The sequence below is a fragment of the Mus musculus genome, chromosome 2 (assembly GCF_000001635.26).
Source record: "Mus musculus strain C57BL/6J chromosome 2, GRCm38.p6 C57BL/6J".
Classification (NCBI taxonomy): Eukaryota; Metazoa; Chordata; class Mammalia; order Rodentia; family Muridae; genus Mus; species Mus musculus.
In genome coordinates this window covers 122,528,324-122,672,502 of record NC_000068.7, presented here as the reverse complement: position 1 = coordinate 122,672,502, position 144,179 = coordinate 122,528,324, and the positions used below count along the sequence as shown (strand labels likewise).

The following is a 144,179-nucleotide window of genomic DNA, read 5'->3' as shown; positions in this document are numbered from 1 at the left end:
AGAAAAGAGACACAGTGCATGAATATCAGAGGGAAGGAGCCTGGGGAGGTGGCTCCGCGGATAAAGGCATAAAGCAGATAAAGGCCACCAAACCTGAGCACCTCCATTCACTCCCAAAACCTACCTGGTGGAAGGAGACACAGACTCTTCTAAGATGTTCTCTGATACCCATCCACCCTCCACAAGTACACCGCAGCATGTGCATGGGTGCCCCGACCCAGAAATAAATACATAAATGTAAAAAAAAGAAAAAAGAAAGAAAGAAAGAGAGAGGGGGGGAGGGAGGGAGGAAGGGAGGGGGGAAGGAGGGAGGGAGGGAGAGAGACAGAGAGAAAGAGAGAGAGAGAGAGAGAGAGAGAGAGAGAGAGAGAGAGAGAGAGAGAGAGAGAGAGAGAGAGAGAAAGAAAAAAGGAAGGGTCGAGCAAGAGAGCAAGAGCAGCAGCTATGGCTGCCTAGACCTTGGATCAGGCTCTGTGGTAACTTGGGCTACCTCAGTTTCCAGCATTTGCACAGCAGCTGCTGAACACTACCCAAGGGAATATGTAGTGTGGCCGGCACCAACCACATGGTTAATAACCGCTAGTATCCATCCCTTCTATTACTCACACTCGCAGCCCACAGCTGCTCCATTAGCTGTGCAAAGACTGTGGATCTGTGGAGGTTCTGTGTTTCCCTGGCTAGGCACCATCTACTCTTGTAACTGTGCCCCGGGAAACAGGCCCCCTGGTACCAATCCATCTTGGCATCAATTAATGCTAGGGAAAGCAAGAGGATCTTAATGCTTTTAACAGAGCAAAGTAAAGTGACTTTCTGATAAAGACATAGTACAGGATATAAGCCAGTAAAACAAAATGACTACATCAGAAATCCCCATGGAGAAGGTTCTGTTCAATAAACAGAACACAGTAAAATGACACCAAGATGTCTCACTTAATGAATTCTGCTAAGGAATGTCAATGAATCCCTGATAAATGATAAACATTGATTTATAGCAGATTCTGTAGTGGGACATGTTTTGGCAGAATGGGAGATTAAATAGTTGGATGTAGTAGCACTTACCTTTCACCTCAGCACTGAGGTCAGGGGCTCTTCAGAGGCAGGCTGATCACTGTGAGTTCCATATCAGCCTGATCTATACAGCAAGTCCCAGGCCACCTAGGACTATATAATCTGTCTCAAAAATCAAGCAGACAGGTGGTGGTGATGGTGCAGGCATTTAATTCTAGCACTCAGGGGGCAGAGGCTGGTGGGTCCCTTAGTTCAAGGCCAGCCTGGTCTACAGAGTGAGTTCCAGAACAGCTAGGAATACCCAGAGAAACCCTGTCTCGAAAAACCAAACAAACAAGATTAGCTAGACGATGCATGAAAACTTTTGCTGAGACACACTGAAGAAAACCTATATATCATGTCAGGCCTCTGGAAATACATGTATTAAATATTAACATAAAGCTGGCTTCCATATAAATGCTGATCCATAATGAAAACAGTAAATAAGCAAAGGCTATACATTGAGAAGGCAGTATGTGTGAAGGGAAGTCACCATCAGGCATTTCAGAGGAAAACACTCAAGTTTCTGTAATGATTAAAGAAGCATATACTAGCCCGCTCAGGCATTGCTCTGAGACAGTAGGGAGATTACGAACTGTGATGGTTTGTATATCCTTGGACCAGGGAATGACACCATCTGGAGGTGTAGCCTTGTTGGAATAGGTGTGACCTGGTTGGAATGGGTGTGTTACTGTGGGTGTGGGTATAAGATCCTCACCCTATTTGCTTGGAAGTCAGTCTTCCACTAGCAGCCTTTGGATGAAGACATAGAACTCTCAGCTCCTCCTGTGCCATGCCTGCCTGGATACTGCCATGCTCTCACCTTGATGATAATGGACTGAACCTGTAAGCCAGCCCCAATTAAATGTTGCTTTTTATAAGACTTGCCTTGGTCATGGTGTGTGTTCACAGCAGTAAAACCCTAACTAAGACACGAACCTTCCCGAGCATCTAAGATCACTTTTATCCTCACATCTGCAAAGTGTTTGACCCAGTTCTGACCTTTCTAGGTTAATACAGTCTGCATTGTTTTACATTTGACTGCTTTTTTCATTTATTTATTTTTTATTAGGTATTTTATTTATATACATTTCAAATGCTATCCCGAAAGTTCCCTATACCCTCCCTCTGCCCTGCTCCCCTACCCACCCACTCCCGCTTCTTAGCCCTGGTATTGGGGCATATAAAGTTTGCAATACCAAAGGGCCTCTCTTCCCAGTGATGGCTGAGTAGGCCATCTTCTGCTACATATGCGGCTAGAGATACGAGCTCTGGGGGTACTGGTTAGTTCATATTGTTGTTCCACCTATAGGGTTGCAGACCCCTTCAGCTCCTTGGGTACTTTCTCTAGCTTCTCCATTGGGGGCCCTGTGTTCCATCTTATAGATGGCTATGAGCATCCACTTCTGTATTTGCCAGGCATTGGCATAGCCTCATATGAGACAGCTATACCAGGGTCCCTTCAGCAAAATCTTGCTGGCATATGCAATAGTGTCTGGGTTTGGTGCCTGATTATGGGATGGATTCCCGGGTGGGGTAGTCTCTGGATGGTCCATCCTTTCGCATTTGACTGCTTTTGATTATCTTAAGCTTGGAGAGTGTACTCACATTTGTGCTGCATATAGGGCATTTTTGGTTTGGTTGTTCTGTTGTTAGCTGTTTTGTTTTTATCAGCACTATAATCTGTCTATAATACCTACTCTTCCTGGACATGTCAGAGGTCTCCATTATTGGCCAGTGCCAGTAGTACAGTTGGAATTAATCTATAGTTCTTGGTTTACAGCTGTGGATATTTTTTTTCTTTTTAAATCTTTAGTTAAGATTTATTTTATTTTTAGAATTATTTACTTATTTTAGGTATATGAGTACACTGCAGCTGTCTTCTGACACACCAGAAGAGGGCATCAAATCCTGTTACAGATGGTTGTGAGCCACCATGTGGTTGCTGGAAATTGAACTCAGGACCTCTGGAAGAACAATCAGTGTTCTTAACTACTGAGCCATTTCTCCAGCCCAAGATTTATTTTATTTATGAGTACACTGTAGCTGTCTTCAGACACACCAGAAGAGGTTATCCCCTTACAGATGGTTGTGAGCCAAAATGTGGTTGCTGGGAATTGAACTCAGGACCTCTGGAAGAGCAGAGGGTTCTCTGAACCACTGAGCCATCTCTCCAGTCGGACATTTCTATTGAATATATACCAAGGAATCCAGTTGCTGTGCTGTAAGGCGTGTCTATATATAACTTTCAAAATATAAAATACAGAATAAGAGGTGGACAAGGGGTGGGGCTGGGGCCCCTACCTGGAAGGCACAGACTTCCTTCCTCACACCACATTCTGTATTTTGTGGAATAGGAATGTGGTGGAGCTCAGGGTTCAAACCCCTGCCTTACAAGTGTGAGTCACTGGATTCCAAGTCCCACTTTCCATATGGAGGAGATTACATGGGACAGTTATCCAAATGCTCCCATCACCAGTGGATGGAAGCACCCCACGCCCCAATTTTGTCTTACTTGTCATTATTGCTCTTAATCTTACCCATTCTGTGTGTGTGTGTGTGTGTGTGTGTGTGTTGGAATCTCACTTTGAATTGAATTTACATTTTCCTGGGGCAGATTTTAAAAACATATATTATGGTAAAAGGAAATCCTCTAGCATATAAAGTCTTATCTGAGAGATTCGTTTTGTTTTGTTTTGTATATCTTTTCTTTTTTCTTTTTTTTTTCTTTTGGTGGTGGTCATGGGGTGAGGGTGGGGTGGGGGGTTGAGATAAGATCTCTCTATGTAGCCCTGGTGGTCTGAGAGCGTACTACGTAGACCAGGTTGGCCTCGAACTCGGGGAGATCCTCCTGTCCTGCCTCTGTGCTAGGATCAAAGGTGTGGGTCACCATGCCCTGCCTGGGTTTTTTCTCCACAGGGTACAGCTCATAGGGCTTATAGTCTCCTGGACTTCCTCCATCTCTTCCCCTCAAAAACCTCTAAAGAGGAAAGAGTTGACTGCTCTCAAAGACTCGTTTTCATCTGGATATCATTTTTGTTTTCCTTTTAAGTCCCTTGATGTGTTTGTTCCATTTTTATATGACCTGGGAAAATCCAGGCACAAGCCCTTGCTGGTAATATATGCTGATGATGCGCAGACCTTTCCTCTTTAACTTTGTTTTATTCTTAGTTATGATTATTGTGTGTGCCTAGGATGGGATGGGGCTTGTCTACAGCGTGAAGGTCAGAAGACAACTTGGTGGGGTTGGTGGATGCCGGGCTTGGGTAGCATGTGATTTTTATCTGCTGAGCCACCTCACTGCCCACTTTAACTTTTAAAAGGAATGATTATATCACTTGTATAAACAAAAAGCTCTGTTCAAGTTCAGTCTGATCATACTCACGGTCAGCCAGTAGATGGTGCCCTGGGCTTACGTCTGAGCCTTTTACCCAAATACTTTTTGACTGGCTAGTCTTCCAAAATCCTTTGCAAGGAAGCAGAGCAAAAGAGATTATCTTTTCAATCAAGAGGACAGAACAAGCTGATGACCTTTAATTCATCAAGCTGAGACCTTTGGGGAGACAACAAGGACGACACAATTCTATTGACCCAACAGTGATGATGTTATATTTATTGACTATATTACATGTTAATTCTCAAAAAAAAATTTCAACCATGATAAATAGAGTGCAAATGGCTCCAACTAAAGCTTCAGATGAGAGGAGAAGAATTCTCTTTGGAAGAAGAATTGCCCCCTTCAATACAGGTATAGAGAAGTCTTCACCAAAAGGCGAGGTGCTCAGATGAGGATGTCCTAAAGAGGCATCCAGAGAAACAGCCTCTGAGGTGTCACCCAGGGAGCCCGTTTCACTGTTTACAAAAGGCTGGTGCTCAATATGAGAAGAGAGTAGTGCCAGGGCTTGGCACCAAGGCTATGTGCTGTTTTCTACCTCCTCCCCATCCGGTCCCATCCCATATTCCTCGGTTCAGTTTTTAGTCGCTCTGTTTTCTTGCTGACAACCGACTTGATGGGCCTTGGAAACCTAGCAAAAAGCAGGGTATTGCAGAGAGAGTTTGCCTTCTTCGGTACAATGACTCTCTCTGCCCAGCACTCAGCTTGGAGGCTCTTGGCTTCAGCTGCCCACACTCAGGCGTGGACAAGCCCTTCATCCTTTCCTCTCGGGCACTGTCACAAGCTACCCAAGTCAATGACCAAATCACAATGTCCTAGACTTCTTAAGCATGGGAACATAACACTTTGTACTCAAAGGAGACCCCAGAGAAAGCCTTGCCAGACCAGAAGGCTCTTCCGAGAAGGAACATGGAGAGAGCTGTGCTTGAGAAGGAAGAGAGGCATCTGCAGTTGTGGACCTAGAGAATGTGTGGAGCCTGAACCCTTTCTCCAGGCTTCCCAAGCCCTGGACAGGACCCTCACCTTTGGAAGTGAATACATGTTTCATGAGTAGACACATGGGAACATGAAGCCATGGATTCAAGTCATTGTCTGGGTCTTTTCTCTGTTTGAGTCACCACCTCCGTAGTCTTAGAACTTGGTGACTGAGTTCTACTCTGCCTTTCCCCCTCCACAATTAGAAATGGCTCCAGACAGAGCCACACTCATGCAGACCAAGCCTGGCACCCTTGCAGCCACGGAGAAGCAGATGCAGAGGGAAGACACCAGAGAAATGTGGCCCGCCCTCCCTTACTTCATGGGGATCGTTTAAGCAAGCATAGATCTTAGAGATGTGGTAATTCTAGCCCTCAGAGTTTCACACCTCCTAGGGGAAGGATTTTGTGTCATGAGGACTTCCTGGCTCTGGGCCACCAGGGTAGACATCCAGGAGGCTGGGCCAGGACCCACAGGCACAAGCCAGGAAATGGCATATCTGCTGGGGCTAGGGAGCCAGGGACAAGCTCGTTCCTTGTGCCTGGCACTATGAGGAATCTTAGGTCTGTTGACAATCACCTGCAGCCTCAGCTGAGGCTGTCCACCGGCTGAAAGAAGAGACAAAGCCGTGAAGGTGGCGCCCTCTAGAGTTTGGGACTTGCAGTCTCTCACTGCTCAGCTCAGGTAGAGCTGGCGGCTAGCTAGCTAAAGAAGTTTTTACAGCTCACAAAGGCTAATGGCTAATTTGCAGTGTTGCAGAACAGCTGTTAAACCATGATGGATCCACATCATAGGTTATAAAAGTGTATAAGAAGATCAGTTATATTTCGAAAAAAGAAATACTTAAAATCCTCACTTCTCGGTGATTGCATCATTCTGTCAGTGCCAGACGCCCCCGGGGGATTTACACAGGGGGTTCACACCCAGTGTGAAATGATGTAACCTGAGCATCTCTTCCCAATTCTGCCTTCTATGACATCATGGTGGTTTCTCTCATTGTGCCCCAGGCAGAGGGTATATGCTCTGCAGGGATCAGCAAACCCTTTAGAGAAAGCATGACTTTCTGCCCCAGTGCCTTTCTTTCACATTTTCCAGAAGGCCACTGCACCTAGCCAGTGGCTTCCAGAACCCATGATACTGGGAGGCCAGTGTCCCTGGGTCATCCAACCACTGCTGCCACCATCCCTGGACCTTCAGCAGTCAGAGGAAAGCAGGGAGTAAGTGGAGGGGAGGGGCATGTCCAGGATCATACCCACCCCTACCCGGGGCACAGCCAGAAAGAGCTTACTCACTACTTGTTGGAAACGAAAGGAAAGAAATCCAGAGGCAATAGGATGAAAGGAGGTCAACTTCAAGAAATGAAACTAGCCTGTGGGCAGCTAGCCTTATGAACACTGAGGAGAGGCAGTCACAGACCTTTGCATTCTTGTGACACAAATGAGCCAGACCTGAGTAATCACAAGGCGAGAATACCCGTGGCCCCTGCTGCTGCCACCCTAATTCCTGTTAATAGGGTTAGTTGGGTAACAGTGAAGGGTGTTAGGGACAGTGGCAGGATGCTCTGGGTGCTCTGGGCAGCACAGGAAGCCCTCCCGGGGCCACTCCCTTCTTGGTCCCTCCTTAAGTTTCTCTGAGTAACCTTCACTGTGAGGCTTCTTTTCTTCCAAGTCACACACTAGGCTGATTGCCCCTGGCACTCACTCCTGCCCCTCCTCCCTCCAGAAGGCGCCCAGGCCTCTAAACACTACTACCAAATAGTCTTGAGAGGTACCCATGACACTGCATTTACTAGATGCTGAAAGACCTCCCACTCTTTTGAAAATAAATTTCTATTTTCAACTTTCAGTCAGGACTTCACCAACTGAACACTTACTAAACAGTTGACAGGTCCCCACCCTGAGCTAGGTGTGACGAATGTATGGGTGCCCAGGGCTTGGCTCTGGCACTCTAGGAATCAAGGTGACATAGAGAATCAATAAATTGTGGCAGTGTTTCAAGGTCAGGACAGTGGCGGGAATGTGAACACAGTCCTACAGACCATGCTGGAAAGCCAACTTGGAAAATAATAATCCTCACATAACTTTCTTTCTTTCTTTCTTTCTTTCTTTCTTTCTTTCTTTCTTTCTTTCTTTCTTTCTTTCTTTTTCTTTTTCTTTTTCTTTCTTTTTTTTTTTTTTTGAGACAGGGTTTCTCTGTGTAGCCTTGGCTGTCCTGAAACTCACTCTGTAGACCAGGCTGGCCTTGAACTCAGAAATCTGCCTGCCTCTGCCTCCCAAGTGCTGGGATTAAAGGTGTGCGTCACCATGCCCGGCTAACTTTCTTATTTTTATTTTTTATTTTCGAAGTTGTAATTTAGTTACATTTCAGCTTCCAAACCCTCCCATATACCACTTCTGACTATCTTCAAACTCATGGCCTCTCTTTTCATTTTTACTGCATGCATATATGCATTTGTGTGTGTATACACACACACATGTATATATATATATACACACACACACACATGTATATATATATATATATATATATATATGTATACGCACACATATATATGTATACACACACACATATATCCTGTTGTTGAATCTATATAATTCTAATCGTATGTATGCTTTCAGGGCTGACTGACTGGCTGGACAACCAGCTGGTGTACCCTTCTCCAGGAGGACCACCTCTCCTGCTCTCTGCTTTCCTCAGTTATCAGTAGGATTGAGGCCTCGTAGGCTTTCCCCCATTCAGTTGCCCTGTCCCTTGTGTTGGTATCTGTCTGGACTCCACTCCCACAGTTACCTGGTAATAGCCAGGCATGCTTCTCCCCACAGTTACCTGACAATGGCCAGGTAGACCTGGCACTATAAAGGGGGCTACTTGCCCCCTCCTCTCTCTCTTACTCCTGCTTCTCTCCCTCGCCTCTTCCCCTTTGCTCCCTCTCTCTCCATTCTCTTACCCCCTCTCTCCATGTGGTCATGGCCGGTCTCTACTTCTCTCCTCTCTCCTCTCTGCCTTTCCCTGCCTCTGCTACCCTCTTAACTCCCCTCCCCATCCCCTGAATAAACTCTATTCTATACGCTACTGGTGTGTCTGGTCCCTCGGGGGGAGGGCAACCCCTTCCCTCACACCCCACCAGAACATATTCTTATAGCTCTTTCTCTGTTTATGATTACAACACCTTCGTGTTGTCCTTGTTCAGCTCACATGTGGGCACTCTTGTTGGTGATATTTTACAGGCAGAGCTTCTGCTGTTCTTAGGAGACACAGTCTCAGAGCAAACTCCCTGATCCTCCGACTCCTACAATCTTTCTGCCCCTCTTCCGCAACGTTCCCTGAAACACAAATTTCTTTTAATTTACTGAAGAAAAATCAACAGTCAAATCTACCCCTATCTTTGTCCTGAAGCTGCATCAGTCACAGTGTGGGCACACTGTAGGATGCACATGACCTGTGAACCGAGTGGAGACTGTAAAGACCAAAATAGACACTATCTAGCTTTTGCAGAAAATGCTTGCTGGCCCCTAAGCTAAGGAACTGTGAGCCAATGTGTTTTAAGAATGAGGAGAAGGGCCCATCAAGAAGTTCGGTCTGGGGTTGGAGAGATGGCTCAGCAGTTAGGAGCACTGACTGTTCTTCCAGAGAACCTAAGTTCGATTCTCAACACAGACGTGGTGGTTCACAACTGCCTGTAACTCCAATCCAGCAGATCTGACACCCTCTTCTGACTTCTGCAGCCGCCAGGTGTGCACGTACTCCACATGGAAACAAAACACTCATACTTGTAAAATAAACAAATAAAAAAAGGAAGGAAGAAAAGTCTAAGCCACATGGTGACACAAACTCCTCCTCCCATTCCTCAAGAGGTAAGGATTAGACACATCCAGAGTTTAAAGGCCACCATGGTTATGGTGGAAGCCAGCTAGGACCTTGTCTTATGGGACATAAAACCTTGTCTCAAACAGTGATGAGAGATACTGAAAGATTGAGTATCCAATTAGGAGAGAGTAAGGAAGTTTGACATGATTTCCTTGGTAAACCTATTGATGTAAATATAACTGTAGAATATATAAATTATAGCTAGTAAGTTATCAGTGTTCTAGTAAGGGATTGTCTCCATGGCCCTCATGGCTTAGATCCAGTCACCCCCAAGCTCTGGATCAGAACCATGGAACCTCTCCCTGGTGCTGGCTGGACTATGGCCCCAGCCTTCCAGACTGAACCCTATGAAGATCTCCCTGGCTAAGACCTTTAGCCACTCCTATTAGAGTGATGTCTGTCTTAATCAGGGCTCCTGTGGCTGTGATAAAACACCATGACCAAAACTAACTCGAAGAAGAAAAAGTTTATTTCTATTTCAGTTTATGAGTCTATCACTGAGGGAAGCCAAGTCAAAAAGTGGGAGGCAGAGCAATGAGCAGAGGCTATGAAGGGGTGCTGCTCACTGGCTTGTTTCCCTTGCCTTGCTCAGCCTACTTTCTTATAGAACCCAGCACCACTACCCTGGGGCTGCCACTGACCACTACCCACAATGATCCAGGCCCTTCTGCATCAAGCTCTAATTAAGAAAATGCCTTATGTGATACATTTACACAATGGAGTACTACTCAGCTATTAAAAACTATGACTTGATGAAATTCTTAGGCAAATGGGTGGAACTAGAAAATATCCTAAGTGAGGTAACCCAATCACAAAAGAACACACATGATAAGTGGATGTTAGCCAGAAGGTCCAAAAACCCAAGATACAATTCACAGACCACAGGAAGCTCAAGAAGAAGGAAGACCAAAGTATGGGTGCTTTGATCCTTCTTAGAAAGTGGAACAAAATACTCACGAGAGCAAATATGGAGACAAAGTGTAGAGCAGAGACTGAAGGAAAGGCCATCCAGAGACTGTCCCACCTGGGGATTCATCCCAGATACAGTCACCAAAACCTGACACTATTGTGGATGCCAAGAAATGCTTGCTGAAAGGAGCCTGATATAGCTGCCTCCTAGGAGAGCTCTGCCAGAGCCTGGCAAATACAAAGGTGGATGCTCATAGCCATCCATTGGACTGAGCAAGGGGTCCCCAATGGAGGAGTTAGAGAAAGGACTGAAGGAGCTAAAGGGATTTGAAATCCCATAGGAAAAACAACAATATCACCCAACCATACCTCCCATAGCTCCCAGGGCCTGAGCCACCAACCAAGGAATATGCATGGCTCCAGCTGCATATGTAGCAGAGGACAGCCTTGTCAGGCATCAATGAGAGAAGTCCTTGGTACTGTGAAGGCTCGATAGATGCCCCAGTGTAGGGGAATAGAGGGCAGGGAGGTGGGAGTGGGTAGGTGGGTGGAGGAACACCCTCATAGAAGCAGGGGGAGGGGGAATAGGATAGGGGTTTCCAGGAGGGGGAAAACTGAGAAAGGGGATAACATTTGAAATGTAAATAAAGAAAATATCCAATTTAAAAAGAAAGAAAAATGCCTCACAGACTTGCCTACAGGCCAATCTTAAAGAAACTTTTTGTTTGTTTAGCTTTGTTTGCTTTTTGTTTTTGTTTTTTTTCAAGGCAGGATTTCTTTGCGTAACATACAGCCTTGGCTGTCCTAGAACTCATTTGTAGACCAGGCTGGCTTCAAATTCACAGAGATCTGCCTGCCTCTACAGTGCTGGCTTCTACAAGTTCTAGGAGTAAGGGCGTGCACCATTACTGCCTGGTGAGAAACATTTCCTTAATTTAGAGTCCCTCTTCCCAAATGACCCTAGCTTGTATCAAGTTAACATAAACTTAGCCAGAACAGAGATCAATTCTAGCTTAGCATGGAGCTTCTAATCTAACCCACTTTGATGTATAAATTGTTTTCCATTCATGTCTTCTGATTCTATTGAATACTTACCATGTGCTGGGTATTGTCCTGGGTCTAGGATGCTGCAGTGAGCTTTCTGCTTCGCATCATGGAGCAAGGGACACAAACATTAGACAGATTTTCATGCTGTGATATGTGCTAATAAAGAAGTACTTCCTTGCCTCAGACCCTCTGGGCCCCTTTGTCTGCGTGGAACGGGTCTCTCGTCTTGGGTGGGCAAAGCATCAGATGAGTGACAAACAGACGCACACAGGAGAGGTCGTGTGGAATCTGAATGAAATTTTTCAAATCAAGCATCAGACTTTTTATGCAGAAGACAATAAGGAAGTTGGGTGACATATTCGTAAGGTACAATTGAGGTAACAGGACTCTTACATAAAACAGAGGAATGCAAACACAAAAGGTCTAACGGGAACCACCTGGTATAGAATTCATTGTTAACAACTGGGATCAAAAAGGGCTCCACCTAAAGCCAGGCGTGGTGGCGCACGCCTTTGATCCCAGCACTCCGGAGGCAGAGGCAGGCAGATTTCTGAATTCGAGGCCAGCCTGGTCTACAAAGTTAGTGCCAGGACAGCCAGGGCTACACAGAGAAACCCTGTCTCGAAAAACCAAAAAAAAAAAAAAAAAAAAAAAAAAAGGGCTCCACTTAAGATTCGCTTAATCTTAGAAGCCAGGGTCAAGGGCTTCGCGCCCTTGCCATAGTTCCTATTTTAGTCTATTGTATAGTCCACCTTCCCCTTAGGCCATTGTAAATACGCGTGTATGGGTGTAACTTCGCTATAGTTCTAAGTATCTATTCTGGTTTCTCCTTTGGTCTGAAACTTCCTTATTCCTTAGTGATGATAGATTCCTGTGAAGGGCAGTGACCTAACTTTTACTCAAAGTGATAATATAATACCAGGGGCAGTACTGAATTCCAAGCCCAAGGTCTTGCTCAAGGACGTTCTAGGACTGTTGGAACACTGGCTTTAGCTAAGTCAGAATTCAATCTTAAAAGGCACTTATAATAGGAAAATATTGAAAGAGAGCACGTGGATCCATACACTAGACTAACTCGGGAATGGAGAATTAAGAGAACGCCAGACTCCAGGAGGAGAGCTCCCTTGAAACTCTTTTTGCCTCATGAGCAGCTTTTAGGCATCCCTGCCTGACAGGCTGACTACCGGAGTACCGTGGCACTTCCTGTCAACTCTTAAGCAGCCACAGCAAGCTGCTTCTCACTCCAGGGTAGGCTCTTCATCTTGCTGAGATAATACAGACCCATGGGGTTGCCAGCTCTCTCTTCTGCAGACTCTTCTACATGGTTCCGTGACATCGGTCCCCACCCTGAGCCCTGCATCTCCTGAGTCTAACACAGACCTTGACCCAATAGACACTTAGACTTAGTTCTAGTGAAATGTCTCCCTAATCCATGACTGGGTCATGCGTGTTTTGTTTTTTTTTTTAATTAGTTACAAAACTCTTTACTTTAAATCACATATTCACAAAAGGTTGGTTCTGGGTTCCCATAGAGACATAGATAAATACTTCTTAAAGAAAGAATGTTAGTGAACCCAAGAACTCTTAAGTGACTGACTAAGCTGGTCGAGGACGGATCTCCAGGGTGGCCTGGGCCAGCACTGATGGTCGTAGTGTGACAGTTGAAGAGCTGTATCAGTTTAAGCATATGAGAGAAGTCAGTTTGCCAAGAGAGACTAGAATTTCCTCCTCACTAGGAACACATCTTAGAACACAACACATACAAAACACTCTTGATGTACAAAAAATATGGGAGCGGCAGATGCCACAGAAAGGCCCACAAAGGGGTGCATGACAGGTGGCCCACTACTGCAGAGCACACTCTTTGCCCTCAGCTTCCTAGCATAGTCCCATTATCAGAACTGATTAAGCCGTCTCAATAATCAACCTCTAATTTTTTTTCTGATCAAGTGTTTCTGGTTGGATCCTCTGTCCCACGACACAGGAGTTTGGAGTCAGGTGCCCTCTGTACTCAGACCAAAGTCTGTGGATGTAGCTACTGAGGAAGGGCAAACCAGCTGCTCAGACTTGTCTCTGGGCTCCAGGCCCAGAATTCCCTGCCCACCTCCCATTGCCACCACCTACCACCCTTCTCGCAGACCTACTTTGTCTTCAGGTTGATCCTGAGGAGTCCCATTTCATACAGAGTCCTTCCCCCCATCTTCTTCAAGACGCCATGCTTCATAAAGAGGCCAAGAAGAGACTGGACGGGCCTTTCTGTGCTCCTCACCTCCAGCCCATCAGGAGACCAGATCCCTTCTGTTCCATCACATTTCCATACAACCACAATCTTCAGTTAAACCCATGCAATGAACTCTCTATAAAACCCCACAGCTTGAAAGCCCGGTTCCCAACAGAGACCAGTGTCCAGAAGGCTAGATGCAGGCAAGCAGACTTGCAGGAAGGTATGGATGGAGGAGCTATGCACAGGCCAGAAAGATAATGAACCCCAAGTCTAGGGGAATGAAGCTTCTGTGACCCAGACACTTCCAGGCCTCTCCAGGTTTCTGTCCATCTGGCTGCATATGTGTGTCCTTTCATAGACTCTTGATGATAGGCAGAGGAAGTATGGTCCTGAATTTCTCTCTGCTGAGATTAATCAAGTGCAAAAGGTACTTGAGGTGGGAACCTTAGCAGCAGCTAGTCACAGAAGTATGAGAGGCGACTTGGGCCTGGTCTGAAATGGGGTCTGTTAGGAGTTGGGCGTTCAAACTATAGCCTGGGGAACCTACTGCTGCATCCAGGAACCAAGACGACAGTATCCGTGCTGGGTGGAATTTGATGTTGGAGGGTTGCAGGAGTGACCATGTGCACGTATCAAGTATTTGTTTTGCTCTATGTTCTCAGGCCTACACACTCTGGGAAGGTCTGTGGAAGAGACTTTGTCCTGGCTGGGAGTCCCCACCCTTGGCTTATCTAAGAATCCCACAGACTTTTTGAACTTCCTTCTTCCTTGGAATTAAGAGCTAAATCACCTGGCCCACACCCTATGGTATACAGGTGACTCTGTAAGACCTGGAGCAGCTGAAATGCCACAGCACTAAAGGACAAAGAGAAAAAAAAAACACATCTACCCCTCAGGCGGTGTTGGCTGCTTCTCACAGGCCACTCCTCCCTTACCTCCCCTCCAGCTGATTGGAGCCCCAAGGTCAAACTCCCAATGAAAGAAACTGACAAGGACTACAGAAGTGTTCCTCTTCAGCTTTCTGGCCAGAGGTGGGCACAGGCTCCACTCCCCCACGCTGGCCTCTCCCAGGCAGTGTAGCAGACTTTCCCGGCCTCTCAGTCTCAGCCCACCTCACTAAGGAGTGTCACAGAGAGGAAAGAAGGAAACTGCTGGCTGTGGGTGTAGGCTGTTTACCTTCCCAGCTTGCTGGGTGAAGTCCCTTAGCCCTCACGCCTTCCCCATTCCAACCGCCATCTTCCTGTCCAGCCCCAGTGCCTCTGCTCTGGGCCCTCTGCTCTCTCCCAACAATCCACACGGTCCCACAGGTCCCCGGGCCAATGGTTCCCTTAGCTTCCAATGCCCTTCCCTGCAGCTCCATTGATTACACCCCTTCTACCAATGTCCTTCCTCCCCCTCTTCCTCCTCTTCCCCCTCTTCCCCCTCCTCTCCTTCACTCCTCACGACAGTTACAGCTCAATAAAGGAACACAGCTATGAACCCACATCTTCACTAACTCTTCAATGAGAGCAATGCTTCTTCAATCTCACAGTTTGTAGAGTCCACAGCTCACTGAAGCTGAGTCAGTAGAAGGGGAGACATTGCCAAACAAATCAGTGCATGGAACTGATTTCTTCCAGAGCTAGGTCGGGGGCAAAGCTCCATTTGAACAGGGCCCCCCCTTCTGGTTCATTTTTCATCAGATGTTTATCGAGCGGTGATGTCTGTAAAACAATGTATGGACACAAGAGGATATGCCTCTGTCCTCGGGGAGTCCATGTTTTCAGTTTAGATGTGACAGCAAAGAACAGGAGTTAAAGGGAAAAGGCTAGTGCTTCTTGCCACCCTCTTCTAGCTGGGTTGGTACACTTAGCTATAGAATAACTGTGTTCTGTGAGCACTTTTCACAGATGAGGAAAATGTGGCTCTCAGACTTTGTAAAGTTACTAGTGAATCACACACAATTGTTGAAATCAGGAAGTCTCCAGACCGCTCCTGCCCAAGCACAATGCCTCTGAGAACCAACGAAGGGTACACAGCTTCAGATGTCGCCCTGGGAAACGGGGCATCAAGGAAGGCTTAACTGAAGAGGCAGCATCTGGGGTGTGCCATGAAGGACAAGTGCGATTTCCACACACAAAGAGGCACACGGAGAGGTCCATCAGAGGCCTTTAGTCTCCTTTGTTGTGAAGGTCCCAGTGCCCAAAAGATCCCAAGCCAAAGGTTCTAACGCAGCGTTTCTCAACCTCTGCGTCTTGACCCCTTTGGAGATCAGATGACCCTTTCACAGGGGTCAAGCATCAGATAATCCTGCGCATCAAATATTTACATTACAATTCATAACAGTAGCAGAGCTGCCCTGCCTGCTCCAGGGAGGACCTAACACCAGGGGCAGAGCTTCCCCGTGTTCTTTCTGTGTCTCAGCAGCTGTGACTGTCCTGTGGGCCACACTTGCTAAAGATGTGCCTTTGGGAGGAAACTCCCTGTGTGAGTCCCTCAGAGCACCACCCAGCTTCACGTCAGCAGGAGCAGGGGCCAAGGATGCCAGCCATGGTGACAGCAGGACCAGAGTAGGCACTTTGGGGGCTGCAGACTACACACTACAGTAGATCCCAGTGGGCAGGTGCCATGGGCTAGGTGGCAGAGCTAGGAGGGTTCCTGCCTTCACCCTCAGAAAGCTGCTGCCAGCAGCCTCTAGAGCCTAGGGAGCTAAGCCAGCTGCAGCTGACCTGAGCTTCACCTTCCCACCCAGGCAGTGACTCAGGGGCAAGTATTGAAAGCAGACAATGATCTCAGCTTCCTCCCCCACAGGACAGTGTGACCATAGCCCAACGTCCTCTGAAGAGTCTAGGGCACTGTGGGACTGGGGCTGGCAGTGCAGGGCCCTTGGGTGCAGGGAAAGACTTTTACCAGCATCTGCATGCCCTGATCTTCCTGTTCCTCACGGAAGGATACTGAGTGTCCAGTAGATGATGCATGTGAGCACTGAGGTGACATTAAAACCATGACTATCATCTATTATTGTGACAGACCTCAGCTCATACCTACACCTAGGGCTCTAGAGAGGTCCTGCCACTGGGAATGGTGGCAGGGGTCCACCACTGGGATGGGAGGCTTGCTACCAGACAAGTGCTGTTGAGGACAAGAAAGGTGCTGTTCCAGAGACAGCCAGCCTCCCCACTGCCTAAGCTGTTCCAAAACTGTCCTTTTCCTTGGAAATTCTTTCTGAAGGATCTGAGTCCCTCCCTCCTACACCTCCTCAGTCCTCACGTCTACTGCTGATGGTGACTAAGGGGAAGGTCAGTCTCTTCGGCAGCTGGTTTTCCAAGGTCTTTGGTGGGAAATTACATTATTTCACCCTCAAGTCTTGTCTTAGTTTGGATTTTACTGCTGTGAACAGACACCGTGACCAAGGCATCTTTTAGAAGAGACAACATTTAATTGGGGTTAGCTTCCAGGTTCAGAGGTTCAGTTCATTATCATCATGACAGGAAGCATGGCAGTGTCCAGGCAGGCATGGTGCTAGAGAAGGACCTGAGAGTTCTATGTCTTCATCCAATGGAAGCCAGGAGTGAACAGTCCTTGGGCAGTTAGGAGGAGGGTCTCAAAGCCCACCCCCACAGTGACACACTTCCTCCAACAAGGCCACACCTACTCCAACGAGGCTACACCTCCTAGTAGTGCCATTCCCTGGGCCAAGCAAATTCAAACAAATTCAAGCAAATCCAGTGATGCTGGCCTCTTCTTAATTATCACTAATTTCTTAGCTCCAGCTAACTGGCATTAATTGTCCCAGTAATCTCTTCTATTCTTGACTCTAAAGCCAGAGCCACATGGCTGAAGCTGCCGAGTTGTGCTGCTTGCTGGGGCTGGAACATGGCCCTTGTTCTATTGTATCATCACCAGCTTTCTGTTTTCTAACTCCTTCGCTGCCTAAACTTGGCTGTCCAGGAATTTGCTCTGTATCTGTAGATTGACCTTGAACTCCGAGATCTTCATGCTCAGTCTCCTGAGTTCTATGATTAAAAAGTGTGAACAACCACACCTTTACTTGGAACTTGCTCTGTCCCAAACTGGCCTTGAACTCTTTCTCTCCCGAGATTAAAGGTCTGTGCCACTGTGCCTGGGCCTAAGCTGGTCATGGCCACTCTTCCTCAAGATTTAGAACTGCAAAAGCATAAGTGTAGCTGGGTGGAATCTTGCCCCAAGGTCACCGCTCCCTTAATTCCTTTTAACATCCATGAACACAGGACTAAGCTTCTTCCCACTTCCTGGTGCCCCTTTGTGATTACTTGAACCATACATTTTGTATTTTTTTTTTTCTTTTTAAGCTTACTATCTTAATCAGAATACTCTTCATGAGATTAAACTGGAGAACAGTGTTCAGTTGAGCTTTTTTGAGACTTCCTTTGTCAATGCAATTAATATAAATCTCCTAACCATAACCTCAGGTAGACTCTTTAGACAAGGCAAAAAGCAGTCACATTCTTCACCAAAATACCACAAAAATAGTCTCTGGGCCACATGCTGAAATTCTTTCCCACTAAAACCTCTTGGGCCAGGTCTACACACCCTGAGCACCAATGTCTTCCATGTTCCTACTAGGATGGCCCATTAAGCCCCATTTAAAACATTAAGTCCCATTTAAAACATTCCACTGCTTTCCAAATCTCAAAATCCACATTCTTCCAAACTAGCATGGTCAGGCCTATCACAGCAATATCCCAACCCTGGTACCAACTTCTGTCTTAATTTGTGTTTTACTGCTGTGAACCATGACTGAAGCTACTCTTAGAAGAGACATTTAATTGGGGCTGGCTTACAGGTTCAGAGGTTCAGTTCATTATCATCATAGCAGGAAACATGGCAGCATCCAGGCAGGCTCACAGACAGACCCAGTCTCAAAAATGAAGTGGAGAGCAATTGATGAAGACACCCAATACTGATCTCTGAACTCCACCTGTACTCACATATATGCATGCTCCCTTAGTAATACACTCATATGTGCATGAATATATATACATATGCTACACTTACACATAGGTAGACAGGAAGATAGGTAGGCAGGTAGACAGGAAGATAGATAGATAGATAGATAGATAGATAGATAGATAGATAGATAGAGATAGATGATGATAGATAGATATAGATAGATAGATATGATAGGTAGATAGATGATGATAGATATGATAGGTAGATAGATAGATAGATGATGATAGATAGATATGATAGGTAGATAGATAGATAGATGATGATAGATATGATAGGTAGATAGATAGATAGATAATGACAGAAAATTATAAGAAAAATGGTGTAAAACATTTATGGTGGAAATCTAGTGGGGAGTGTGAAAGTTCTTTTTATAACTTTTACACACTTGGAATTACTCCAAAAATTAGTTGTGAGCATAAAAGTATATTTACACATTACAGTCTCTACCCTATACAGCTCTAAACTTGCAGTTTTCCATATGTTAGTGAACATAAGCTATGCCCTAGCATTTCCTGGCCTGGCCTCTGCTATCTGGTTACCCCTCACCTGCAGGATGCCACACATCCTTGCCATTTTTAATGGGTACACTTCACACAGCCGTAGATTCTTCGTTCATATTTTAATATCAGGTGGTTTTCCTTCATGTTCTTCTCCTTAAAAGCACATTGCTCCCAACACCACTGTGTCTTTGTTGGGAATATTTCCCACAGTGGGCCATCAGGGTACCGTGGCCCTGTACACAGGCTGCCAGACTGCACTCAGCAAAGCTGAACAGATATACTTCTGTTTCCCTATGACTCTATAGTGGCTTCGTACTCTGACTTGTTTTTGAGAACTGGGTTGCGTATAATATGATCTCAAGCTAGTTTATCTTGATGTTCACGTCGTTCTCAACACTGAGTTGTCTGCTGAGAGAGGAGCCCCCTCCGAACCACTGTTCAGACCGGCTGTGGTGGGGGTGGGGGATGGGGTGAGGGTGGGGTGAAGGGGTAGGGGGTGGACGCCTGCTTTGGGCCCAGTGGCACCTGCTGTCTGTGTGTTTGGTCCTGTCTCTTTCCTCCCATAGCCTTATAACTAACTTTCTGTGTGCTATTGGGAAAGTATTTCTTCCACTCTGAGGCCAAAGCTCTGTGAAGACCTAGTCTGTGCTGTCAATTGATCACTTACACGTGGCCTGTGTCTGTTGTTTAAATATCCACTGAGTCCGAAGCTATCTGAAGATCTTGTGATTACAGATGGCAGAGGTTGGCTGCAGTATGAAAACTTCACAAGTGTTCACCATTAATCACATTCCGTGTTCTGGGTCCTCTGTAATAAAGAGGAGGTGTGTAGGAAAGGAAAGAAAATGAGGATCTTAGAAGTGAACGTTGAGGACAGCTGTGAACTGTGACCCTTGCCTCTGCTTCGGTGCACTCACCTTTCCTTCCTGTGACCGAGACTTGCGGCAGGGACAGCTGTTTCCTCCTATCATGGGGTTGAAGCTGTAGAGAACATCCTGCCCTCAAGACCAGAACAAGCCTGCGGTGAGCTCCGAGGCAGGCGGTGACTCAAATCCAGAGAAGCAGGAAGTTTGGTGTGAGGGGAGAACTCAGAGCTGGCTACACTGAACTTCCCAATCCCAGCCCAGCGCTGAGGGTCACAGGTCTCAGTGAGAAGGGCAGAGCACCCACTTCTCAGTAGAGGAAGAGTGGGCAAGAGCTCTCTGCCGAGGGCTGCCTGCCTTAGGTCTGGCAGAAAGGAAGAAAGGGTGACGTGCTGTTTAAAGTATGCTCCGGAAGGTGCCTGGGGCTTAGTCAGTGCTGAACTCAGGCTTAGCCAAGTGATTCTCAGAAGTCTCTCAATGAGAGGAAACACATCTCCCAAGTGCTAGCCCTGGTACCATCCTCAAAGGGAATTTAGGAATAGGAGAGGTATCTTTGTTATGCAAAGCATCATCTACCGAAACTTACCACCATGGGCGTCTGAATTTTCCAACTCCCCTCTGGCTATGGAGGACACACCCAGTGTGCCCAATGTGTAAGGGCAATAGAGCAGGTCCTGCCCAGGCCTTTCTTGGGGCTGGGACCCTGAGAGGATATCCTTCCCCACTACCAGTTCCTCCACTGCCTGAGGTCTCCCAGGACCAGTACAGGGTGAGGTTCCAGGCTGGTGTGAAAGACCTTAGGGCCAGCCAGGCAAGGCCTGTAGGTCTTCACCAGTAAGGGCAAGGTGATGTTCCCTCTAAGGCTCAGCCTCCAAAGCTGCCCTAGGCACTTTTTAGGACTCATAGCTGATGATATTAATCCTGCCAGCCACAGAGATAGAGGGTCTCTCCTTGATCTCTTCCTGGTTTGCTCAGTTCCCCTTTCTCCTGATCACCTTAGTTTCTATCACTGTAGCCTCAACATATTGGAGTGCTAAGAGACCAATGACAGCCTAGAAGCCTTCTTTTCTCAGGTGCACACCTTTGCTGTGGTGTTGGGAAGTGTCCCTCGGTGGCTGTATGTCCCTTGGTCCCTGCATGGTGCTGGGGAGTCTTTAGAGGTGGGGTCTAGTTCTGATTTTTCCTTGGCCATTCCAATGCATTCTCTCTCTCTCTCTCTCTCTCTCTCTCTCTCTCTCTCTCTCTCTCTCTCTCTCTCTCTCTCTCACACACACACACACACACACACACACACACCCATTTCCTCTGCCATTGCTTTGGCTGATCATGGCTCTCCTGTGGACTGCTGGCATTGATCTTTGGTCTTCAAAGTCTCTATCAATGCATACCTGCCACCTCTGCTTGTGACAGCCATGTCTCTACTGAAGTATCATCTCCGTCTTTAGCTTAAGTTCCTTGTCTGCTTCCTTTGTGGCTTATGATAATAATCTGCGTTTTCAGTCTCTCCCACTTCATTCCTGATGTGAAAAATCCCATGCAGTAAACTCCTTCAGTTTCCCAGCAGCTATCAGCTGTTTTATGCCCTCTGCCCTGAGAAGACACTCTAAAGAAGTGTCTTGTCACGTAAGGGCTCCTCCCCTTGGTAATTAGGCTATTGAAATAATAGAGCCCTTGCTATTGGAATTTCCCCAGAAATCTCAAGGTGAAAAGAAAAAGGATGAAGCTCTGGATCCTGGTGCCAGTTGGAGGAGAAGTTTGTCCCCCTGAAAGAGACCTCACAGGGTTCTCACTTGTCACAGCATCTTGCAAGGGAGGCTGGAGCCAGGACAATGACAGCCAGTGATGAGAACTGCATCTTACCCAACTGCTCGGTGATGTTTTGATCATCCTTTCTCTAGCCTGAATCTCATTTCAGGGCACTGGGAATGGATTTGAGGGGGACAGGGTCACTGGGCCTCCTCCCAACGTAGCCATATTGAACACATCTTTCTCTGCTTTTTATTAATGCTTGTCTCTTTTACTGGCTGGGGATGAGTAGCTGAGCCTAGCTTGTTAGGGACTGTCAGAATACGGGTTATGATCCTAACAGTTTTGGTAACATAACTTCTTTTCAAAGAGTTCATTTTGACAGATATGACAGACATGAACAGAAATATGTCAAAATAGCTGGAAAGTACGTGTGTTTCTAGTTCTAGGCTGCTCACTTCTCTGCATACTTGAAATTAAAGCAATATTTGCAAATAGGTCAAAAGCACTTTGAGCTTGTCTATTTGTCATTTTTATTTATTTATTTATTTACTTTAGGCCTTTGGCTTTTTTGTCTTATTTTGTTTTGTTTTTACTTTATTTTAGATAGATAAAAAGTTGTCATGTGGCCTACACTGGCTTTAGAATTCACTATTCAGCCCAGACTAGCCTTGAACTTGCAATTCTCCTGTCTCGGATTCCTGAAATTGCTGGAGTGTTGAACCATCATTCTTTTTTTTTTTTTTTTTTTTTTTTTTTTTTTTTTTTTCCTTTCCATTTTTTATTAGGTATTTAGCTCATTTACATTTCCAATGCTATACCAAAAGTCCCCCATACCCACCCACCCCCACTCCCCTACCCGCCCACTCCCCCTTTTTGGCCCTGGCGTTCCCCTGTTCTGGGGCATATAAAGTTTGTGTGTCCAATGGGCCTCTCTTTCCAGTGATGGCCGACTAGGCCATCTTTTGATACATATGCAGCTAGAGTCAAGAGCTCCGGGGTACTGGTTAGTTCATAATGTTGATCCACCTATAGGGTTGCAGATCCCTTTAGCTCCTTGGCTACTTTCTCTAGCTCCTCCATTGGGAGCCCTGTGATCCATCCATTAGCTGACTGTGGGCATCCACTTCTGTGTTTGCTAGGCCCCGGCATAGTCTCGCAAGAGACAGCTACATCTGGGTCCTTTCGATAAAATCTTGCTAGTGTATGCAATGGTGTCAGCGTTTGGATGCTGATTATGGGGTGGATCCCTGGATAAGGCAGTCTCTACATGGTCCACCCTTTAATCTCAGCTCCAAACTTTGTCTCTGTAACTCCTTCCAAGGGTGTTTTGTTCCCACTTCTAAGGAGGGGCATAGTGTCCACACTTCAGTCTTCATTTTTCTTGAGTTTCATGTGTTTAGGAAATTGTATCTTATATCTTGGGTATCCTAGGTTTTGGGCTAATATCCACTTATCAGTGAGTACATATTGTGTGAATTCCTTTGTGAATGTGTTACCTCACTCAGGATGATGCCCTCCAGGTCCATCCATTTGGCTAGGAATTTCATAAATTCATTCTTTTTAATAGCTGAGTAGTACTCCATTGTGTAGATGTACCACATTTTCTGTATCCATTCCTCTGTTGAGGGGCATCTGGGTTCTTTCCAGCTTCTGGCTATTATAAATAATGCTGCTATGAACATAGTGGAGCATGTGTCCTTCTTACCAGTTGGGGCATCTTCTGGATATATGCCCAGGAGAGGTATTGCTGGATCCTCCGGTAGTACTATGTCCAATTTTCTGAGGAACCGCCAGACGGATTTCCAGAGTGGTTGTACAAGCCTGCAATCCCACCAACAATGGAGGAGTGTTCCTCTTTCTCCACATCCTCGCCAGCATCTGCTGTCACCTGAATTTTTGATCTTAGACATTCTGACTGGTGTGAGGTGGAATCTTAGGGTTGTTTTGATTTGCATTTCCCTGATGATTAAGGATGTTGAACATTTTTTCAGGTGCTTCTCTGCCATTCGGTATTCCTCAGGTGAGAATTCTTTGTTCAGTTCTGAGCCCCATTTTTTAATGGGGTTGTTTGATTTTCTGAAGTCCACCTTCTTGAGTTCTTTATATATGTTGGATATTAGTCCCCTATCTGATTTAGGATAGGTAAAGATCCTTTCCCAATCTGTTGGTGGTCTCTTTGTCTTATTGACGGTGTCTTTTGCCTTGCAGAAACTTTGGAGTTTCATTAGGTCCCATTTGTCAATTCTCGATCTTACAGCACAAGCCATTGCTGTTCTGTTCAGGAATTTTTCCCCTGTGCCCATATCTTCAAGGCTTTTCCCCACTTTCTCCTCTATAAGTTTCAGTGTCTCTGGTTTTATGTGAAGTTCTTTGATCCATTTAGATTTGACCTTAGTACAAGGAGATAAGTATGGATCGATTCGCATTCTTCTACATGATAACAACCAGTTGTGCCAGCACCATTTGTTGAAAATGCTGTCTTTCTTCCACTGGATGGTTTTAGCTCCCTTGTCGAAGATCAAGTGACCATAGGTGTGTGGGTTCATTTCTGGGTCTTCAATTCTATTCCATTGGTCTACTTGTCTGTCTCTATACCAGTACCATGCAGTTTTTACCACAATTGCTCTGTAGTAAAGCTTTAGGTCCGGCATGGTGATTCCACCAGAGGTTCTTTTATCCTTGAGAAGAGTTTTTGCTATCCTAGGTTTTTTGTTATTCCAGATGAATTTGCAAATTGCTCCTTCTAATTCATTGAAGAATTGAGTTGGAATTTTGATGGGGATTGCATTGAATCTGTAGATTGCTTTTGGCAAGATAGCCATTTTTACAATATTGATCCTGCCAATCCATGAGCATGGGAGATCTTTCCATCTTCTGAGATCTTCTTTAATTTCTTTCTTCAGAGACTTGAAGTTTTTATCATACAGATCTTTCACTTCCTTAGTTAGAGTCACGCCGAGATATTTTATATTATTTGTGACTATTGAGAAGGGTGTTGTTTCCCTAATTTCTTTCTCAGCCTGTTTATTCTTTGTGTAGAGAAAGGCCATTGACTTGTTTGAGTTAATTTTATATCCACCTACTTCACCGAAGCTGTTTATCAGGTTTAGGAGTTCTCTGGTGGAATTTTTAGGGTCACTTATATATACTATCATATCATCTGCAAAAAGTGATATTTTGACTTCCTCCTTTCCAATTTGTATCCCCTTGATCTCCTTTTGTTGTCGAATTGCTCTGGCTAATACTTCAAGTACTATGTTGAAAAGGTAGGGAGAAAGTGGGCAGCCTTGTCTAGTCCCTGATTTTAGTGGGATTGCTTCCAGCTTCTCTCCATTTACTTTGATGTTGGCTACTGGTTTGCTGTAGATTGCTTTTATCATGTTTAGGTATGGGCCTTGAATTCCTGATCTTTCCAGAACTTTTATCATGAATGGGTGTTGGATCTTGTCAAATGCTTTTTCTGCATCCAACGAGATGATCATGTGGTTTTTGTCTTTGAGTTTGTTTATATAGTGGATTACATTGATGGATTTTCGTATATTAAACCATCCCTGCATTCCTGGAATAAAACCTACTTGGTCAGGATGGATGATTGCTTTAATGTGATCTTGGATTCGGTTAGCGAGAATTTTATTGAGGATTTTTGCATCGATATTCATAAGAGAAATTGGTCTGAAGTTCTCTATCTTTGTTGGATCTTTCTGTGGTTTAGGTATCAGAGTAATAGTGGCTTCATAAAATGAGTTGGGTAGCGTACTTTCTACTTCTATCTTGTGAAAAAGTTTGTGCAGAACTGGAATTAGATCTTCTTTGAAGGTCTGATAGAACTCTGCACTAAACCCGTCTGGTCCTGGGCTTTTTTTGGCTGGGAGACTATTTATAACTGCTTCTATTTCTTTAGGGGATATGGGACTGTTTAGAAGGTCAACTTGATCCTGATTCAACTTTGGTACCTGGTATCTGTCCAGAAATTTGTCCATTTCGTCCAGGTTTTCCAGTTTTGTTGAGTATAGCCTTTTGTAGAAGGATCTGATGGTGTTTTGGATTTCTTCAGGATCTGTTGTTATGTCTCCCTTTTCAGTTCTGATTTTGTTAATTAGGATGCTGTCCCTGTGCCCTCTAGTGAGTCTAGCTAAGGGTTTATCTATCTTGTTGATTTTCTCAAAGAACCAACTCCTCGTTTGGTTAATTCTTTGAATAGTTCTTCTTGTTTCCACTTGGTTGATTTCACCCCTGAGTTTGATTATTTCCTGCCGTCTACTCCTCTTGGGTGAATTTGCTTCCTTTTTTTCTAGAGCTTTTAGATGTGTTGTCAAGCTGCTAGTATGTGCTCTCTCCCGTTTCTTCATGGAGGCACTCAGAGCTATGAGTTTCCCTCTTAGAAATGCTTTCATTGTGTCCCAAAGGTTTGGGTACGTTGTGGCTTCATTTTCATTAAACTCTAAAAAGTCTTTAATTTCTTTCTTTATTCCTTCCTTGACCAAGGTATCATTGAGAAGAGTGTTGTTCAGTTTCCACGTGAGTGTTGGCTTTCTGTTATTTTTTTTGTTATTGAAGATCAGCCTTAGTGCATGGTGATCTGATAGGATACATGGGACAATTTCAATATTTTTGAATCTGTTGAGGCCTGTTTTGTGACCTATTATGTGGTCAATTTTGGAGAAGGTACCATGAGGTGCTGAGAAGAAGGTATATCCTTTTGTTTTAGGATAAAATGTTCTGTAGATATCTGTCAGATCCATTTGTTTCATCACTTCTGTTAGTTTCAGTGTGTCCCTGTTTAGTTTCTGTTTCCATGATCTGTCCATTGGTGAAAGTGGTGTGTTGAAGTCTCCCACTATTATTGTGTGAGGTGCAATGTGTGCTTTGAGCTTTACTAAAGTTTCTTTAATGAATGTGGCTGCCCTTGTATTTGGCGCATAGATATTCAGAATTGAGAGTTCCTCTTGGAGGATTTTACCTTTGATGAGAACAAAGTGCCCCTCCTTGTCTTTTTTGATGACTTTGGGTTGGAAGTCAATCTTATCAGATATTAGGATGGCTACTCCAGCTTGTTTCTTCATACCATTTGCTTGGAAAATTGTTTTCCAGCCTTTTATTCTGAGGTAGTGTCTATCTTTTTCTCTGAGATGTGTCTCCTGTAAACAGCAAAATGTTGGGTCTTGTTTGTGTAGCCAGTTTGTTAGTCTATGTCTTTTTATTGGGGAGTTGAGACCATTGATGTTAAGAGATATTAAGGAAAAGTAATTGTTGCTTCCTGTTATTTTTGTTGTTAAAGTTGGCATTCTGTTCTTGTGGCTGTCTTCTTTTAGGTTTGTTGGGGGATTACCTTCTTGTTTTTTCTAGGGCATTGTTCCCGTTCTTGTATTGGTTTTTTTCTGTTATTACCCTTTGAAGGGCTGGATTGGTGGAGAGATAATGTGAGAATTTGGTTTTGTCGTGGAATACTTTGGTTTCTCCATCTATGGTAATTGAGAGTTTGGCTGGGTATAGTAGCCTGGGCTGGAATTTGTGTTCTTTTAGTGTCTGTATAACATCTGTCCAGGCTCTTCTGGCTTTCATAGTCTCTGGTGAAAAATCTGGTGTAATTCTGATAGGCTTGCCTTTGTATGTTACTTGACCTTTTTCCCTTACCGCTTTTAGTATTCTATCTTTATTTAGTGCATTTGTTGTTCTGATTATTATGTGTCGGGAGGAATTTCTTTTCTGGTCCAGTCTATTTGGAGTTCTGTAGGCTTCTTGTATGTTCATAGGTATCTCTTTCTTTATATTTGGGAAGTTTTCTTCAATAATTTTGTTGAAGATGTTTGCTGGTCCTTTGAGTTGAAAATCTTCATTCTCATCCACTCCTATTATCCGTAGGTTTGGTCTTCTCATTGTGTCCTGGATTTCCTGGATATTTTGAGTTAGGATCTTTTTGCATTTTCCATTTTCTTTGATTGTTGTGCCGATGTTCTCTATGGAATCTTCTGCACCTGAGATTCTCTCTTCCATCTCTTGTATTCTGTTGCTGATGCTCAAATCTATGGTTCCAGATTTCTTTCCTAGGGTTTCTATCTCCAGTGTTGCCTCACTTTGAGTTTTCTTTATTGTTTCTACTTCCCTTTTTAGGTCTAGTATGGTTTTGTTCATTTCCATCACCTGTTTGTATGTTTTTTCCTCTTTTTCTGTAAGGACTTCTACCTGTTTGATTGTGTTTTCCTGTTTTTCTTTAAGGACTTGTAACTCTTTAGCAGTGTTCTCCTGTATTTCTTTAAGTGATTTATTAAAGTCCTTCTTGATGTCCTCTACCATCATCATGAGATATGCTTTTAAATCTAGGTCTAGGTTTTCGGGTGTGTTGGGGTGCCCTGGACTGGGCGAAGTGGGAGTACTGGGTTCTGATGATGGTGAGTGGTCTTGGTTCCTGTTAGTAGGATTCCTACGTTTACCTTTCGCCATCTGGTAATCTCTGGAGTTAGTAGTTATAGTTGACTCTGTTTAGAGATTGTTCTTCTGGTGATTCTGTTACCGTCTCTCAGCAGAACTGGGAGACAGATTCTCTCCTCTGAGTTTCAGTGCTCAGAGCACTCTCTGCTGGCAAGCTCTCTTACAGGGAAGGTGCGCAGATATCTTGTTTTTGGACCTCCTCCTGGTCGAAGAAGAAGGCCCAAAACAGGGCCTCTCTCAGAAGCTGTGTTGCTTTGGCAGTTCCCAGAAGCTGTCAGCTTCTGTGGTGCAGACTCTCACCTGTGCAGACTAAAATCCTAAGTTCCAGGGAGTCCTGGAACCAAGATGGTGACCGCTGCTCCTGAGGCCGAGGCCGTCTCCCGAGCCAGGCGGACACCTGTCCTCTGGTCCGGATGGTGGCCGGTTATCTGCGGCCCGCCCAGGCTGCTGCCTCAGCGGCTCTGTGCTTCCGCCCGTCCCAGAAGCTGTCCGGTTCTCTGGCGCACCCTCTAACCTGTTCAGACTAATTTCCTAAATTCTGCTGAGTCCCGGAACCAAGATGGCGACCGCTGCTGCTGAGGCTGAGGTCGCTTCCCAAGCCAGGCGGACACCTGTCCTCTGGTCCGGATGGTGGCCGGTTATCTGCGGCCCGCCCAGGCTGCTGCCTCAGCGGCTCTGTGCTTCCGCCTGTCCCAGAAGCTGTCCGGTTCTCTGGTGCACCCTCTAACCTGTTCAGACTAATTTCCTAGGTCCCGCGGAATCCCGGAACCCAGATGGCGACCGCTGCTGCTGAGGCTGAGGTCACCTCCCAAGCCAGGCGGACACCTGTCCTCTGGTCCGGATGGTGGCCGGTTGTCTGCGGCCCGCCCAGGCTGCTGCCTCAGCGGCTCTGTGCTTCCGCCCGTCCCAGAAGCTGTCCGGTTCTCTGGTGCACCCTCTAACCTGTTCAGACTAATTTCCTAGGTCCCGCGGAGTCCCGGAACCCAGATGGCGACCGCTGCTGCTGATGCTGAGGTCGCCTCCCAAGCCAGGCGGACACCTGTCCTCTGGTCCGGATGGTGGCCGGTTGTCTGCAGCCCGCCCAGGCTGCTGCCTCAGCGGCTCTGTGCTTCCGCCCGTCCCAGAAGCTGTCTGGTTCTCTGGCGCACCCTCTAACCTGTTCAGACTAATTTCCTCCCATCATTCTTGAATAGCTCTAAGAATACAGATTTATTAACTATTTACTTTTTGTTTTTTGAGACAAGGTCTCACATAGCCCAGACTGGCGTTGAGTGCTTGAATCCCCCTGCTTAGACCTCTCTAGTGGAGGGATTTCAGGCAGATGTCACAATGCCCATCTTAACATCACAACTTTAGAAACAAAGTCTTTTTGAAACTAAAGTGTTGTAGGGGGTCCGGAAATGATACCCACAGTGAAGCCTTCTCAAGCAGTGTCTTTGGCCTTCTGCTTGCTCTCTTGTCCCCTGACCTTCATTGTGTCTCAGAGGCAAATTGTAGAAACCAAAATTCTAAATTTTCAATATGGGCCATAGGCACGACTACTGTCATTCTGCAAACCAGCTGTAGAACCTGAAGCCTTGCACAGATTTCCTCCCGCTTTTCTGTGTGAGAACTTGCCAGAACATACCTTGTATGTTCCAGAAAGCACTGGGCCCTATTCCCAAAAGGAAGGAGGGCAACACAGATAGTCTAGGAGAGTCTTCAAAGGCCTTGCTACCCCCTCCCTCTAGCCCCTCCCTCTAGCCCATGCCCCCAAGTCTAGCAGTAGCTGGAGGCCTTTCCTGGGGTCACATTTCTACCCAAACGACCACGCTTAGTGGAAATTAAGCATAGATGTAGACAGTTCACCTAGCTGGGTCTTTGGCCTTAGTAAGAAAACTGAGTTATGTCTTTTTCCACCTTTTGTCTCTAAGGTGTGGCTCTAAATGATGGTGGGAGACAAGAGCCCTTTCCTGCCCTCCCCACCAGCTGTCGCCATTATGCTTGCTCTCTCTCTCTCTCTGTCTCACAGACCTGCAGACTAGCACCTTCCAGTGCCATGTTCACGTTGCTTACGGTCAGTTTTGTGACTGGAAATCCAAGGGCCCAGCCACCTACCCAAGAGCACTTTACACTTTGCTCTGGGGATGGCTAACCATCATCAGGCTGTTCAGTTTTATTTCCCTAAGTGGGATCATATTCTACTTCCAAAACGTAAGCAAATAAAAATGTAACTCCCAACTGCTTTATGTAATCCCTAGGATCAACCATCAGAGATTTCCCTATGGGAAAATTTGAGGCAAAACAAAGGTTGGGAGAAGTAGCCTAACACAGATCCTTTCAGCACTCCCAAGGGTGAGTGGGTTTTATTGCTATGTAAGTGACAAGAATTTAGCCCTTTTCCTATACTTCCATTATATTTATATAAAAATTAAGGAAAGTATATTTACCATCATAATTTAATAGTGAAAGATCTTGAGTAAATAATCAAGAGAAGTGAGAATATGGCTCGAGAAAAGCTTAATCATGATGGTTCTTATTAGCCCTGCTCACCATGGCCCAAGATAGAAACACTGCAGATGTCCATCAATGCAAATGGGCAGTCCTTATATGGAATCTCAACGAAATAGAATTCCTCAGCAGAAGGGGTGGGGCTGATAGTGTGAGGCAAAACATAAAGGACTGAGAACCTCGAAGATAAAGTCAGAAACAAAAAACATGGTCCTGTGTATGTAAAATGTCCAGAGTTCCCCAAGCCCAGAAATAAAAGTTTATTAGTGTTTGCCTTGGGCTAGGAGCAGGTCAGGGACAACGATTGCTTATGGGTGCGGGGTTCCTTTGAGAATAATGCAAAGTTTCTAGAATTAAATGGAGATGATTACCCGACTTTGTAAACATAATAAAAACCCCATTGGGCTATGCAATTTAAGTGAGTGACTACTATGGTGTATGAACCTTAGCTATATTTATTTTACAATCAACGAAAAGCAACTTCCTACTTGATCCCGTTTTTTTAGGAGCCGTCAAGGAATGGGGCTGGGAGAACATTTTGGATACGATTAAACCGCCACTTGGTCTCTACTGGCCAGAGTTCCTCGGCCTCCTCTCTCCATCCTCCCAGGAGCAGCAGAGTTCCCACTCCAAGGGCTGGTCTCCACATGCCTGGATTCCTGGTCACGGGCCATGCTCCAGCAGCCCTCCCACCTGTCTCCACATCCCTTTCCTCCTGAACGGACCCTATCCACATCCCTGCAAATTTTGCACCCTTTCTTTGCTTTACTGCAAACAATGCTCAAGAAGTTTCTAGGGTGAGGGTGAATGAACTTGGAAGTAAAACTTAGAAATCTGCATTTGATATTCAAAAGATGAAGTTTTATACTTCAAAATGTGCTTGTTCCCATAAAAAGATGTCCCCCCCCACTTTTAAAGTAAGTAATTTTTGATATCTCTTGCACAAATCATGTTTTACAGATAGTCATCGAATTATTTTATTACAGGCAGTAATCTAATTTTTACATGTTTATACATTTCAAGGAAAATATCCAAGCATCACAAACATAAAATTTCAACTGTAAAATTGAAATTTACACCAATAAACACAGAAAACTATTTTAGACTATGTGCTACCTTCACTTGCTAATGCAGGATCCAAAGAATGCAGGCAAACCCTACAAATGTAGCAGAAGCATTTCCGCACACTGGCATCAACATCTAGTTTGTGCAGAAATGTTTCCACTAGATTCATAGAGTGTTCTTTGGAAGAGAGGAGTGGTGAGCAATCATCTGGTTGCCCTCCGGACTTTTTGCAGCTCCTCAACGGGCTTCCATTGCTGGTTGATGGTTATAAGCTTTGAAAACAGAAAGCAAGACATTGTGTTAACCATCTACTCTCCAGCCTCACACTTCCTTGGAGGAATCGTCTATACCCCTCTAAGGAAAAACTATAGCAATAATTAAAAAACAAAACACATACATACACACACACTCTTCTCCTCATCTCTGAAACAAGCACAGAATATCACACTGGGCCTGTTTCTACCAGTCTGTCCCCGAAAATCCCTTGGTCTCTAGGTGTCTCGGGACCAGGGAGAGCAGTCATACACCTGTCTTGCTTTCACTAGAAGTTTCAAGATTATTAATTTGCTAAGATAGCATTTAAATTCAAGAGGCACATTCGTTCCTTGTAAATGCATGTACAATGGTCAAAACACAGGGCAAGGCACACAATAGTCTCTTAAAACTTCCTCATTGCAATTGCTTCATGAAGGTATAAGCCGAAGTCAGTTCTCAGTCAGACATCCTGACATTTGCCCTCATCAGTGTTCTCTCATCCCAGACCCTGGGAGACAGACACAAAGTTACAAAGATCCTAAATGTTATCAGAGTTTTGCTTTTTGTAGTCTTTGCTAATGATCCCAATTAGTGTTCATTCTGACCCCGTGCTTCTAGCACTTCAGAATATTTAAGCTACAAAAACTAAAACCTAGGCCAGGGAGGTGGTGAGATGGCACAGTGGGTGAATGTGCCTGTCACCGAGGCTGACTATGTGACTTTGATGTCCAGGATTCACGTGGTGGGAGAAGAACTCCATACACAAGCCATGGTACAGGCATGACTCCCAGGCCCCAACAAATAATTAAAAATAAATGCTTAAAAATAAAACCTTTGGCCAGGCGTGGTGGCGCAAGCCTTTAATCCCAGCACTCAGGAGCAGGCGGATTTCTGAGTTCTAGGCCAGCCTGGTCTACAAAGTGAGTTCTAGAACAGCCAGGGCTATACAGAGAAACCCTGTCTCGAAAAACTAAAAAGAAAAAAAAATAATAAAAAATAAATAAAACCTTTGGAACAGTGTAGCTAATTCCACTGAGAATTAATCCACTCCCATTTTTAGGAACTCCTATTGTTCATCACATCTTATATTAATTTAGATAAGTAATAAGGAAACAACATAATACAATTTTAATAATATAAAGGTTTATATCTGGGTGCTTAATATAGGGGCTGGGCACTATGCTAACAGGCTCTGTATTTTAATGCTTTTAGCTCTAAGGGCAAGTTTTATTATCGTACACATTTCACAGGTTCAGAGAAGCCAAACTGTCCATAGTCGTCTGTGCCGAACAGAGCAAGGACTTGAACCAGGTCTCTAGACCACTGTTCAAAGGACTCTGAATGTCACTTTGTAAGTGCAAGGACTACATGCAGTCTGCTTTGCTCTTTAAAAAAAAATGGTTTGGGCTGGACACAATCATGTACTGTAGGTCAGCAATACCTTTTGGGGTTGAGTAGGATCCACCATTTCCCAAGGCTCTGGGTTTCTTTTCCGATCAATACTAAAAGAAAAAGAAGATTAATTAAATGATTAGGTAAATTTGTTTACACAAACCCGGAAGAGCTACTGGATCTATAAACTTTCTGGAGACAGACTCTGTCTTCACACCGAAACTACACTGCAGTCACCAGCTAAACTTCAGTGACAGCTGAAGTTAAATAAGCGGCCACTGAAAATTCAGGGTTTGTTTCAAGTGTTAAGGATCTCCTCCTCTGCAGGGCAGGGTAAGAGGTCTATTTGCTTTATTTGATAAGATTGGAAACTGCTCCCACAAACAGGCAGCGATAGATACATAAGGGGCAGGCTGAGGAGGAAGAGGCAGAGCCTCCTGGGGGTTCTAGGAGGGATGGGGCAGAGAGTAGGCTCGAACTGTGTAGGCATTGGCTCCAGGGACCACCCTCGACCTGCGTTAGAGTCACTGCCCTCTCTGACCCTGGACCAGCCATAGTCAGTTTCAGAGGTATCTTTTCCTGCATCCCAGGAGATAAGGCTTTTTACTGTCCTTTTTCCAAAGTTGACACTAGAGTTTGTTGCAGATAGCTGTATGTTTCAGTTCTACCACACCAGGGAAGAAAAGTTGAAATCTTGAAACTTAAATGATGTGTGATGGTATGTACCCCTAATTTTAAGTACTTCAATTTCAAAGCTTAAATTTAAAAAGAAATCAAATCTAATTCATTGCAGGGTCAGACAATAAGAAACAAATGTATCAGAATTGGTTACATTTCTTTCTGTTACCAGAACTGTTTTTCAGTCCATGTTTAGATGCTCTTATTTGTAGGAAAAAACCCAGACACTGACAGCGTGTTTCAGAATCTCCGGGTCAGAGAAAAGCTCCCCCAGACAGTCCTACCTAGAAAGCGTTAGTACTTACACCACGTCGGTTTTTTTCAACGCATACAAAGCGAAAGATGTGGCTCCGGTGGCGGCCACGCTTATAAAAAACGCCAAAGGAATGAGCTGAGAGAGAACAGGTGGGGGATAAACTCAGTAAGAAACTCCAAAAAACAACAAATTCAAAATCTTCATCTTTCCCCTCTTTTTAAAAAGGAAAACTCTCAGAAGTTAAGATTAGAAACTTACTTCCTTATTCTTCATCAATATCTGGAAAACGCCCATGATGACTTTAGTGTAGAATTCCAAATCTAGAAGAAGGAAAAATCCAACATACTGGTCAAAAACATCTTCCCCCGGACCCAGGCACCCAGCCGTCCAACAGTCGCAGAAAGCCGGGCGACCGCCCGCTCCACAGAACTTTTCAGAAAGGAGACGCACCTAGGGCGGCTGCGGCCAGGAGATGTTAACGCCCAGAAGCGAGCGGCCCTTATATGCAGCCAACCGCTCGGGGAGGGCCGCGCGTCCTGGTCACGCGGGGACCGATCCGACCGCGTCGCACTGAGTCAACTCACGTGCGCCCCCTGCAGGACGATAGTGCAGCACGGCCGCTGACCGCGGTCCTTACCTGCGGTCGACCATCGCTTTCTGTCCTGGTCCTGCACCTCCAAACGTCTGGGAGGTTCAGGTTCAGGTGTGATAGCAGCCAAGACCTGAGTGAAAGACACGCAACTCCTTTAAAAAGGAGGGGTGGAGAGAGGGCTAAGGGAGGGCAGAGGCTCCAGCGCTGGCTGCCACCTTCACCCCAGTACCAACAGAGACTGCCAGATGCAGAGTGGGGTAAATTTGAACAAAATCAACCACATAAAAGTTCCAAATCATGACACGCTGCATATATAGAGACTATTTAAAAGTAAATGGTAAAATTCAGATTAACTCCAACAGGGTCCGGATTGATTGATTGATTGATTTCTTCTCCTCCTCCTCCTCCTTCTTCTGGAAACAAACCAAAATTCAACTGCAGAAGATTCCAGGTGCCTATTTCTGCTGCATATTCCGAGTATTAGCATCAGCTTTGGGTCCCCCCTAACTCATCACTTTTGGCTCACAGTTTCTGGAAGTAATTCCACTAGGCCGGTGGCTGTATGCCAGACACTGAGATGGATTCCTTGAATGGGGGTGGGGGTGGGGGCGAGAATACCTTGCTAGATGCAGAAATGTTCAAGACATGCAGCTGGTGAGTGGTAGGGATGAAATCAGAACATAAGTCTGGCTCCTAACACTAGAATTCTCAGTGCACCCTTCTCTTTAAGTGAAAACAAGCCTGGGTTAAGTTATTTAAAAAGACATTGAAGGGCTGAAGTTATATCTTAGTGGGAAACCCCTAGCCTAGCATGTGCTAGAACGTTCAGCCTATGGCCCCTGGGCCTATGGGTCACAGGATGCATTTACAGATAATGATGTCACAATGCCAAAAGGTTGGATGATCCTGTGACCTGGGTTACATTTCCTGTACAAACCCCCCTCCGCAGTTAGAAAACGTTTCTGCTGGGGGAGGGGAGGGGGAGTCAGTGTTTTACTACAACACAGCCCAGGCTGGCTTCAAACTTAAGATCATCCTATTCTGCTGATCTGGTGTTGGGACCATAGATGTGTACAACCACACTGGGCAAAAAGAGAACAGCTCTTAAAAGATTATTTTATAATTCTGTAAGGATTTCATTCAAGGGTTTTGATCATACTCACCTCCACTCTTCCTGCAACTCCTCCCTGATCCACACCTACCACTCTACCCTCTCAACTAAATAGTTTTTAGTTCGCTTGTTTAAAATAACCCACTGAGGCCAGTTTGTGCTTTCCACATAATCTGGGGTGTGGGGTCTCACACTGGAGCATGGTCACCTGCTTAAAGAAAACTGATTCTCCCTCTGGAAAAGCCACCAACTGTCCATGGTGCCTCAGCTAAGGGTCAGGGTTTGTGAACTCCTTCCCCATGCTAAACTTGGATTAGTTTGCTCTTCCTCTGCTCCTGCTGCACCCACAAGTTCACGGGTACAGCCGTCCTGTCATGTCAGATGACGCTGTTTAGTTCTGGTCCCCCATCACCTCCTGTTCTTACAACTCCTCCCCATGATTACCTTTGAACTTGCAGGGTTGGTTATGGTATAGATGTCCCATCTGTGGATGAATCCTCAAATGACAATTTAGTCTCTGCATTTAGTCTCTGCATAACTAACCCGCTGTGGGTTTGCGTACTAACCATTATCCACTGCACCTCTGCTGAGGTGCTGCGGCCTGAGCGCTGCACTAGTTTGTAGATATATGGCGTTAAAGGGCAGTGATGTTATCTATTTTGCATAGCTATTGTAGTAGGCTCACCCCTGGGGCTGTGGACTTCCCAACTATAGGTGCTTGTCCAGGTTTACAGTATCAGGCATGGGTCTCCTTCTGTGGAGTCTCAAATCCAATCAGATTTTCTTAAATACAATCCATTTTTCTAATGGTTGGTTAACTCCATAGCATGCGTGCCATGATTGCACGTAAGGGGGTTGGGAAGCAGTGTCTTACTGCAACATAGCCAAGGCCAGCCTCACACATTGGTCACTATTGTTGTTCACAGCTTGGTAATGTTCACTGATAACTCCCCACCCCTCAGAAGCCTACATAGCACCATCCAGTACATGTCTAGGCACATATCAAAGGACTCTCTTTCCTACTGCAGAGACACGTGCTTATCAGTGTTCCTAACTGCTCTAGTCACAATAGCTAGCAAATTTACCCTAGTATTAATTATTCAGAATAGGTTCCAGATGGTGAAGTTGCTAGGTCATTCTATTCTTGTGTCTAAGCTTTCAGAATAAAACGCCAAAGGAATGGAAAATATATATCTATATATTGTGCATATATAATCTTTAAAATATGCCTCTTTCTACTTGTGGCGATTACAAGTAGATCTAGGAAGCCACCCTTTTGTCCTTTTGCATTAATGCCCAGGCGTGCTGAGTTCTGGAGGATGTAGGGGTAATGTTAGTTGTTTCCCCCTTGGATTAATAGAATTACAGCAGTTCAGGATGGTTTTTATTTAACAGCTAATCTTACTTATTAAGGCAACTGTATCAATTTAAATAGTAAATTACCTGCTCAATAAATATTGTTACAAAAATAGGTAAATGACTAAAGAACCATCATAGATTGTGCTCTTTTGTCTAAGGTTGCTGTGGGCAGAAGCATTCAGAATTCCCCATCATCCAGTTCGTCAGAATACACTTTCCCAAATGAAACAAAGCTCATAGCCTCACCACCACCACCACCACCACCACCACCACACACACACACACACACACACACACACACACACACACACACACACACACACCCCTTACTCAAGCACCAAGTGAGCTCTGGCATCCAGGACTGCTGCGGGGGAGACTAGGATGTGAAGCAGGTCTGGTAGGCCCCAGAGTTCCCACCAGGACACTGGCCAGTATCACTGTGATCTTGCCAGTTCTTCGAGGAAGCTTTGTCTCCCTGACCTCAAGTACTGGACTCTTTTAGAGCCTTCTGTCGCTACTGTGACTTGACTCATTAAGCCATGGTTGGTTGTCTCTTGCCCTCGGATCTAAACTTAAGCGGCCCTGTCAGGCTTGATGAGAAAAATGGAGAATCCTCCTTAATTGTTTGAAGTTCTTTCTGACAAGCCTGGACAGTGGGATGCACTAACTCCATCACCCCATCCTTCATTAGCTGTCTCACCAGGTTTGACACTGGGATTTCCAGGCATTCTTTATGCTAGGGTCAACTAAGGCTAGAGAGCAGTCTGGGAGCTCAGGGGAAACTACACACTGCCAACTTACTTATGTCTTCCCAGGCCAAGAACTTACTTTCCACAAAGATGGTTTTGGTGTAAAAGGGGAACAGGGAGTATTTGGGGTGAGAATCCAGTGAGAAAGAAGGCATGGGGGAGACATAAACAAAGCACGCCTGTCAGAATGTCATGAAAACCAGCTTAGGACACTATAATATGCTAACTAAAGCATGTTCTGCTACCTCAGGTGATTCCGTGTGAACCTTCTCCCCATTTTAACTGGTCAAATAAGGGCTAGAGCTTGTGATTGGGCAGTGTTAGGGAAAGGTGGGGAAGGGAAAGGTTTTAGAGTGGGGGTAGAGTAGAAGGGAGAGAGGAAGAGGATGGAAGGAGGAGGCAGAAGATGGAGCAGAACCACGTGGCCTGAAGAAGCCACAAGCAGCACAGCTGGGGAGTAGAGCAGTGCAGTGGTGGATCTGTCCAATCTGGAGGTGCAGCTTGTAAATCTTGTAACTGAGTTGTGTGGTTTTGCACAGGCTATGGGGGTTGGAGTTTTACTGCAACAGTGTACTACTGTTACTTTGGGGGTGAAAAGAGATCTCGAACTGGCAGGTTAAATACCAAAGGGTTTTTAATTTTTAGTTGCTTCTATAAAAATAAAAACACACAGAGAAATCTATGACCTCAAATTATGTATAATATAAAAGGGAGAAAGTTAAGTGTATAATAGAGAAAGTAACAATGCTGAGTGATTCAGACAAACATCACCAACACTGCGGAGAGCACGTCTCCATCCGTGATACTGAGAGCACATCTCCATCCATGATACTGAGAGCACGTCTCCATCCGTGATACTGAGAGTAAAGCCACCTGGGAGTTTTCCAACCTACAACCACCGACACCCTGACAAACCCAAGTCCAGGGCTGACTGTTCTACAGACAAACAAACAAACAACCCTGATTTAGATTTCTCAAAGGTGTCGAGGCCAAGAGAGACTGAGAACTGTTTCCAAGTTAAGACATGGAAGACTCCTGACAACTAAACTCAGTGTGTAATCTCAGACTAAATCACCTGACAGATCATCACACAGGGCAGCACTGGGGCAGAGAGAAACACACTGAATACATTAAAATACAGTTGTCGATGTTAAACTTTCCGGGGTTTGTGAGTTAATTGTAGCATAAGGCAATTTTGTGAGGCACACATGTTCTCAACACTAGCTGTAATGGAGCACTGTGCACCTACAGCCTGAGTGACAGGCATGTATGAGAGTGGCGTCACTATCTTGCTGGAATAGACACACAACTCCACGACACTCACAACAAAACTGCCCAATGTCATCTCAGTGTCATCCCCAAGACTAAGTGACTTAAGGCTCTAGTGTAGTCTCAAGCTGTTCAGAAAACGGTGTGCAGAGGAAGCAGCAAAGACAAACGTGACAGACGCTAGAGTGCAGAATCCAGGCTAGAACAGAAGACCTCTGCTCTGCTCCTGCAGCCTTTGGTAAGCATGATACAGTTCAAAGTCATAGACGGCCAAACAGAAATAACTCTCCTGACAAAATCACACACATGCTTTTTATTATGGTGTCTTAATCTCTTCTAGAAGTAAGATGGTCTTTATCAGGCAAGGTCTCAGTTTTTGTTTCTCTCTCTCTCTCTCTCTCTCTCTCTCTCTCTCTCTCTCTCTCTCTCTCTCTCTCACACACACACACACACACACACACACACGCCCGAAACAGCTGTGGAGCCTAGCAGCCATGCCAAGGAATGAATGTATGTAGCACCTATTCTAACCCCACATTGATCTGTCATATTAATCTGAAAGATTACCATTACATTCATCTGAAAGTGACAGGTGAACACTTCCTACCTTCTCATTCTTGAGAAGGGCACACATGGCAGCCTCCCTACAGAGTGCTGTCAGGTCAGCACCAACATAGCCAACCGTCATTTCTGCCAGGAGACCTAAATCAATATGACTGGAGATGGGCATCTTTGAAGTAATCACTTGCAGAATTGCTTCTCTTTGTTTAAGGGTGGGAGTTCCAATGACAACCTACAGGCAAAGCAAAAAATAGAGAAATTAGAAGTAGACAACTTAAAATCTTCCTTTAAAAGCACCCTCACCAGTATGTACAGTCATTCAGCAAACCCTTGTGGAACTTGTATCATGAACTTCTAAGCACACCTTGGATTATGAATACAAGAAAATGATAACTGTCCAGTGGAACAACAGTGGCTAGAATCTCCACAATGAAAACTCTGTATTTCACTGAAGAAGTCTTCGTTGTTTTTTAAGAACACACCAAGTTCTGACAATCTGGGATCAAATAGCAGACTAGATAATCTAGGTCCTTGTTCTTTGGAAGCAGGGCCCTTTAATAGATGGTTCAAGGAAGAAATCCATTCAGGTCCTCCAAAGTCTTAAGAGAATCCTACCACAAATTTTAATTATTATTTAATTACTAATAATTGCTTAGAAATTAAAAAAAAATCACTTGAGTACCAAAGACGCTAAAAAAGCCAGCCCTGACAACGTAGAACAGGAAGCTGGTATCCTGACATTTGAATACATTTAAGGGCTTATGCCTGTTTTTATTCACCTTCCCTGCCTTCTCTTACTGTGACTAAGTTCTCATTCCAAAGGCTATTTCAGTTTAATATGCATGCATCAGGATTAGTTACTTCAACAAAGCAAATGACCATCCTGCTTCCCAGAACGATTTGAACCCAGGTTCTAGCTTGCATGTGACAAGTGATCTACAACTCCTGCCTGACCCAACATTCCAAAAAGGCGAGCTTTCAGGAACTTTACCTCTCTGTCAAACCTGCCCGGCCTGCGAAGCGCTGGGTCTAACTCGTCTGGCCGGTTGGTGGCTCCCACAACCACAAACTCCCTGTCCCTGTGGATGCCGTCCAGCAGCGTCAACACCTGGGCCACCACTCGGCTCTCGGGAGCTCGGTGCGGGCCGCCTCTCCGGGGACACAGGGCATCCACTTCGTCCAGGAAGAGGAGGCTGGGTCCGCGGCTGGCCAGCTCCTGGGCTCGTTGGAAGATGCGCCGCACGTTCTCCTCGGTCTCCCCGGGCCGGGAGCCCTGCAACGCCGGGGCGCTCACCGCCAGCAGCTCGGCGCCAGTCTCGCGCGCCACGGCCCGCACTAACTGGGTCTTGCCCACTCCCGGGGGGCCCGCCAGGAGCACCCCGCGGGGCACAGCCAGCCCCAGCGCGGCTAGGGCGAGCGGGTAGCGCAGCGGCAGGCGGAGCAGCTCCCGTAGGGAGTCGGCGGTCTCCGACAGACCCCCAAGGGTCACCTCCCCGGGAGGCTCGACCTGTGGCGGAGGCTTGTCACTGAGCGTGATGCGGGTATGCGGTGTGACCCACCCGCCGGGCTCTGGGTCCGGTGTCCCGCCCATCACGTGCAGAGCTGCGACAGGGCCGGGGACACCCGGCGGGGTGGTCACCACGTGTCCCCGAGACACAGGCCGGTTGCGCAGCAGCTCGTGCACTACCTCCAGCACCGCGGCGGAACTCGGGGCTCCCGCCTGGGGCCGCAGCACCGGCCACACCTCTAGGCGCCGCAGGGGCGGACAGGGCACGGGTTGCAAGCAGTCCATACCTATCCTCCCCGTGGCCACCCGGGCCCCGGGGCTAGCGCACTGCGGGTCCAGCTGCACAAAGCCATCCACCCTGTCGCGCCGCGGCCAGGCCGTGCAGAGGCAGCAGCCGCCGGCGGGCAACGAGATCCTCAGCGGCGAGCCCAGGCGCGCACCCAAGCTGCGGAAGGCGGCCGGCCCCAGGCGGCAGCGCTGGGTGTCCCGGTCCCGGGGATCCACCGGCAGCAGCTTCAAAAGTTGTCCGTCGGGGAAGGGCCCCGAGTCCGGAGCCATGACTCGGGGAACCACGCCGGGGAAAGCCCGGCAGCAATCCACCCGGCTGCCGGATGCAGGCGGCGCGCATGCGCCAAGAAGGAACAAGCCTCTGATTGACGGTCGAAAGGACTTCTGGGAAAGTGAGAAAAGCCTGGCTCTCCATAAACATCAGACGCCCGGTAGTCGGTCCAAGAGCCTCAATGAAAAGGTCTCCGCTGGCATCTGACAGACATACGGCTGCTCCATTAGGCCATAAGAGTTTTCATTTTGTGAAGTAAAAAGATTTCTTAAGGAAAAAAAGAAAACCCAAACTGCTGACAAGGTGTAACGTGCTTACAGATATAAACAAGGTGTAAATAAAATACCCGCCAAATTAATCATGATACTCGCATCTTATGAAAGATCTTTTATCCTCGTTCCAAAGACTTGGAGCGTCTAGAAATGGGAAAGAAGACATTAATAATAAGACATAATAACCATCTTCAATATGTAAAGGGATGTGTGTGAAAGCTAGCGTGCGTGTGGATAGCTGTGGTAAAGAACTGACCAGGAAACGGAAGTTTAATAGGGTGATCTTAAGAGGTTTTTCTCTGCATATTTTGACCATGGTCGCATGAAAGGTACAGCTGAGAGTCATAACTGATGCCCACTGAGGCAATTAGAGTGAACTTAACCTTTCAGATTTCAGCACTGATTTAAAACAGGGGTAGAGGCTAAGTTAGTGGGGATATGGTGTGGAGGACAGTACATGTTTTTTCGTGTTGCATAAAGAGGCTGATCCCGTTCAGGGCCAAACTATAAAGTTCTCTGACCTTGGCCAAGAAATATACAGCATCCCCACTAAAACAGCCACTCCCCTCCTTGTGTCACAAATATCAGGAAGGGATTGTGTTTCTGGGCCCTCAACTCATTCACACATTCTCAGTAAAACTATAGATTATCTTTCCCAGGCAGCCTTAACCCATCCTGCTCCTCTGAGTCAGACCATTTTCATTGTATTGTTTCAGTCATCCATACATCTGAATTCATCATACTTACAATCTTGCAGGAAACCATTCTAAGCTTGCTGTGATGGTTCATACCTATATCACAACATTTGGGAGACTAAATAAGGATTAGAACAATTTATAGTTCTACCTGGGCTACTTAGTGAGGTCTAGGCAAGCCTAAACTACAGAATGGAGAAAGGTATCGAAAGAAAGAAAGAAAGAAAGAAAGAAAGAGAGAGAGAGAGAGAGAGAGAGAGAGAGAGAGAGAGAGAGAAAGAAAGAAAGAAAGAAAGAAAGAAAGAAAGAAAGAAAGAAAGAAAGAAAGAAAGAAAGAAAGAAAGAAAGAAAGAAAGAAAGAAAGAAAGAAAGAAAAAGAAAACCTTGAAAAGAAAAACATAATAACAGTTCTGTGGTCCTTTTGTTGGTTACAGGACTCCAAATTTGGCAATTTTATGAGCACTATTTAAAGCAACAAACGTGTGCACCACTAGAGGGAGTCCAGAACCAACAAATGAAGGCCGAGGGCCCTTGGCGGACCGGACATTTGCAACCGAAGCTTCCGCTAGATTTTCCTCAGGGTTCACACAGTATGTATTTTTTTTTTTTTTTTTTTTAGTATGTATTCTTATAATATTGTCAAGCTATTCTAACAAAGTACCACACGCTATTCAGGTTATAATAAGCAATAGCAAATTATATTTTTCCATTAAAAAATAGTGTGTATGATGAGAGAGAGAGATTATGTAGGTGCACATGAAGTCCAGAGGCATTGGATCCCGTGGAGCTACAGTTATAGATGTTTGTAAATCACTCCATGTGGGTGTTGGGAGCTAAACTCAGTTTCTCGGACTCTTAACTCTTAACTCTCCAGCCCCTTTACAGATTTTATTTATCTCATTTTATGTGTATGTGCTTTGCCTTCATGTACATAATTGCATGACTTGCATTCAGAGCTTTACTTCTTACAGTTTTGGAAGCTTAGAAAACGAAGATGTAGATGCTGGCTGACTCAGGACAAGTGAGGGCTACTTCCTACTTCATGTGCTTTTGCACTCTCTCCTTAGATAGTGGGAGGAAGCATCTAACTCTCACAGGTCACTTTATAATGACATTTTCATGGCTGTTCTTCATTGTCACTTCTGGGAAGAAGGAACTTTAACTGGGAAAAAGGAATCGCCTCAATCAGACTGGCCCATGGGCATCTCTGTGGGGCATTTTCTTGATTGCTAATTGATAGAGGAGGACCCATTCCACTATAGGCAGTGCTGTCCCTAGCAGGTGGGTTTGGACTCTATAAGAGAGGTAGTTAAGCAAGCCAGGAAGCAGCATTCCTCTGTGAGCTCTGCTTCGGGTTCTACCTCTAGGTTCCTGCCTTGAGTTCTTGTCCTGGCTTCCTGTCAGGAGCCATCAAGGAAAGGCTAAGTTTTCTGGAGATATACCACTTTGTATAGCTATGATGGGTAAGCTCTAAATTGCAAGGGCCTTCAGAGATATTTATCCCAGGATTGCTTCATGCTAGTGGTATGCCTTTTCTTGTCAATATTGCATAGCCTAATGATTCCTGGGCATCAGCCTACCCTATTGGGCAAAATTCCTTCAGATCAACATGAAGGTGAACTTTCATGAATTAATGCTGTTTAGATGGATTAATGAGGCTATAGAATTTCTGATTTGATTCAAATAATTTTAGGAAGAAAGTTTTAGGAGATGGTTCTAGTTGTTTTGCCAGAAAGATATAGTAAAGTTAGAATCAAGAATAGAATGTGCTCACTCCTCAGAGAATAGTAAGTAAAGGCTGCATGATAAAAAATACATTGCACTTCCACAATTACACTAAAAAGAGAAATGGGCTTGGGTCAGATTTATGACCAAGGAAAAGCATTCATTCTAGGTCAGGTCCAAGGATGAAGCCACAAGTCTGCACTATAATAGAGTGAGGCCATGGGAAACTGTGGTGTTGAAATAACGAGTTTATAGAATGAAGCACTGCTTTGAACTTAATATGGACATCCTTCTGTAACTCCTCTTTTGTGTAAACATTTTATCTATGAGGTAATTTTCTAAAGGACTTTTGTCTAAGAAGAGCTAAGAAGGCCAGAGAGAAGGAATAAAGTGTGACATCTGGGGCTCTGCCCCATCTACCATATGTATATATGTATGTGTCTGTTTGCATATATGTATATATGCATATATGTATGTGTGTGTGTGTGTGCCATTAGGTGCTCAGAGTTGAATGAGCTATTGTGGAAATTTGGAAGATAATGCTTAGAGAAACACAAAGGCCAGGCATGTGACATTTCACAAGAAAGACAAGAGTCTTCCTCCAAAAATCCAGAAACACACATGTGTGCCACCATGTATGATGTACGTAGTGCTGGGAACTAGAACCTAGATCTGCTCCATGTCGACTAGGCATGCGCTCTGCCAACTGAGCTGCATTTCTATCTCTGCTTTAAACTCTTCAAGGGTAGAAGATGGGGATTGTTCTTAAAAACCCCACTTTTAAATGAATGAATAAGTGAGTGAGCAGTGACTGGGCTGAACTGGAAACAGGGATTACACTGTGGAAAGAACTCAGTTCTGCTTCATTTGTCATTCTGTGCCAGGCAATGTGCTAGGAAGTGAGACAGGATGACATCGAAGGCATGTGAAAAGGCAGAGAATCGATACCCACACCACTAACAAACCTCTCAGTTCTGCCCATTCACTTAAAGACTGGTGACACACACCTAAGTTCTTTCAGAGAGATGGGAGAGCCCCTCCAGTCTTTACTCCAATGTTCTCTTGGCACAACATCCTGGGGTGCCAGCCACACATTTATACATTCTGTTTGCATCGTTGCCAGTTATGAAAGTGGGCTTCAATTGTCTTTCCGTAGTTTAGTCTCTCTGTTTAATAACTTGTAGTGCTCTGCTCCCTATTCCAACACTGAGTAAAATGCTAGGTGTTCAATAATTAGATCTCTTCAATTCCTAGTGGATTCAGTTAGACTTGTTTGAATTTAGGAGAATGAGTTTGATGATTTCCAGGAAATCTGGTTTGGGTATTCTACCTAGGTGAATTAGAGTTGAGAGCATCAGTCCTTCATTTTTTTGCATGTTTAACTTGCCTAGTGGTTGACAATATTATTTATGGTCTGATCCTATAGGCTGAACAGAAACAAAACCAGTTTAGAGCTAGGGAGGTGACTGTCTAAAAATGACTTTTTCATAGTGACTCTTAGATCTCTGTTTCATTAAAGGTTCCTCTGGTGATTTCCTACAATACATCCACATAGGAAATACAGTCTTTAGGTTCCACTTTTTAAGGTAATAGTACCAAGCAGAGAGGAGAGAAATGGTTCTTTGCTGAACTGTTAAGTTTTACTGACCAACTTCTCTGGATAGTGTACGCCTTGAGAGGGAAGAGAGCAAAAGCAGGCTCGGGACCATTTGGCCTTGAAGTGGGAGTGGTTCTTTGGGAAGTTGATGCGCTGGCTTCCAAAGTAACAAAACTGAGGCAGAGGGAGGAGGACCCAGGTTCTGACGCATCTGAAGCTGAGCAGATATGAGACTCTCTACAGCATAATCACAGTGTGCTTATTATCCTCACTGCTGAATGCCCCCGTTTGTCCATTGTAATGAAGGTCACAGTTTCCCTCCCACACCCAGAACTGTGCAGGAGTGGCCGGCCATGAATGCCTAGGCATTTTTTCAAGATTTTCTTGGCCCATTTCTTTCCATGCTGTTACTCCCAGATCTTCACATCTTTGGAATTCGAATAAACACAGTATATTTTAGAAACACGAAATAGTGCCTGACGGGTTTCAGAACAATTGGCTTGGAATCTTGTGGGAAAATGTGCTCTCTCGGGGGAGAAGTCACTCATCCCCCCACCCCACTTCTCCTCAGGGCTCAACCTGAACCACCGCTAGCACTTGATGCCATTCTTGAAGGAGTTGTTCCTAAGAATTCATTTAACCTCTCTAGGCAGAATTCTTATAATTTACAAATTTATTCGACCATTAAGTGATATACTATTGTTTATTCCCACCTTATAAGAACACTCTTTTGAAAAGACTGAACCCTTATTGGTATGTAATATGAAGCTCTGCTCAACAGAGACAACTACACACAGAGTTCAAAATACAGTGTATGTGTTATCCCGTTTAATCCCCTCAGTAAATTTGGCACGTTGAAAATACTGTTGCTATTTTATAGATGAGGGAACTGAGGCACAGAAAGGTTAAGTAGCTTTCCTAAAATTCACAGAGCAAGAATACCAAACCAAGTGGATTGGCTGGGCCCGAAGTTCTTTCTCTGACCCATCACACTGTACTGTTATGTGCTGCAGTCTAAGCTGGATGTGCAAACGAGGTCTTCCAATCAAAGCCTTAAAACTCTACACCTAACTTTAAGATAAAACTACCACCCATCTAGTGGGTTTATTTATTTAGCAAATGTTTCTTGACCTGTGTTTAACATGGGTTGGGACTATATTAGCATTATAATTAAATTTGCATAATATACTTCTGTTGGGTAACAGTTGCATCTACATTGAAACATTCCCTTCTGGAAGGGGAAAGGCACAATAAGTAAAATTTTTAAAAAGTAGAAGCCCTGAAAGAAGAATCACAGTCTCTTCCCCAAGGCTTTACAAGCAATAAATGATTACTGGGGTGAAAAAAACATGTGGCTGGTCAAGTTGTCTATAAGTCACGAAGGGAGCTCCAAGGATGCACTTTTAGGAGTTGCCACCCATGCTGAGATGGCCTTTTTTGTGAGGTGGGATCTTTGAATCATTCATTGTCCTATAAGTAACCCATTGCCCACGTTCTTGTAATCAAACAAACAAAACAACAACACCCCTCAGTAAACTTGATATTATACCAGACTCGGATGGAATCATCTCGTAGGCCTGCTTTAAGTGTCCAGCCTAGGGCAAATAGGCCTTTGTTCATTTCTCTTCAGGAAAATTCACCAACATGATTGGTGAACAAAGACTGACAGAATCAAAGTTGAGCTGGTATGGAACGGTTATGTGGCCCCTGTAGTTAGTGTTGCAGTGTGGAGCTGACACCGATCCATGTGAGGGCAAAATGCATGGGGCGGTCCTGATGTGCCTACAGGTCTGGGACAGCAAGTCTCTTTGGTGTGCTGGTGTTTGCATGCTCTCAGGAACAAGTGATAGGCCATTCAGATGACACCAAACCATTTGAGAGTACAGTGTCCTTACGGGAACTGATGGAAAGGCAAGGGTTCTGATCCAGAGTGTGTCACAACTAGAGAGTCAATTCCACAGCAGGACAGAGTAGAGCCACGTCCCCTGCTGGAGCCCGAGCCCAGGTAGGCAGTGCGAGGCTACCCCACTATGATATCCAGGAGTGGGGGAATGTGCAACAGCCCCAAAATAGCAGCACCCCAGGAAACAACTGGGACTTGCTTATAGTTGGCTAAATGGGGTAGTGTATTCCTTATGTGTTGCTCTACACAACATTGCTTTCTGACAAAACAATTGTTAGAAGTGTGAAGATATTTTTATTCTGAATTGTACCTTGTCCACATTTCATGTTAGCATCCCCTTAGAAGCTTGGGTATAACTGGCATGAACTTGGAATGGATGATGGAGGGCGTTAAGTCATCCTACCCAACCTTTCTAAGACAAGATTTCATGGAGACCCCACAAACCATCAAGACTTGTTGGTTGTAAGATAGAACTACATGGATACATGACTGCTGCTGAAGACACTATGTTCTATGTGGAAGACCAGTTCTGGCAGTGCGATCAGAGATCCGAGGAAGGGATATGGGGTTAGCGAGGATGTAAAGCAGGCACACATTCATACACACGTGGTGGATGAAGCAAGCTCAACAACTTTATTTTTCTCTTAGACTTTTCATGCTTGCTAAGACAGAGTTCTCTGTGTGAGAAAAAGATTACCTCATAGCCACAAGTTACATATTCTCCAAAAGCAATCACAAGAACGTATTCTCCAAAAACAGTAAAATCATTACACAAAAGGAAATTATAACAGGATTATTGATTATATATTCTTTTCTTGAAACTTATAGCTGACTAAAATTTCCCATCTTTTTTTTTTCATTGTAACCCTAAAATGGTAATTCTTTTGTCATTGATTTTAAAAGTTTAAGTAAGTCACATCTACAGTAGTAAGTTCTTCCCTGTGCTTAGTGGATGACAATTGGCATATATCAAGAAACAGCTCGTTTATTTTTGAGGTCTTGTTCAGTTAAACTGGCTAGTCATCTATTCTCTATTCTTATATCCATAACAGAATTATTTACTCTTTGTTTATAACCCTGTCTTTTCATGGTGCAACACTGAAACCTGTGGTCACATCCCTAGATCACAAGATCCAGGAACTCAAACCCAACCTAGAATGAAATGTTTTCTTCGATCATTAACTTGTCCCAAGCCCATTTTTCTCTTCCAAGTACAAGTATGTGCACGTAAGGCATGAGAGGTCACTGAACTCCCGTTTCTGACCTAGGCAGCCCTCACTACTCTAAAAGGGAGGGGCACACCCTTCTCTTAATTCTAACTTTATTATATCTTTATGGCAAAGCAACTTAAGCCTTCTCCTTAAACTTTCTATCAACTGCCTAACTTCCAAAACTATTTCAATCAAATCAGGAATTCTGTAACATCGTTAAATCACCTAAACAGCATTATCTCATAAAATTCATCTTCATATTGATCTTCAGGAAAACTGCCAAGTAGAGTGGACTGTCTCCCAGAACGCAGTCATATCAGGCTATAGGCAGAGATGGTCTCCCTATGCCCAATTACGCTGTGCCAGATATATGAGGACTACTGCAATGACAAACATGAGATGGCGCAGCACCAGCAAGAAGCAGTCCAGAGATGAAGTCCCTGGAGCTGTGCCTCTCCAGAGTACATCCATCATAGCTGTGCAAAGCAGTGAACCATCTCTAGGAAGCTCACCCATCCACTGCAGCCCTTCCTTTGTGGTGCCTGCCAGTTCTGACTACAGGACATGGACAACTCAGACTGCGACACAGCTGGAAGCTTCTTTCCTGCTTTATGATTTTCTTTCTTTTTTTTTTTTTTAAAGATTTATTTATTTACTATATGTAAGTACACTGTAGCTATCTTCAGACACTCCAGAAGAGGGCATCAGATCTCATTACGGATGGTTGTGAGCCACCATGTGGTTGCTGAGATTTGAACTCAGGACCTTTGGAAGAGCAGTCAGTGCTCTTAACCGCTGAGCCATCTCTCCAGCCCCCGCTTTATGATTTTCATAGCGTCAGAAGATTCGAGGGGAGAATTGTCACTGAAAGTTCTTTTCAGCTATGAATCCCACACGTTGTGGTACCAGCTTGCCCAAAAAGATGTGCCTGCTGATGCAGTATTGGCACAACTGTTTCAAGGGCTACTGACTGCTTTTGGTTTGGGTATAAAGCTAGCTCCAGAAGCAGGAAACCATACGTGGCACTTTAGCCAGAGCAAAAGCCATGGCTAAAGGTCTTAGTCCTCAAAGGAAAGCCAGTGCTGTTATTGTCTTGTTGAATGTTTGTGATGTTCCTGTTCAATTGCCTCCTAAACATTTGTTTTTATAGGCACACATTACACTACTGCTGTCGGATCGTTAGTAGTGGAGAGTGACTTCTTTTTGCAATGGGTTGTGAACCACAGAGACTGGTAATCAGTCTTGCTCTTGAGGACAATTGACTGATGCTATAGCAGTGGCCCACTGCTCAGCCATAGGTGGAGAAAAATAAGCAGCCATCTGTATCACTTCCTCCAAGGCTCAGTGAAAATTGTGGAGGAGTGGGTGGAAGGCATGGAATAGCTCGAGAGAGGGGCGATGTGTTGTGTGACTATTTCCTAGAAATGGAAACATTTCCTTCTAGAGGGAGGAGCAGGGCTCATATGTCTCTGGAAGTAAATAAAACATGCAGTCTTAGAAAAGAAATGAAAATTAGAAGACTCACACTTTTTTTTTTAAATTTTTTTTTTAAGATTTATTTATTTTTATTATATGTAAGTACATTGTAGCTGTCTTCAGACACTCCAGAAGAGGGAGTCAGATCTCGTTACGGATGGTTGTGAGCCACCATGTGGTTGCTGGGATTTGAACTCTGGACCTTCGGAAGAGCAGTCAGGTGCTCTAACCCACTGAGCCATCTCACCAGCCCCAAGACTCACACTTTTTAAGGGCATAAGACTCTTTTTTTTTTTTTTTTTTTGGTTTATTTAGAGGGCATAAGACTCTTAAAGCCCTTCACCAAGGTTATAAAAGCAGTAAACTGGGGTGAGGAGACTCCTCGTAGGCCCCCAAGAGTGCAGCTTTTATGAACTGTCATCCACACTGAGTGGGCTTTTGAGCATGCAGCGACCACTGAGTGATCCATGGTCCTATAAGAGCCATACTACTGAGAGGAACCGCACAAAGTAACCGCACAGCTGCCATACTAGTGTAAGTAACACAACAAACTCACCACTTCATTGTCCCAGACTCTGATGGACTCATTGGTCTGTCTAGCTACAGTGACTTAATATTTGTGCATTTCCTTAGGAAAAGTCACACAAGTCTCCATATAGCCAGACACTTTGTAAGTATCTAATGCTAATTAACTTAATTTAATAATAATGCTCTAGTTTCGTTTCTGTTTCTCTGATAAAATACCACCACAAAAAAAAATCAACTTGGGGGAGGAAAAGTATATTAAACTTATAATTCCAGCTTCCAGTCCATCATAGCAGAGCAGTCAAAGTGACAGGAACTTAACTGGTCACACTACACCCACAGTCAGATGCAGAGAGAAGTGAGTGCATGCATGCTTGATGCTCAGCAAACTCTCGCTATTCTTTGACAATCCATTTCCCAAACCATGGTACTGCCACTTTCAGAGTGGATCTCCTAACATCAATTGAGACAACCAAGACTACCACCCACAGACACACACAGGCCAACATGGTCTAGACAATCTCTAATGGAGACTTTCTTCCCCTGTGATTTTAATGTATGTAGTTGTAGCAAGTTAATAATGTATTTGATATGTATTTCCTAATGCCCAGCTAGAGATTATGTTCTATGTCCCCTAAGGGGAATTTATTGTTCCAGCTCACTGGGGTTGTCCTGCACCCGAAGGAGAGGCAGCAACCTCCCCAAGAGCACTTTAAATATTTCTGAGCTATAGAATACTGATTTGCTCTCTGAGGAGAAACAAACAAAACTCAACAACCAAGTGTCTCTTGGGACCAATCAGAGGAAATACATTGGTATTCATGTTAAAAAATAAAGCATTTGTTACACAATAAAGACCAGGTGAGATGTGCAAAATACGCCTGGCACTACCAAGGAGCAGGAAGTGCATTTGGTGAGTGTGTAGATGCATGTTAGACAACATCATGGCACCATGTTTCTTGTCTGATGACATGCAGAAGAGCCCAACAAGCACACAAGAGTCCTTAAGGCACACCAGGGAAGCAGGGTGTGCTGCACTCTTCTATGCTGGGTTTTGGCGCTCTCAGCCTCCGCCCTATGCCTGACATGCCCACATTCTAAGAGAGGTAGAAGTGTCTTGAGTTTTATACAAAATGTAACCTCTCTGGATTGCTGATATTAAAATGAGACGGTATATATGAAATTATTTTAAAATATTACACACTTTCATACACACACATACTTGAGAGGGAGGGATGGAGGGAGGAGAGAGATGAGAGAGGAGAGGGGAGGGGAGAGGGAGAGGGAGAGGGGGAAGGGGGAGGGAGAGGGAGAGGGAGAGGGAGAGAGAGAGAGAGAGAGAGAGAGAGAGAGAGAGAGAGAGAGAGAGAGAGAGAGAGAGAGAGTTTTATATGTTGTTCTGCAAGGGACAGTGGTATGTATCAATAATCTAAGCACTCAAGAGGCTGACATAGGAGAATTACGAGTTCAAAGCTAGCCTGGGCTACATGGGAAGTTTTGTCTTAAAAAGAAAACGGTGCCATAATGCAAAGGAAATGAAGTTTCAGTGTAGGGACCAGACAGGGAAAGTAGTCTTCTTCCCCATTTTCTGAACCTACGGTCAACACTGTTTTGTTTCCTAACATCCTGTGCCACTAGCTCCTCTTCTCCTCATTTCAAGTCGGGGGCACTGAGGGATTAAATGGTTTAGGCAAAATCATCCTGCTAGTAAATTGTTGAATTGGAGGATTTAGCTCCTGAGAGCACAGTCATTGCCACTGTCCTGGACGGTTTCGCTCTGCCACAGAGCCTACCATCGTACTAAGGTGAAAATGTTCAGGCAGCAGGCAGAGGTTTTCCTCTTTATTCTTTACAGCTCTATCCACAAACATAGAGTCCAAGTGAACTAAACTAACTCCAATGTGATCTTTGCTACTAATGATGACAAATACTGAATAGTAATAATTTAATTCATGCTATCAACTTTGTGGGTGTTCATGTGCGATCAATCATCTAAGGAAATGAAGAATTCAGCAACAGCTCTGCACAGCTTGCAATATAGCATATCTATTAAGAAAAGTGTTTGGTGTTCTTCTTGAGCTGGTCTCTGGTATAAGATAACACTCAAGTTCCCATTTGCTGCTAAAAAAAATCGGTTATGCACGAAATCAGCAAAATCAGTTTATGGCATTATAAAAAAAAGTTAACTACTTTTTGGAAAAACAAACACAATGCCTTTCAAAAGCATCACGATGGAATAGTGAAAAACTAGGACTCAAAAGATTCTGTGAGATTAACTGGTTTGTGCAGCTAGGCCTACAGAGGCTGTGTGTCTCACCCCAGGCTAAGTGCAGTCTCCTAGCAGCGGCTACAATCAGTTCTCTTGATTGGCATGCAGCCTGCTCTTCCTTTTCTCCAGAGCTCTCAGGCAGGCTGTCATGTACGCAGTGGTCACATACAGCCTTATAATGGCAGTGCCTGTCACTTGGCACTCAGATGCTTTATTTTATGATTTAAAGGGTAGATTCCATATCCTCGGTTAGCTTTACTTGGAAACAGCTTAGATCTTGAAGGTCAGAGAAAATAGAACAGAAGCAGTCTGATAAGATACGCACGGGTGCTCTCCTCACACCCTCAGCTACAGCTCAGCCTCCTGGAAGAGGACCTTCTATCCAACAACCTGATGAAAACCAAGTTATGATCAAAAGAGGATTGTTGAAGCTTCCAAGATCAAAGGAGAAAAGTGTAAAATTATAATTGATGTAATTATAATTGGTTGAGTTTTGTAAAATTAAATTAAATTTAAAAAGTTTTTGTAAAATTATAATTGATGTAATTATAATTGGTTGAGTTTTGGTTTACCATTTTAATATGTTTCCTCCTCCTCCTCTTCCTCCTCCTCACTATGGCCCCACCTCGCTCTGGCTCAAAGATTTATTCATTTATTATATGTAAGTACACTGTAGCTGTCTTCAGACACACCAGAAGAGGGCGTCAGATCTCATTACGGATGGCTGTAAGCCACCATGTGGTTGTTGAGATTTGAACTCAGGACCTTCAGAAGAGCAGTCAATGCCCTTAACCGCTGAGCCATCTCTGCAGCCCCTCATGTGCCACCTTAAGCAAGTCGTTGTCCAGCCACTGTTTCCATGATATGTTGCAGAGTGCTCTCAAAAGAGCTTTGCCTCCTTTCCAGGGAGAAGACTACAGTTTGCTGCCCAGCCCTCTGCATTCTGAAGCTCAGCTCCCTGAAGGACCAGCACTGTCCAGTGGTACCCAGTGGCCGAACGGCTGTTTGTAAATCCAAACCATGGTCCACCTGACTCTTATTTTCACAACCCCATATTAAGCATCCTACTCCCTCTATGAAGGATTCAAGCCGAGTGTGCACCAAGTTCTAAGGCCAGTTAGAAACCATGCTGATTCCCGCAGAGAAGATGAGGCAAGACTATAGGAGAAACGTGGGGTGGGAGAAGAGTGCTGGGTAGCCTTCAGACTGTGAACCAAATTATTGCCGAGAGGGCTGGGGAAGCAAATTTCCTTCTCCTTCCCCCTATCCCATAATAGAAGTAGCCCAAAGTAACACAGTGCTGGGAGTCATAGAGACCTAGGACCCTACATAGAGAAAGGAAGCATCATGTGATCCTGGCAGGCGAAGACCTGGGTTTGGAGCTCTCATGCTGAGTTTGAGGCCCTCCAGCCACTGACCTGCTCCTTGCCCTCCAGTCCTTTACGCCCCTAAGCTTTTTGATGTAGTGGATACCTCCTGTGACCATCAAAGAAGCCACAGAGTAAGGAATGTTCCAGGCAGTTCTGTTTAAAGATTTTGTTTTGTTTTTAAGGTTTAAACATCCTTTAAAAAAGAAAAAAAAGATTAAACAACCAGGCTAAAGTTGTAACCAGAAAGGAAGGGCAAAGAAAAACTCGTCTTGAGTATCTTTGAATAAAACAGGAGACTACAAGTTGGAGATTGTTTGGGTTTCCCTCTCCCACCACCCCCACAACTGAGGGGCTTCTCAGGTCCTGATATTTCCCTGCTATAGAGCTAAGCTAGTCCGAAGCTAACCCTATAACGTCACAGAAGCCTTTGCTAGGAAAATTGGCAGGCTTGAATCTGTCCACCAAGGAGAGTTCGTTGCTTTCCAGAATAGTCAGTTTGTAGGATGTCATAGTCAGTCTCTTGTAAAGTAGGTCTTCATAATAAAAAGTAAACTAAATAAAAACCTTGCCTTTCGGGCTGGTGAGATGGCTCAGCTGGTAAGAGCACTGACTGCTCTTCCAAAGGTCCTGAGTTCAAATTCCAGCAACCACATGGTGGCTCACAACCATCCGTAATGAGATCTGACGCCCTCTTCTGGTGTGTCTGAAGACAGCTACAGTGTACTTACATATTTAAAAAAAAAAATCTTGCCTTTCTCTTCCATCTCCAGCTTGCAACATTTCTGCCTCAGGCCTTGCAATACGTAGCCCTTGTATTTTGTTCTGCCCTGAAATTTTGGATAGTAGAAAAGCAGAAATTGAGGGTTCCTACGCAAAAGTTTAATCTTACGAATTCTGCACAACCAATCCTGCAGGCTTTTCTTAAAGTCCAGGTAAATGGCCATGATGGTATTTTGCCACTTTCCTCATAGGTGGAGAGAATGATAGGACAGCTTTCTTCTTCTATGACATTGCCCAAGATCGGGATGTTATAGGCTCCTAGAGAAAAGAAAACCTTATTTTGGGAAAGAATAATTCTGGAAACTTGCTCAGCAGTGCTATCAGAGAGACAAGAGCAAAGCAACTAGCCAGAGCTCAGAGCTCAGAGTGCTCAGCAAAGAGGGCAAAGGAGCCAGGCAGAAACGCTTTCCCACGCTAATCTCCCGTCCCCTCCAGAACAGCCTGTGGGCCAAGGGGAGGCAGGTGGCTGTGGGAGGCTTTCTCCCACAGCGATGCCTGCAGTTTTGTCCAAGCTGAGCTGCAAAGGAAAATATCACTGGCAACAAGGAAATGTCTGTGTCCAAAGAAAAGCAGCTTTTAGGGTTTTCTCTCTCCGATTATAAATGTAATAATGTCTCATGCACAAGATATTTTAAATCAGAGAACTACAGATTATTTATTACATTTCTATCCCAAGACAGTCACTAGCTTTTGATACTAAAGTTGTTCTATGTAATTAGGAATCTCTTTGTAAACCTCCTTCTTAAAGGGCGCATGTTCTGCCCCATAATGGCATTTGTTTATTCTAAATCTTAATTTTATTCATCCATTTAAGAAAATTCTAGGGGCCAGTGATGTTCCTCAGCAGATGTGTGCTGCCAAGCCTGATGACGTGAGTTCAAATCCCGGGACCTATGTGGTAGGTTGTTCTCTGAGTTCCATCCATTTGTATATCCATGGAATTGTGTACTCACTTACACACAATAAATAACAAATGTTTAAATATAAAAATGAAAAAGAAACACTCACTAAGGAAAAATGTATTTGTTCATTGGAGAGTCAAGAATTTTGCCCTAGGTCAAATGTGTTGTACCTCCCTGAACTATTCTCTGGACCATGATCATTCAAATCTGTTTCTTGCTTTAGAATATTTTCTTTTAAAGACCTAGACCAGAAACAAAAATGAAAATCAGCTCGAAGAAGATTGCTGAAACAGAGAGAGGAGTTGGGCTTCAAGGATGAAATGGGAGAGAAAATAGAGGTGCTTGTATGCTGTATGGATTTTATCAAATGAAACTGGCCTATGAAAAATGGCCAAGTGTCTGGCAGAGCGTGAGACTCAAGGGCAGCAATTTACTTGCCATACACTCTGATATCAAGATACTACCTCCATCTTTTAGTTTATATTTGACTTGTAAGAGGAGAAAGTGTTCAGTGTATTGTAATTCTAGAGGATTCCTGGAAACCAACATGAAAGATGTAAGAAAGTCCCTTGGAAAAGACTACTGTTTCTTCTTGCCTTCTTAGGGCTGCATCAGTTTGAAGGCTGGCTTAAGCTGAGATTAGTTTAAATGCTTAGAGACAGCTGCAGTTAACCTTCACGGATGCTTCTCTTTGCAGAGGTCTTCTGATGAAAGAATCCTCCTCATTAGGAGACGCTGAACAGTTAGAACACAGCCATGCAGCGATGGTACAAATCCTATGTGGATTTGCAAGGTTGTAGTGCAGAGGTTGCCCATATGAGCTTTTGAAGCTTGATTTGAAGTCAGAGACAGTAGGATATTAATGCCGGGCTTTCTGCATTGAATAATTGATTGAGGCTTGGCTGTGTCAGGCACTGTGCGCAGGGTATAGTGGAAGATAAAACAGACTCCCTGTCCTTGAGGAGCCTAGAGCCTAAAGAAAGAAAACTGGACTAGTCGTAGACTCCAGGGTACAATGTCATGAGTTAGAAGAACATTGGGTATCGGGTAAAGAGGCCAATCCTATAGCATCCTAGGTACAGAAAGGAGCCTTTTATTAGCTCCTCAAATTGATTAGGCAAGTAAGAAAGACAATATTGAGCAAAAACAGTGGCCTGGGATATATAGCTCAGAGGTCAAGTACTTGATTATCACATATGTAAGGCACTAAGTTTGATTCCTAGCATCCCAGAAGAAGACAATAACAATGACAAAGAAGAAAAGGGAAAGGGAGGAAAAGTGCGAAAAAGATGAAGAAAGGAAAGGAAGAAGAGGAGAAAGGAGGAGGAAGAAGGAGAGGAAGAGGAAGGGGAGGAGGAGGAGAGGAGGAAGAAGGGGAGGAGGAGGAAGGGGAGGAGGAAGAGGAGAGGAGGAGGAGAAGGGGAGGAGGAGGAGATGGTGGTGCTTACTGGAGAGGAAAGACTGAGTTACACAGGGCTCACTAGATTCTCACAGAGAAGCCCACACACTACTTGATACTTTACAAGGAGGGCCCTATCTTTCAGCCTCGAGATCTCTTAGTCTTGGCCTGTTTGGGTGACTCCCTTCTCCCCTGCTCCATCTGCGTAGAAGGAGAAGGTTGCTTTGTGAGTTCCAAAGTTGGAGGAATCATTCTTGTCAATAGGCTTCACTTCTTCAGGGATGTGAATATTCTGATTTCACCCTTAGCTGGTGCTAGATTAATAGACTGTGACAGCAGCCACTTGGCTTCCTTTTCTAACTCCGAGTTGGTGATCATGCTGCTGTTAAATACAACCTTTTTTGTATATTTTATTTACTGGGTAATTCCTTTAAATGTCAAAATTCAATGCTACAACCGAGTTTATGGTGAAAAATTCTCACTTTATCACCAAGCCAACTGGAGACAATGTAAGCTATTCACATTCTATGTATTCTTGCCAAGAAATATTTTTAAGGCATCATAAATAATACTTTTTAAAATTTGAAAACAGATTTCTTTCTGATTATGGTTTTGCTTACACCAGCGCCTCCCAGACCCACCCCAACTTCCCATCTACCCAAATCCACACCCTTTCTTTCTCTCTCTCATCAGAACACAAACATGCATCTAAAAAGTAATGCTGAAATAAGATAAAATAAAAACAAACTGGAATACGATGAAACAAACTACCAGGAGAAGAAAGTCACAATAAACACATGTGGATACTGAGATACACATGTTCCTACACACAGAAATCCTATAAAAATGCAACAGTGGGAACTGTAGTATGTATACATGCAAAAGAACTGTAAGAGATCAAAACAAAAATAATGGCCAGACAAAGCATTATGAGACAAGGAGCCTCCAACCTTAAATTTGTTTTGTGTTAGCCATCTGCTGATGGGACAAGGTCTGTCATTAAGGGGGCTTTGTATACCAAGTGCAACTTCACTGGAGGAAACTAATTTTGCAAGTGGTTATCAATTAGAGATCGCTTCTAGGTTAGTGATGGGTGCATGTATACACTTCCCCTCTCAGTGCTAGGACTCCATCTAGCTTAGACCTGTGTAGGCCCTGTGCATGCTGCCACAGCTTCTGTGAGTTCCGGTGTGTGTCAGTCCTGCTGTGTTCGAAAGGCATTGTTTTTGTGGTGTCCTCCAGTCCCTCTGGCTCTTATACTCTTTCCCCCTTGTCTTCTGCAGAGTTCCCCGAGCCCTGAAGACAGGGATTTGATGGATTTCTTATCCCATCTAGGGTCTCAGTTGTCCCTCCCCCATCCCCACAGTCCATCCCATCTAGGATGGAGTGTTCTGAGGTTTCTCATTTTCTGCTAAGCGGCTGGCTCTAGGTTTCTGTATTTGTTCCCGTCTACAACAGAAGAAGCTTCTCTGATGATGGTTGAGCAAATCACTCATCTGAGTCTAGCAGAATGCTACTAGGAGTCAAATACTAGTGTAGCTTTTCTCACTACATTCTAGCTGTGAAAATATACTTGAGTTACCTTATTTGAACTTGAGTGTTAAATTTTTCCCTGATTTTATTCTTTTCAATCCTCTAAATAGAAAAAAACAAAGTCTAGGGGGGGTGGTTTAATTTGCTTCGATAACAGTAGGGCTGGTGTGTGGGGCTTGCTCTCTCCTCTGCTCCTCTCCTGGATTACAAGAGATGAGGGTGTCAGTCTGGCTGTAAGCATTTCCCATTGTCTAAAGCTAAATTGCCCCCTAATTTTTGTCAGATACTTTTAGATCTTGCACTTTCAAAATAAAAATAATGTCTTCAATGAGGGTCATGAGGTGTTTATAGATCTCTGACAAAACTGGAAACCAAGCAAAGTGAAAGTCTTCTTATGTGTACTTACCAGCCATTGTTTGAAACAAAGTATCAGACAGACCAAGCCCTCCTGGAACTTACAAAGTTGACTGAACCACTATGCTGGCTCTTACAAGGTTTGTGGTGAGGTTTGTTTTGGCTGGTTTGGTTGGTTCGGTTGTTTGGCTGCTTTTAAATACAAGGTGAGTGAGAGCACTCTTCTACTAAGCTATATCCTGAACCTTAACCATCTTTTTAAATCCCTTCACTGAGAAGGGTACATCTCTGGTCACCCTAAGTACACCCAAAGACATAGTCCCCAGAGTTGATTGAGTTCATCTATTGGGTAAAAGTTTTAAGTTTTGAGAAATTCTTCAGATTCCCCGAAGCCCTCACTAGCAGAAGGAGCGAGCCTTTGATAGAAAGGTCCAGGGTTGTGCTTCCAAGCCACACAGCATTTTAAGAACAGAGCTAAGATAGGAACCTAGACTCACTGGCTCCCTTCACCATATCAGGACCTTGAGACCTCTTTGTTGAGTATTACCTCGTAATCATACGACTCTTAAGAGTTGCCTAGACTTTACCGGCACCGTTTATTTTGGTCTCTGGTTAGCTCGTGGACCAGGGACTATCAATGTCACCGTTCTCAGTTTCTAGAAAACACAACACAGAGAAGCCGGCAGGGGGGTGGGGGGTGCTCATCATACAAGCCTATAATCGCGGGATCCAGGAGAATGGAGGGCCGGAAGCCAGACTGGACGACACAGCCAGGCAAGAAGTACTCAAATCTGCCCCTTCTGCTAGGAAGTGATGTGTCTATTTGAGTTCTCTAGTTTTAGTTCTACAAATCCAGTTAAGGGAACTACTTTGTAATCAAGCACCCAAGTCATATTGAAAGAAACCTTTTAAGATGTGCCTCAGAAGCAGAAGCTAACTGTAGCTCCCCCACTCCTTATTACTTTTGACTTATTATTATCTGCCTGTTTTCATAACTGAGTTTCTCAAAGCAGGAGCACCTAGCCAAAGACCACCAGTGTTCTAAAGACCACCACCACATAGGCTCAGGTCGACAAACTTGGAAGCTAACTCGGGGCCGTTCCACTCAGTGGCCCATGGACTAAGACTGGCCTTGGGGTTTACACATTCAGGTTGAAAAATGGACTTCCAACAAGAGAGACTAAGGAACCATCATCCCTGCTAGGCATTGGGTAGCCTCTTCATGGGTCTTCGCCGCCGCTGACCTGAGCCAGTACGGGAGGCACGAGCTAAAAAAAAAAAAAAAAAAGGGCCAGCCCCGGGACGTGACCCACGGACGCCGAGGCCACCTGTTCCTGGCAGCCAATGGGCCAGGCCCTGGGCGCGGCTACAAAAGCAGCGCGCGCGGCCGCAGGCTGGGAGCTGGCGCGAGCTTGGCGACTAGGACCTTGTGCACGCGGAGCAGCAGAGACGGGGCGATGCTACGGGTGCGGTGTCTGCGCGGAGGCAGCCGAGGTGCCGAGGCGGTGCACTACATCGGCTCTCGGGTGAGTCCCTACGCTGCCTCGGGACCTCTGCGGGATGCAGGATGGGGACCCAGAGGGAGACTGGACACCCCGGTAACAGGGTGGCGTGGTCTGTGTTCCGTAGCCCGTGAGGGCGTTTTCTGGGAAGATGCATGTGAGGGCATGGACGGAGCCTACAGGCCGGCTCCAGCTGAAACTCTGGGATCCCTGGGCTTTACCGGGGAAGTTGGAATGAGTCCATCCTGTCCCCCACCTGCTGCTCTGCCAGGCCCTCTGCTTCCTTGGGATATCCGAGCCCATGCCTGCAGACCCTCCCTTGCTCCTTGACAGGAATAGCTCTGGCAGATGAGTTCTGCCAGCAGCTGGTTCTTGAACAGCTGTCATTTGCTCTCTTGCTTTGGGTCTCCACCCAAGAGTCCCTCTAGCTCCCTTCTTAGAGGACTTTTAACAGCCTGATAGAGTTTGGGGGCGGGATGAGGTTTGCCAGGGGGAGTGGGTAAGGGAATCTTCCTGCGCTAGGTTATACAGGCCTGTCTTAAAAAGAAGAAAGAAAGAAAGAGAGAAAGAAAGAAAGAAAGAAAGAAAGAAAGAAAGAAAGAAAGAAAGAAAGAAAGAAAGAAAGAAAGAAAGGAAGGAAGGAAGGAAGGAAGGAAGGAAGGAAGGAAGGAAGGAAGGAAGGAAGGAAGGAAGAAAGAAAGAAGGTTTTTAATATGCTTAGATCTCTTTTTAAGTTTACATTCTGTGCCTGCCTGGGTTAATCCTTATGGTACACATGACAGTCATCTCTGACTTGAAATGAAAAAAAAAAGTGATTAAAAAAAAGGTTGGGGTTGCTTATTCTGAAAGATAAGGTCTTTTCAGATCCCATGTTATTTACAGTAAAAAGAACTCCGTTTTGGTAACCTTCCAAACTGAAAAAGCAAGACTTCCTCCTTCAGTTGGACATTGCCGGTACTTACTGGGCACTTCCTTGAGGAAGAGGATGGCCTATCTTCTAAGAAAGTTTCTGAAAATTAGTTTGCAAAAACTTTGAGATAGATATGGGAAACATGTTGCTGGGAACCAGATCTTTCTGGGAGTTCTAAAAGATTACAGCATATGACAAAAACAAAATCAGTCTATCATCAACAAAAAGTTATGTGGGTTTTTTTTTTAATCACCCAAAACCCCTCTACTAGTCAACATCTTAGGGTCTCCTCAAGTACATATCTGTGTTATCCTGAGTCTCACACTTTAACCATACCTTGTTTGTGTGTGTGTGTGTGTTTGTTTGCTTTTAAGCTTGGAGGATCCTTAACAGGATGGGTGCAGCGAACTTTCCAGAGCACCCAGGCAGCTACAGCTTCCTCCCGAAATTCCTGTGCAGCTGAAGACAAGGCCACCCATCCTCTGCCCAAGGACTGCCCTGTCTCCTCTTACAACGAATGGGACCCTTTAGAGGAAGTGATAGTGGGCAGAGCTGAAAATGCCTGTGTGCCACCATTCACAGTGGAGGTGAAGGTAAGCCAGGGCTACCATGGGTCTGGGAGCCAGTCCTCAGCAGGTCCTCAGCGTCTGCAGCCTGCGTTCCACTGTACCTCTCCTCTGCAACTGCCTTCACTCCTCTGGGGCAGGGGAGTGATTTTTAAGGTATTTTGCTTGATAGCTCCAGTATTTGGTATTTACCTTTTTCTTCCCTCTGGAAACCTCCCTGGGAGTTTAGGAGAACTTTGGATAATCCTCCATATTGTCACTTTTTGCCCAGTATCCATAGCCATCTTCACAGCTTCTGGTCCCTCCTTCACTCAAGTCCAGACCACTTCCCTTCTTGCCATCCAATCTAGATCTACACTAGGAACTCCACAAGATATTGCCACAGGACCTCTCACTTGGCACAGCTAGAATTTCAGTTGCCAGACACCTCTAAGCCAAAGCCTTCTTTTCTTCCTTTTAATGTCTGTCATTCTTGTTTAATCAAACCAAAACACCGGAGATCTTTGATTTCTCCTCTGTCACATCCACATCCTCCACATCAAGCATCCAATCCCTCTTATTGAAAGGAAGCTTGCCCCATGCCTCAGCCTCTGCCCCAGGTCCGCCGGGCCGGAGCTCATCTCTTCCTGGACTATTGCGGTTTGCTCCCAACGGCCCCTCCCCATTCACTCCCCTCTCCAGACTGTATCCCAGGCGCCATTGGAGTGACTTGTTTCAAACTCAGATTCCATCCCGTGACTCATTGTGCTCTCACGGTTCCTCTGCTTTCCCAGCTTCCATTGCTGAAGATAAAGCCCTCAGGTTTCTTCACAAGCTGGCTCTTTGCACCTCCAAGACTCTCTTACTTATTGCCTCATCTTAGAGGTCTGTACTATAGCAGATATTCATTTCTATTTACGTTTCTTTTTTGTTTGTTTTTTTTGTTTGTTTTTGTTTTGTTTTGTTTTTTGTTTTTTTGTTTTCGTTTGGTTTGGTTTTGGTTTTTCGAGACAGGGTTTCTCTGTATAGCCCTGCTGGCTGTCCTGGAACTCACTTTGTAGACCAGGCTGGCCTCGAACTCAGAAATCCACCTGCCTCTGCCTCCCAAGTGCTGGGATTAAAGGCGTGTGCCACCACCGCCCGGCTCTATTTACGTTTCTTTCTCTTCCAGTATTCTAACTGAATTTTTAGCAAAGAAAGACCCATGCCTTTGCCATTTTCCTGCACTCCCTTCTGCAACTGCCTAGCTACAAAATGCCTTTCTCAATTCCTTCCAGAATTTCCTAGCTACAAGTAATATATTTCTCTTTAAAAATAAATTCCTAGTATTTATTTGCAGTATTCTTATGGCCAGGATCCTTATGGGCTAGTGTTCAGGTGATGTGTTATATAACAGTTCCTTCCATTATGTAGGCAGTTCCTAAGATCTTGTTCATTATGAGTTATAAGCACATCTTGAGTGTACTTGAGTTCTTCCAAAATACTTACATTTTCATTTGTAATAAAGAAATACATCTGTTACAGCTTCTCCATCACCAGAAGTCCACTGACATAAAGCTTCTTTTCTGTTTGGAGAGATACAATGTATATTGATGCAGAGTCTGAGTATCTTATGCCACCTGGCTGATGAGGCAGTCAAAGTGCTAGTTACAAGCATTCTGAAGGAAGACAGCCCTTAAGTGAGACCTGGCAAACGCAGCAAAAGTTACTTCCTAGTGTTCTAGGAGTACCTTTGGTTCTGATCATTGAATTTTGATGAACAGATTAATTTATATGCTATCCTTGTATTTTAAAATAAAATAAGGCATAGTGTTTCAAAGAATGTTCTTGAAAAGAAGTATCCCTGACCATTTTGATTGGGAAAATTCAAATTCAGGAAATAATTTATCATTTAACCAGTCTTTGAACTATTGACCACTATAGACTTGTGAGATCTGACCTTAACTGTTTTTTAGTTTATATGTGTATGCCTGTGAGTGTGGTTGTGCATGCCTGTGCAAATACTTGTGCAGCCAGAAGAGGGTATCAGATCCCCTGGAGTTAGAGTTACATGTGGTTTTAAGTTGCCAGACACCAGTGCTGGGAACTGAAGTCGGGTCATCTGGAGGAACATCGAGAGTTTTAACCTCTAACCCATCTTACCAGCCCCACTACCATTTGATCTTATGGAATCAGGCTTCTCAGGCGTCATTTGAAGTGTTTTGTCACTGGATTTATGACTTTAGACTTTGTAGCTTACAGTACTTGTGGAATGAATGCCATTAAAGTCAGGAGGCTTGCATTGAATTAGGTATTAATAAAAGTTGGAGGAGTCTTATCAGCTGCTTTCTTGACCTTCAGAATTCCTATTAAGTTTACAAACTATCTCTCAGACTTAACCTTGAAGGTATAAAGTTACATGTTGCAAAGCACAAAATATGGAATTTATAAGTCATAGTTTTATGAATCCAGTTTGCCAGGTACATCACAAAAATATGCTTGGAGTATAATAGCTGTAGATTAGCCATATTGATTTCATTTACCTTTCTGGCTACTTCATGTGACAGACTATGCTAGATATTGAGGGAGAAGAAAGTAAATAGGAGATATATACATCCTCTGGAAGTGAGACAGACAGACAGATGGATCTCATGAAGCTTAGGCTAGTCTTAAACTTGCTGTGCATACAAAGATGACCTTGACTTCCTAATTCCCCCTGACTCTACTTTCCAACTCTAGGGTGACAGACATATGCCACCAGGCCCAGGGACGCAGATAAGTTACTCTACTTGAGAACAATAAGAAATAAAATAATGGCTGGGCTTGGTGGCATACACCTCTAATGCCAGCAACTCATGGGATTCAGTCAGGAGGATCTTGAGTTCAAGAGCAGCCTAGCCTATGTGGCAAAACCTCATTTCAAAAGAAAAATAATGATAAAATAATGTTGTAGAGTTTCTCTAGGTGAATAGAGTTTAAACTATGTTACAAGACACATGTGTTGGGAATTTCTTTTTTCCCTTTTAGAAATACGAAACAGCTGTCAGAAAGCACGATTTCAAAACTATGACGGCCTTTCCTTTTTGTAAAACATACTAAATAGATGTTTTTGTCTTAAGAAAACAAAGCCGTTGATAAAGGACTTTAAAAAATACTATTAATTAAGGTTAATGTAAATGTAAGTTTATTGCCAGATTAACAACAAGTTTTTGTCTATTGGTATTTCTTAGCTCTCTAGAAGAGAGTGTTTGAAAATTAATGTGGCAGACAGACTCTGCACAGAGGGTTTTAGGATGTGGGGACCACAGTGTTTCCAGGACTGCAGCTCCATCTCTGCCACAGGTTATTAAAGATATCATGTGCTACAATAGAGTGTTCCTTACCTGGAAACGCTTGGTTAATGATCCCTAACTCATTTAAGCAAGGTTAAAAAGGAAGAGTAAACAATTTCTAACTCTTTCTTGGAAAATGTAATTTTCCCTGATCATTTGAACTTTGTCCAGCATTTACCAGACTATAAACTGCATAAACATCTGTTCAAATAACATTTTTCTCCCTGAATAGTTGACTTAGTGTTTCATATCAAGGCAAGGTTGTCTCTGAGACTCCTGCCGGATACTGTGGAGTGAGACCGGCAAGATGACATGATTGTGCCTGCTGCAGTTCAGTATTGAATTGTCAAAGGCTTCTTGTCCCTTAGTGGACTGTAGGGGATGTGCCTGGCATGAAAAGATGGGGCCGCTGAATGGACGGGTAGTAGTACCAGGATGTGTCAGGGACGGAAAGAAAGAGTCATTATTATCCCCTGCTTCTAGCTACTATTGAAGACATTCCAAAGGGTAGAAAACTACTTGTTGTGGTTGGGTATTTGGTTTGGTTTGGTTTGGTTAAGAGTGGATTATCCATAAAAGTATGCAAATGTTTAGTACTGATAACATTTTCCTCTGGGTGAAAAATTGACCCTCCTATTTGTTCATAGATCTTCAAAAGTCAAGTTAGTCAGAACAGGGACCAGCAAGCTTTTTTTCTGCAGAGGGTCAGACAGTAAATGATTCAGGCTTTGCAGAGAACATAAGTCTATTTGAAGCTTTTTGATTCTCCACTCTGCCATTATAACAGGAAAGCAGTCACAGGTACTGTGTAAGTCAAATAGCGTGGTATTTCCCCCTTAATTGTGTGTTTATAAAAATGAGAAGCCTAGCTAGATTTGGTCTGTGCACCTTAGTTTACCCACAGCCCGGCTGCAAAGTGAAGGAGCTGCTTCCCAGGTTGTTCTGTATCATCCAGCCTGGGTCCCAGCCTGACTAGAAACTAGATTACAGCCATATATTTTATACTATCAGACTAAGATAAATATGGAAGCAGAGACACATAGCCTAGAAAAAATGTCTTCGCCATTAAAGACCTAGACATTTAGTCCCATCCTGATGAACAAAACTATTAGAAGTACCAAATGTGGTGGTACACACCCTTACTCCCAACACTTGACAGAGGAAGGCAGGTATCTGTGTGATCTGGGCCAGCCTGGTCTACATAATGAATTCCAGGCAAGCCAGGGTTGCAAGATGAAACCCTGACTCAAAACAAACAAAACCCAAACTCTTTAAGAACAAGAACCGTAATAGATAATTGTAGTTTTAGAAGGTCTTACATGTCAAGTTGAAAATATTCAAGTTTATAGAACATAGTAGCCAAGCCCCTGACTCTATTTGGAATACTGTCCCATCCGAGGGCTGAAGTCCTTGCCCTGTTTATTCAGGTAGGAAGTGAGCAAATGACTTCTCAGAGCCTGGTCCTTAAGTGGGAAAGGACCATATGTTTGAGTGTCTGTCTCTTCGATAGGATTGTCAAGTGCACTTGAATCTTTAACCCTTTTGGCCCCTCTTTTAAATAAGATGCAGCAAACACATGCTCAGCATATTTCTTTAAACTTAGACACATGCAAAACAATCTTAATAGAAACTTTTTGATTTTTATATTTTGCTTATAACCTTTGGAAGGTGTTTTACATACTTAACGTCTAAAATACTGAAACTCTGTGAACTTGTGTATCAAATTACTTTCTTCCCAAAGGGCCTGAAGTGACCTGAGACTGGATTCAAGAGAATTGGGGGGTATGAAGTGTGAGACGCACTGACAGACAGGCCCCACAGCCTGGATACCATTTCTGCACAGTTTTGTAAAATGCAAATTCCGTCCAATGAGAAAGGAGCCATGCGTGATAAGACATGTAAAGCACACTTGAAAACATGTCCTAATCTTAACACAGTTAAAAGATCTTTTTGCCCCACAAAGATCTCTTGAAGTAAAATTTTTCTGAAAGAACTCAGGGCTGTGTGGATAGTTTAGGGTCTTGGCTCAGTGTAGGGTCTTTATTCTCTTATTTTTGCTTTATTTTCTCATTCCAACACTATAACAGGAGTATCTGCATCCTGTTTTGCCTGTGAGGCATGGCTTGGAAGATTCCAAGCCTGTACTAGGGACAGATAGCGGTTAGGGGTTGGGCATAAGATCTGAGGCAGAAGAATCAAAGGCCCCAAAGTATCAAGGTAATTCCAGGGCTAGAGAGAGATGCTCAGTAGTCAAGAGCACTTCCTGTTTCTCCCGAGGACCCTAGTTTAGTTCCCAGTTCCCATGTCTAGCACAGCTCAGAACTGCCTATAACTCCAGCTCCAGGAAGTCCAGCACCTTTTTTCTGGCTTCTTTTGGCCACATGTGCACACATGAAAATAAAATTAAATGTTTAAAAATATATGACAAGATGATTCAGAGATCTTCATTCAACAAATCCTGAGGGTCTATGCGAAGATGGGCTAGCTCAAGCAAGCCAAGGGATCAGCAAGATCTCTTTGTAGTCTGGGTCCCTCTCACGTATACAAGTAGTTGTTCACAGCCTGCGAACCTACCTTCCACTGCGTCATTCTCCTGTAATGCTTTTGTTTATGTTCTTCTGCTTCTAGGCCAATACATATGAAAAGTACTGGCCATTTTACCAAAAAAATGGAGGTCTTTATTTTCCCAAAGATCATCTGAAGAAGGCTGTTGCTGAGGTCGAAGAGATGTGCAATATTTTATCAATGGAAGGAGTGACCGTGAGGCGGCCTGACCCCATCGACTGGTCACTCAAGTATAAGACTCCTGATTTTGAGTCTACAGGTCAGTGCTGTCAAGAAAGTAATCTGACAGAGCCTTGATTTTCCATTTTCTTCTTGGATGTGTAAAGAGAAGGCGCTAAGGATTTCTTGAAGAGTCCTTTTACTTACGAATCCTTTGAGGCTTTAGAGATTATGAGGAAGAGTCTGGTTCATTTTGATGTGATGGAGGTACACACATTCTAAACCTCTAAGTGTGGTAGGCATTCTACGTAAGAACAGTGAACTGCCCTTGATCTTCCTTAACAACAGAAATGAAAAGGGAAATAGAGGGGCTAGAGCTATAGCTCAGCAGTTAAGAGCTATTTCTGCTCTTGCAGAGAACCTGAGGGTTCCGTGTTCACAGGGCCCACATCAGGGAGCTCATAATAGCTTGTAATTCCAGCTCCAGAGGATCTGACACCCCCTTCTGGCCTCCACAAGTGCACATACTCTCACACAGACACACAGACACGCGTGCACGCTTGTGTGTGTGTGTGTATATATATATGCTGCCATGCTGCCATTACATCACAACTGCTTTTGTGCTTGAGTTCTATAATTTATTTTTCAGAATAATGTTAGCCTAGTTTTTAATTGTGTGATACCGCCCACTAAAAATTTTGTTTCTGTATCTTAAAAGAAGGCAGGACCTACAGGTAGAGAAGGCTTGGTGGTTCAAAATTTCTCTCACTTCTTCCTTTCCATTTTTGCTTGACATTACCACCCAACAGGGGATTCTTGTCAACGATCCATTCTAGTGTGTATCATTACATTTGCCCTGTTTTATATGAATATATAAACATGCAAGGTTTTTAGTAAAATTTTTCTACAAAGACATGTTATACATGCTTTTAATGTCTTGGAAGTTTGAGTCACTGAGGTTGCCATGGGACTCTTTGGTCTGATAGGTTTGTACAGCGCAATGCCTCGAGACATCCTGATGGTTGTGGGAAACGAGATTATAGAAGCACCCATGGCATGGCGCTCACGCTTCTTTGAGTACCGAGCGTACAGGTCAATTATCAAAGACTACTTCCATCGTGGTGCCAAGTGGACAACAGCACCCAAGCCCACAATGGCTGACGAACTGTATGACCAGGTAGGTCCCCAGATACAGGCCAGCGTGTCAGTGACTGTCCCAACTTATCCGCAGAGGAGAAGAAGGACTTCTCTGATATTTTGCACATATCATGTGTTTTCAGTTTTAAGAACTGATTCTGTTTAGATGAAACTAACAGCAAATGTTAATGATCGTAGCAGCGGTAATAATAACTAGCATTTATTGCTTACTCTGAACCCAGTCCTGGGCTCAGGATATATCATCAATCGTATTTATTCAATAAGAATTCTAGAAGGGAGAGTTATGATTCCATCACAGGGAGAAGAACTTGTCCTAAGGCACACTGCTGTTCACTGCTCAAGCAACAAAAATCTTTAGGCTAAAGTCCCTCTTTTTCCAGCAAAATTATCTGGTGTCCGGGCCAGATAGGATCGCAGTGAGATGACAGACACAGCTAAGCTTTCATCTGCAGGCTCTGCACCTACAAATTCAACCAACTGTAATATAATAATGTTTTTGAAAATTATGCCTGTTCAACAATGGTATCGAGTAGGGTTTATTTACATAACGTTTGGGCTACACTGAGGATTAGAACTACTCTAGAGATGTTCTAAAGGATGTAGGAGGACAAGCATCGATCCTATAAATGCTATACACTTTTAAGCAATGGAATTGTTCATCCATAGATTTTAGTATCTATGGGGCACTAGAACTAATCCCCCCACAAATACAAGGGATCTATGTCCTTATTAAGCTATTACTCATAGAAAAGTTACTTATAGAAATAATTTCTTAAAAAATTATTCTAGGCATTTAAAGATAGAAATGAAAAGAATAAGTCAGGCAAATCCAAATGTGGCAGAGAGAGGCATGGCATCTCATTTTAGGGTAGGAATTGGGCTCAGGACCAAATTCCTTCTCTAAAGGAGTGGGGTGACTTCATCCCACTGGCTCTCAGCATTGTAGCTAGCTGCACACATGCGTGCATGTGTCGTGGGCTGTCTTCAGGGTCAGTCACTGCTCTGCACCATTTGTTTCTGAGCAGCAGGAAGTTACTCTAATGCCTGGTTTTACATTTTGTTGTGGTGATGGTTTTATTGTTTTGATTTGTTTATGTTACTTTTCTGTTTGCTGTGGCAAGGTATTTGAGAGAAAGAATCTAAGTGAGAAAGAACTTATTTTGGTTGGTGCCTTGGTAAATTTCATTGGCTGGCCCCACCCATGTGCTTTGGCAGAATAGCGTGTTGGCAGAAGCATCCAGGAGATGTTTGCCTTCTTGGTAGAAAGAAAAGAGACGGGGGAGACAGAAAGAGACTAGAACACAATAGATGTCCATCCCCAGGACACTCTCCCAGTAACCCACTTTCTCCCAACTAGGCCCCACCTCCTAACTTTCATCATCTCTCAATAATGTGATCTTATGACTCCATAAAGGAATTAATCCCTTATACTAGAGCTCTTTATAATTTCTGGAAATGCCAAGGGGTATGCTTCACTAATCCCTTCTGCTTTCCTTAACCCAATCAGATCAGCTGTTAGAATTGATCATCGCGGACCAATATCTTTTCTATGGGTGTTTGAATCAAGAGTTGATTGGTAGTACTTTGGAAAATGGTGGTATTGAGCTAACTAATTTTTAAAATCAAGTATATCCTTGTAAATAAGTTCATTAAAAAATAAATGCATTGTGTGTGTTTGTTCTTGTTCCAACTAGAATTATCCCATCCATTCCGTGGAAGACAGACACAAATTGGCCGCTCAGGGAAAGTTCGTGACGACTGAGTTTGAGCCTTGCTTTGATGCTGCTGACTTCATTCGAGCTGGAAGAGATATTTTTGCACAGAGAAGCCAGGTTGCTAAAGGCTGGCTCTGAAATCTCACCTACATCATTGCATTCTCTATTCCTAAATTAACAACTTTTAGATTCTGCACACTTTTGGTTTTCCAAACTTAGAATGGACTTTTTAAAAGATTTTTTTTTTAATTTTATTTTATTTCAGGTTACAAACTACCTGGGCATCGAGTGGATGCGTAGGCATCTTGCTCCAGACTACAGAGTACATATCATCTCTTTTAAAGACCCCAATCCAATGCACATCGATGCCACCTTCAACATCATTGGACCTGGTCTTGTGCTCTCCAACCCCGACCGTCCCTGTCATCAGGTAGGAAAGTTCTTAGCACACCAGGAAAGCTAGAGTCCCTAGCAACTTCATTTTAAGCCAAAGATTGGCACCTTCAGTGATTCTAATAATAAATCTAGCACTGGAGGGTGGCATTAATATCAGACTTTGAATTGCTCATGGTATATTTACAAGATACTCAATGTGCAGAAGTCTACACTGCTGTTGTGATGTTTCATATAGTACCATCAGACTTAGACTTTAACTGTTTGTTATTGTCAAAGCGTTGAATTTGTGTCTGACTACATTATTCAACAGTGATGTCCTTACCATTTCCAATTGTGGTTCAACAGGACTGTAAGCAAGTGACTTCAGTGTGGCCAGAGCAATGCCACTGAACAGCAGTTGTCTTCCCCTTCAAATGGGTCAGACTCTCCTCAGCCTGTCCCATTCTGGGAAGGAGCAGATCTGCCAAGCCTTGGCTGCTCTCTCCCTATCTCCCTCAGCCTCTTGCCTCTCAGTCCAGCTGGACCGTGAGTCATTTGCAAGGCTGCAGGACACCCTTTAAAAAGCACTTTCCTGTTGTGTGTGCACAGTTCATTTCAAACCCTGATTTTCACACCCAATGACCAGGATGACTCGTTTCATTTTAGTAGAATGTGTTGATGTCCTAAGTGAGTGTATAGTTGTACATAGAGATGGCTGGCTTGTAATGGATATCTAGTGGCAACTATGGTGCTTTGAGACTACATCTCTGACATTTGTCCTTATTCGTGGCCGTGCAGAATGATGGAACTGTGGACCATACAGTCTGTGAGTTTGGCAACATCACAATGGTGTTCTCTTATAATTAAATAGGAGTTATTTAAGTTTTCTTTAATGAGGAATTTATCTTTGGAATTTTAAATTTTGAACCTTGAAAAGCTTTAATAGTTCTTTGTTTGTTTGTTTTGTTTTGTTTGTTCGTTTTTTAAAATTGGGTATTTATTTCATTTACATTTCCAATGCTATCCCAAAAGTCCCCCACACGCTCCCTCACCCACTCCCCTACCCACCCACACCCACTTCTTGGCCCTGGCATTCCCCTGTACTGAGGCATATAAAATTTGCACAACCAATGGGCCTCTCTTTCCACTGATGGCCAACTATGCCATCTTCTGATTCATATGCAGCTAGAGACACAAGCTCGGGGGGCGGGGGGGGTATTGGTTAGTTCATATTGTTGTTCCACCTATAGGATTGCAGATCCCTTCAGCTCCTTGGGTGCTTTCTCTAGCTCCTCCATTGGGGGCCCTGTGATCCATCCAATAGCTGACTGTGAGCATCCACTTCTGTGTTTGCCAGGCCCCGGAATAGTCTTACAAGAGACAGCTATATCAGGGTCCTTTCGATAAAATCTTGCTAGTGTATGCAATGGTGTCAGCGTTTGGAAGCTGATTATGGGATGGATCCCCAGATATGGCAGTCTCTAGATGGTCCATCCTTTCTTCTCAGCTCCAAACTCCTTCCATGGGTGTTTTGGGGTCGCTGGGAGGAAAAGGTCACACATAGGCATACACACACACACACACACACACACACACACACACACACAAGTAATCTTCATCATCATAATGTAGTTCAGTTTGTTCTTTGAAAACTTCAGACATAGGATGCATTCTTTCCTCAACTCTCTCATCTTCCCAACCCAACTCCTCCCTGCCAGTCCCTTCCCAGACTTGTGACCTTTGGGTCTGTTTTGTGACCCATTTGATTTGTGCTTACCCACCAGAGCATGGTGGTCTCACCACTGGGTACGAAGTGAAGACAATGACCTGAGAATGGCCAACAGTTCATTATGGAAGGGTGGGCTGAGCCCCTCCTCCACCCATGACTCACTGTCGACACGCCAAGATCATTCTTGTACAGACCCGATACAGGCATCCACAGCTATTTTAAATTAGAATTTAAACGAAAGTATCAACTTTTAAACATTTCATACATCCCAACTTTGGAAATGGAGGAGACAAAGAATTGCCAAAAAGAGTTATTAATGATAAGGAGAGCTGAGCATGATAGCACGTGCCTATAATCCTAACTACTGGTGATGTTGAGGTAGGTGGATTGCAAGATCAAGGCCAGCCTGGGCTACATGCCAGACCCCATCTTAAAAAAGTAAAAACAAGGGCTGCCAGAAACTAACACACGTGGATTTAATTCTGTTGTCGTTTGGTCTTACAGATTGATCTTTTCAAGAAAGCAGGATGGACCATAGTTACTCCTCCAACACCAGTCATCCCCGATGGTAGGTCTATTTTCACATCCTTCCTGATCAGGGATCTTCACCTATAGAGTAGCTAAGTCTAATCAATTTAGAGTCAGCATTTCCCCTCGGGGCAGTAAAGTGAGAGCTAACCTAGAGTCAGGCTGCAACATGTGTTTGTGAGTTTTTCTTTTATAGAAAACAAAATTAGAAAGCATACTTTTGAAAATATTATATAAAACAAGATACGACTTTTAAAATAAGATAGGATGGATTCCAAATGTCTAACGAGTATGGATGGTTTTGCTGTATTTATAGTTATGTTGGTTTACAATTAAAAAATAGGTTCTCAGAGCTGGGAATGTAGCTCAGTGGTAGACAACTTGCCTAGCATGCTTAAGTCCCTGGGTTTGATCCCCAGTGGTACAAAGACTACTTAGAAGCAGAGCGTGGTGGAACAGGTCTGTAGTACCAGCACAGGGAAGGCGGGAGAATCCATGTCATAGAGAAAACTTGCCAGAAAGAAAAAGGTAGTAAAACAGAGTGAGATAGTAAAATAGGTTTTCATATGGGAGGTGAGGCAGGAAAGGGACTGAGCTCTCTGTCTTCAGCATCCTTCCCTGGTAAGTCACTGCTCTAAGGAAGAATGGCATCAGACATTCGTGGTTTAACAGTTGTTGCTATTTGCAGATCATCCCCTCTGGATGTCATCCAAATGGCTTTCCATGAACGTCTTAATGCTAGATGAGAAGCGCGTGATGGTAGATGCCAATGAAGTTCCAATTCAAAAGATGTTTGAGAAGCTGGGTATGTGTGATGAATATAGCTCGTTGTCTTGTGTGTTAATGTTCACCACTAGCTGAAGAAAAAGCGTGCCTAGTCTAATATGTGGTTGATTGAATTCAATTTCTGTTCCCTTTAAAGGTACCAATTTGTTGTTTTATAAATGTCTAGTAGTCTTTAAAAGTTGGGGATGTGTGGTGAGTTCCAAGGATTTCCCTTGTCAGTAGTTACCATCCTCTGTAATTCTGCTGGTTTCCTTGTGCCCAAGTGTTGAGACTTACCCATATACAAATGAGTCTCTGCCTTCTCCAAAGAAGAAATTACTGAAGGTCCTTTAGAAGTAATTTAATGGTAATTGCATGTACTGGGGGGCTTAAAAGGACACAACTGGGAAAATGACATGTGTATGCATTAAGATCAGTTAACTTGGCTCTGAAATGCAATAAAGAATACCAGCCAGTCATTCCATTTAAAGAGCAGGCTTGACTTCTACTTGGGGCAAAGTTTTCCCATTCTGCCATTTAAGTTTTAGACCAGGATTCTAATACTGTCGAGGAAAACAGTGAAAGAAATGATTTCATGTGAGCCAAAGGACACATATTATGTGTGCAAGCCATTTAACATATCCTTGGGGTGAACTCGGATATAGCCAGGCAGCCTACTAGCTGAACTCACGTTGTTAAATTTTTGCTCTACATTTCAGATATAGTCCATTGAAGATTATTTTCCTATTTGCTGCATCCATCTGTAATGCAGAATCGGTTTAAAAATAAGATAGCCTGGCAGGTTTGAGTTGAGCAGAATCTGATGGTTGAGCCCATAGCACAAGCCACTTTTCCTTGGCTGTCATTAACACAATTTCTTGGGTTCAACTTTTTCATCAATTATGTTTTTTCCCCCAACTTAAACTAGTAGAAAGTGACAAATAATCTGATTTGACAGTTTATTTTTGTAGTTAAAGTCAAAATTTTAGACATGGAGAACTTCTATAAGTTTCACTAAGTAGCTCTGAGTCCTTCCAATTCAGGAAGAGTATACTACTACCGATCAGACGGTACATAGGTGCTTCTTATCTCACGGTCAAAACCTCACACTTAGTCTTCAAGCCCCACATATGAGGAGTACCTCAGGGGAGTCTTTCTCATGCTTCCTTGTTCTTGTCACCACACAGTGAGCGCAGTAGCGACTGCAGCTTACCTGCCTCCCCAAACGAAGGAGAAATGGAACAGATTATCTATTTTACAGCCTAATGTGTCTACCAGAACATTCTTGCCATTAGTTAAGTGGTCTACTCACATTGTAAGCATGTCCTTACAAACAGTGCCAAATAAAGCTAACTGTCTGGTCAGCCGAGGTACCTGATAACCATACAACTCAGATGTTAAACTACAGCTCTGACACGTTTCCTTGAGGTGGCCTGGCGCAGTTAATCTGTACCCTCATTGTCCCTATGCAGAGTTAACTTTTTAGTACTTAATTTTAATACTCAGTAGGTATAGCTCATCCTAGGCTGTTAATTTGTGGACACAAAATACAACGCAACCTGAGTTTCTGACTTTTTGTTGAAGATGCTGTATTAGTGGTGGGCTGGGCTAGATGAAATATAACCTATGATAAAAAGATTCAAGAAGAAAGGACCACTGTGGACCAGAGCGTCCCGAGGGATCTGAACCTCGGTGTTCCTCGAGGTATTTGGACTTTACTCTCTGTAGAGGGAACTTCGTGTCTGAACTTCGTCTCTGTAACTTCGTCTCTGTAACCGGCCTTGTCTTCTCTTTCAATGCAGGTATCAGTACCATTAAGGTTAACATTCGAAATGCCAATTCCCTGGGAGGAGGCTTCCACTGCTGGACCTGCGACGTCCGGCGCCGAGGCACCCTTCAGTCCTACTTTGACTGAGCAGGCGTGGTGTGGCTTGGGGCATAGCCTCAGATATACCTAAGAAGCAGCAAGGCCCTTCTCTCGCTTTAACAAATGCATGAACTGTAGTGCTTTGAACAATCACATCCTTAACAGGGTTTCCAAGCCTGGGTTACTTTTTGTTGACGTAAGGAAGATAACTTATGATAGGTCTTACTTTCTTCTCCTAAAGTTATTTACGATTTGGCTTTAAATATAAAAGTTCAGTAAGTGTATACCGAAGCAAAAATTAGTCACTTGAGTAACTTGGCCGCTAATATTTAACCATCTACCTCTGTTTTTAATTTTCTTTCCTAAAGGCAGCTTGAGATGTCGGTCCTAACCTTGTCTTTCTTTTTCCTCTTTGGTAGACTTATGAATGTCCATATTACTTCTTTTTTCCTAAATGGGACAAAGACATAGGCAAAAAACATGGATCCTAAGTAGAATCAGATATTTATCTCTTTTTCTAAAAAAATAAAATAAATAAATTTGGGTGTTTTTTTTTAATTTGCTTTTATCAGATATTTATCTCTTTTTCTAAAAAAAATAAAATAAATAAATTTGGGTGTTTTTTTTTTTTTAATTTGCTTTTAAACAACCTCGACTATGCAAACACTGAAAAAAAAAAAAAAAAACGAAGTGACTTTCCATGAATGCCTTTAACATTCTTGTGTCAACATTTGGTACTAAACTCTTACTCTTACCTCATCTCAAGTGGGTTATCCTTCCTTCTGTCCTTCCTTCTGTCCTTCCCTCCTTCCTTCAGAGTAGCGCTTAGTGTAATAGAGTGAAACTTGTAGTTCCCATTCCTAAAGGTTGATGTTCAATATCTAACAGGTATAATGGCATCTTCGGTAATCTAAGATTTGTTTACATATATGCAAAATTATTTAAGGCATAGAGTTTTAAAGCATTTTTTTTGGAAAAACTAATGCAGGTAAAACATGTGACATGAGATAATTTTAATGTTGGATATTATATATGTATTTTTACTCTAATAAACTTTTGTGTTCCAGATTGGATTTTATGAGTTTGATTTCTGTCTCATTAATTTAGTGTAAGTGACAGGATTGTAGCTGTTAGATGAGAGTTCTGTGTGTGTGTGTGTGTGTGTGTGTGTGTTAGGAGGTATGCACATGTCTGCACGTGGAGGTCAGAGGTCAACCTTGGGTGTCCTTCTACAGGCTCCATCCACCTTCACTGTTGAAACAGGACCTCTCTTGCAGTGTCCTGGAGCTCACCACGTATGCTGGGTGACTACCCAAGAGTTTCAGGGATCCAGCTGTCTCTGCCGCTCCACACTGGGATTATAAGCACATGCCATCACACCTGGCTTTTGACTTGTTTTCTGGGGATCAAATGTAGTTGTCATGTTCACACTTTACCAGCCAGGATTTCTCCTCAGCGCCACCCTGGAGCAGAATTAGAGTTTTCTGAGATAACCAAGATATTCATTTCAAATTCAAACCTAAGATTGTATTCAAAACTGGTTGGCAAAGATTGGTCACAATCCTAGCACTTGAAAGGTAAAGGCAGGAGGATCAGGAGTTCCAGGTTAGCCTAAGCTACATAGCCAGTTCAAAGCCAGCCTGGGTTACAATAACACCTTGTCTTAGATTAAAAAAAGAAGACAGAAGGAAAGAAATAAAAGTAAAGGCAAGGTAAAAACAGGAAAAGGGGGAAAAGAGTAGGAAAAGAAATGAACAGCATCATATTTTGACTTATTGGCTCCCTTTCTCATTCAATGCTGTCTGGATGTTTTGTAAGCACGAGGGGGCAGTCCTAGGTCCCCGAAGGAAATGGAGTCTCAGGTCTGGAGTTAATGGCTGCTGTTACTCATGGTATCATTGCATAGGATGTGTAGTTAAAATATACTACAGGTCTCCGACATTCCTCTCACTGCTTTGGGTCATGTCACAGGATATGTAGTGTGACACTTGAACGTATGTTGCTTGGGAAATGAGGGCACCTGTGGAGGCAACTGGAGGCCCCCAGTCAGGTCCTGAGTGGTCTCTGCAGTTCTAATAGACAGCCTCTGCATCCGATTCAGTGGTACCCATTTCAGCCCTTCACTCGGCTTTCTCAACCAATCACATTCCATTTATCCCTGAGAAAACAGAGACCATTGGGCATCTGTTCTTCATCTTCGGCTCCAGTCGCTGCAGACACACGCTTACTGGTTCAGTACACTCCGCCTAAGGTTGCTTTCTCCTGGCCTTTACCTGCTAGGCCACTCGAGCAGGGGTTCTCAACCTTCCTAATGCTGTGACCCTTTAATGCAGCTCCTCTTGTTGCGGTGACCCCCAACCATAAAATCACTACTTTCACTGCTACCTCATAACTAATTTTGCAACTGTGATGAGTTGCAATGTAAATACCTGTGTTTTCAGATGGTCTTAGGCAGCCCCTGTGAAAGGGTCATTCAACCCCGAAAGGGGCATGACCTACAGGTCATGTGAGAACCACTGTTCTAGAGAGAAATGTCAGGCTGCATCTCAGTGCTTGTGTTTACACACCATGCTCTAGGAGGGCGATTTCTCTCACCACTGTAGGAAATGTGGAGAAACTTCTCAACAAATCCAATCTATACACTATCCTATCATGAGTGTCTTTCTTGAAGAACTTGCTACACCAGCCAACATCTTTCCTCTAACCACTGTACCACCAACCTAAGGTGTGCGTGTGCTCTCACCTCAGAAAATAACAACCCCTTGTCTCACAGTCTAGATCTTTGATCCATTTCAAAGTCCTTTTATGACAAAATGGCTTGTTTTAGTTTGAGGGTTACCTGTGTCTCATAAATCCTCGACTCGAAATGTACATACAGATTGCACACATCTGTAATGATTAATTGCTGTGGGATTAAACAACTACCCCAAGGTTTTACACAGTGGGGGATTATGATACATGTTTCTGGGTAGACTGAGGGAGAAGAATCCTAACACGCCCAGGGCTACATATTATGATCTTGTAGTAAAAAAAAAAAAAATCCCAGCATAAAATTTCTCACATTTTAAAAGCAACTTTCTAGTTTATTTGGTACCTGATCTCCAGCCATCTTTTCTTTATGGTATATATCTGTTGAATGGCTGAGAACTCTAAACAGCCCATTGCTGCTCAAGTCAGGCAAATTTTGACACTAACTCTGTTCAAAGGGAATACCTTATTTGGGGAGGTTTTCATTTCACTTTGCTTTCTATCCCACATGTCTGTCACTTCATTGAATTCTCTGGTCGTATCTTGGAGTAATCCCTGTTTCATTCAGCCGTCTGTGTTCTCTTAGAATCCATTCAACAGCTTGTTTGAGTCTTCTTTGGGTTCTTTGAACACAGTGATAACCATTCCTTTGAGTTGTGTGTCTGGGATTTCATCTAAGTCGTTCTTTTTGGAAGGCTGTTACTGTGGGGCTGGTAATTTTTTGGAGGCGTTGTGTAGCCTTAGAGCTTGGCATTTCTTTTGTGTTTGCATTGAGACTTGGTGCATCTGGTTTTAGTTTTTCAGTTGAAACGTTTTCAGTTACTTTTATCCTCTCACTGGGTGTGTTGGCAATGTTCAAAAGCAACTGAGTTGGGGTGTCATTTTTTCTCTCATCTAAACTCATAGTCAGTCCTCAGTCCCCAGGACACCCCTGAGAATCCAATGCCATCTGCAACAACAGACAGTATCTGTCAAAGGGAAGACTCACTATTAAAATATAATAATAGTGGGCAGAGACGAAGAACAACCGCCAGAGGATTCCAGCTTAGTGTCTGAGCACTCATATTAAGCCACTCACCACTGCCTGTAACTCCAACTTCTGGGGATCTGACACCTTCTTCTGGCCTCCTCAGGTACCCATACACAAGTAGCCCACACTCACACAGGCATATGCAAACAAAATAAAAATAAATCTGCTTTTAAAACTACAGAAATAGTCGTGTAAAAGGCAATCATCTTGTGCAACCTGTACATATAAAAGCAACCATTTTAGTTAAAGTTTAAACCATTAAAATGCTTTGTGGTCTGCTGGTTAGTGTGGGAATGTGTTAAAAGCAACCGTGGAGTGGAGTAGCACCAGTTATCTGTGTTGGGTTGATATAAAGTATCTGGAGGGAAACAGAGAGAACAGTTCAGTTGGGGAAGGGAGATGAAGCAGCTTGGGCTACAGATAGACTGAAAAGAGAGGTAAAGAAATATAGCCAGATCTCATAGAAGAGTCCCAGGTTCTAGAAGGCTGAGACACTGAGACCCCACAAACCAGGTCAGCCTGGGTCTTTGGGAAAGGAAAAGGAGAAAGGAAATAATGGAGAGAAAGGGGAGAAAGACAGGGAAGAGGAGATGCAAGGACAGAGCTGGTCTGCGTTTTGTATTTATTTGTATGTGTCTGTGTTAACAATAGGTAGTAAATAAAGGAGAAACTGTGAATTGGAGAGACCTGGATGGAGCTGAAAGTATACACGCCGTCTGACCCGTGAGGTGGGCTCAGGCTCTCGGTGTCCCTTCCCCAGGGATCCTCTGTGATGCTGAGTCACAGCTTGTCACCCCTGAGCTGGTGGCCCTGGGTTCTCTAGGAAAGCAGGCTGAGCAAGCCATGGAAAGCAAACCAGTAAGCACTGCCCCTCCATGGCCTCTGCATCAGCTCCCACCTACAGGTTCCTGCTCTGTGTGAGTCCCTGTCCTGACTTCCTCAGATGCTAGGCTACAGTGTAGAAGTGTAAGCCAACTTGATTTTGGTCACGGTGTTTCATCACAGCAATAGAAGCCCTGACTAGGACACAGGTGCTTGTAGCCTACCCTCACCTCCATGTCTGTCTTGAGGAGAACCCTTCAGGAGTTGGTTTGCAAATACTGACTGTATTTCTGTACCATCCTGGATGCTGCTTGAAGTTTATCTCTAAGGTCCTCCCAGACTCTGCCTTTGACCAGTTTCCAGCTTGCTGGTTCTGGTTCAAAGTCTCTTCTCTATATAGCAATGCTCTGTGGACCAGGTTTCAATGTACAACCTCATGACACTTACCCTGGGGTTCACAAAAGGCTGCTGAATCTCCATCACAAGGTTCTCTCTCTCTCCCTCTGTCTCCCTCTCTCTCTCTCCCTCTTTCTTCTATCTCGTGTGTGTGTGAATGTGTGTGCATATACATACATGATGTATACATATGTATGAGATATATTAATCTTTTTGTATATACACATATGTAATATATGGAATATTATGTATATGTATGGTGGTCGTAGGTCCTCAGACTATATGGCTCTATCACTCTCTATCCTTTTCTTTTACTCGTGTGTGGTGTATACATGTGGAGTGTGAGATACTTGCACATGTGTGCTTGCATGCAGAGGCCAGACAGCACTGGGCATCTTCCCTTCGCACCTGCACTTCACCATTACTATTTATTTGTGCATGTATGTGGGAGTGGTGCTTATTTGTGGGTGGGTGGGTGCCACATGCTTGCATATGGAAGCCAGAGGGGAACATCAAGTGCCTTCTTCTTCTCTCTCTGCTTTATTCCCTGAGACAGGTCCTCCCACTGAACCTGGAGTTTTCCACCTGGGAGCCAGTCTGGCAGCCAGAAAGCTCCAGTGTTCCTCCTGCCCACCCACATCCCATGCTACCGCACCTCCAGCTCTGGGGTTACAGAGGATACACCATGCACAGCTTTTTACCTGGGTTCTAGGGATCCGAGCTCAAGTCCTCATGCTTGCAAATCAAGTTCTCCTATCCACAGGGCCATCCTCCCAGGCCAAATGTTTCTAGACAGAGTCTCTCCCTGAACCTGGAGCTCACCATTCAGCTAAACTGGCTGGCCAGAAAGACTCCAGGATTCTCTTTCCCTCTGCCTCCTCAGCACCGGGACTATAGGACTATTCCTAGCTTCTAAATGGACACAAAAGATCTACACGCAGGTTGTTATGCTTGTGTGGGAAATCCATTAATTCACTGAACCATCTCCTCAGCCCCAGAGGATTCTATAAGTGGTATTGCGTGGCTGCTGCATGGAGTGCTGCTGAAAGCCAAGTGCTTAGCACAGAACACAGAGAAAAGAGGGGTGTCCTGGCATTTCCCTCCAGCACTAAGGACATACTGGGTCAAGCATCCTTTTCTGCTCTTTAGAATACCCATTACTGGGACTGGAGAGTTGGCTGCATGGTTAAGAGTACTGGCTGCTCTTACAGAAGGCCCGCATTCAACTCCCAGTGTCTACACAGCAGCTCACGACCTCAGTAACTTCAGTTCTAGGGACTCCAATGCCCTCTTCTGACCTCTGCAGGAATCAGGCACATGTGTGGTGCACATATACATGCATGTCAAACACTCATACACATAAAATGATGAAATAAGTAAATCTTTAAAAATTAAAAGTAAAATAAAGTATTGTTTCCATTGCTGAAATCACGTGCAGGTCTCCTTAGCTCTTTATCTGTGGCTCCCAACAGGAAGTGGGAGTTCCCACTACCAACAGTTCCAGGATAGACTGAATTTTCTCTCCTGATTTGTAAAGTGCATCACTTTGCTTGCAATCATAGCTACACACATCCATGCACCACCAGCCTCTTTGACAGCTGCTATTCAACTTTCCCTAGGTTATTTCTTGGAGACTAGCAGGCCATGCCTACATGTCACCTGTATGTCACCCACTATTTTCTCCTTTCTTTTCTATTGTCCAGTCTTCTATTGGTCATTCACTAAACAGACTTCACTGTCAGTGGTCCCAAGAATCAATATGCATGCATACATACATACCATACATATGTGAATGCATATACATACATACATACATACATACATACATACATACATATATACATAAATACATACTATACACACACATTGTGAGGGTTTTAATTCTTGTCACACTGGAACACAAGTCATTCCAGCCAATTGGCCTGGCATTTCACAAATCTTCACAAATGAGGCAATTGCCATGTGCTGAATTTATTGCAGCTGTTTTCCATACTGAGCTATGACCGTTGATTCCAGAATCATCATCTGTTAACCAAGCTGATTGCCAGGGTAATTGCTAGATAGGTTGAGCTTGTCAATATTAATGACAGACAACTCTCCCTGCTTAGAGGAAGGCCTACAGTCAGTCCTAGGAGAAAAGGGCCTATTTGCTTATGACTGTAATGGAAACTCCCAGTATAGTTTCCCATGGAAACACGCAACAGAATGCTCTTGCATATAGTATTTCTATTTTAGAACTGTGTTTCTTCAACTGCGGCCTGCTGTTCTGAAATGCTTTGGGATCCCAGCCATGACATGTTGGATAGTTTAAGTCTTGATACAGCCGTGCCCTTTGGTTATGGAGGCGGTTGCACAAATGCTCAATAACAAGATTGTTCAGTGCTTTTCAAAAGGAGAATAATAGAAGCATTTAGTAACTTTTCTAATTCAGAGGCCGTGATGGAGTTCGCATTGAGCAGGGGCCGGGGACTTTGCTAGCAGCTCCACTGGGCACTGGTACCATTGGCTAACATTTCTAACCATATTGCATCATTGAGATCTTACAGCTGTGATGGAAGTACAAAGTGCAGGCATCTGCTGCTATGAAAATCATACTCAGATGCTCAGCCTTTTGTGAGTGATTTTATGAATTTGATTTCTCCAGATCCCAAATGGGCCCCCTGGGTGTCGAGCCCTAAGTGTAGAGTGGGCAGGACTCAGCCTCCTGACCTCTGCTGTCCAAGTCAGATTCACTCACCCATTGCCTGTTGTCCAAAACTCTGCAGGTAACTTTCTCTAATGATTCTCTTCCTTTCTGGAGGTATTTGTGGGGTTTGGCCTTTTTCACTCTACAACTGCTATTCTCAGGGCCGTTTCAAGAAGAGGCAAACTGTTTTGTCTACTTGAACCCAACAATTCGTCTATCATCTAGATGTGGAAATCTTTAGATGACAGCCACAGATGCTGTTATAAACGATAAAATGATTGGAGCTCTCTTTAGTACCTAAGACAGATGCCAGCTTGCATGCAGTGAAGGACTCACCTTAGCCACAGAACCTGGGGACTCAAAACAAAATACCTTCATCTATCCATATACATGTGTGAAGTTTTTAATATTTTTTATTATTTTGATGTATGTGTGTACACATGTGGGTACCTATAGGGGTTAGCAGAGGATACTGGAGTCCTGGAGCTGGGGTAACAGGTGTTCATGAGCTACCAGACATGGATGCTGGGAACTAAACTTGGGCCATCTGCAGGAGCAGCAAGTGCTTCTAATCGCTGAGCCAACTCTCCAGGTCCATGTGAAGCATTTTTACTTACAGCTCAGCTAAGACATTTGCTTAGCATGTGCAAGACTCTTGTTTCAATACCTTCCCCAGAGAAATAAATCCATGAACAAGATGTCTGGATATCAAAACAAAGACAGTATGACAGTCAGTGTTACCACCTAGGAGATGCACCTTGGAGTGTGTGATCCTGTGTGAAAAATGGAGAAAGTGAGCTAAGTGCAAGCATGCATTAACTCATCGATCCAAGCTCTTCGGTGTGGGTATGATGTGACTGGTTCTCTCAAAAATCCGCTTTTACCGTGCAATTTATTAGACTCCATCTACCCCTCAAAGTGTTTGACACTCAATGTAATGACATGCTGAGAGTAACTACAAAGAAAAAAATCTAATAGAAATCTATAAATGTCTTTCCAAGCAACAAATGTGCTCCATTCAAATCACCAATTCCTGCAATGATATTGGAGCTCTGCAGTTTGTGTCTATGTGGACAGAAGCTTCAGATGTGAAAACATGCATACCTCATGAGATGTTAGCATCAACAGGTGAACTTTGCTTAACAGTAGGGAGCACTATGAACACCAACTAATCATAGTATTATCTTACCCTCCCAAAAATTCCATCTCTCCCATAGATCTGTAGTGGCTTCCCTAAAGAAACATAATGTATATTCCTCAAGGAAACAGAATAAGCATCGACTACAAAAGGGGGATTTATGAGTGGTTTGCATGGTAGAGGTTGAATAGCATGTCACTGGCAGCCTGGAAAGTTAGCCAGCCCAAGAAACTGAAAGTGTCAGAGCAATAGGAACCAATGAGACAGCGCCATCTGAGGCCAAAGGCATCAAGTTCCCTGGATTGTTGCCAGGTGAGCCCAAGCTCAAAAGCTGAAGGTGGAGTCTGATACCCAGGCAATGACAGCACCTATAGGCACTGTAGCTAAGGAAGGATGGATGCAGTTTGTATGCATCAGCTGACTTCCCCTTGGACTTTTGTTCCGGGGCCCCACCTATTGGATAGTGACCCCCACGTTCGAGGATGGCCCCTCCCAGTTGGTCATGCTGCTGCACACATCAATCATGCCTACTGAGACCCTTACAGGTGCATCTGGAAGCTGTATCCCTGACCTATGTACCCCACAGTACTTTCTAATTGAAGTTGAGGCTACCTCAAGGCAGATATTAAAAAGGATTCTCAATTATTATTATTTTATGTTCCAAATTTTCTGAAAAGGGGCTAGATGTAAACTTTCTTTCTGTTTGTTGTATTAATGCTCACATGGCGCCTCAATTTTTACTTTTGGCTATAAAGCCTAAAACGTTTACTCTCTGATCTGGCTTTGTAGTGAACAGCACTGACTGCTCTTCCAAAAGACCCTGGCTTGGTTCCCAATGTGCACATGGTGGCTACAGCATCTGGAACTCTTCTATCAGGGGGTCTGATGCTTCTTCTGGCGTTCCAGGACACCTGACGTACATGGTACACATGCAGACAAAATACCTATACACATAAACTGAAACTTTAAAAACTTGTTAATAACCAAAAAGATATCTATACCTATGCCCTTCCCTCAATAAAGTGTGATTTAAAAAAAAAAAGCTTTCTGGTGGCCAGTCCAATGCCTACATGCATGCTCCTCCCCCAAATACGATGGGATTCAGCTTCTTCTAGATCCAGCTGTTTAAATATAGCCAAGGGTTTCCCTAAGAGTACATTTTAACAGAAACCCACCAATCCAGAGCCCACCTCCTGCTCTGACTCCTGCACCACACTCATATTTTCCTATGTGACAGATCTCAGAGACAAGTACTAAATAACCAGTACATACCTGCTAAATTCAGAACAATCCAGAATCATTTGTAGGCCCTGTTTTGCCTTTCCTCATGAGACCTCAACAAAGCCCCAGGCCCATGCTTATTGCAGAAGCCAAGCTGAACTCATGAAGCATGAAATGTGGGACGGATCTCATGCAGAGTCACAGAGAGTGCAGTCCTGGGAAGAGCCTGAGGAATCAAGGCTCACACAGTAAACTCTCTGTAAAGACCTAAGTCTCTTTGTAGACAAGAGTCAGGTTACCCACAGGCATTACTCGTTGAGGCTGGCTTGCGGCTCTCATGTCCGGGTTTGAGCCTGGAAGGCATCTTGGAACTGGAAGAGAAGAGGGGACCTAGCGGTGTTGAGAAATAATGGAACCAAGACAACTAGTCTGCTCAAGGTTCAAATTTTTAATGGTGGACACGCTTTATAAAGGAGAGGGGAAAGCTCATTCCCACCAAATCATCCTCGGAGCCCAGCTGCAGGTGATCACGTGTAGGCTCTGGAACAGCTAGGCCGACTCCCAGCAGGTAGCAGTAGGGGCAGTCGCTAGGGATCTAGGGAGGCAGGCTCCACCCTAGGTAATCTCCTTAGTGACAACAAAGTCAAGGTCTGGCTCAGCCTGCTTCAGGCTTGTGGGAGGCTACAATTACTCTTGCTTTATACTATGTAACTGCAAGCTGCCACTTTTGAACCTCTATAGTAAAGGACATAGTTCTTGGGACCTGTGAGCCCCACTCGTGTCCCCTCCTGTGATGACACTAGCTTCACAGTATCATGTCTAAAGTTGCATTCTTAGAGCATCAACTTTGGATAATCCTGGTTCATCCGGGTCCCTTTGGGTTACACATGATGGAAGGAGCCTAAACAAAAGAAGAATGGATTTCATATAGCAGAAGGTTGAGAGATAGGAAACTCAACTGCACTCTTTTTTTTTTTTCCCCCGAGACAGGGTTTCTCTGTATAGCCCTGGCTGTCCTGGAACTCACTTTGTAGACCAGGCTGGCCTTGAACTCAGAAATTCACCTGCCTCTGCCTCCCAAGTGCTGGGATTAAAGGCATGCACCACCATCGCCCGGCTCGGGAAACTCAACTGCACTCTTAAAGACTCAGGGTTTGTTGCTCTTTAATACTGGCTTTTCACCTCTCCACTCAGTTTCGGTCATTGATGCCAGTTCTTGAATCTAAGTGCCATTTTTCTGTATAACTGATTGATAGAAACAGATGCTTCCCCCAGACTCTCACAATCAGAATGCTCTTGGCAACACTGCTGTCTATTCCTAGTGAGACAATGGAATTAGGTTGGTCTCAACCACCTTTGGCTCAGGGACCTGTAATTAGCTTCACTGGGCTACAGAGTGAAAGATGGATGAAAACATGCAGATTCGCTTAGAAGAAAGGAGAGGCAGGGTTTAAGTTGTGCCACAATCTCCAGTAAGTACATCTGCAAAGTCTCTCTTCCCTATTCTTTTATTTGGATTCCCTCACCCTAATGTGATCCCTTCCTATTACGTTCAAGTCTAACATCTTAATGTGTATTAGAATCACTTGGAGTATTTGCTCGAGTGCAGGTCTTTAAGCTCTGCAGCCAGAGGTTCTGTGTTAGTTTGTTTGAGGGCTCAGAGGATGTTTAAAGGCGGTGTTGCGAGCATTAAGCACTGAGTATAACACATTGCACTCATGTGAGTTTCCTGGAAGAGTTTAAGAGGTTGACAGGAACATATGGTATCAGTCGTATGGCCTGTATACAGGATGATAGCCCTACCAACACTTTCTACCATGGTAACATGAAGATATTCCACTGTAACTCCTTCTAGATGCATTCTGGGAATATCTTCTTCCTTTTTCTCTTGTAATCCAGAGATGAAATTTATGGTTATCTTCTTACTGTTTCTCTGTGTGTCTGCGTTCTGGACACACTGAGTCAACAAATACTCCAAAATTGAAAAGAAACATTGTCTAGACGATGAGTCAAGGGGATGTCCACTGTCTATATTTCGGCCTGTTTTCCTGAGAAGGACAGAATGGCAGTTTCCTGATGAACCAGTAAGACAAGTAGAAGACTCCCTTCATCATTTACAATGCTGTAGCTGGGCAAGTAGCTTAGGGGTAGAATGTGTTGTGCTCAGCAGCACAGGCCCTGGGTTGAACCACCAGCATCATACAAATTAAAGACATTGAACATTTGTTTTTATTTATGTGCATGTGTTTGAATATATGTATGTTCTCTCTCTCTCCCTCCCTCTGTGTGTGTGTGAGCATGTGTGAGCACATGTGCGCATGCACGTGCACACTCGTGTATACAAGAGGTCTTCAGATCTCCTGGAGCTAGAGTTATAGGTAGTTTTAAGTCACTCTTTGGAATCTGGGAACCAACTCACGTTCTCTGGAAGAGAAGGAGGCTCTCTTAACCGCAGAGCCATCTCTTCTGCCCAAAAGAAAATATATGGCATTACTAAAGCACAGACTGTAAAATTCATGTGTGTTTTAATATTTAAAAAAGAAGACCTCAAAGAAATTTTACTACCATCCTTAGCTTATCTGACTGAATTCTTATTCTCTCGGGAGTTCTCTCTGCTCTTAAGGGTAATTTGGTGACTTAAAAATACCAGGAAATCCTAAGAAAAATAATCTTATTTTCTTAGAGTGTTCCAAGATGTTCCAATCATTAAAAACTTCTATAACTCATACAAGATTGAAGAATTTTTTTTCTTGGTTATTTAAAATTTAAGGCCAGCAAAATTGCTCAGCAAGTAAAAGTATTTGCCATGCAGTCTGGTGACTTGAGTTCTATTCCCAGATATGGTGGTAAGAGGAAAGAACCCCTGAGAGTTGTCCTCTGACCTTCACACATGTGCTGCTTGTGGATACACACACACACACACACACATACACACACACACATGCACACACACACACACACACACATGACATGAACACACACAAGGACACAGACACACATATACACCGAATAATGAGCCTTCACTTGTTTTTCTTTTGGGATGATGTATCTCTATGTAGCCCAGGTTGGCCTTATCCGAAGCCCCCTGCCTCAGTTTCTCAAGTGCTAGACTCATAATCGTGTGTCACTATACATATGGCATGCATGCACTATGTATACCTACAACCTTTTAACATGCTAAGTAAATTTTCTTATGTAATTTTGTGAGCAGGCCTAACTTTCTACCATTTTTTCCCCTCTTCCAGTGACCACAAATGCTAAAAATCTCTTTCTGCCCATGTTACAAATAAAAGCTGTGTGGTTGGGTTTTGTGTGGAGGCCCAGGAGAAGGAAAAAATGTTTCCCTGAGTCAAATCTGAGACACTGAGTCTGAATATCATCCACACATCCTACCTTCAGGGACACAGGGACTGAGCTTCCTTAAGGACCTCAAAGGCCCTTTCCAGTACCATCACCTCCATAACCAGAACCTTGTGCATTTATGGCCCCTGGAATGGGCCACAGTAGACACAAAGTTACAACCGCTTTACAAGACATTCTAAAACCAGCTTCCCTCAGCAATTCCTTCTCTGTTTTTTTTTCCTATTAGTCATTTCCATTCTAAATATACAGCTATGTTATCACTTTCCCACTTAACAGGGAAAACAAAGGAAAGCTCTCTTGGCCTCACTTCCTCCTCTGGCAACTGTTTCCACTGTCTCTACAGAAAGGCACCATCCCTCCTCCCTGCCTGCAGCTCTCACATGCTTCCTCTTGCAAGCTACTTCACTTCGGTCTCTACCCTCACCTCTCCACCTAACTGTTCTCATTACTCTTTTGTCTTCCCAAGGCTCATGACCTTCCATCTCAAATGACCATCAGCAGCAGTGCTATCTAAAGGGCTTGAAAGTGTGTTCTTTATATCCTGCCTTGTCTTGTCTACATGCATATATTCAACTGCCAAGATTTCCACTTTACTATCTGATGGGCCTGCTCCAAACTGGATTTCTGGTCTTTCCTGCCAACCCTGCTCCTCCCTGGCTCCTCCTGTTGAGCTGAGGCAATCCTATCCTCGCAGGGAACAAGCAGCCATTAGCAGATTCATTACTGATTCTGCTCATTTCCTTGTTTCACACCAAGTCCCCAGGGAATGTGCCTACTTAAACTATATCCAGAATCCAACTGCTTTCTAGCACTCAGGAAACAGAGACAGGTGGGTTTCTGTGATCTCAATACCAGCCTGGTCTACATAGCGAGCTCTAATCCAGCCAGGGCTACACAGTGAGACTGAAAAATAGCAACAACAAGCCAGAAATAACAAAACTTTAGTTCCTTCATAATTTCACTGGGGATGTGGGGGTCTGTTTTCTTCTGGTTGTTTGCTTTTCTGGTGTGTGTGTGTGTGTGTGTGTGTGAGAGAGAGAGAGAGAGAGAGAGAGAGAGAGAGAGAGAGGCAGACAGACAGACAGACAGACACACGCACACACAGAGAGACACAGAGAGAAACAGAGACATACACAGAGTCAGAGACAGACAGAGACAGACAGATACAGACAGACAGACACAAAAACACAAAGACAGAGAGAGCAATGTTAGCTTCTTCAATTGCTCTCTTCTCTGTTTTTTGGCACAAGGTCTCTAGCTGAGCACAGAGTTCACCTATTTAGCGTACCAATCTGCAAGCCCTCTGGACTCTGCCTTCCCAGAGTGAGGACTATAGTGTCTTATATTTTGCATAGGTCCTGGCGATCCCAACACAAGGTCCTCATGCTTTAGCGACTGAGCCATCTCTCCAGCCCTCCCCCCATTCCAAGAAACTCAACTAAGGTCTTTTACATGTGGTTGGCACGAAAACAAAAGTTGCTGATTCTTGCAAACTTCTGTTCCACGCACCGAGGAGCCAAACGGATACTTTTCATTCCTCGTGGACTGAATCATTTCTGTGTGTTTACATCACTGAGACTCAAAGAGGCATCTACTTGCCACTTGACAAATGTGGACTCACATGAGACTCCTGTGGGAAAGAACTTCATGGCAGTCTTAGAAAGGTCATAGGAAAGGCGACCAACTGCTCTCCGTGCTACCAGCCCGTTACAAGAAAAGCTACAGAAACTCCTAGCTTATCACTATTCCCATCCAGCATGCATTTTACCCTCACCACTGCTGTCAGTCATATATTTTTGTGGGATTTTTAATCTTAAACTCACCTAAATACTCCTCCTTCTTCTTGGTTCATGCTTCCACAGACACAGTAAACTGTATCCTAAAAGGAGAAAATGAACATTACTAAATAGGTAATTCTCAAGGCTTACTGTACCTCTGAGAGTGCCAACTGCAAACAATAAGACTTTGCACTTATGATTTTGTTATGTAAATGTTCATTATTTGGGGCCCCCTATTTGTATTCTAGCATTACTTTTTTTTTTCCTACAAAAGATAAAGGAATAATAGGCTTCAGAAAATAAGAAGCAATGAACAATAAACACCTGTTAGAGCTGGGGAAATCCATAATGCCTCAGAGAACATTTTACAAATAGATGCAAGTATAGGATTCATAGAAACCTGGTGTCAAAGAAACCAGGATAAACTTAAGGGTAGAATGGCAACGCTCTTCTTAGGACCTTTGTATTAGTCATGGTTCTCCAGAGAAGCAGGCCTGAGATTCTTAAGGAACTGGCTCAGGAAGTAGATGGATCTGGCAAGTCTAACATTTGTAGGGCAGCTTGGTGGGCTGAAAATTCAGGTTAGAAACTGTAGTTGCCAGCCTTGAATCCAAAACTCCCAGGGTGGGGCCACAGGCTGCCCAGGCTGGGTTTTCATGTTGCAGTCTGAGAATTCTTTCTCCTTCAGATATTGTCAGTTTTGACATGCTGGTCCTCAGCTGATTGGATAAAGTCTGTACCCCAAATCCACTGATTTAAATGCTAGCCACACTTTAAAATGCCCTCTTGTATGATGTAACTTCTGCACTGGTATTTGACCTATTGTGAGTGGCAACCTATTCAACTAGATGCATAAAATCACCTATCTAAAGGTAGCCAAGCGGTTCCTCAGAAAATTGGACATAGTACTACTGAAAGATCCAGCAATTCCTCTCCTGGACATATACCCAGAAGATGTTCCAACTTGTAATAAGGACACATGCTCCACCATGTTCAGAGCAGCCTTATTTATAATAGCAAGAAGCTGGAAAGAAGCCAGATGTCCCTCAACAGAGAAATGGATATAGAAAATGTGGTACATTTACACAATGGAGTACTACTCAGCTATTAAAAACAATGAATTCATGAAATTCTTAGGCAAATGCATGAATCTGGAGGATATCATCCTGAGTGAGGTAACCCAATCACGAAAGAACACACATGATATGCACTCACTGATAAGCAGATATTAGCTCAGAAACTTAGAATATCCAAGATACAATTTGCAAAACTCATGAAACTCAAGAAGAAGGAAGATCAAAGTGTGGATACTTCGCTCCTTCTTAGAATGGGGAACAAAATACCCATGGGAAGAATTACAGAGGCAAAGTTCAGAGCTGAGATGGAAGGAAGGACCATCCAGAGACCCCACCCTGGGATCCATACCATATACAACCACCAAACCCAGACACTATTGCATATGCCAGAAAGATTTTGCTGATAGGACCCTGATATAGCTCTGTCTTGTGAGGGTATGCCAGTGCCTGGCAAATACAGAAGTGGATGCTCACAGTCATCTATTGTATGGAACACAGGGCCCCTAATGAAGGAGCTAGAGAAAGTACTCAAGGAGCTAAAGGGGTCTACAACCCTATAGGTGGAATAACAATATGAACTAACCAGTACTCCCCAGAACTGTGTCTCTAGTTGCATATGTAGCAGAGGATGGCCTAGTTGGCCATCAATGGGAGGAGAGGCCCTTGGTATTGCGAAGATCATATGCCCCAGTATAGGGGAATGCCAGGGCCAGGAAGCAGGAGTGGGTGGGTTGGGGAGGAGGGGTGGGGGGCAGGGAGGGTATAGGGGGCTTTGGGGATAGCATTTGAAATGTAAATGAAGAAAATATCTAAAAAAAAGTTATTGATACTATCACACACACAACACACACACACACACACACACACACAAATGTAGCCAAGGGATATTTTTCCTCTATTATTCTCCCATTGAGGAAGAAAAGCAACTCTGAGACTCTAGGACATATGCAGGAGCTCTGGAAAAAAAAAGCTAAAGTAAGTTATTTGAAAATAACAGACAGTAATCAAGTGGTTTTGATATCCAACGCTGCTTCTAAAGATTCCACAACTGTGAGTCTAGCCCTTAAAGTTCAAGAAAAAAAAATGTAGTGACATAGATAGCAATATTTGATCTTTTTTTATCTAATCAAATTGTCAATTACCATTGATACCCATTTGTTACTTAGACCCATAAAGTAAAAGATAAAATTTGCAACAACAGCAAATTAAATAATAAGATTAAATTGCAAATCTTAATTTAAAAAAATCACATAGACTGAATTTGGAAAATTCATTTCTGAACTGAGTATGTTGGCTCACATATCTGTAGTCCTAGTACTTGGAAGTCTGAGGCAGGAGGACTTCCATAAGTTCAAGGACAGCTTGGGTTATATAACAATATCCTAACTCAAATAATAATTATTTTTATTATTATAATTATTATACAATTATTACAGTTGTTTCATTCTATCTATGGTATAGATAAATATTAAGTATATAGAATAACATTCGAATAGTCAGTGAGGAGTAATAACAAAATACTACGAAATATAATTTATTATACCTAAGTGTATTTTTTTAAAAATATCTAGCTGAGTTCAAGTTCTTTGAGCTTAGGGAAAATTCTGGAAATTATGTATGCTTAACTCCTTTAGCAGTGCTACATTTTTTTTTTAAATACAAAGCATAACAATCTTTGACCCAGTTAATCTGTCTTTGAGAATGGCATCTGGCAGCAGCTTAATTAATACCTAAGTGAATGCAAACTTTGCAAACCTAGGCTAAAAACCTCTAGTGGGATAGCAAAAGTCCAAACCAGTTTTTCTACAACATTCCCTCAGAACATCTACCTATCTCTCCATCCTCCCTGGCTCGCTTCTCACTGTCAGCCCCTGCAACTCCTAACACTGCCAATCAAGAGCCAAGTTGAGATCTTAAGAAGTATCCTTTGCTTCTACCTTAAGGAACAAAGTCTTCTTAATTTGTCAGATGTATAGGAAATGACTTAATTCCTTTCTTTCTTTCTCTCTCTCTCTCTCTCTCTCTCTCTCTCTCTCTCTCTCTCTCTCTCTCTCTCCCTCCCTCCCTCCCTCCCTCCCTTCCTTCCTTCCTTCCTTCCTTCCTTCCTTTCTCTTTCTTTCTTTCTTTCTTTCTTTCTTTCTTTCTTTCTTTCTTTCTTTCTTTCTTTCTTTCTTTCTTTCTTTCTTTCTTTCACTTTGTTAAACCATGAAAGAACAAAATTATTGGCTTTCATTGAAATTTAACTTACCGGCTACCCATTTTCCCCGTGAACTTTGTGGGAGTGAAGGTGTTTACCTAGCTGTGATGCTGGGGATTGAACTCACAGCTTTGTGAGTAGCAGCCAAGTGCTCTACCACTGAACGACATCCACAGCAAATCTGTGTCCTTGACTTGCATGGATCCTCTTTGATCACTCGCACAGTTTAAAGAATTAGTTTGTGTAGAGTAGCCGTCTGGATTTTATTAGCACGTCTGCACCCATCTATGTTAAAACGGTTTCAGATTTGTGGACAAAGCTCATTAACGAGTGACGACAGTCTTAGGAATAAGGACCCAAGAAAGCTAGTTTCAACAACGCAGCCTCCGGTTCAAGGACATGGATTTGCCGAGAATGTAGTTCAGTGATAGAGCACTTGCCTGGTAGAAAGCATTGCCTTCAGCTGTCACTGTGCCTTCCTGTCGGGGGGTTTGGCTGCATCCCTGGGGAGGGCCTTATACAGCCCTTTTCTTTCTTTACTCATCGTAGATTAGCAAGGGTGCAGCTCTGCCCCTCTGGACAGTGCAGATGATATACAGCAGCACACTGATAATCATTTCCTGGCTGATCTCCTATTTTGGAGAGGGATGTTTATTTTTACATGTGCACAGCTGCTGATACATCACAAAAGTCAGAGATGTTTAATCCCCAGGACCTCGGCTGCTATAGGCACAGAGTTGAAGCCACACAGTGGCAGCTTCCGCAGGCTATGGGCCCCACTGTCATTAGCAATAAAAATTAATCTTAGGGCACATTTCCTGAAAACTTAGGAATCTAATACGCTTTCTTTAAAATGTACAGTATAAAGAAGAAGAAGGAGGAGGAGGAGGAGGAGGAGGAGGAGGAGGAGGAGGAGAAGGAGAAGGAGAAGGAGAAGGAGAAGGAGAAGGAGAAGGAGAAGGAGAAGGAGAAGGAGAAGGAGAAGGAGAAGGAGAAGGAGAAGGAGAAGGAGAAGGAGAAGGAGAAAGAATAGAATTCTGGCATATTTTTCCATAGTTTCTGACAAGAAAGATTTTCTTAGGGAAATGAGAAAGGCTCATTTATCATAAAGATGAACATGGTAACGTGCTGGGGCTAGGGAGCTGTGACAAGAAAGAACATTTTTGCTATAAGGTGAGATATGAGTGTAAAGTGGGATGTGGTGGCTTCCTGACTCTGACCCGGTTGCCTGATTTGGAGTTGAATTCACACTCCTGCTTCTGGGTAAAGCTATTTTGATAAGCTAAAATCTCAGAGTACTGCCATTCATGTAAAGGCAGCAGCCAACGATGGGGAGACACGCTGCCAAGGTCAGTGTGTCGCTGGCAGCAGAAAATGCAACTCAGCAGTGTCCACTGCCAACGCTGCAGCCCGAAGAGTCCCTTGGAGCCTCCCGGGGCCTCTGCTCAGGTCCTTGACTTCCACCACAGGAGGAGATCCTGGATGAGTCAGCGGATAAAAGTTAGTGAGCTTGTCCACTAAGCAGAAAGATCTGGCTCACTTCATGAGAGTCAAGCGTGGGGGTTAGGAGAGGAGGAGCGAGCATTCCTAATTGCCTGGGCAGTAACTACATAAGCGATTTGGGGCTCTTAATTAATCTGCAACTAAATTTCCATATTGGGGAAATCACATTCTGCCATTCCACTTTTCCATATATTTGGAACTATATCCATGACGATGAGGCTTTAAATTGATTTTAGCTGGAGAAGGACAAGCTGTAGAGACAATACATTGCCCAAAACTTTTAGTGACTTATTCATAGGTCACTAAGGGATTGTCTTTCAGGCATGGATCACTAACCACTTTTAACAATCTCATTTGTGACATGTTACCTAGAAAAGGCAGTATAATTCTTTTACAAGTGACCTGGTTAATTATGCTGATATTTTGGGCAGGAGAAAGTAATCAAAACTGGAAGGGCAGGCTGGAGAGATGGCTTAGCAGATAAGAGCACCAGCTGCTCTTCCAGAAGTCCTGAGTTCAATTCCCAGCAACAACATAATGGCTGGCAACCATCTAAAATGGGATTTGATGTCCATTTCTGCCATGCAGGCATATATGCAAATAGAGCATTTATATACATAAATAAATAATCTTTAAAAGAAGGGAGGGATACTTCTTGTGATGCCTTTGTTTTTTAACACTCACTGTCTCAAATGTGACAGTTGGGTTTATTGTGTTAAAAGACCAGATCAGTACAACTGCTGTGCTATTCACAAATATATCTGGGGTGACATCTGAAAATAAATTGTGAAGAAAATGGTAAGGCTTGTTTTGTTTAAAAATTGTGTAAGGATGTGACTTCACTAGGTTTCTTGAAGCTCCCGGTATATCCCTATATCTAAGAGTGGGCATATTGTTCCAAATGTGATGCTTCAAGCAAGTGTGAACTCTGACTTCAGATGGGGCGGAATATTGTCCTGAGTGACAACCATGCACAGAGATTCCTGTTCATTCTTGCCCTCCTAGTAGACCATACTTTAGCTGGTGAGATGAAGGAAGTGCTGTTTGTATCAGATAATAACTACTGCAAAAGAATCGGCATCTTTTGCTATGCCCCTCAGAATACACATTTGGATCTCAGGGAAACCTCAGGAGACTGGACAATGAGCAGAGTACAGATAAGGGAAACTGTTCTAGCCTGCAGCTACCCAAGAAAGGTCACTTTTGCTTCAATTAGGTTCTAAATACTCTAATCCAAATGGAACAATCTGGAATGTTTCAATGGATTTAAAAAAAAAAAGTCAAATGATTTGGAGCAATCCTGACCCACTGAAAATTCTCTCAAAGAGAACCCTTTTGCCCTCAAAAGCTAATATTCTCCATCTGCAATGAAGTTTTTAGAACCTTAACCTACCCGAAGTGTATGGACAGACAGGCAGTCCTGACACATCCCAGGATTTACCAGTGAAGGGAGCAAGGAGAATGGGGGTGTATGTTTGTAACTCAGCACTTAGGAGGCAGAAACAGGGGGATTGATGGAGATCCAGTCCAGCTTGACCCAAAACAAAACCCCACCTCACTAGAAGGCACCTAGACATAGAGCATTCTTACCAAGCAGGAAATTTACCTTATGTGTCCACTACCCATGGACACTAGCTTCCTTTGAGAATAAATGCTGACACTCTGTGTTCCAAAGATAATTAGACAGGAAGCGAAGAGTGAGGTGATTAGGAGACTTGAATTCTAGAATATGATGGAAATTCCCCTGGGGATCTCATGCTCACAAGGGACCAAAGTAAAGATGTAAGACCAGCAGGGAAACTCTTGCACAAGCTCCAGTAGCTGGTACCCTGGAGGGGTTAGAGTTGGAGCAGAGCCATATTAGACATCCACCTTGCTGCACAGGTATAAGAGGCTGTGGTTGTATTATTGAATCAGTATCTGGTGTCCTTGCCTTTGCCCACATTTAACAAGAGATTCTCCCAGTGCACATGACACCCTTCAAAGTCACCGCCACTAAAACATGGATTCCCAACAGCGAAGGTTCAGACTGGGCAGGTGTGTGGTAGGAGAGTCAGCATCACTTTCTACAAGATAACTAGGATCAGGATTCCAGTCCTCACAAATTAAAGAACCCTGGCTACCAAGCTTACAGAGCAGCCCAAGAAGCAGGAGCACTAAGGTACTTTAGTTGGTGGGGGAGGGTGCCTGATTTTGTAATTTGGCGATCCAGGTGATCAGTCATCAGAAGAGCCTGAAGTGAACTGATTGGCGGCAGAAATGCGCTCCTCTCATGGGGGAAATTTCTTAAGTGTGTGTGTGTGTGTGTGTGTGTGTGTGTGTGTGTAGACTCAGCAAAGAATCTGAGGGGCTGAGCAATTTGATGGTGAAGATAGGTTAACTAATGGAAAAGATTTATGTTATTTACCACATTACAAAAATATCTAACACGTGCAGAGCTGCTGTGACTAACTGACCCCCCCCCCAAAAAAAAACCACATCACCCAGGTAATGTGTCAGTAAGACAGAACATAAACACAACAAAAGTATCTTCCTGTCTACTGCGTGAAACCCTGGAAATACACTCATGCAATATGGGCTGGTCATTGGTGTGGGCACTAGCTTTGATTTGGCTTCAGTCACGATCTTTGGAATTTACACACACACACACACACACACACACACACACACACACACACAAGCCTTCATTCATTACTGTTTGTTTTCTAGACCCAAGATGGCTACCTAGATGAGCTCAGAGAAAACTCCGTCAATCCCCTTCACTCTAGAGTTCACTCAGTCCCCTGCTGGCTGACCATCACCAAGAGGACACTTAGAGACTCTCTAGCCCACTGCCTAGAGGTTGAATTAGCTCTCTTATAAATTACTATGTTCTTCTGTCATAATGAAAGCAGAACTGTCTGCTCCACAGCTAATAGTAAGCTACTAGTTTGCTTACAACCTTGTTAACTTCCTGTTATTTAGTATGGGTTAGGAAAGACTCTGTCAGCCCTGAGGCTGACCCCTAACTGTAGATCTTTTCCTGAGAATCTGACTCACCCAGGCTGAGTCTAGGAAAACATGGTGGTTTGGTTCCAACTCCTCCGTTACAGAGGTCAATCAAGCAGGTCTTTACAATTTCTGGGAGTGTGTACTGACTACTTTTATGTCAACTTGATATCAATTAAAGTCATTTTGGAAGAGAGAACCTCAATTAAGAAAATACCCCCCAACTGGATTGGTCTGTAGGCGAGCCTGTTAGCCATTTTCGTGATTGATGATCTGTGTGGGAGGGCACAGCTCACTGTGGACAGTACCACTCTTGAGATGGGGGTCCTGGGTTCTATAAGAAAGCAGGATGAGCAAGCCACAAGGAGCAAGCCAGTAAGCAGCATTACCTTCATAGCCTTTGCATCAGCTTAGACCTCCAGGTACCAGCACTGCTTGAGTTCCTGCCTAGCATCCCTCAGTAATGGGCTTATATAAGCTGTGGGGTTCCTTCCTCAAGTTGTTTCTGATCATGGTGTTTCATCACAGCAATAGGAACCCTAAGACTTAGATGTTACCCCCTTTCCCAAAAGTGAGAGTAACTAAGAATAGTTAGTGACTATTTTCTGAGATAGCATTTACCAAATGTTGGACATTCCCTTGGCTTGGGTAGTTTATTTCTTTCCAGACACCCAAGGGACTTCCCCTGGCACCATACTACATGTTTTGACATTTTCTTTATAGTTTAAAATTTATATATTTTATATAATTTATAATATTTAATAATATTAAAAATATTATTGGGGTGCCTGTCACTCAGCAGCAAGGCACAGAGTCCCCACCAAGTGGGGAGCTGCCGTACCTAGAACAGGTGGAACGCAGTCTGCTCTGTGGCTTTAGGAAGGAGCATGTGTGGGCACCCACACCCTGCAAATGCATTACAACCTGAAAGACGAATTTCCAATACTCTCAACCAAATAAATACTCTAGAAGGATGCTTTGGAGGAGTTCCTGTGCTTTTCAAGGGATCTACAAATGCTAAAGAACTGGCTCCAAAGAGTGAAAATTTGGCATGCCAATCGCCTTTTGGCAGCTGTGGCTTTTCCACACAGCAGGGAGAGGATCTGGGCCTGGCTTGTGGTTTCCAGTAAAAGTGTCTTGAATGAGACTACAAAGATAGGGATTCAGATTACTCCAGTTAAGGAGTAACAGTACAGACCAACTGTTGAGTAGTTGACACCATTACAATCAATCCAGGTGACAACGGATCATCGTGTATGCCTAGAACCCAAAACATTTCCCTTTCATGGGGCTGCTTCCTTGCCAAGGCCGTTGGCAGTTCTATGGGATGAACCAGGAGCTGTCCTGCCAGCCATATCAGAGGTCAGGAGATACAGGCAGAGTGTGTCCTTCAATAGTGTCGGGTTTTGCTCACCTACATCTTGGGCCTGCAGCCAGGTGATACTGTCTGTCCTTTGGAAAATGCGCATTTTTACCCCAGTCACATCAAGCACTGAAAATTCAGCTTCAGCAAGATCCAAGATTTCCCCAAAGTTCAAAATCCTTCAAGAAGTTGACGGATTGATAAAATAGGGTTGAAGAGTTTCAGATCAAAGGGGGGAATCTAATCCAGTAATTAAAATGGAAATGGTTGTGTAGAGTGTTTTTAAACTGTGTGGATATCACTAGTGTTTAGGGTTTGGGCCAAACACCCAGAGTAAAATAAAGTTTTTTTTTTCTCTAAAGAAAAAATGAATTAGGTAAAAATCTTACAGTGGCCTATTTGCTACTATTCTAGGTTTTTAACTTCTCACAAAACGAAACTCATAGGGTCTAAATTCATCATTTTGACTTTAGGAAGTTTTAGAGGCCTCTTCCTCAAAGTACAAGAAAACTAAGGCTATAGAGACTTGTCAGCAAAACATTGCCAGGGCTGAGGTTATCAGGCTTCCCGTGCTGGTGGGTGCTGCACAGAGGGCAGGCAAAACAGGGCAGGCAGGGTTAGCTTCAGGCGATAGTTCACTGCCCTCTGCATTAGGATGTGGAGGTGACACTTGTGACCTCTGAGACCAGATCATACTGACTATACAGCTTCTGTCTGAATCACACGCAACACTGACTCTCAGGAAGATCCACAGTGGGACTTAGACATGTTTCTTTAGGAAAGGCCACACAGAGACTATCATTAGGTCTCTAGCTGTTCCAGAGCCTCATCTTCAAAACCATCTCAGTCAGGGCAGTGAGTGAAGAGATAGGGGGAACCCAGGAGGCTTCTACCCACACAAAGAACAACAGGGAACTGAAGAATGCTGGGAGTGGGAGCAATAGTCTGCCCCAGGGACCAGCACACTAGCTGGTGATCCAATACCAAATGGCCAGCCTTGAAAACATACATGGAAGTAACATTATACAACTGAGCAGATTTAAGTGGGAGTTTTTGGAGGGAGGATAGGAAAGAGGAAAAATTATGTAAGTATCTCAAAATATAAAATAAATAATTTAAAAAGACAGTATGAAGTTTTCAAATAATTAACAAAAACATTATTAAAATAAAAACAAATAAATCGAGACAGAAGAAATGCCACCAGGGCTAAGGAGATGGCACAGCAGTTAGGAGCATTTATTGATCCCACAGAGGACTGAGGTTCAGTTCCCTGCACCCATATGGTGGCTCACAACTATCTATAACTCCAGTTCCAGGGGATCCATTGATCCCTTGCCTCCGAGGGCACCAGGCACTCACTTGGAGCACATACATACATGTAGGTAAAACACTCCTACACATATATGAATTTTTTTTTAATTAATGATGAATGTTTGTAGAATGCCTGCATGAGAGAAACTTTGTGTCCACCACAAGAATTACACTTTAAAATTCGATCTTTAAAACCCCACCCACCTACCTCGTCCTCATAGCCTCTAGAGCCTGACAACTTCTTTCTATTGTCTTAGAGAAACCCTGTGTTTTAATTGACCCCCTTTGAGGCACCCCTGCCACCTGGTGGCCAACGGTCTCACTACAGAAAACCAATGTTTCCTTCTGCCTGTCAGGTCTCAGTTTTCTGAAATTTTCTGCTTGTATTCTTGGGTGGATCTTCCTTGATGAATCAGGTGGTAAGTACTAAGAAATCTGGAATTCTTTGATATTTTTCTCCCATCATTTTGTTCTTGCTGGAATTTTTTATAAGAGATTCTGAGTTGATCTTTTACTTCCTTAATTGTTCTTCCTCCTAACCTCTCAAGTCTCTATTTTTTGAACAGCAGTGATTTTTGGCGCCATCAAAAAATTACCAAAATCCGGAAGCGCTTTGCCTGAGCATCGGCAGCAGACATCTTGGTTCCGGGACCCCGCCGAGTGTGTTCTGCACAGGTGAGAGTACGGAATACAGAAGCTAAAAGCTTCTGGGACAGGCGGGAACCACAGAGCTTCTAAGGCCTTTTTGGGTCCCAGACAGCTGGCCACTTTCCCGTCCAGAGGATAGAGATCCGCCAAGCCAGGGAGCGCTTTGCCTGAGCATCAGCTGCACACATCTTGGTTCCAGGACTCCTCCAAGAGTATTCTGCACAGGTGAGAATGTAGAATACAGAAGCTAACAGCTTCTGGGACAGGCCAAAGCAACTCAGCTTCAGGAGAGGTCCTGTTTTGGGCCTTCGTCTTCGGACAGGAGGGAGATCCTAAGGCCAGATATCTGTGCACCTTTCCTGTAAAAGGAGAGCTTGCCTGCAGAGAGTGCTCTGACCACTCAAACTCAGAGGAGAGAGCGAGTCTCCCAGGTCTGCTGATAGAGGCTAACAGAATCACCTGAGGAATAAGCTCTAACCAGAGACAACGATAACAACTAGCTCTAGAGAATACCAGATGGCGAAAGGCAAACGTAAGAATCCTACTAACAGAAATCAAGACCACTCTCCATCATCAGAACACAGCACTCCCACCCCACCTAGTCCTGGGCACCCCAACACAACCGAAAAGCAAGACCTGGATTTAAAAGCATATCTCATGATGATGGTAGAGGACATCAAGAAAGACTTTAATAACTCACTTAAAGAAATACAGGAGAACACTGCTAAACAGTTACAAGTCCTTAAAGAAAAACAGGAAAACACAACCAAACAGGTAGAAGTCCTTAAAGAAAAACAGGAAAACACATCCAAACAGGTGATGGAAATAAACAAAACCATACTAGACCTAAAAAGGGAAGTAGACACAATAAAGAAAACCCAAAGTGAGGCAACGCTGGAGATAGAAACCCTAGGAAAGAAATCTGGAACCATAGATGCAAGCATCAGCAACAGAATACAAGAGATGAAAGAGAGAATCTCAGGTGCAGAAGATTCCATAGAGAACATCGAAACAACAATCAAAGAAAATACAAAACACAAAAAGATCCTAACTCAAAACATCCTTGAAATCCAGGACACAATGAGAAGACCAAACTTATGGATAATAGGAGTTGATGAGAATGAAGATTTTCAACTTAAAGGGCCAGCAAATATCTTCAACAAAATTATAGAAGAAAACTTCCCAAGCCTAAAGAAAGAGATGCCCATGAACATACAAGAAGCCTATAGAACTCCAAATAGACTGGACCAGAAAAGAAAATTCTCCCGACACATAATAATCAGAACAACAAATGCACTAAATAAAGATAGAATATTAAAAGCAGTAAGAGAGAAAGGTCAAGTAACATATAAAGGCAGGCCTATCAGAATTACACCAGACTTTTCACCACAGACTATGAAAGCCAGAAGACCTGGGCAGATGTTATACAGACACTAAGAGAACACAAATGCCAGCCCAGGCTACTATACCCAGCTAAACTCTCTATTACCATAGATGGAGAAACCAAAGTATTCCAAGACAAAACCAAATTCACACATTGTCTTTCCAAGAATCCAGCCCTTCAAAGGATAATAACAGAAAAAAAAACCAATACAAGGACGAAAATCACGCCCTAGAAAAAGCAAAAAAGTAATCCCTCAACAAACCAAAAAGAACACAGCCACAAGAACAGAATGCCAACTCTAACAACCAAAATAATAGAAGCAACAATTACTTTTCCTTAATATCTCTTAATATCAATGGACTCAATTCCCCAATAAAAAGACATAGACTAACAGACTGGCTACACAAACAGGACCCAACATTCTGCTGCTTACAGGAAACCCATCTCAGAGAAAAAGACAGACACTACCTCAGAGTGAAAGGCTGGAAAACAATTTTCCAAGGAAATGGTCTGAAGAAACAAGCTGGAGTAGCCATTCTGATATTGAATAAAATCGACTTCCAACCCAAAGTTATCAAAAAAGACAAGGAGGGACACTTCATACTCATCAAAGGTAAAATCCTCCAAGAGGAACTCTCAATTCTGAATATCTATGCTTCAAATGCAAGGGCAGCCATATTCATTAAAGACACTTTAGTAAAGCTCAAAGCACACATTGCACCTCACACAATACTAGTGGGAGACTTCAACACACCACTTTCACCAATGGACAGATCATGGAAACAGAAACTAAACAGGGACACAGTGAAACTAACAGAAGTTATGAAACAAATGGACTTAACAGATATCTACAGAACATTTTATACTAAAAAAAAAAAAAGATATATCTTCTTCTCAGCACCTCACAGGACCTTCTCCAAAACTGACCATATAATTGGTCACAAAACAGGCCTCAACAGATACAAAAATATTGAAATTGTCCCATGCATCCTATCAGATCACCATGGCCTAAGGCTGATCTTCAATAACAACATAAATAATGGAAAGCCAACATTCACGTGGAAACTGAACAACACTCTTCTCAATGATAACTTGGTCAAGGAAGGAATAAAGAAACAAAATAAAGACTTTTTAGAGTTTAATGAAAATGAAGCCACAACATACCCAAACCTATGGGACACAATGAAAGCATTTCTAAGAGGGAAACTCATAGGTCTGAGTGCCTCCAAAAAGAAACTGGAGAGAGCACACATTAGCAGCTTGACAACACATCTAAAAGCTCTAGAAAAAAAGGAAGAAAATTCACCCAAGAGGAGTAGACAGCAGGAAATAATCAAACTCAGGGGTGAAATCAACCAAGTGGAAACAAGAAGAATTATTCAAAGAATTAACCAAATCGGAGTTGATTCTTTGAGAAAATCAACAAGATAGATAAACCCTTAGCTAGACTCACTAGAGGGCACAGGGACAACATCCTAATTAACAAAATCAGAAATGAAAAGGGAGACATAACAATAGATCCTGAAGAAATCCAAAACACCATCAGATCCTTCTACAAAAGGCTATACTCAACAAAACTGGAAAACCTGGACGAAATGGACAAATTTCTAGACAGATACCAGGTACCAAAGTTAAATCAGGATCAAGTTAATGATCTAAACAGTCCCATATCCCCTAAAGAAATAGAAGCAGTCATTAATAGTCTCCCAGCCAAAAAAAAAAAAAAAAAAAAAAAAAAAAAAAAGCCCAGGAACAGATGGGTTTAGTGCAGAGTTCTACCAGACCTTCAAAGAAGAGCTAATTCCAGTTCTGCACAAACTATTCCACAAAATAGAAGTAGAAAGAACTCTACCCAACTCATTCTATGAAGCCACAATTACTCTGACACCTAAACCACAGAAAGATCCAACAAAGATAGAGAACTTCAGACCAATTTCTCTTATGAATATCGATGCAAAAATCCTCAATAAAATTCTCGCTAACCGAATCCAAGAACACATTAAAGCAATCATCCATCCTGACCAAGTAGGTTTTATTCCAGGGATGCAGGGATGGTTTAATGTACAGAAATCCATCAATGTAATCCATTATATAAACAAACTCAAAGACAAAAACCACATGATCATCTCGATAGATGCAGAGAAAGAATTTGTCAAGATCCAACACCCATTCATGATAAAAGTCTTGGAAAGATCAGGAATTCAAGGCCCAACCTAACCATGATAAAAGCAATCTACACCAAACCAGTAGCCAACATCAAAGTAAGTGGTGAGAAGCTTGAAGCAATCCCACTAAAATCAGGGACTAGACAAGGCTGTCCACTTTCTCCATACCAATTCAACATAATACTTGAAATCCTAGCCATAAGAATTCGACAACAAAAGGAGATCAAGGGAATACAAATTGGAAAAGATGAAGCCAAAATATCACTTTTTGCAGATGATATGATAGTATATATAAGTGACCCTTAAAATTCCAACAGAGAACTCCTAAACCAGATAAACAGCTTCGGTGAAGTAGCTGGATATAAAATTAACTCAAACAAGTCAATGGCCTTTCTCTACACAAAGAATAAACAGGCTGAGAAATAAATTAGGGAAACAACAGCCTTCTCAATAGTCACAAATAATATAAAATATCTTGGCGTGACTCTAACTAAGGAAGTGAAAGATCTGTATGATAAAAACTTCAAGGCTCTGAAGAAAGAAATTAAAGAAGATCTCAGAAGATGGAAAGATCTCCCATGCTCATGGATTGGCAGGATCAACATTGTAAAAATGGCTATCTTGCCAAAAGCAATCTACAGATTCAATGCAATCCCCATCAAAATTCCAATTCAATTCTTCAACAAATTTGAAAGAGCAATCTACAAATTCTTCTGGAATAACAAAAAACCTAGGATAGCAAAAATTCTTCTCAAGGATAAAAGAACCTCTGGTGTAATCACGATGCCTGACCCAAAGCTTTACTACAGAGCAATTGTGATTAAAAAAAAAAAAAAAACTGCATGGTACTGGTATAGTGACAGACAAGTAGACCAATGGAATAGAATTGAAAACCCAGAAATGAACCCACACACCTATGGTCACTTGATCTTCGACAAGGGAGCAAAACCATCCAGTGGAAGAAAGACAGCATTTTCAACAAATGGTGCTGGCACAACTGGTTGTTATTACGTAGAAGAATGTGAATCGATCCATTCCTATCTCCTTGTACTAAGGTCAAATCTAAGTGGATCAAGGAACTTCACATAAAACCAGAGACACTGAAACTTATAGAGGAGAAAGTGGGGGAAAAGCCTTGAAGATATGGGCACAGGGGAAAAATTCCTGAATAGAACAGCAATAGCTTGCGCTGTAAGGTCGAGAATTGACAAATGGGACCTCGTGAAACTGCAAAGCTTCTGCAAGGCAAAAGACACTGTCAATAAGACAAAAAGGCCACCAACAGATTGGGAAAAGATCTTTACCTATCTTAAATCAGATAGGGGACTAATATCATATATATATATAAAGAACTCAAGAAGGTGGACTCCAGAAAATCAAATAACCCCATTAAAAATGGGGCTCAGAACTGAACAAAGAATTCTCACCTGAGGAATACAGAATGTCAGAGAAGCTCCTGAAAAAATGTTCAACATCCTTAATCATCAGGGAAATGCAAATGAAAACAACCCTGAGATTCCACCTCACACCAGTCAGAATGGCTAAGATCAAAAATTCAGGTGACAGCAGATGCTGGCGAGGATGTGGAGAAAGAGGAACACTCCTCCACTGTTGGTGGGATTTCAAGCTTGTACAACCACTCTGGAAATCAGTCTGGCGGTTCCTTAGAAAATTGACATAGTACTACCGGAGGATCCAGCAATACCTCTCCTGGGCATATATCCAGAAGATGTCCCAACCGGTAAGAAGGACACATGCTCCAGTATGTTCATAGCAGCCTTATTTATAATAGCCAGAAGCTGGAAAGAACCCAGATGTCCCTCGAAAGAGGAATGGATACAGAAAATGTGGTACATTTACACAATGGAGTACTACTCAGCTATTAAAAAGAATGAATTTATGAAATTCTTAGGCAAATGGATGGACCTGGAGGGCATCATCCTGAGTGAGGTAACACATTCACAAAGGAACTCACACAATATGTACCCACTGATAAGTGGATATTAGCCCAGAAACTTAGGATGCCCAAGATATAAGATACAATTTGTTAAACGCATGAAAGTCAAGAAGAATGAAGACCAAAGTGTGGACACTGCCTCTTCTTAGAATTGGGAACAAAACACCCATGGAAGGAGTTACAGAGACAAAGTTTGGAGCTGTGACGAAAGGATGGACCATCTAGAGACTGCCATATCCAGGGATCCACCCCATAATCAGCTTCCAAATGCTGACACCATTGCATACACTAGCAAGATTTTGCTGAAAGGAATCAGATATAGCTGTGTCTTGTGAGACTATGCCGTGGCCTAGCAAACACAGAAGTGGATGCTCACAGTCAGCTATTGGATGGATCACAGGGCTCCCAATGGAGGAGCTAGAGAAAGTACCCAAGGAGCTAAAGGGATCTGCAACCCCATAGGTGGAACAACATTATGAATTAACCAGTACCCCAGAGCTCTTGACTCTAGCTGCATATGTATCAAAAGAAGGCCTAGTCGGCCATCACTGGAAAGAGAGGCCTATTGGACACACAAACTTTTTATGCCCCATTACAAGGGAACGACAGGGCCAAAAAAAAAAAATTGGAATGGGTGGGTAGGGAAGTGGGGGGGGTATGGGGTACTTTTGGGATAGCATTGGAAATGTAATTGAGGAAAATACATAATAAAAAAAATTACCAAAATAAGTCGAGCAGTGGTGACACACACCTTTAATTTCAGAACTTGGGAGGCAGAGGCAGGTGGATTTCTGAGTTCAAGGCCAGCCTGGTCTACAAAGTGAGTTCCAGCACAGTCAGGGCTATACAGAGAAACTCTATCTCGAAAACAAACAAACAAACAAACAAACATTACCAAAATAGCCTACTGAATAACAAAGCTACATTTTCTAAACTTCCCTGTCTTGGTAGTCTCTTGTCTTGGTAGTCTCTCAGAGGCAGGGGGAAGATGAGGTATTTTGAAATCTAGTTTAAGAGAGATCTTAATCAGGATTGGGGAGGGGTGATGGTTTAAGGACGTGGTTACAGAGAGCAAGGGTCTGGAGACCAGCGGCTCCATCTTGTCGGTAAGTGAACAACCTGACTAACTGAACAGGTTGGTGTTCAATCTAATGGAGTTGTTTTAGGTTGAAATACTTAATTCCAGAATAAAGAATTGTTTCCACTGCCTGTTGGGAAATTTCTCTGTTCTGGTATCTTAGTGGTGAAATGGGAAAAGAAAGCATTGCAACTCTAAACTGTAACCTGTGGGGACAGCAGCTTCAAAGTGGAGAGGTCTCCTTGCCTCTCTTCCTTCTGCTTTTGAAGGTGTGGGGAGGATGTTGCAGTTAGTTGGTTGGTCTTGTTCATTTCTTTGGTTTGTTTAAGGGGTGGCTATAGACTGAACCCAGAAGATTGAACACAGAGCACGCACTCTGCCATTGGCCTATGCCCAGAACCTGCTTTCTTTTTAATTTTCATTTTATGTATTTTTAATTTCTGCTATGGTATCTTTGCATTTTTACAGCATCCTTTTAAATGGTATTTTTCCCCCCTCAAAGCTTCCTTTCTAGGGAGGGGAGCCTGCTATATCTTCTTTTACTATCAACAGTAGATCTTAAGGTCTTTAAATGATGTTTTCTTGCCAATTGTATGCATTTCTTTTCTCTGGAGGTATTCTTTGAGTGTCTGAGGTGATCTTTAAATCATATGTTTAAGAGCAAAGACTATCATACCATATCAGCTAAGGAAGACAAAAAAGCTCTTACAGTCTGCTGTATAACACAGCACAATAAAAATGTATTGGCTCCTGGTATATAAAAGAGATCAACGGTCTTATCCCCCTGTGAATCATGTAGACAACAATAGTGAGCAACCTTCAGGCAAGATGTGGCATGGCTGTTATGGTAGTAACCAATCACTTTCTGATTCGGTTTGAGACCTGCTCCGCAGATAAGAACTCGTGTCTGATTAGATAAATTGGTGAAGATACCGTGGCTAATGGAGCCCATAGACCCTAAGAGGAACCTACGACCATTGTTTTGCTCAGTGCTCAGTTATGCTGTCAAAAAGCTCAGTTATGGTGTCAAAAATACTCACGTGTATACATATATATTAGTGTCTCACCCAGTCTTCATCAGTGATTTTTTTTACTGCGGATGGCAGTTAATGCAGAAATAGCTGGCCCAAGTGTCTACAGTAAATGACGATGGAGTTCTTAGCCCTAAATGAAAAAGCATGCCAGAGCCATTACATGCCTGACTCATTGCGGCTGTGGTTATCTGCGAAAGATCAGAGCCCTCAACATTTCATCAAGGATGGGGGAGGAGCCATGAAGCCCCTCCCATCCCCTATATTCTGATTAGTGGTTCACAGTTCTGGGGGGAGGGGTGTCAACATTCTGTGGTGTCACCACTGTTAAGTTGCTTGTTAAGTTCTATTAGGTAACCTCCTGCCCATACTCAGGCAATAATAAACTAACCGAACTTACTGGGTCACACACAGAAAGACACAAAATCAAGATGGAGACTTTCTAAGAAGAAAGGGTCCAGTGAAAAAGAGAGGCAGACGGACAGACAGACAAACAGACAGACGGATGAAAGAAAGGATAGCTGGTGGTAATAACTAAAATTCATCATGTTCACATATGAAACTGTCTCACCATAAAAGGTTTTGAACTTTGTGTGGACATTTCACCTTGAGTGATCTTAACACAATAAAATAAAACTGTGGAAAAACTCTGAGACCCACAACAGGGATGGTACAGGATAGGAGGGAGGCTGAGGCCGCCTAAGTCTGAAGAGTTCCTTAAACTTGGAGGCTTCTCCAGTTCAGGCTAATGAGTTTTCCAGTGGGGAATGTCTGAAGAGGTGAGTCTGGCTGCCTGCGGGGCAGTGGGTGTGGGGGAAAGAGGAAGTGGGAGATAACCCGTGTGCTGCCATGTGGGAAACTATGGACCCAGCCCTTGGGGGTGGACAAGGGGGCAGCCCTAGGTACCAGGTTCTCAGCCTCCAGCATCCCATGCTGGATATCACGGAATAGCCAAGAACAAATTGAGTACCTGGGGGCGGCTCGGTCAGCTCCTGGGCAGAAAGGAGGAGAGAACAGGGGGAGAGGGCAGCACTGGATGGTTCTCACACTGGCAAGAGTCCTTGGTCCAGTTCCTGGCTGGAGCACAGGAAGGCCTTCCAGCGGGAGGTTAGATGGGGCTCCTTAGGGGAAAGCCTATCCCATCGTTCAAGCATGACGGGCCTTGATGAGCAGAGACAGTCTATGGTTTTAGAGCTTTATTGTAGAAAGGCAGGGGGAAGGAGAAAAGGTAGAAAAAGAGAGGCTGGCCATGGCTAAACACTGGTCCTGGCTGCCTTGAGGATGAGGAGATTCTCATGCAGACCAAGTGATGCTATGTAACCTTGCCCTTCCCCCAAGTTATCACTTATTGGTGAATAAAGATGCCTACAGTCTATAACTGGACAGAAGACGGGCAGGGTTTGGTTCCTGGGCTTGGAGTCCAATGCAGGAGACCGCAAGAGAGTGGAGAGAAGATGGAGTAGGTGAGTCATGAAAACATGGCCATGAGGGCTACCCAATTGAAGTTAATAATTGGAACATGGCAAATTAAATAACTTGGGGTTATTGAGAGGAGAGTAGATGCTAATAGCTAAGAGGGTAGATATCTGCCCTCTAGTTCTAGCTCTAGTGCTTTAAAGGCTTATCATAAGTAAAAAAGGTTTTGTGTCTTTTATCTGGGAACTAATGGGTAGAAACTCTCAATTAATATTAAATATTTACCACAACAAATTGGAGAAAGGAGAGAAGACATCTATGTTTCATATTGACTTTCACAGAATTTTCACTGTGAATACAGCAACCCTGCCCACCACTGTGACTTGTATTTTTATCTCAGACACTTTTATCCATTCAGAGGTTTCTAGTGCCCCATCACTTGCGCTTCCCTCACTGATGGTTTACTGGTTACCATTCTGTTGGGAACTAAAAAGGGGGCCCTGGGGAAGTGGGGGAAGGGAGAAAGACCCACGCCCCTCCAGAGTTCCACCTATTCTCTGGTCAGTCAGGCATGGGAGGACTGCCATACATCTTCTGCTCATTCCTGGGTGGGCATCCTCTAGCCCATTCTTCGGGGGGTGGCTAAGGGACAGCCCTACCTGGGATTCCCAGAGCTACCTTGCTAAAGTCCCAAAGTTATAGGAGAGAGGTATGAGGGAAGAGGTTCCCAACATCTGCGAGTGTGCGCACAGTGGATCTTGATGAGAAGAGACTCTCTATGGTTTTAGAGCTTTATTATAGAAATTCAGGGGAAAAAAGAGAAGGGAGGGGGCTAGAGAGGAAGAGAGAGGGGGGAGCAGAGGAGAGGAGAGGAGAGGAGAGGAGAGGAGAGGAGAGGAGAGGAGAGGAGAGGAGAGGAGAGGAGAGGAGAGGAGAGGAGAAGACAAAGAGAGAGGAAAGAGGAGAGAGGAGTGAGAGAAGTGAGAGGTAAGAAAACAAAGGGGTGAGAGACAAGTAAGAGAGCAAGGTGGGGCTGAGCAGCCCTTTTTATGGTCTTCACTGTTGCTAGGTAACTGGGGAGGAGTTTAGCCTGAAGGTCAGAAGCTTGAGCCATTGCCTACGTGACTTCTAGCCATACTTCTCTTGTGTGTTTGGGGGTTGGGGGGAGGCAACTTAGGCAGGGGCCAGAGTTCCAGGAGCATAAGGGAACGCCTACTGTGTCACATAGGTGAATTATCACTATTTCCGGGGTTCAGACCTCAGCTCAACTGGAGGCCAGCCTGTCTGTGCAGAGCCCAATGCCCCACACCACTCCACTAAGTCAGATTCCACTCTTGCATCTGCTCCATGGCTTTCAGAAGGTGGTCGCTGTTTTCATTTTGCCCAGTGTCTTTGTCCTTGTGTGTTTGTACAGTTTGACATAATTGTCATTTTAGAGGGTGTGGGACAGGCAGCAGAAACAAAAAGATGTTCATTCAATCACATCTAACTAGGATACCTGCAACGTCTAGTTCTGTTATTTAAAATGCACTTTAAGCAAGGAAGGAGTAGATGAATAACTGACCATGATATTGAGGTGTTACATCCTGGGAAGTTTATGGGAAGAAAAGGAAGAGTCTGTCTAGGAGACGCTTCACTGAAGAGATAAACTCTTAACAAGTAAGCTTGAAGGCTTCTGTCCCTCCCTCCCTCTCCTCCCTTCAGTACTGGCACACTAGGGGGTGCTGCCTACCAAGAAGTCTCAGCGGCACCCCACTGAGCCTCTCCTGTTAGTTCTTTCAGAACCCAATGAGCTGCTTCCCAGAACTCCAGCCTTCAATTTCCCACTTGATAGCCCTGCAGGCAGAGCAAGGGGACAAACTTCATCAGTCAATGGTGTAGGCCAGTCCTCTATTCTGCTAGAAAACCTAGCTATCAGTAAGAGAGATGGATGCACTTCCAAATTGGTTACTTCTTTCGAAATCCTTTCTCAGCCCAAGGGACAGTAGCTGCCCTATTCCTCTGCTGTTCCTGTATTCTGTTACCCCTAATGGTTTTCTTCATTTTACCATAGTATAATTCTTTTTCAAACCATTTAAGATTTTTTTTATTATAAAACTTTCCAGGCAAATGCAAAAGGGGGGAGTCCAGGTGCCCAGCTCCCAGTTTCTCTCTGTGCATTAGTTTTATCCTGTCTACTCTTTCATGTCATATGGCTAGAGAATTTTAAATCAAACTCAGAGATCATGTCACATATGTCACCTCTAAATAATTCAATGTGCATCTCAAAAGAAATATGTGAATAAGCAGAGTGTGATGGCACTCAGCTGTACTCCAAGCACTTGGGAAGCCAATGCCGAAGGACCACTAGATCAACGTCAACTTTCACAATGAGACCTCATCTCAAAACAAGAAAAAGAGAACTATGCAAATAGGTTTTTTTGCATAATCACAATGCCATATCTTGTCCTTAATTCCTTAATGTCATTCAATATCCAAAATGCTAATTTCTTCTATTACCTAAGAAAAAACTGTAATTATCCTGTAGAGTCAAAATTAATAACAAAAAGTTACTCATTTAACTTAGTTACATCTCTTGAGATTCTTTTAAGTCTTGGAAGTTTTGTGCATCTCTCAGTCTAGTGCAGTATCACCCCCCCCCCCATTTTACTTCTGTTTGAATTGATTTATTGATAGAGTGAGAGTCCAACACCAAGACCCTCTTCTGGTATTAGAGATGTTACTTTATTCATCTGTTTTATCTTATACATGCAATATTTGCACTAGAGGTAAAAATAATTTTTTTAAAAAGTATTTTATGTGTATGAATATTTTGCCTGCATATATGTCTGTGCACCACAGCATGTCTGTGCTTACGATCCCCTAGGACTGGAGGTACAGAGAAGATTGTCTCCCCTCAGCCCTCCTTCATGTAACATGTGGGTGCTGGGAATCATACCTGAGTCCTCTGGAAAGGTAACAAGTGTTCTTAAACATTAAACCAACTCTCCAGACCCTTCTGATTATGATTCTCAAGATCTCCCTGGGTAGGGAGATGTCTCAGTGGATAGTGTTTGGTGTTCAAACATGAGGACCTAAGTTCAGATCCCTAGGACCCATGTAAAAGATGGGTGTGATTATGAGCATAAACAATCTAGTTTCTTCACTAGCCAGCCAGAATCCAGGGGAAAATGGGAACACTAGGTTCAGTGAGAGGTCCTTTCTAGAGGAAATGAGGCAGAGAGATTGAGCGGGACACCTGAGCTCCTTTTGCCTCTGCACATATCTAGGCATGCATAATTGTACATCCATGCACACACACACACACACACACACACACACACACACACACACAAATTCCTTCTAGGTAGTGCTGTACTTTCTATGCACCGATAATGGTACACATAATGTTAATTGTTTTAGTTCTTGTGGCTCTAAGATTGATCTTTGAAGCGAGATATGGTGGTGCATACATATAAAGGAAGATCTTGTGCTTCAGGCCAGCATGAGCTACACAGGAAACCTTGTTTCAAACAATCCAAAGCCAATTTATTTTTAACTAATTTCAGGCTTAAGGAAATGTTACAGAAACAACTTATCATTTCCTCATAGCTTTGTCTAATGCTAGCATCTTATATAAGTATCACCATCAAGAACAAGAGGTCAACCGCAGTATAATGCTATTATCTAGAGCACAAAACTTATTTGAATATTAGGATATTTCCACTTCCATTTGTTTTTGTTCTAGGAGTTTATACATTAAATTTAGTTTCATTTTGCTTCATCAAGAATATTTTTTTTTTAGTGGTAGGACAAAATACCAGACAGAAGCAACTTAAGGGAAGGGCCATTCATTTTTTACTATGCTTAATTCCCAAAGAATATTTTGTATGTTTTGAAACAATTTAATATTCAACATTAGGTATAGGATCCTCAGTTATGGATAGTATTCAATATTCATTAATGATATTTTTAGGATATGAAAAGATATGAATATAAAAGTTGAACAAATGTTTATGCATTATTTGATTCTCAAAATAATATTATTAATGTTTGGTATATAAAATACATTTAAATAATAAAAATTTATGAAAGGAAAAAAAAGAATATATTTTTAGTGGTAGGACAAAATACCAGACAGAAGTGACTTAGGGGAAGGGCCACTTGTTTTAACCAGTCTCAGGATGAGAAAAGTACAGCAGTGATCACAGCAGTGAGGACAGCCCTGTCCACTGCAGCGGGAGAGAAGGCAACTTGCTCATAACTTAGTGATTGGCCAGCGAGCTCAGGCTGAAACTGGAGCCAGATCTGATCCTCTCCTGGGCCATCTAGACCCCATGTCCAGAAGGTTCCACAACCTTCTGAAATATCACTACCAGCTAGAAACAAGTGTTTATTTAAAATAAGCCCACAGGAGACATTTCACACTCAAACCATAGGATCCTAACCCTGGGCCCCAACAGGCTCATTGCCATCTCATGGTGAAAATGCATTCAAATCCAATTCCAAAGTCTTTAAGGTCTTAAAGCTCCAACACTGTCTAGAAGCCCAAAGTCTTTTCTGAGATGCGAAGCAATCTCTTTACGTTGAGTACCTGTAAAGTCGGGAACGAAATTACGTAATTCCAACATAAAATGGCACAGAATAAACATTCCCATTCCCAAAGGAAAGAGTAGAGAAATAACAGATAACCGCCGACCAGAGACTGAAACCTAGTGTGGGAAACTCCAAACCCTGCATTGTCCACCATCCAGGACTCTGGTGACCTCATCTGGAGTCCAGTGGGTGTGGGTAGCCCTTGAACCTTGGTAAAGGCCTCCATAAAGGCTGTACCAACTCTTGTATCTCGCATGCCTAAAAACCCAGTACCACATGAACAGTAACATCAAGTTTTGCAGCTAGCACAGATCTACCCTGGCCTCTCTCACCACAACTATAGTGACCTGTGTAGTTGGTAGCCAAATCTAGGGACAAACTTTCCTCAGAAGCTGTTTTGAATTAGGAAACCCTTGCATGAATACTCTTTGTTTAAGCATTCTTTTTCACGTGAATCTCCATTTTCATACCCTAAAGCCTTTGGTTGGGTAGGCCTTTGCCCTCAGCAGGCCTTTCCTAGTGTCTCAATGCAGAGAGTAAGGCTTCTCCTTAACCCTGCTTATTCCTTTAACTACTGTGGCTCCTTTGTCGTGAGAACTTTGCTCACAACTTTAACTGGGCTCAAATATCTTTCTTGGCTAAATTTCTCTTTTTACATATTTCTGTTCTTTCTCACCATAAACTTGGCTAAAAGACAAGAGTAAAAAAGCCATCAGACTCAGACAGGAGTATAGATAAATCAGTGAAAGCTGTTCAGGGAATTAAAGTCAGGAAAGGTTAGCTGAGTCCAGAAAAGTTGTAAACAGTAATGCCAGCCAGTGGGGTCTCCAGGGAGAGAGTGAGGATTGAAAAGAAAAAGACAATTAGACAACATTATAACAGCCAGTTCTGAGGCTGAAGAGGGTTTATCCTTTTCCAGTCTGCTTTTATATCATTCTAGATACATACAAACAATATGGCCAGTCCTAAGTTATAAACAAAGTAGTCAAGAAACAAACAAAGCATAAACTGAGTAGTTAAGGAACAAAGCATAAACAAAGGTCCCATAATTACTGTATTCAGGGTCTTAACAAGACCCATCAAGATACAAAGAACACCACATTTTCTGTATCCATTCCTCTGTTGAGGGACACCTGGGTTGTTTCCAGCTTCTAGATATTATAAATAAGGCTGCTATGAACATAGTGGAACATGTATCCTTATTACATGCTGGAGCATCTTCTAGGTATATGCCCAGTAGTGGTATAGCTGGGTCCTCCAGTAGTACTATGTCCAATTTAGTGAGGAACTGCCAGACTGATTTCCAGAGGGGTGGTATCAGCTTGCAATCCCATCAGCAATGGAGGAGTGTTCCTCTTTCTCTATATCCTTGCCAACATCTGCTGGCACCTGAGTTTGTGATCTTAGCCATTCTGATTGGTGTGAGGTGGAATCTCAGGGTTGTTTTGATTTGCATTTCCCTGATGACTAAGGATATTGAACATTTCTTTAGGTGCTTCTCAATCATTTGAGTTTCCTCTGTTTAGTTTGTGTTTCCATGATCTGTTCATTGAGGAGAGTGGGTGTGTTGAAAATTCCCACTATTATTGTGTGGGGTTCAATGTGTGTTTTCAACTTTAGTAAAGTTTCTTTTATCAGTGTGGGTACCCTTGCACTTGGAGCATAGATGTGAAAAATTGAGAATTCTTCTTGGTAGATTTTTCCTTTGATGAGTATGAAGTGTCCTTCCTTATCCTTTTTGATAACTTTGAATGTCAATATCAGAATAGCTACTCCAGCTTGTTTCTTGGGACCGTTTGCTTAGAAAATTGTTTTCCAGCTCTTTACTCTGAGGTATTATCTGTCTTTGACACTCAGGTGCATTTCCTGTATGCAGCAAAATGCTGGGTCCTGTTTACATATCCAGTCTCTTAGTCTATGTCTTTTTATTGGGGAATTGAGGCCACTGATGTTAATAGATATTAAGGAATAGTGGTTGTTGCTTCCCATTATTTTTGATGTTATTTTTATGTTTGTGTGGTTATCTTCTTTGGGGTCTGTTGAAAGAAGATTACTTTCTTGCTTATTCTAGGGTATAGTTTCCCTCCTTGTGTTGGGGTTTTCCATTTATTATCCTTTGTAGGGCTGGGATTATCAAAGATAATGTGTAAATTTGGTTTTGTTATGTAATATCTTGGATTCTCCATCTATGGTAATTGAGAGTTTTGTTGGGTATTGTAGTCTGGGCTGGCATTTGTGTTCTCTTAGGGTCTGTATGAGATCTGCCCAGGATCTTCTAGTTTTCATAGTCTCTTGTGAGAAGTCTGGTATAATTCTCATAGGTCTGCCTTTATATGTTATTTGACATTTTTCCCTTACTACTTTTAATATTCTTTCTTTGTTTAGTGTGTTTGGTGTTTTTACTATTATGTGATGGGAGGAATTTTTTTCTGGTCCAATCTATTTGGAGTTCTGTAGGCTTTTTGTATGTTCATCAGCATCTCTTTCTTTAGGTTAGGGAAGTTTTCTTCTATAATTTTGTTGAAGATATTTGCTGCCCCTTTAAGTTGGAAATCTTCACTCTCTTCTATACCTATTATCTGTAGGTTTGATCTTCTCATTTTGTCCTGCATTTCCTGGATGTTTGGGATTAGGAGCCTTTTGCATTTTGCATTTTCTTTGACTGTTGTGTCAATATTTTCTGTGGTATCTTCTGCACCTGAGATTCTCTTGAAAGACCCACAACGTGAGAACCCCCATGTTCTGACTCAGGAGAGGCGACACCCCAAATCACTCATGAGAAACAGTCTTGATGTAAACAGCAAGAGTATTTTTATTTCAAGAGCCCCTGGGCCCACAGTCGTGCAGCCTGTGCACCCCACAGGGATAGAGGACTGTGGTGCCCCGAGTAGCTGGGAGAGGGGGTATTTAAAGGAAGAAACCACAAAGAAAGGGGAAGCTGAGTAAGTACCATAAGAATGGGGATGATTCAACCCTATAGGTGGAACAACAATATGAACTAACCAGTACCCCCGGAGCTCGTGTCTCTAGCTGCATATGTATCAAAAGATGGCCTAGTCAGCCATCACTGGAAAGAGAAGCCCATTGGACTTGCAAACTTTATATGCCCCAGTACAGGGGAATGCCAGGGCCAAAAAGTGGGAGTGGGTGGGTAGGGGAGTGGGGGGGAGGGTCTGGGGGACTTTTGGAATAGCATTTGAAATGTAAATGAAGAAAATACCTAATTAAAAAATAAAAAATAAAAAATAATAAATGGTGCTGGACTAACTGGCTATCTGTATGTAGAAAAATGAAAATAGATTCATATTTGTCACTTTGCACAAAGCTCAAGTCTAAGTAGATCAGGACCTCAACATAAAACTAGATAAACTGAATCTAATAGAAGAGAAAGTGGGAAAGAGCCTTGAACTAATTGGCACAGAGGGAGATTTCCTAAACAGAATTTCAATGGCTCATGTTCTAAGATCAAGAATTGATAAATGGGACCTCATGAAACTGGAAAGCTTCTGTACGGTAAAGGATATAGTCAATAAGACCAATCAGCAACCTACAGATTGGGAAAAAAATCTTTACTAACTCCACATTCAATAGAGGGCTAATATTCAAAATATATAAAGAACTCAAGAAGCTAACCACCAAAAACCCAAATTGAACAAAACCATCGAGGATCTAAAAATGGAAATAGAAACAATAAATAAATCAGAAAGGGAGACAACCCTGGAGATAGAAAATCTAGGAAGGAGATCGGGTGTCATAGATGTAAGCATCACCAATGGAATACAAGAGATAGAAGAGAGTGTAAGACCCCAACTCAATATGTCTCCCAGACCCCTAGAAACAAAGTCAGCATGAAGCATTTTGTTCTCTTAACTGGCAGCCTGAGAAACTGATAATGTGTTTAATCAATGTGTGTGTCTCTGTACCAATACCATGCAGTTTTTATCACTATTGCTCTGTAGTAAAGTAAAAGGTCAGGGATAGTGATTCTTCCAGCCATTCTTTTATTGTTAAGAATTGGGTTTTGTTGTTGTTGTTTGTTTGTTTGTTTTGTTTTTTGTTTGTTTGGTTGGTTTGGTTTGGTTTTTTGGTTTTTTGTTGGTTTTTGGTTTTTGGTTTGTTTGTTTGTTTTTTGCTTTTCCAGATGAATTTGATGAATTTGAGAACTGCTCTTTCCATGTCTTTGAAGAATTGTGTTGGGGGTTTTGATGGAGATTGCATTGAATCTATAGATTGCCTTTGGTAGGGCAACCATTTTTACTATGTTAATTCTGCCAATCCATGAGCATGGGAGATCTCTCCATTTTCTGAGATCTTCTTCGATTTCATTCTTGAGAGACTTGAAGTTATTGTTATACATGTCTTTCCTTGTTTGTTTAGAGTTACCTCAAGATATTTTATATTATTTGTGACTATTGTGCAGAGAGTTGTTTCCCTAATTTCTTTCTCAGCCTGTTTATCATTTGTATAAAGGAAGCTACTGATTTATTTGAGTTAATTTTATATTCAGCCAGTTTGCTGAAGTGTTTGTCAGCTGGAGAAATTTCTGGTAGAGTTTTTGGGGTCACTTATGTAAACTATCATATCATCTGCAAATAGTGATACCTTTATTTCTTCTTTGCCAATTTGTATCTCCTTGATCTCTTTTGGTTGTCTTATTTTTTTAGCCAGCACTTTGAGTACTATATTGAATAGATATGGGGAGAGTAGGCATCCTTGATTTGTTCCCCATTTCAGTGGGATTGCTTCAAGTATGTCTCCATTTAATTTGATATGGGCTGTTGGTTTGCAGTAAATTGCTTTTATTATGTTTAGGTATGGGCTTTGAATTCCTGATATCGCCAATACTTTTAACATGAAGGGGTATTGTATTTTGTCAAATGCTTTTTCAGCATCTAAGGAGATGATCATGTGATTTTTTTCTTTGAGTTTGTTTATATGGTGGATTACGTTAATGGATTTTTGTATATTAAACCAACCCTGCATTCCTGGGATGAAGCCCACTTGATCGTAGTGAATGATGGTTTTGATGTGTTCTTGGATTCGGTTTGCAAGAACTTTACTGAGTATATTCATAAGCAAGATTGGTCTGGTTCTTTTTTTTTTTTTTTTTTGGGTTGGGTCCTTGTGTGCTTTAGGTATCAGAGTAATTGTGGCTTCATAGAACGAGTTAGGTGGTGTTCCTCTCTTTCTATTTTAAGAAATAGTTTGAAGAAAATTGGAATCAGATTTTTTTTGAAGGTCTAATAGAATTCTACACTAAATCCATCTGGCCCTGGGCTTTTTTGGGTTGGGATGTTTTTAATGATTTTATTTTATTTATTCTATTTCCTTGTGCAATATGGGCCTGTTCAGAGAATTTACCTGCTCTTGATTTAACTTTGGTATGTAGTATCTCTCTAGGAAACCATCCATTTCATCTAGATTTTCCAGTTTTGATGAGTGTAGGCTTTTATAGTAGGATCTGATGATTTTTTGAATTTCCTCCATTTCTGTTGTTATGTCTCCCTTTTCAATTTCCGGTTTTGTTAATTATGGATACTGCCTCTTGGCCCTTTAGTTAGTTTGGCTAGGGGTTTATTTATCTTGTTGATTCTCACAAAGAACAAGCTTCTGGTTTTGTTGATTCTTTGTATTGTTTTCTTTGTTTCTATCTGGTTGATTTAGGCCCTGAGTTTGACAATTTCCTGCCTTCTGATCCTCTTGGGTGAGTTTGCTTCTTTTTGTTCTAGAGCTCTCTAGTATTCTGTTGTTAGTGTAAGATCTCTCCAGTTTCTTTACCAGGGCACTAAGTGCTATGAACTTTTCTCTTAGAACTACTTTCATTGTGTCCCATAATGTTGTCTTTTAAGAAGTTAAAGTTTTAAAATTTTACAATATCTAATCTTTTGAATTAACAACTTGTTGACAAAATATTTTAAATACTTGGCTGTAAAGGGGCAGTGACTAATTGTACTTTCAATCATTTTTCTTAAGGAATGGTTGTAACTAGAAAGCTTGAAAAGTTATTAAGAGTAACATGTACATAATTTATTTATTTATTAACTAGAAATATATATAAGCAATCACAAATTTGAGAATAGTATCTGAGGGACGAACAATTTTAAGCAATTGTGAGCTCAGAGATATGGCATTGACTATTAATATACAAATTAAGGTTTGATTGTTCAGCATTTTAAAACAACATCTATAGCACACAACTAGATTATTTGTGCTGGAACAGGGGAAACTGTGTGTCTTAAGACTCCGCCCCACAGCAGCTAGTTGGGCCCACATGGGCCAACGATCGGCTGGGAGGATGAGAAAAATGACTTTACAATAATGTTTTTTTCTGGCCAAAGAATTGTCTTGGGCACAACTAATATTTAATTACCAATGAATATAATTAATAACAATTATAAAAGTTTTCTTTATTTTTTGTAAAACCTTTTGTAGTAAACTAAAACCCTAAGTAATAAAAGGATATTGTCTCTGAATCTTTTGGGTGAGAGCAAGGATTTTAAAGTAAACTTCCTTTGAGAAGCATTAGTTAATAAAATATTTTTCACTTAGGAGACAATATACACTGAAAGATTAAAACTCTTGGCTTTTTGTATAGAAGCAGAAACAATAAAAAAAATTTTTTACATAATGTAAAGTTACATTAGCCATACCTAGAGGCAGAATTTTCCAGTGATTACCAGTTCACCAGAAGCAAAACTCTTTGAATTTAAGCATTATTTTAAACATCTGAATAGATCTGTAATACTGTTAAAAAGAAATTTTTTTGAACACAGGGAAAAACTTTCTCAGACACTGTTTGCAAAACAAAAGAAAGGCCACAAGCCACTCTGGGGCTCCCCTGAGCCCTGTATTGACTCAAATGTAAAATACTTTTTAATCTGAGCATTTTGGCCCTCCTGTAATAAGGACCGATTTTAGAGGAACAATTTAACTGTCTACACCTCTAATTTTTGATACTCTTTCTTAAGATGACTTACAGTTAAAACGTTTTTCACAACTTTAGTGTTGTGAAAAAAATTGCCTATACTGTAATTTCCTGCCAGGCAGCAACTATAGCCAAACTGATTGTTTGAGGGTCTAATCTATTCACAAAGACAAACATAACTACATAACTTTGTCACAGTTTTGTATGAAGTGAACTGTATTAGCACTTTCAAAAGATGATTACTCTTATAATTATCTTAATTAGCAATATATGGGTGAGTAGAAAATCTTAAATTTGCAATCAAACTGCAAGCTGCAGTCAATGGAACAATGGCAGTTTTAACCATAATTTTTAAGTTTCTTGTGCAACGTTAGGATAATATCTATAACCTTGGGAAAGCAAAACCCAAGTTTAAAACAATTTATCATCTTTAAAATCAATATTAGGAGCATTACTATCATATTATGAAGTTTGGCTGTCAATTAATACCTATGAATACCTATGAATACATATTAAAGGAAGCTTTAATGCTTTAATAAAGAGGCATTGCTTTAAATCTTATCTTAAAATTTACTATTTAGGATAGGAACCACATTAATTATTATCTAAACTAGAAATATCTTTAGAGACCCAGCCTCTTGGCCTGCCTTATGTCACATGTCAGAAGGACACTAAACTTGAGTTATCAAATTTAACACTAACCATTTGTAGCAATGTAACAATTATTAATCTTAACCAACAACTTATGAGCTGAATGTGAAAACATGCAGAGCACATTATCAATAAAAAGGAACCAAATGAAGCAGTTACATTTAGACCAATCAGAGAATATTATTTTTTTTGTAGCTACAATCATAGAATAAAAGGCACTTTACCATTTGTCAAACACATTAGTCACGAACCATTTATCAGCTTTTTTATCCCGAAAATAAGAGGCTGTACACTCGCCCTTTTTTCCTAAAACGAACAGTTTTTCTAGCAGGGGCCCTCCTGCCATGTGTCTGATTTTTGGCTGAAACACGTGGCAGCTCTTGGCTTTGCAGATAAAGTTTTTTATACCATCTTTATTATCTAACATAAAACATAGAACATTCATTCATACAGACTGGACACGAACATACATGAATTGAACATGAGAACAGATTGGTGCACCAGACATTAGACAAGACACAAAAGGGGACACAGTACTACTTCTGCTATAAGGCCCAGAGAGAACAAAGCATGGCACTCCTGAAATTTCTCTCTGCTTTTTGGAACATTTTCCTCCCTCATCATGCAGTTTTTTTTTTTTAACTGTGGCAGTCCGCCTGATTATTAATTTCCTTTTAATAAACCCTTTCTTTTCTCATGCCTAAAAATGTAGCTTCTGCGAGCCACGGCCTACCGCCTGTTACAGTACCCAGCTCCTGTTAAGCTTCACTGCTGAACCTAAGTGAACCAGCGCTCGGGTTTAACGCTGTTTCAGCTTAGCCCATACCAACCTTCTCTGGTATGAATTTTCTTTATCCTTAAATTATTTTCTTCTTCTATGGAGCCCTAAATCAGCAGTGCCTCTTCCAAAAATCCTTTGCCGTTTCTCAGCCCCACGTTGGGTGCCAAATGTTGTGTCCGGCCAACAGATCACAGCCTGGGTTCTAGCCTGGAAAGGCATTTTGGAAACGTGGAAGAGAAGAGGGGCTAGGCAATGAGAGAAAGAAATGCAGCTATGACAGGCAGATTTTGATCAAAGTTCAATTTTACTGTTCTGCACGCAGTTATGAAGCAGGGGAAGGGGGCCCCGATTCCTGCCAAATAATCTTGGGATCCAGTAGCAGGGTGACCACATGTATGGCTCTAAACAGCAAAGCGGCAGGTTCCAGCAGTGGGCATGGCAGAACGATTGAGCGGGAAGCTCCACCCCTGAGCAAGCAGGTTTCAGGCTGGGGGAGGGGAGACTACACCTTAAGTTTGGGTATGATGTGTCAACATTTTCATTAAATTCCTTGAAGTCTTTAATTTCTTTCTTCTCTGACCAAGTTAGCACTGAGTAAAGAGTTTTTCAGTTTCCACATGTATGTGGGCTTTCTGTAGTTTTTGCTGTTCTTGAAGACCAGTCTTAAGCCATAGTGATCTGATAGGATGCATGGTATTATTTCAATCTTCTTGTATCAGTTGAGGGTTGTTTGCGACCAATTATATGGTTGATTTTGGAGAAGGTAGCATAAGGTGCTGAGAAGAAAGCGTATTCCTTTGTTTTAGGGTGAAATGTCCTGTAGATATATGGTAAATCCATTTGGTTCATAACCTCTCTTAGTTTCAGTGTATCTCTGTTTAGTTTCTGTTTCAATGACCTGTCCATTGGTGAGAGTGGGGTGTTGAAATCTCCCACTATTATTGTATGGGGCTCAATGTGAGTTTTGAGTTTTAATAAAGTTTCTTTTATGAATGTGGGTGCTCTTGCATATGGGGCAGAGATGTTCAGAATTGAGACTTTCTCTTGGTGGATTTTCCCCTTGATGAATATGAAGTGTCCTTCTTCATCATCCTTGATAACTTTTGATTGAAAGTATATTTTATTGGATATTAGGGTGGCAACTCCTGCTTGTTTTCTGGGACCATTTGTTTGGAAGACCCTTTTCCATCCTTTTACTCTGAGATAGTGTCTGTCTTTGTTATTGAGATATGTTTCTTGTATACAGCAAAATGCTGGATCTTCTTTGCATATCCAGTCTGTTAGCTTATGTCTTTTTATAGTTGAGTTGAGTCCATTAATATTGAGAGATATTAAAGATATGTTGGCTCCTGATATGTTTGTTTTTATAGGTGGCTTTATGTGCTTGTGGTTCTCTCCTTTTGGCTTTGTTGTGAGATTCTTAATATCTTGTCCTTTCGTTGGTGCAGGTACCTTCCTTGGATTGTTTTCCTTCTAGGATCCTCTGTAGGGCTGAATTGGTATATACATACTGTTTGGATTTAGTTTTATCCTGGAATATCTTGGTTTCTCCATCTATGTTGACTGAGACTTTCTCTGGGTATAGTAGCCTAGGCTGGTATTTGTGTTCTCTTAGAGTCTGCATGATCTCTGACCACACTCTTCTGGCTTTCATCATCTCTCTTGAAAAATCTGGTATAATTCTGATACGTCTACCTTTGTATGTCACTTGATCCTTTTCCTTTGCAGCTTTTAATATTCTTCTCTTTCTGTGTGTTTAGTGTTTTGATTATTAAGTGACAAATTTATTTGGGGTCCCATTTATTTGGGGTTCTATAGTCTTCTTGTATCTTTATGGCCATCTCTTTCTTTAGGTTGGGGAAGTTTTCTTCTATGATTTTGTTGAAGAGATGTTCAGGTCCTTTAAGCTAGGAATATTTGTTCTCCTCTATTCTGATTATTCTTAGATTTGGTCTTTTCATTGTGTCCTTAATATCTTGGATGCTTTGAGTTAGGAGTTTTTTATGTTTTGAATTTTCTTTGACAGTTGTGTCAATCTCTTCTACTGTATCTTCTACACCTGAGACTCACTCTTCTATCTCTTGTATTCTGTTGGTGATACTTACATCTGTAATTCTTGACCTCTTTGCCAGGTTTTCCATTTCCAGGTTTGTCTCCATTTGTGTTTTCTTTATTGTTTCTACTTCTACTTGTAGGTCTTGGATCACTTTATTCAATTCCTTCACCTATTTACCTGTGTTTTCCTGTATTTCTTTCTGTGAGTTATTGATATCATCCTTAAAGGACTCTATTATTTTCATGAGATAGGATTTTAGGTCAGCTTCCTGATTTTCATGTGTGTTGTACTCAGGGCTTGCTGCGGAGGGAGAACTGAATTCTGATGATGCCCATGTATATTGGCTTCTGTTGCTTATGTTCTTGCACTTGCTTTTTACCATCTGGATATCCCTGGTGATTGTTTATCTAGGTGACTCTCTGGAGTCTGCCTCTTTTTTTTTTCAGGTTTCCTGGTAGGCCTGCAGCCTTGGCTATAGCAGATGACCTGTGGGGCCTTCCAACTGGGGGCTCTTCACGGGAGCAAAGAAGGTGCTGATCTGTTGCACTGGCTGCAGTAGATATCCTGGGATGCCTTCAGACTGTTGGATCTTCAATGGAGCATTCAAGCTGTTGTCCAACTGCTCTGAGTGCAGCTGATCCTCAACTACTCTGAGTGCTGTGGGTCCTCAAGTGCTCTGAGTGCATCGGGTCCTCTAGGATAGGTCAGGATATGGTGCCTTCACTGGAGTAGACCAGCTAAGTGTCTGCCCCAACAGAAAGGACCAGGATGAAGGGGTAGAAGGAACAGAAGGGGAGTGGTATTCGGGAGGGTAGGGTTTTGGTGGGTGATGGGTCCCAAGTCCACAGGGCTGTCAAGGCTACATAGTGAGACCCTGTCTAAAGAAAAAATAGATGATAGATAGATAGATAGATAGATAATGTTAATTTCCTGGGTCCAGCCATCTTGGGAGCAAGTTCCACTATGCTGATAGCACCAAAACGGAGTTTATGTTCCCAGGCCCCAGAACCAGCTCCTATCCTGCTTCTTCAGATATTTCATATTTGTCTGTTAATCAGTAAAGGATATAAAGAAGAAGGTGCTGTTATCCTGTTATCTAAACTAAGGCACACAAGTCATAACTGTCTTGCTTGTCTTGACTTAATTGATTACATGCAGCTTGCCCACTTCTTTGTTCCATTATCATTCTAAATTCAAGACTAGAGTCCAGGAGGGGACTTGACTGCAAAAGCTGAATCCAGGACCCTGAAACCAGGTGACCCAGATAAGCCCAGAGACCATGTTAACTCCCATGCTTAACCCCTGATGTCAAAATATGATTGGTCAATGCAACAGCCCACACTGCTCCTCCTCACTTTGTGATCCCATCCTATAAAAATGTTGTACAATCTCCCTAGAGGGATGCAGCCTAGCTCTCCCACTGGCCACCTCCCTGCACAAGCAAACAATAAAGCTTTCATTTTTAGGCTTCTGTCTCTGAAGTGAGTTTTCTCAGCTTCTACCCTGACTGAACCAGTTAGATAGATAGATAGATAGATAGATAGATAGATAGATAGATAGATAGATAGATAGATAGATAGATAGACAAAGTCTCGGGGCCAAGTTGGCTACTCAGCTTCAATTCTGTACCCATCCCCATCTGTTAGGCCTGACCCTGGAGAGTTTCAACTATTAGAGACTGCCTCCTTCTCTATTTTAGAGAACCCTTATCTTCTCTGAGATTCAGGGTTTTTTAATTTGAGGTTTGGGCAGAAATGGCTGCCAAACCAAGGCCCCACAGGAAGAAGCAGAGCTGCTTATCGAGACACTGGGTTTCTGTTAATGAAATGCCTGGAACCACATCTGCCGTATCAGCGCTCATGGAGGGCTTTGCTCTCACGTATTCAGAAAATACATTCTCCTTTGAAACACAGTGGGCCTCCTAAAAGAATCCAGCCTTTTGAAATCTGTCAACTATTTGGAGTGCTTAATTGTTTAAATAATGGAATAAAATTCACACTTCCTTACACAAGATGTTTGCACGCATACTACATTTAAAGGGCGAGCTCCTCCCAGACACTATGTATCCTCAGAAGGAAATTTTTCTTGGTGTTCCTAACTTTGCAAAAGTAAATACTCAAGTTTTTTTTTTTATGTTGACCAGTGATTATCCTTATTTGTTAAAGACTTTTAACATTTTATTTACATGTATGGGTGATTGCGTGTGTACACGTTTTGAGGTACCCAGGGAGGACAGAAGATGCCATCCAGCTTTTTGAAGCTATAGCTGCAGCAGATATGAGCCCATCAGTGTGTGCTGAAGACTGAGCGCAGGTTCTCTGTACAAGCAAATGCTCTTAGCCACTGAGCCGCCATTCCAGTGCCCTGCAGAATTTATCTTTATATACTTCCTGTCCTCTAACTTTTAAATAATTTTATATAATCTTTTATGAAAAAATAATTATATCTTTATATGACTACCTAATTACCAGTCCTGTAGTATAGTCAGATTATTATTTGTTTTATAACAAGATATTGAGACTGGCAGAGTTTGGGGTTGAGATATGTTTGTCTGTCTGTTTGTTTTTCTGTTATTCAAGATAAATTAGTTTTATGGGTCATAATTTCTGAAACCAATGATCATGATTGATTTATTTATGTCCATATCCCACATCCCTTAAGCAATGTTACACAGCAATCACTGTTGAATCAAACACTTGATAAAGCTCTCTCTTCCTGTTTTTCAAGACAAAGACTATAGTTTCTCTTTTAAAAATATATAAATCTGGGCTGGTGAGATGGCTCAGTGGGTTAGAGCACCCGACTGCTCTTCCGAAGGTCCAGAGTTCAAATCCCAGCAACCACATGGTGGCTCACAACCATCTCATAACAAGATCTGACTCCCTCTTCTAAAGTGTCTGAAGACGGCTACAATGTACTTACATATAATAAATAAATAAATCTTTTAAAAAAATAAAAATATATGAATCTAGACTTCACTGATTCTGTGGGATATAGCTTACTAAGCATGCCATCTGTATATCTGTTACACCTTAGGCCTTCACAGGTGCCCTGGGCCATGTGAGTACATGCACAAACACACACACACACACACACACACACACACACACACACAAATGTATAAAGAAACTTTTAAAGAAGTATCTCGAAGTCCCTTCCAGCCCACTTCAGCACCATGGTCGGTCCCTGGCCCGGCAGTCTGTGGACACCCGCAAGGACCCACACAGGATCCGACACGGAAACCTAAGACCTCTGATGAGTGGAACACAGCGCCTGCTCCAATCCAATCACGAAGGACCTGAGACTGCATTAATTAAGGAAGCAGATAATCCGGCCAAATCCGGGGCTTAAGTCCCTTCCGGCCCACTGCAGCACCATGGTCCCGCAAGGACCCACACAGGACCCTCCACGGGATCTTAAAACCTATGGTGAGTGGAACACAACTTCTGCCAGGAGGCAGGTTCAAATACCAGATATCTGGGCACCTTCCCTGCAAGAGGAGAGCTTGCCTGCAGAGAGTACTCTGACCACTGAAACTAAGGAGAGAGCTAGTCTCCCAGGTCTGCTGATAGAGCATAACAGAATCACCTGAGGAACAAGCTCTAACCAGAGAGAACTATAACAACAAGCTCCAGAGAATACCAGATGGCGAAAAGCAAACATAAGAATCCTACTAACAGAAATCAAGACCACTCACCATCATCAGAATGCAGCACTCCCACCCCAACTAGTCCTGGGCACCCCAACACAAACGGAAAGCTACACCCGGATTTAAAAGCATATCTCATGATGATGGTAGAGGACATCAAGAAAGACTTTAATAACTCACTTAAAGAAATACAGGAGAACACTGCTAAACAGTTACAAGTCCTTAAAGAAAAACAGGAAAACACAACCAAACAGGTAGAAGTCCTTATAGAAAAAGAGGAAAACACATCCAAACAGGTGATGGAAATGAACAAAACCATACTAGACCTAAAAAGGGAAGTAGACACAATAAAAAAAGCCCAAAGTGGGGCAACGCTGGAGATAGAAACCCTAGGAAAGAAATCTGGAACCATAGATGCGAGCATCAGCAACAGAATACAAGAGATGGAAGGGAGAATCTCAGGTGCAGAAGATTCCATAGAGAACATCGGCACAACAATCAAAGATAATACAAAACAAAAAAGATTCTAACTCAAAATATCCAGGAAATCCAGGACACAATGAGAAGACCAAACCTACTGATAATAGGAGTTGATGAGAATGAAGATTTTCAACTTAAAGGGCCGGCAAATATCTTCAACAAAATTATAGAAGAAAACTTCCCAAACATAAAGAAAGAGATGCCCATGAACATACAAGAAGCCTACAGAACTCCAAATAGACTGGACCAGAAAAGAAATTCCTCCCGACACATAATAATCAGAACAACAAATGCACTAAATAAAGAGAGAATATTAAAAGCAGTAAGGGAGAAAGGTCAAGTAACATATAAAGGCAGGCCTATCAGAATTACACCAGACTTTTCACCACAGACTATGAAAGCCAGAAGAGCCTGGACAGATGTTATACAGACATTAAGAGAGCACAAATGCCAGCCCAGGCTACTATACCCGGCCAAACTCTCAATTACCATAGATGGAGAAACCAAAGTATTCCACAACAAAACCAAATTCACACATTATCTTTCAACGAATCCAGCCCTTCAAAGGATAATAACAGAAAAAAAAACCAATACAAGGACGAAAATCACGCCCTAGAAAAAGCAAAAAAGTAATCCCTCAACAAACCAAAAAGAAGACAGCCACAAGAACAGAATGCCAACTCTAACAACAAAATTAAAAGGAAGCAACAATTACTTTTCCTTAATATCTCTTAATATCAATGGACTCAATTCCCCAATAAAAAGACATAGACTAACAGACTGGCTACACAAACAGGACCTAACATTCTGCTGCTTACAGGAAACCCATCTCAGAGAAAAAGACAGACACTACCTCAGAGTGAAAGGCTGGAAAACAATTTTCCAAGGAAATGGTCTGAAGAAACAAGCTGGAGTAGCCATTCTAATATCGAATAAAATCGACTTCCAACCCAAAGTTATCAAAAAAGACAAGGAGGGACACTTCATACTCATCAAAGGTAAAATCCTCCAAGAGGAACTCTCAATTCTGAATATCTATGCTCCAAAGGCAAGGGCAGCCACATTCATTAAAGAAACTTTAGTAAAGCTCAAAGCACATATTGCACCTCACACAATAATAGTGGGAGACTTCAACACACCACTTTCATCAATGACAGATTGTGGAAACAGAAACTAAACAGGGACACAGTGAAACTAACAGAAGTTATGAAAGAAATGGATCTGACAGATATCTACAGAACATTTTATCCTAAAACAAAAGCATATACCTTCTTCTCAGCACCTCATGGTACCTTCTCCAAAATTGACCATATAATTGGTCACAAAACAGGCCTCAACAGATACAAAAATATTGAAATTGTCCCATGCATCCTATCAGACCACCATGGACTATGGCTGATTTTCAATAACAACATAAATAATGGCAAGCCAACATTCACGTGGAAACTGAATGAACAACACTCTTCTCAATGATACCTTGGTCAAGGAAGGAATAAAGAAAGAAATTAAAGACTTTTTAGAGTTTAATGAAAATGAAGCCACAACATACCCAAACTTATGGGACACAATGAAAGCATTTCTAAGAGGGAAACTCTTAGCTCTGAGTGCCTCCAAGAAGAAACGGGAGAGAGCACACACTAGCAGCTTGACAACACATCTAAAAGCTCTAGAACAAAAGGAAGCAAATTCACCCAAGAGGAGTAGACAGCAGGAAATAATCAAACTCAGGGGTGAAATCAACCAAGTGGAAACAAGAAGAACTATTCAAAGAATTAACCAAACGAGGAGTTGGTTCTTTGAGAAAATCAACAAGATAGATAAACCCTTAGCTAGACTCACTAGAGGGCACAGGGACAACATCCTAATTAACAAAATCAGAAATGAAAAGGGAGACATAACAACAGATCCTGAAGAAATCTAAAACACCATCAGATCCTTTTACAAAAGGCTATACTCAACAAAACTGTAAAACCTGGACAAATGGACAAATTTCTAGACAGATACCAGGTACCAAAGTTAAATCAGGATCAAGTTAATGATCTAAACAGTCCCATATCCCCTAAAGAAATAGAAGCAGTCATTAATAGTCTCCCAGCCAAAAAAAAGCCCAAGACCAGAAGGGTTTAGTGCAGAGTTCTATCAGACCTTCAAAGAAGATCTAATTCCAGTTCTGCACAAACTATTTCACAAAATAGAAGTAGAAGTTACTCTACCCAACTCAGTTTATGAAGCCACAATTACTCTGACACCTAAACCACAGAAAGATCCAACAAAGATAGAGAACTTCAGACCAATTTCTCTTATGAATATCGATGCAAAAATACTCAATAAAATTCTCGCTAACGGAATCCAAGAACACATTAAAGCAATCATCCATCCTGACCAAGTAGGTTTTATTCCAGGGATGCAGGGATGGTTTAATATACAAAAATCCATCAATGTAATCCATTATATAAACAAACTCAAAGACAAAAACCACATGACCATCACGTTAGATGCAGAAAAAGCATTCGACAAGATCCAACACCCATTCATGATAAAAGTTTGGAAAGATCAGGAATTCAAGGCCCATACCTAAACATGTTAAAAGCAATCTACAGCAAACCAGTAGCCAACATCAAAGTAAATGGTGAGAAGCTGGAAGCAATCCCACTAAAATCAGGGACTAGACAAGGCTGCCCACATTCTCCCTACCTCTTCAACATAGTACTTGACCTATTAGCCAGAGCAATTCGACAACAAAAGGAGATCAAGGGGATACAAATTGGAAAAGAGGAAGTCAAAATATCACTTTCTGCAGATGATATGATAGTATATATAAGTGACCCTAAAAATTCCACCAGAGAACTCCTAAACCTGATAAACAACTTTGGTGAAGTAGCTGGATATAAAATTAACTCAAACAAGTCAATGGCCTTTCTCTACATAAAGGATAAACAGGCTGAGAAAGAAATTAGGGAAACAACACCCTTCTCAATAGTCACAAATAATATAAAATATCTTGGCGTGATTCTAACTAAGGAAGTGAAAGATCTATATGATAAAAACTTCAAGTCTCTGAAGAAAGAAAGAAGATCTCAGAAGATGGAAAGATCTCCCATGCTCATGGATTGGCAGGATCAACATTGTAAAAATGGCTATCTTGCCAAAAGCAATCTACAGATTCAATGCAATCCCCATCAAAATTCCAACTCAATTCTTCAACAAATTTGAAAGAGCAATCTGCAAATTCATCTGGAATAACAAAAAACCTAGGATAGCAAAAACTCTTCTCAAGGACAAAAGTATCTCTGGTGGAATCACCATGCCTGACCTAAAGCTTTACTACAGAGCAATTGTGATAAAAACTGCATGGTACTGGTATAGTGACAGACAAGTAGACCAATGGAATAGAATTGAAGACCCAGAAATGAACCCACACACCTATGGTCACTTGATCTTCCTCAAGGGAGCAAAACCATCCAGTGGAAGAAAGACAGCATTTTCAACAAATGGTGCTGGCACAACTGGTGGTTATTGATCCATTCCTATCTCCTTGTACTAAGGTCAAATCTAACTGGATCAAGGAACTTCACATAAAACCAGAGACACTGAAACTTATAGAGGAGAAAGTAGGGAAAAGCCTCGAAGATATGGGCACAGGGGAAAAATTCCTGAATAGAACAGCAATGGCTTGTGCTGTAAGATCGAGGATTGACAAATGGGACCTCGTGAAACTGCAAAGCTTCTGCAAGGCAAAAGACACTGTCAATAAGACAAAAAGGCCACCAACAGATTGGGAAAGGATCTTTACCTATCTTAAATCAGATAGGGGACTAATATCCAATATATATATAGAACTCAAGAGGATGGACTCCAGAAAATCAAACCTTTAAAATATGGGGCTCAGAGCTAAACAAAGAATTCTCACACGAGGAATACCGAATGGCTGAGAAGCACCTGAAAAAATGTTCAACATCCTTAATCATCAGGGAAATGCAAATCAAAACAACCCTGAGATTCCATCTCACACCAGTCAGAATGGCTAAGATCAAAAATTCAGGAGACAGCAGATGCTGGCGAGGATGTGGAGAAAGAGGAACACTCCTCCATTGTTGGTGGTTTGCAAGCTTGTAAAACCACTCTGGAAATCCGTCTGGCGGTTCCTCAGAAAATTGGACATAGTACTACCGGAGGATCCAGCAATACCTCTCCTGGGCATATATCCAGAAAATGTCCCAACCGGTAAGAAGGACACATGCTCCACTATGTTCATAGCAGCCTTATTTATAATAGTAGAAGCTGGAAAGAACCCAGATGCCCCTCAACAGCGGAATGGATACAAAAAATGTGGTACATTTACACAATGGAGTACTACTCAGCTATTAAAAAGAATGAATTTATGAAATTCCTAGGCAAATGGATGGACCTGGAGGGCATCATCCTGAGTGAGGTAACACAATCACAAAAGAACTCAAATAATATGTACTCACTGATAAGTGGATATTAGCCCAGAAACTTAGTATTGTGAGATATAAGGTACAATTTGCAAAACACCTGAAACTGAAGAAGAACGAAGACCAAAGTGTGGACACTTTGCCCCTTCTTAGAATTGGAAACAATCACCCATGGAAGGAGTTACAGAGACAAAGTTTGGAGCTTAGACAAAAGGATGGACCATCAAGAGCCTGCCATATCCAGGGATCCATCCCATAATTAGCCTCCAAACAATGACACCATTGCATACACTAGCAAGCATTTGTTGCAAGGACTGTGATATAGCTGTCTCTTGTGAGACTAGGCCGGGGCCTAGCAAACACAGAAGTGGATGCTCACAGTCAACTATTGGATGGATCACAGGGCCCCCAATGGAGAAACTAGAGAAAGCATACAAGGAGCTAAAGAGATCTGCAACCCTGTAGGTACAATATTATGAACTAACCAGTACCCCGGAGCTCTTGACTCTAGCTGCATATGTATCAAAAGATGGCCTAGTCGGCCATCACTGGAAAGAGAGTCCCACTGGACAGGCAAACTTTATATGCCCCAGTACAGGGGAACGCCAGGGCCAAAAAATGGGAATGGGTGGGTAAGGGAGTGGGGGGGGTGTGGGAGACTTTTGGGATAGCATTGGAAATGTAATTGAGGAAAATATGTAATAAAAAAAAAGAAGTATCACAATCTACTGATCTTTGTAAAGCTTCCTTGCAGGTCGAGACTGTTAGCCACTGCTCAGGCTTTGTTGTGCATTGCAGTGACAGTGTGTGCTCTCTTGGGTAGTTAAGTGTACAGAGAATATCTTGTGTATTGTATGGATACATCACCTATCAACTAAAAAACTATGGCGTATAGGAAAGGGTAGAATAGAAGGCAGGACATCTGGGAGGCAGAAACATTTCTGGGATAGAGCCAGACATGGGAGATTTGCCTGGGAAGGTGTGAAGAGACAGATGCATGGTACCTGAGCACAGGTAACCAGCTACATGGCAGAAAGTAGATTAGAATAAATAGGATAATTTAAGTTATGCTCTAATCAGAGAAAAGCTTAGCTATATAAATATATTTGTAAATATATTTTGAATCAGAGTCTTATTTCTGGGAGCATGGTGCTGGGAAGAAGAACCAGGGTTTAATTTCTGTAGTTAAATGTTATTCTGGGGCCTCTGTTATTCTAGAATTCTATCACCACCTTTGATATTAAGGATTCTGGTTTTATAGCAGCATTCTCCACTATTGGCACCAACTTACAAAAGCCCCAACATTAGACCCTGACTTGGGGTGGTCTTTATTCTTTACTAAGAGGGAGTGTCTTAAGTCCTACTAAAGTGTACAATCACATGGCAGCTTTCCAAGTCTTGCATGGAAAAGTTGTCTCAATATCACTTTTCTATCTAAAATTCTCACTTTTGAGTTCCTTTTAGTACAATATTTCTGCTATTTCCACCTCCAATTACAAGGAACCATCACAGCAAACTCATGAAGCTTTGGCTTGATGTTCCAGGGTGTGTCCGTGTGAACATATTTACCAGAACACTGAATAAAACTTTATGTGTAGATGCCTGTCAAAGAATCCTATTCTACAAAATCTTGGTTAATACACCGTCCTTCTCCCCAGCCTTCACACTTTTGAGATCTATCCTCACCTGATCTCCATCCCTACACATTGTCCAGGTCCCTCGAGTCCCACAAAGTGTAGGCTAGTTCTTCCTACAGCAGAAACTACTTCCTTCTTGGCTGTGCTGAGCCCTAACACTGATAATCACACCCAAGGCAAAGATACCACAGGCAAATCCTGCTGTGAGCAAGTTGTTTCACCATTAACCTACTTCATTCAGTCCCTGGGTGTTCTCCAGGCAAGGAAAGCTCACTTCCTTTTCAACTGAGACTTTTAAAAACTGCTCCTGCTGGCCAAGAAGATTCTAGGACAATTTCTCAATCTTCAGATTCTGAGGCTGATGAATCTGAATATTTCTTGTCCAGGTTTTAAAATCACACACATTTTTCTGTCTGGAAGAGACTGAGAAGAGAGAAGTAGAACTTTATTTTTTCAAACACCTATTTTTTTAATGGCCCTTAAACACTTTAACCTCCCTTGTAGCCTATCACCCAACAGAGGTAGTGGAAAAGAAAGGATATGGGGAAAATGGACCTGATTAGAAATGGTTCTTTGAATGAGCCCAGGCTGGACCTAGATCTCTGCACATATGTAGCAGATGCACAGCTTGCTCTTCATGCAGATCCCCCAACAACTGGAATTGGGGATGTCCCTGCCTACAGGATCCAACCATAACTGTCCTCTGAGAGGTACTACCCAGCAGCCAATGGAAAGAGATTCAGAGACCCACAGATAAACATTGGATGGAGTTCAGGAAGCCTTATGGACAACTGTGTGAAGGATTGAGGGTTATGGAAGCTGATAGGAAGACTAACAAAGTCAAATAACCTGAACCTTTTGGGGCTCCCAGAGACTGAGCCACCAACCAAAAAGCAAACATGGGCTGTACCTAGGCACCCTGCACATATATAACAGATGTGCAGCTTGGTCCAACAACTGTAAATAGTGGTGTTCCTGAATCTGTTGACTGCCTGCCTGTTTGTCCCATTCCTCTAAATGGGCCTGCCTTGCCTGGCCTTAGTGGGAGAGGATGTGCCTAATGGGCTTAGGAAAGCAGTGACTGGAAGTGCTGGGGGGCTGGGGAGGAAGTGGGCATAATGAGTATAGAGTGGGGAAGGATGAAGGGAGGACAGATCTGTTGTTAGGGGTTACTAGGAGGAGTAGGTTGTTAATATTGGGATGCAAAGTGATTATATAAATAAAAAATAATAATATTACAGAAAAAAAAGAAATGGTTCTTTGGTGCAACTCCCATCTGTGTTGACTGGAAATTGGCAGTTCAGTTCACAGGTTAGCAGTGGCAGCTTGACCCAGTAAACACCTCACGGATACACCAGCAGTCCAGTTCAGTAGTGTTGGGATAGCAAACAGGAATCAGCAGTGGTGGCATGACAGAGCAGAAACAGCCAGGCCTCAGTCTCAGCACTAGTCAGTAGGAGGGACCTGGAGGGATGCCAGAAAAAGTTCCTGGCTGTGCCTCTCTCAGCAAAGCAAAGACATGACACCCACAAGTGTTGCACAGCTAGCTGTGCCAGCAAAACTAGCTCAGCCTCCATCACTGTCTGTCCTCCAAATATCACCTGTCCTCCACCAGTCTTGCCTCAGCATGTATGTCTATCTCAGCTGACATCACTCTGCCAATCAGCCCAAATCGAAGGAAATGGCAAGAAACCTCAGCACACCACTAGAAGTTTTTCCGGTGCATTTCTCTCTATGGAGTCCCGACAAATGGAGCTCAACACGCAATATAAGGCAGAGCAACACATTTGTTTCATTACCTAAGACTTCATCTGCTTGCTTTAGCATAACATCCTTTCTCCTGTGTCTATTTCAGCTAAACGTTCCTTCATGAATCTGCCTTAGTCTTTCACCTGTGTCCACTTCAGGAAAACAATCCTTCACATGTTTGCCCCAGCAAAACACCATCCAACACAACTGACTTTCCAAAGAGTCCTTAAAGTTTCCACTTTAGAGAAGCATTGAAGTCTTGCATTTGCTGTCTCATGCAGCTGACTGTTTCAGGTCTGAAACCCAAAATTTTCAACTGTCTAATGTGCTGTTGCAAGAGGGAAGTACCTCACTTATGAAAGCTCTCAGGCTTTGATAGAATTTTATTTTTGCAAAGTGTTAATATGTTGTTCAAAAGCTTCCTGTCTCTCCTCTAGTCCTTATCATCATTACCACCATCGTCCCTGGGCCAAGCAAGCCCGGCATTCCCTGTGGCCCCAAGCCTCATCTTCCCAATCTTCTACCTTCTATCTGCTCTTCATCTCCAGGCTGCAATGATCTCAGTGTGCCCTATACCTTTACTACCTCTCCACCACAGAAACAACTCCTCCAGATGCCTTCAGATAGCTGTGGGTTAGCTATTCAATGCCAAAATCCTACACTGAGGGTCTGTTCTTAAAGACCACTTCTGGCATCTACATGCTTTTAGACTAGGACCCCTCTCCTCACCCCACTCCTGGGTGGGGAGAGAGACAGAGAGACAGAGAGACAGAGACAGAGACAGAGACACTAATGCACAAAAGAATTCACTTTTTTTTTTTAACAGTGCTTTTTGGATGGTATTGTGACTGGTGTGTACATTACAATCCTGGCTGAAGCACCTCCCACCCTGCTCAAGCCTTAATTAAGCACCATGATGCCAAAATGCCAGTCAGACACACAGCCAGTGAGATCTGGCTAGAGGCCATGATCAGCGTAGGCCAGCCACACAGCTAGTGGTCCAGGAAACCCACATGATGTTGATCCCTCTTGGTGATATAAGTAGGCATCAGTGAGTGGCTCGTGATGACACCTTACATTGTTTATCTGTCCTTAAACCTTTTAAATATTTGACTTGTCTCTGAAAGCCACCAAATAACTTTATATTAGTTTTGTTTTATAAATGGCAGCCCTGTAAAGGATAGTTTGCCCAATCATATATTTCATAAATTTGCTTCTGAAACCACTCTGAAAGAAACTTTCAAATGTAAATTATAAGAATACTGATATTTTCTTTGGGGAATTTGCTACATTATCCTTTGAGTTTGCCTAGCCATGAGGAAATATCCTTCATGTGATGAATAATTCAAACCCAAGTCGTGTTGCCATGGAAAGGGGATCAGCTATCTTTGCCTTGTTTTTATGAGGTACTCAGTTCCACAGACAGAATGTTTACCTCTCTTGAGGGAGTCATAGCTCTTGACAAGGGGAAATATGATTTTAGCAAAAATCCCAGGTCTCTATGCTCATTAAAAATTGCTTCCGTATTCTGTTTTGTTTCATTCTCCAATATGTGGGAAAGATTCTTAAAGTCATGGCTAATCTGGCAATGACTGCCACAGATGCTAACCTTGAGACACGGACAAAAATTTTCTCTGAAAGAAATGTAACTTTTGCTTTTCTTGAAATTGATCAAAGACGTTTGTTCCAGTGAAAATGTAAGCTGTGGGGGGAAATGGTTCCCAGCAAATCTCCTGATGCTCCCTTTCCCGTTGCTAAATCACCGGCGTGAGCATCTGCTTGTAGAGATTCAGCGTGACTGGAGCCATCTTGGCAAGAACTGCCATTCTCCCTGCCAGGCAACCCTGGCATACCCTCTATGGCGCAAAGTTACAATGGCTGAGCATGTAATGCTAGCCATGATGCCAAGATATTTTTCTAATGTTATATTTATTATTGTGCATATGGTTTGTGTAAGAGAGAGTACACACATGCCCAGGGTGAGTGCAGAGACCAGACAACAACTCTGTGGAGTCATTTCTCTCCTTCCAGCTTTGCATAGGTAACAGAAATTGAACTCTGGTCATCAGGACTTTAAGGCAAGCACTGATACACACTGAGCCATGTTGCTGGCCCTTAGACTGTTACTTGACTGAAACATGAATCCTCTCTCAGAAAGGACAGGTATGTTCTTGTTTGCTGTTGTCTACCTTTGTCTCACTTAAACCCTTGCTTCTGATTGAGGTGCATTAACACTCCTGTCGCACTATCAGTCAGTATGTGTGTCTAACCATAGGTATCTTTGGGATAAATTGCGCTGCGTGCAATCCTGGACATTGCTACTTCTTGAAATGCTTCCTCACCTTCACCCTTGGTGGCCAACCTCTCATCCCCAGGACAGGTCATTCCAAGGAACTAGTATTCCCACTGGAGCCATTTGATGACCTGGTTACCCCTGCTCCTTGGCTTACCGTCATTATTTAAGAGAGTATATGGCTCCATCAATTCTGAACTTTAGACTTGTATCTTAACCAGAGCAAGGACTTCTAGTCTGTAACCCTCAGCAAACTCCAGCCCAAATGGACCCATCCTCTAATCCTGCCCTTCTGAGACTAGGTAGGAGAGGAGTTAGGCATATGTGGGGCAGGGTGCCAGGTACCCCTGGAGAAAGTAAAATATGTCTATGGTAGACGCATGCAAAAAGTATTCGCCTTCATTTGCCTGATCGATTAGAAACAAAATACCTTAAATCAAAAGGGCACTTAAACAATAGGAATGTATTCCTCACATTTCTGAAGGCTGAGAAATCCCAGATCAGAGCAGCAGAGGTTGGTGTTTAAGGACCCGATTCCATATACAGGCCCATCACTCACCAACAGGCAGAAGGACAAAGTGTTTTCTGATTCTTCCATCAGTGCATGGATCGACTCATGAGAGCTCCACACTCATGACCTAACCACACTCTAAGCTCTCACCTCTAATACTAACACCTCCTGGACAGGGTCTCAATACATGAATGGAATGGGGTACAAACATCCACATTCTAGCACTGCTAAACTTAGGACAGGAGATATGGAATAAAATAAAGGCATGAGAAATGAGAGCAAACACTCGCTATGAATCTCTGTGTCACAGTAATGATGCTAGAGAGGAGATACCACATCTTCTACAGCAACCCTTCTATGAAGCTGTAGTTATTTTCACTTGAGAGGGTAGGGACCTTGGAGGGTCACTTACCAGGAAGGTATAGATTTTTAAGGAAACTCAGTAGTTGTGTATGGTGACTGAATGATCACGCTCATGGGTAGGTGGCATGACACAGTGTACAGTGATGAGAAAAACAATCTTGGGTTGACAACATGAACTAATGGGTATAGGTGCTAGCACACAGGTTTAAGACCTGAGGCCAATCTCCAGATTCCAAAAGGTGGCAGTACAGACCTGATTTCTGACACAGCAAGCCTCTGATTGCTGATTTATGCCTGCATACTTGGACAGAAAGACAGATAGACACATACACACACACACACAGAGTAAAATAAATTAATTACTTTTAAAGATACTCTTGGGCTAAAGAGATGGCTTAGTCAATAAAGTGCTTGCTGAACCCCTGGATTTGATCCCCAAAATCCAAACAGAGAGTATAACAAAGAATTAGCCGCCTTGGTGTCCTCCATACCCTCTAGCCTATTGATGATGACCCAATCATGCCTAGATGTTTTGGACACCCAGCCTCTCTGATCCGTGACTGCTCTGGGTAACTCCGTGGAAGCATTGCTGTCTATGGCACTGCCTCTGCCACCCCCTCCACTGGACTGTTCCTGGGTTCTTTAGCATGGCACCAGCACCAGATCATAAATTCAGCAGAGTCTCTTGCATTTTTATTTTGTTTTTCCTTCTGATTTGTTGAGACAAAGTCTCTCTGTAGCCCAGGCTGTCCTGAAGCTCACCCTGTAGACCAATCTGACCTCAAACTCACAGAGATCCAAGGCAAATGTCACCCACACTTGGCCCCCTACTGAGGAGCTGAAGGCACGAATAGTGAGGTGCTGGAGAGACAGTTAAGTAGCCCTGGTGTGAGTGCTGTAGTGAGGGTGCTGGAGTTACAGAGTTAAGTAGCCCTGGTGTGAGTGCCCCTTACCCATTTCTGTTCAGAGAAATCCTCCCAGGGTCTAACTCAGGCTATCTGGCCAGCTTTTTATAGGGTAATTCTTTATTTTTTCTTTTTCTTTTTTTTTATTAGGTATTTTCTTCATTTACATTTCCAGTGCTATCCAAAAAGTCCCCCGTACCCTGCCCACTCCCCTACCCACCCACTCCCACTTCTTGGCCCTGGCATTCCCCTGTACTAAGGCAGATAAAGTTTGCACGACCAATGGGCCTCTCTTTCCACTGATGGCCAACTAGGCCATCTTCTGATACTATTGCAGCTAGAGACAGGAGCTCTGGGGGGTACTGGTTAGTTCATATTGCTGTTCCACCTATAGGGTTGCAGACCCCTTTAGCTCCTTGGGTACTTTCTCTAGCGCCTCCATTGGGGGCCCTGTGATCCATCCAATACCTGACTGTGAGCATCTACTTCTGTGTTTGCTAGGCCCCGGCATAGTCTCACAAGAGACAGCTATATCAGGGTCCTTTCAGCAAAATCTTGCTAGTGTATGCAATGGTGTCAGCGTTTGGAGGCTGATTATGGGATGGATCCCCGGATATGGCAGTCTCTAGATGGTCCATCCTTTCAGCTCATCTCCAAACTGGTCCAAAACTATTTTAAAGGATTATAGATAAACCTGAAGTACAGGTAACTGACACTGAATGAGAATACCAAATCAAAATAAGAGCCTGGTAAATTATGGATATTCCTTAGGATTGTATGTATTGGGGCTTACAAGAAGGTTCAGTGGTTAAGTGTGTACTGTTCCCACAGCAGACAGGAGTGTAGTCCCCAGCATGCATATTGGGTGTCTCAGGACCACCTATACTTCCAGGTCCAGGTAACCCCCACAT

At 43.0% G+C, this 144,179-nt stretch overlaps 3 protein-coding genes, 1 long non-coding RNA gene, 1 other non-coding gene and 1 pseudogene across 6 annotated transcripts; 2 read left to right on the top strand and 4 right to left on the bottom strand.

The window, feature by feature from the left end:
• Positions 1-31,426: 31,426 nt before the first annotated feature.
• On the bottom strand, positions 31,427-34,616 carry AA467197 (expressed sequence AA467197). Its single transcript, NM_001004174.2, has 5 exons — positions 34,562-34,616; positions 34,370-34,431; positions 34,161-34,246; positions 33,227-33,287; positions 31,427-31,802 (listed from the first exon to the last, which is right to left on the bottom strand). The coding sequence occupies exons 2-5, from the start codon at positions 34,403-34,405 to the stop codon at positions 31,734-31,736; spliced, it is 252 nt and encodes an 83-aa protein (NP_001004174.1). The 5' UTR covers positions 34,406-34,431; positions 34,562-34,616; the 3' UTR covers positions 31,427-31,733.
• On the bottom strand, positions 31,622-31,700 carry Mir147 (microRNA 147). Its single transcript, NR_030547.1, has one exon. It is a non-coding gene; the product is annotated as a microRNA 147 (primary transcript).
• A 1,408-nt stretch (positions 34,617-36,024) lies between the features above and the next one.
• On the bottom strand, positions 36,025-41,878 carry Spata5l1 (spermatogenesis associated 5-like 1; the record flags this gene model as incomplete). The annotated part of the gene is given in 3 exon segments (NM_001033256.4): positions 36,025-36,035; positions 39,799-39,984; positions 40,744-41,878. Coding segments are annotated over 3 exon segments (1,271 nt in total), but the record flags the coding sequence as incomplete, so codon positions are not given.
• Positions 41,879-61,225: 19,347 nt separating this feature from the next.
• Positions 61,226-78,030, top strand: Gatm (glycine amidinotransferase (L-arginine:glycine amidinotransferase)). Its single transcript, NM_025961.5, has 9 exons — positions 61,226-61,355; positions 62,616-62,834; positions 68,726-68,921; positions 69,808-69,998; positions 71,674-71,811; positions 71,960-72,124; positions 74,303-74,366; positions 75,015-75,131; positions 76,894-78,030. The coding sequence occupies exons 1-9, from the start codon at positions 61,287-61,289 to the stop codon at positions 77,004-77,006; spliced, it is 1,272 nt and encodes a 423-aa protein (NP_080237.1). The 5' UTR covers positions 61,226-61,286; the 3' UTR covers positions 77,007-78,030.
• A 9,452-nt stretch (positions 78,031-87,482) lies between these two features.
• Positions 87,483-102,810, bottom strand: Gm34325. Of its 2 annotated transcripts, none has more exons than XR_003953895.1 (3): positions 102,787-102,810; positions 92,186-92,241; positions 87,483-87,900 (listed from the first exon to the last, which is right to left on the bottom strand). It is a non-coding gene; the product is annotated as a predicted gene, 34325 (long non-coding RNA). The 2 variants fall into 2 exon arrangements; XR_003953896.1 differs by lacking the exon at positions 102,787-102,810 and adding an exon at positions 95,465-96,007.
• Gm17958 (predicted gene, 17958) lies at positions 100,710-101,539 on the top strand (annotated as a pseudogene).
• Positions 102,811-144,179: the final 41,369 nt, after the last annotated feature.

Excerpts from the sequence above, each read along its gene's own strand:
- AA467197 (NM_001004174.2), bottom strand. The coding sequence starts at position 34,405 with ATGGGCGTTTTCCAGATATTGATGAAGAATAAGGAA. Across the intron at positions 33,288-34,160 it reads TTGAAAAAAACCGACGTGGT|TATTGATCGGAAAAGAAACC; the intron begins GTAAGTACTAAC and ends TTTTTCTTTTAG. Across the intron at positions 31,803-33,226 it reads ATCCTACTCAACCCCAAAAG|CTTATAACCATCAACCAGCA; the intron begins GTATTGCTGACC and ends CTGTTTTCAAAG.
- Gatm (NM_025961.5), top strand. The coding sequence starts at position 61,287 with ATGCTACGGGTGCGGTGTCTGCGCGGAGGCAGCCGAGGTGCCGAGGCG. Across the intron at positions 74,367-75,014 it reads AACACCAGTCATCCCCGATG|ATCATCCCCTCTGGATGTCA; the intron begins GTAGGTCTATTT and ends TGCTATTTGCAG. Across the intron at positions 75,132-76,893 it reads AAAGATGTTTGAGAAGCTGG|GTATCAGTACCATTAAGGTT; the intron begins GTATGTGTGATG and ends CTTTCAATGCAG.